We start from the raw sequence: 126,081 nt of genomic DNA, 5'->3' as shown, positions 1-126,081 counted from the left end.
CTGTTTGAGAGCATCTTCATTCATCTATTTGAGCTGCTGCAACGCCCCGGCCCCGCCGCCGCGCCAGAGAGTTGAACACAGAGTTTCGGATGTCGGATGTAAAAGAAACTTTAAGTGCAAACTTGGCTGTATCTGCAGAGTCAGTTGGCTCCATCTTTATCCTACCACAAGCATTCGATAACTGACTTCTCAGCTCAGTCTCACACAGGCCACTGTTTCAACCGTGCGTGTGCGCGTGTCTGTGTGTCTGTCTGACTTTCATTTGATGTTATCTGCTGCAACTTCTGCCAACATCACAGGCATTCAAATTCTGTGACTCATAAACGCTTTTGTCTGACATCTGATCCTGAATATATGGACTTGTGTGTGAGGTTCACTATTGAGATGGAGAGGTAAATTTTGGTGTTGGTAAGTGTGGTATCGGATAAGTAGATTGGTTTTCTTTGTGCTTACTGGTAGATAAGTGCGGATGTTGTGCACAGATGATTGCATGCAGGTGGATTCACACACAGATGTTTTCCTCTGTTGAGTGGGTTGTGAACTCCTATACACACACACAGAGAGAGAGAGACACACACACACACACACACACACACTCTCTCAAAAATTGAGACCACTTTCACTTCTATTGTACTCATACTAATACTGTGGAAATATTGATTGTTGATTAAAGAACAGCTCACAAAATGACTTGCAATGGTTTTCATTGGAATTGGACATCTGTATCAACAGCTAATATTAAGCAATAGCGAATCAGCTTATGAAACTTCACAGACCTACGTATGCTGCTGTTTTTGAAGGGAAAAAAAATCCCCTAGTGCACAGGAAGCAACGCTTATCGATGTATTTCCACCGCTGGCCCTTCAGCATTTAAGCAAATCTAAGGAAAAAGACGTTGCAGTTGTTCAGCTGATGTAAATCTATTGAGGATCATAGCTTTTAATCAGTCATTTCCCATTTTGACAGTAGGCTAATTGGCTTTCTTGCTGAGAGTTGAGATAAGTTATCAACCAGTGTGATGATAAATACTGCATCAGTTGAGCTTGGCATTAAAACTTGAAGCAAGGGGAAACATGAAAATATTCAACTATAGTCGATATAGTGTTTACTATGGCTTTTCAACATCATACTGCAGCTGGAAGCACATCTCATCACACCTGACTTCCTCTTTGGGAAATTCTGGACTATGCCTTAAGCCCCGCCCACCACCCATGATACCTCAACAAATGAAACATCAGAGAGACTAGCCACAAGTTTGAACCTCAGTCAGACCCAGACCCAGGAGTTTGTTGTCAAGGTCAAGGTCAAAGGTCATTTATATAGCCATCCTTATTGGCCATGGTGCTGTACAAGCTTCACATTCTATATAAAGTAAAAACAACAATTTATGAAATAAAAGCAAATACTAACAACACAGCACAATTAAAGCTAAAACTCATGATCAGAAATCTAAAAAATATATAAGAACAAGGAATAAATGTCAAGCTGAACATGGATTAAAAGCAGGTAAGTTGATTTTCAGCAGAGGGGATCTTTAATATTATATTTTCATACTAACAATGGGTCCAATTATTACCACTATTATGTATATGAAAGGGTTTTTTTGTTTTGTTTTTCATAATGAACCCACTGACAATTATTGACCAACTCTGTGGTTCCCCTCGGCTCCACAGAGCTTTGTAGTGTCTTTCAGCTCATTGTTTTTTACCTGGCAGTTTATCACAGTGAAAAATCTCCAAAAACCCTCAGTACACTTCCTGCCCAGCACCACCACAACAACAGAAAAGACTTAGTGACTGTTTGGCAAACAGAGCTGAGTATTCAGCACCTAAAGAGCCAAATGAACAGGATGATACACATGATAAGGTGCCAGTGTTATGAGGGGCCAAAAAGAATCAAAGCAAAAAAAAAAAAACAAGCAAAAAATGTCAATGCAGGATTATCTTAAGTGTTTTGTTGAATATACCTGTAGTTTATTTAGTATTACAACAAGAATCCTCCAATTTTTAAGTTTCAGATTAAGATGGCCTTGTTGTCACTGTATCAACATTGCCATGTGCAAATAGTAATTGTAAAAGACAAAAAATGTGCTTTCCATGCTTCCTTCTCCTTTTTTATTTCCTCCCACCCCCGTATTTACTTGTTTCTTTCTTCCCTATCCCCGTTTGACTCTTTACTATCCTCCTTTACAACATGCACCTGTGCTTCAACTCCCTCAAAATAAAATAAAAAAACCCTTGCCCACCGTCTCTGCCAATAGCCTTGATCAGAGTCACCATGTGCTCACAACCACATTTCCTCACAGCAGGAGCAGCGTTTCAGATTGATGCATGCGTGAGTGCAGCCACTTAAACTGGGCCATTCAAAGCCATGTGGACCCAGCAGGTGTCTCTTCTACCCTCTTCTCTGATTGTACGAAACCACCTCCCTCTCCTCCGCGTCCTCATCCTCCTCCTCCTCCCCTCTCCTCCGTGCTAGCCGGCCCCGGCCATCCACCCACATCCGTGTACACTGTTAAAAAAAAAGAGCTGTTCCAATGTAAAATCTTTCAGTAACTAATTCCCTAGCTATTGTTAATTTACTCAATTTCTCTGTTCAAGTAATTCTCTCAATTAAAAAATCTTAGTTGGCTCAATTTGATTTGTTTGCTTGCCCAACCATCAGAAAAATTCACTCAATTAAAGTTTATCCATTATCCCAACCATTAAATAATTCACTCAATTAAAGTTTATCCATTATCTTATCATGCTTTCAATTACAAATTCTTCATTGGACATCCCAATGAAAAATAGCTAGGGAATTAGTTTCTATACAATTGTTCATTAAAGCAATCAACATAAAATTCTTAATTGGATGTAAAACTAGAAATACTGAATCAACAGAATGAAAGCAGCAATGTTTTTTCAACACAACTTTATTAAAAATGCAAATAGTGCAACTTTGCAGGAACTGGCACCAACTCAAGGATGTCGACCTTAACTCCGTCAGTCGCAGTCTCCACATCAGCTGTCTAAATTGAAGTACATACAAGACTCGTTAAAATCTTTCAAGGTATTTATAGCAGAAGCATTTCCCCCTGATGCCTGAAATGTTGATTTACCTGACATGTCTTCATCATGATAGTGTAGGTTCTTTGAAAAAGTAGGCTACTGCAGGCCTTGGATTGCAACCGATCTTCGATGCATGGTAATGTTGTGTTCTGTATAGAAAGAACAATTAGGAAATTGCATCACACAATGTTCAACACTGCATTATTACTTGCACCAATATGCCACATGTGGGAGATAATATTTACTAACATTAAAATTGTTTCACATTAATAAATCATAAAACAATATACAGTGGGTCCTGCATATATCATATGAAAAAAAATATCGCTTACAGCAGGCGAAAACAGTGAAAACACAAGCGCGTCACAAAGAATTTCCCTATGTTGTATTTTGATTAGATTAAATTTAATGTAGACCAATCAGTTAGGCTAATTGTGAAACATGAATTTATTGATATGAATGTGGTGATTTCTGTAGGACCAGAGCCCCGGGGCAGCGCTACTCTTCTGACCTGGAGCCTCACTTTTCATTTAACAAACCATTCAATGAGATCATGAATTAACCAGCTGCTGACTCCTTGACGACCCTCTACTCTCTGTGGCTGCTCCCCAGGTGGAGCTTCACTTCTCAAAAAATGTAGGAGCAAATTTCCAAACAGGCGTCATTTGGATTAACTGTCTGCAGATTGGGACTCTAAATGATTTCTTTCTCGCATGAAAAAATATTAAAACTAAGCATTAGTTTAGCTGATCTATAAACAGAATGGCCGGGGCTATCCTCCAGCCAACATTAACATTAGCTAGTCAGTCTGTCAGCTAGCTAATGTTAGCTAACTAGCTAGCATATCAAAGCCAAAGAAATATTAAGACGGTTATTTAACTTGTTCGCTAGTAGGAACATGTCGACCATGATGAGTTAAGATACAACTACCAACAAAGTAGAGTTTATTATTTAGCAACTTGATGTGAATCAACTCACCGTGTCTGGTCTCTGAAGATGCTGCTCCTCGAATGGCACATTTGCACTGGCCTTGTGGACAAGTTTTGACTTCATTCACTTAATGAATCATTTGTCATTGATTGAACAAGTCACTCATATGAAATGTCACATGACAGCCAGCATCTCTTTGACTGGATTTATGTCTTTTAATTGAGCCAACAGCTAACTGTGGGTGTTCACTGTATTTGAATATGTTAGTTCTTTCAACAATTTCCAAAGAATGATCATTCCAACATAGATTAACAGGTTCAGTCAATTGATACCACGCCAAGAAATTGATTCAGCAATATATTTTTGGTTAGCTCAAAATGTCATTCATTGGGTTTTTTACAGTGTATCAAATAGGAAGGATCAGAGAGTGAAACAATGTCCTGGAGCAAATCATCTGGAGCATCAGGCCTAATCACATTAGCACCAAGTCTTTCACACAGGTTGTTACACTCAACTCAGCTGGCTGAGTGTCTCATGTGGTAATGAATAGATGTTATCTAAACCCTGTCAGACACTTTTCAACTCCCAGCCTGCCATATGGCAGCGAGAAGGAGGCTGAAATGAATCTATCTATTTGTATTGATTGCAATATCTGCCTCACTTAATTCCCTCAGCTCAGCCGCCTGCAGTAAAGGCCCTTACACGTCCCAACTAACCCCTGTGTCCTTCCTCACAGACGGGACTTCCTGTGCTGCCGCGGTTGCAAGGTTTTCACACAGGATGTTGAGGGGGCAGAGAGGATGCTCAAATTCTGATTGCATCCTGCGGTCGTGTGCTTCTGTGTGAAGTTGTGTTTGTGTCTGCTTTCAGTGGAAGACTCAAAAGATAAATGCCAAAAAACTGTGAAATGATTGTGTCTGCGATAAGTTCCACCATCCACCACTGCCGTCAGAGGACACACAGCCAGACACATCATTAACGTCTTGTTTTCCACAGGTCAGCCTTTCCTACTCCCACCACTGCGTCACAGCTGTACGTCTCGAAGGCACAAGTCTAAAGCGTTAGATTTACACACATGCGTCAATAATCCAATAAGATAGTGAAAATAGTCTCATACACTGTATGCTCTATATGGCCAGTCATTTTGAATACATTTTTCTTTAATTCATAACATTATACTTATTTAAATTATCTGAATATGTGGTTCTAGAGCATTAAATATGAAGTGGTAGCATTATAATTCATTAATTACTATGTCATATTTTGATTAACCAGCATCACAATATAATTTTACTGAATACTGAATTCTCAGTTTACACTGGGACCCAACATGTCATGTCTGTGTCAAGAGTTGAATGCCATCTTGGGGCGCTCAGTGGTGGCTCAGCCCATAGAGAGCAGCCAAGCCCTCACAGCAGCGGCCTGGGTTTGAATCTGACTCATGGCCCTTTGCTGCATGTTATCCCCGTCTCTCTCTCCCCCCTGATTTCCTGTCTCTTAGACCGTCCAAAATCTATATTTGAAGAGCTCTTTTCCAAAACGCGATAAACGCCAAATTTAAAAAAAATGAGTTTGTCACGCCATTTTGCTGTGTACTGAGCCTATTACACTGCTCCATCAACGCATCACGTCAAATCGCTACATTTCCCTGTTTAAAAGGCACCGCAAGATGCAGTTTCCCTCCAAACCGCGATAAGCGCCAAGTCTATTTTTAGCCAAAACGCGACATCTCCTCCCTCTCCTCAGAATTCTATGAGCAGCTCCATGCAGGTGCTCTGAACCCAGGTCTGTTTTCAGTCATTCATTCAGTAGTTTCTGGGTTCTGTGTTAATTACTGTATCTGTTTATGTGGTGGACACTGTGCCGTTAAGTATACCCCCACAGCCCCCGCATACCGTACGAGCCCCGCCCCCGCCTGTAACGCCGCGTGTCCTCCGTATCAACGATCGATTTTTTTTTTTTTTTTTTAACAGCAAAGACGTAGTTTTGTTTACAGCAACATGTGCTCACATCATGATAGCGTCTGTATTTTGACTATTAAAACTTCCATAGTCCATAGTTCTCTTTGTTTAACATGTAAAGAGACAGACATCATTAGGCCGTCAACACCCCCCTCCCTCCCCCCGACGTGCGCGCGCGCACACACACACACACACACACACACACACACACACACACACACACACACACACACACACACACAGAGAGACACGCAGCACCTCAGTGATGTTCTCATGTCATGTTGGTTGGTTTTTCAAGACAGAAACCATCAATTTTTGTTTTTTTAAATGTGGATTTATAGCGTTTTGAGAAAGAATAAAATAAACTTTGAGTTTTTAATCAACAATATTGTTGTTTGATTTAATAATCATTGTTCAACATGTCCAGACTGAGCCAACAATCATTTTAACAGGATAAATTGAATATTAACAAAATGGGTGGGTCTAGGTAAAAAATGTCATTTTCTGGAAAACTATTAAAATGGATTTATAGCGTTTTGGAAAAGAACTCTTCATTTAAAAAAAAATCAGTTGAATGCCATCAGTGATTATTTTGTTTCCCAGAACGAGGCCAACTTCTCTTGTAATAAAAACGATGATTTTAGCAAAACCCACCCTGCCGTACAGAACTCCATGTACCCATGCACCATGATAAGTGTATGGTTGACTCATTAACAGAGTTGTTAACCACTCGATGTCACTCTACGTCACTGAGCGTTCTCCACTGTTGCTGCAGAGTCTGTCACCCACAACAAGGGTGGGCAGCTAAGGTGTGAAGTGGCATTCGGTCGAGTTAACTCACTTTATTTTTTTATTTATAGTTTGTATTCTATTGCATTTTACTTGTAGGCATGTATTTTATGATAGCCTATTTTAATAATGTTATGTTTTATTGATCTGTACAGCAGTTTGGTCAACTTTGGTTGTTTTTTAAAGTGTTTTATAAATAAAGTTTGAGTTGGGTTGAGTTGAGTCTAACTGTGGACCGGATATTTGAAAATGCAGGTGAGGGGTTACTGTAGATATAATGTCATGACTTTCAGCCATGTTAGCACCATGCCTCTGAGGGCTCTGCAGGGTGGATTGCCAGTACATTTTGTACAGACATTCATGTTCCCAAAAGCAGGGGGTTCCCAAACTTTTCCGTGGCAAGGCCCCCCAAATAGCATTAGCTTCTGGTCTGGGACCCCCTTTGCAAACCCACTGAGTTTTGAAACAGTCAACAGTTAATGGTCATGATGTCATGAATGATAATTGGTCTGGCAGGCAATTAGAAAGATGAGCATGGCAAATAAGGTTTGGTCGACTGCTGTCGTTTTAAATGTGCCATACAAATAAATGCTGACTTGACTTGACTTGACTTTGATATGTTATATTATCATAAATTAGATTTTATAATAATGCCCAAAATACAATAATTCCATTTTATTTTGTTATTTACATTTGTTCTTATCTTCCCTAGAGGACCCCCGAGTAACGACTGGCGGCCCCCACTTTGAAAACCACTGCCCTAGAGGATGAATCATAACAATATCAGTGGTGCAACCACTGATATCAACATAATCATGTTAGCCTTATTATTATGGGCATGTTAGCTTGCTGTTGCTAGTGTTTAGCCAAAAGCACCTCTGTTCCCATGTCCAGGCTCACAGAGCTGGTAGCGTGGCTAGAGCCTCTCAGCCTTGTTAGAAATCTAAATTGTTAGAAACATCAAATGGGCTAGACAGCTGTGTAATCACTAAGGGTAAAATAGGTAGAGACATCAGCATAATGATTGCCAGAGAGCAGGAGGAAATGAACACAAAGCATGAGAGACAAGCAGAAATGGAGGCAGACAGGCAGACGGGCAGGGACACCCAATGAGAGAAAGGCAACAGGAAGGATGCAGGCCCACAATGGCTTGTCTGCTGGAGAGTCAGAATAACGGAGAAATAGGAAGAAGTCCACGAAAAGAAAGGAAGGGAAGGAGCCGTCGTCTCAGGCAGCGCAGCCCCTCAGACTGGAAGACTTTACACAGTTTCCATTTTAAGTCGCCTTTTATTTTTCCACCAGTGTCACTGTCCCTGAGCGAGGCCTGAAACCCCAGGTCTGATCGTCCACACGCCGCCTCTGTGGAAACAGGAGAAGTGTTTTCTGACAAAGGGCTATTGAGGTGATTGTGTTGTGTTGCCTGCAGATTACACCAGAGGGTTTTCAAGAATGCCAAGAATGTCTGTTTTAATGTATCGCTGTTTGTTTGTGCATTTTTGTGTGTATGTGTGTGTATGTGTATGCGCGGGTACTTGCGTTGCTTTTCTGTGTGCATCATGGGGGAAAACGTGTGTGGGTGTACTCTAAGCCCTAGGAATAGCATTTGCGTCGTAAATGCTCTGTTTAAAACAATCAATATCCACTCTGGTTTATACACAATAAAAGAGCATGAAGTGTGTGGTTTGATGCGTGTGTGTGCGTGTAATGTGTGTGTGTGTGTGTGGATGGGAGCCCTGATGCGGCAGGGTGAGGATGCGTGAGCGTGTGTGTGGGCTGCGGGGCCACCCTCTGATCGTCTCCTTGGCAGCCGCTGTGCTGAAGTGCTCTCTGGGTGCTGAAGAGGCCTCCCAGAACGAGAAGAAACGCACACACACTCCAAAACTCTTTATCGGAGCTGACAGCCTCTTTTTCTTTCTTGTCCACACTTGGGTTGGAGCAGCGTAGCCTTGATGCATCTCTGCAACTTCGTGCCATGTTATGATGCACACACACACACACACACAAATCTATGTACATGCGAACACATGAACCCAGCCCAGCCTGGCTCCCTCCCTCCCTCCCTCCCCTGTTCGCCTCCCCCCCTTGTGTTTGATGTGGTCTTTGGAGAACCATGTTTAAAGAAATTCTTCTCCTGCTTTGAAGTCGCTCTGTGTTTCCCACTCTCTTTTCTGCTGTGTTTCCTCTTTTATCTTCTGACAGTGTGCGAGTCGGGAGAGAAACAGGCCGGTGTGGAACAAGATACTTGCCCCATATACACTGTTTACCGTGTGTTGTACCTGTGAACTTGAGAAGTTTCTGGAAGAGAAGCTTTTGTTCCTTGTAAGATATGGGTATACCCCTCCCCTTACACCTCTTTGCCAAAACACTGCGGTCGCTTTCGATGAAGAGCTCCCCTTTAAACAAATGCCTCAGGAGCAAACTTTTGATGTCATTCCAGACATTTATCAAACACAGCTCTGTGAGAGAAGCGCCACTCAGCTACGTCTGGTATGCTTAGACAAATATGTTGGTTGTCATTCTGGCACAAAGACACGATTACTTCAAAGCATTCATCTGTGGCAAAATGCGTTCTTTTTTTTTTGTTTCCACTCACACCTATGAGAATCAGCCACATGAAAAGACGATGGCAACGCAGAGTGGAAAACTTTCTCTCCAGATGTGCAAAGACAAACGTCCGACTAATGCTGACCCACCCATTTTCACAGATGAAAAATTACGACACACGCTTTGCTGCGATAGGTTAATGAGAAATTAAATGCATCGTGTGACGCAGATGTTGCAACTCTGCGATGACTCTTTCCACTGAATAAGGGTGTTGAGTAAAAGCCCAGCTGGTTTAAGGCAACACAGCTGCAATAACTGAGAAAAGTGTTCCACTTTAAAGCCGACAGGTTGAGAAATCAGCTGGTTTAAGTTTCTCTCATCGAAGCAGAAAATTTAAGTAAAAGTAATGTGTGTGTGTCTGTGATCTACAGGTTATTTTCAAATACATAGAGCTTTATTATACAAGTCTGTATCACCTCCTCTCCTCTGGTCTAAAACACAGTAGAGCAGTAATTACAGAAATAGCATGTGCTCTTACAGGGACTCTGGAGTCTAATTTGCTCCAGCTGACTTGTGCTGACCTGCCTCACCGCAACGAGCTAGTTCATCTCACAGGTCGGTGGTGCCCACGTCAGTGTTTACACAGAGCGCACATGCCACAAATTATTAATTATGCCGGTCATCTGTGTGGGCTACATGAAACCAGACGATGCCTGTGCATCAGTAGCTGGCAGAATATTATTCACAACACAGTGGGAAAGACACAGGCCCATCTATCAAAGGTGCTCTGCAGCGTTTTGATGTTTTGGTAATTAAAGGAGAACATCTTAAACCGCTGTCCTGTAATCAGTTACAGGACAAGATGTTTTTTAATGTTTTTTTTTTATCTTAGGGTCATGTGGGGTCAGGTTATGTCCGAGCAGCTAGCGGCTATATTTGAAATAAAAAATAGGATCTTTTTTCTAGACAGCAACAGGGCAAAGTACGTTGTTCTCAAACTCAGGTGACAGGTGGCAGTTCACTGAACCCAAATCGAAGCTCTTATACTGTTGAGGTCCTGTATGGGGCTGTTAATGTTAGCACGCATGGCTAACTAGCTGAGCCTAGGTAAGTAGGACAAGGTCATGTTTACACACCAGAGTTTAGAGTAAGCAACAGCCACCAGGGATGAAAAAAACTGAAACTGAAGTAAAAACTTTACTTGACTGACCACTAGAGTCTGGTCCATAGTGAGTCAGTCCCCACAGACTCCCACGTTAAGATGTCCAACAGCTGAAATAAACATGTTTTTTCAGGCTGGAACAAAACTGATTTTGGTCTTCTTCACAGCTATTTTCCTCCTTCGTGACAATCCTACATGATGGTGATTCTTTGTTGAAATTTTCATTAAGGTTTAAAATTCTGCAAAAATGAGGGTGTGGCTGCCTTCAGTGACAGGTGAGTGAGTGTATGCTCGCCACCAACTAACATGAACCAAATCTCAGTTTCACAAATGCTTTTTTAACCCTCCTGTTGTCCTCCTGGGTCAAGGAAGGAAGGAAGGAAGGACAAAGGGAAAGATGGGAGGAAAGAAGGAAGGGAAAGGGGAAGGAAAGATAGATGGAGTTTGGATGGATTGGGTCAAAAAGGAAGGAAGAAGTAGCCTAAGGACGAAGGGAGGAAAGGAAGGGAGGAAGGGAGGGAACAGATTCATTCAAGGAAGGAAGAAGGGAAAGAAGGGAGGAAAGAAGGAAGGGAAAAGGGATTGTGGAAAGAAGGAAGGGAGAAAGGAAGGATGGAGGAAGGGGACAGATTGGGTCAGAGTGCCCAGAGTGATGGAGTCAGGCACTGCCAAGATGGCGACTGCGAAGCAGCCGCTCTGAGCTTCAAAGTCACTCTCCAGGAACCAGGGCTGGATGATGTGTCACCGAGGCTACATCCTTACAGTCTCAGGTTCAACATCACACTGCAGATCTGCGCTCCTGCTTATTTAGGTTTGAGAAGTTTACACTACACATAGTTTATAGTACTATCCCCGTAGACAAGCGCCAAACCAACAGTTTCTCCTCGTCTTCAAATCCTTTTCTCTAGTAGAAAATCAAGAGCACTGTTTGAAAATATTTAGATTAAATTGTAAATCTAAGCAGCGTGCTACTGTGGTTAGATTTGTGGTTGTGAGCATGGATTTCTAACCACCCATGTGGTATTTGACGTGACAATACTTTTCTTTGCACCTCCACAGTGACTTGACTTCTTTCATTCACCTGGTGCAGATGCAGATTTTTTGAGGACACAAAACCTCAGCCTCGGTCTATCAGCATTACATCACGTATGTAGACACCCAGGGCGTGTTTTCTACAGGATTCTCGATTTGAAATGAATCAACTGAAAATACTCAAAGGTCAACGTGAGATAGAGATTTTTTAACCAGTACACAGAGACTCCAGTTCTGCCTACAAAATCCTGCCAGGAAACGAAAAAAGAAACAAGAGGCCTACTTTTTTTTCACTCATATGTGAAACTGGAGACCCACTTCAGATATTGATGAGAGCTCTGAGTGGTGTTGGTCCCTGTTTACCTCCATGAGCTGCAGGCAGGGCCGAGCAATACATTGAAGTGAAAGAGAAGAGCTGCAGGGTCACACGGTTCACAGGATGGATGTTACCTTAAACCACATGAGGACATCAAAGCTCCCTCCTGAATGTGTTAATTCCTCCTCAGAACGGAGGATAATAGTATTTACCGAGGCCGCGGCGATGCTGCCGTGACTATTCTGAGAAATGTTTACCTACTGTAATACCATGCAGATCAGACAAGGGAGCCTTATGTCCACTTCAGGGCCACTTTATTGTCATTAGCGAGCTGCTCGCCGCCATCACCCCTTACCCTTCCTCCATGGCAACGCAGACAGACAAACAGGATGCAGCTGTTGCCAGGGAAACAGCCAGAAGGTCTGCAGTGCTACAGTGTGGCGGAGAGTGTGAGTGAGGTAAGAAAAGAAAAAGAAAAATGTGGAGGGAAAAGGATTGCTGTGGTGGTGGAATCTAATTAGACTGTGACAGGGGATAAAGAGGGATATTTCCAGCTTCCAGCCTGCGTTAATAGAGTGAGAAAATGTGTGTTATGTGTGTGTGTGTGTGTGCGTCTGCGTGAGTATATATACTCTCATTTGCGCAGATACTGTACCTGCGTCTGAGCCTGGGAATAGGCTGACTGACGCACAGAATGACAGACAAGCTTTGGAGTCCTGGCAACCCTGCTTTCTGCCATCACCCTCCTCTCCCTCGCCACCTTCCTCCTCCTCCTCCTCCCCCTCCCCCTCCTCCTCGCACACCCCCACAACTCCTTCTCATCTCTCATCCCTCTGTCTCCTCTCTGCCATCTCTCCTCCACGTCTGTCCTCTCCCTTGGCAAAGGATGATTGCATATGGATCGTCACATAATCCGATTCTGTCACTGAGAATAGCTTTGCATCCAGGAGGCCTCTCATTTCCTCCAGAATGTGAATTTGGATCACTTATCCATATAAATTAACAGGATGAAGCCAGAATCATTACATTAGTATTCACCGTGCTACAGCGAAAGGCTCACTGTGGGAATTAGTTTCATGGAGGCTGACACGGCTCTCACCTGTGAAATGGTGTTACGAAGTGGAAAGTCTGGTTTTTGGATCAACATTAAAGAAACTCTCTGGCTCCTCTGGGTCTTTACTCAGCGGTGACATACAATGCAAACCTCTCCAAGCTAATTTTAAGGCCACCTGACTTTGATCTTGTGCCGAGAAAACAAACAGGAATCTACCAAGAGCTACCCTCTTTAAAGCTTCTGTGGTTGAGCACACACACATGTGCACACACACGTACATGCAGCAAGAAACAAACAATAGATGTGTGGAATCAGATTGCACGGGCTGGAATGTGAAACACAATGCACAATTTTTCATCTGATCTCTTATCTCATATCTCAATGTCACATATTATTTTCAGCTATTTAACTGTATAAATTCTCCCTGTCACACAAAAGACTATCGGTTATTCAATCAGGTGGATTTGTTTTCTTGCCTTTGGGAGCTGAGCAGTGCAGCTCTTCCAACAGAGTGGGCACAGGGCCCCGTGGATTTTTCCCCCCTTCTTGGAAAATGGCTTTTTCCTGTCTTTGTATTTTTCCATCTTTCCCTCAAACGGCAGCGGACCGTACTCTCGTTTTCACTCTCCCTGTCCTGGTCAGCGCCCCAAAGCTTTCACAATGCATTTACGAGAAAAGGCCCCGAGAGCAGCAGCTTTTGTGGCAGGATGCCCAGTCCAATACACTCTCACTGCGCCCTCAGCAACAGTAGACGCGCTGAGCTCCGAGGTGAGAACAGTTCTCGTGTGAATACATTTTGGTTGTGTACAGAAGAACACAGGAAACACCTTACAATTGTGTAATTCAACTTAATGCTGGAGCACAAACTGTGGCCTGAACATGGCTAAAGCTGCCACTGTGCCACCGTGCTCTGACTGAGCAGCCTGGCGGATGGTCAGGCAGCTTTGGAAACCCCCCTGTCGTCTAAACTTCCTGACGTCAGATGGAGGAGAAGTGGGGGGTGGGGGGGGTTGGGGCCTCATGTGTCCACTCGTCTCTGTCATTCACACCCACTTCACAGCAGTGGGTGGACACAACATATCATCTTCAGCTGCGCTGGTCTGGTCGTCCTGTTCTGCACTTGTGCTGCGCTTTGAGCTAAATGCTAATGCTCGCCTGGCAGTGTGCATCACAGTTGACAAAGCTGAACTTGATGTTACAGTGCCACATTCACAATAAGAGGCGGGTCATCAGTTGTTTGGGTGCAGCCGAGCTGTGGTAGACGATAAGAAACAAGATTAGCACAGTGGCTGGCTCTGGCTTCAGAGGAACGGTCGGTCAGGTGGCCACCCAATCTGTCACAGCTCATCTTGTGCAAGGTTTTTGGGAATCAAACCAACACTTATTTAATTATTTAGCATCTGGACCAAAGTGTTGAACCAACATGACCGTTTCTAGAGCCATGTCAGTAGCATTAGCCTCCAACACAGCAACAAAAAAGCTCTACAAAGACATAACTCACTGCAGAGTTCACAGTGTTTTGTTGCACGTCGCCCATTGTTTTGTCTGATAGCGTGTTGTGATTATCTGGAATTATTTTACTGCACGAAGACACTGCCGGACTTGACACATATACCACAAGTCCTCAGCGGCTGACTCATCAAGTTTGATTCGCGTACGTCAATGAACCATGTTGCTCAATCATTTCACAAAACCACAAACCGAGGAAGCTGTGACCTCACACGCGCATTCAGGTTTGTGCAAACTAACAAGAGGGGAGATCAACAGAGACAGCACAACATTCAGGAGAAAGTATCATTTTCCACAAAGAAATACAATGATAACGAGAAGAGTATCTTGCTAATGTGAGTCATGAGGCTGCTGCTGTTTGTTTTTTCACTGGAACAAGGTGGCTCGTTAAAGTTTTTTGCTCATGTGTAGGTCTTACCCCCTCCCCCCCTCTCTTGACGTGACCTTAAAACCTTCTACGTGCAACTCGGAGTGAATGTCTTAACTCGTTGTGTCGCCTAAAAAACTTCCTCAAGTTTACTGTAAGTGGAATGTGTGAGTGTGTATCTCGGACGGTGATGATGAACCACTCCATCATCTAACCGCACCACCTCTTTTCAACACATGCTGCAGCTCACATCTCCTCGACACGCCGAAGGTCAAGGGATGGGTTTGACCACGCAGTTATTTTTGGTTCAATTCCACAACTACGTTTTCTAATAATAATCCCAAAAGGAAGTGATATTTTTCTGTTTTAAGCTCCAACGTCAGTATCGAGAAGTTCACCCATGACACGAATTGCAGTCCCTGTCACGCACCGTTCTCCCCCCTCCCTCCCTTCAGAGTCACATAATGAGCTATACGAGTTAACATCTTAGGTTGAATATCTGCCCGGTCCCCTTCATGTTAATACCTGACATAAGTGGAACATCATCTTACTTAATTCTCGCATTTATTTATGTGCTGACATTTGAAGTGTAAACTTTAGGAAGAAGTTGGCAAGATGACTGTGGCTGCATCATTATGACACAAACAGAAAATGGCTTGAAGCCGCATCTAAACTTCTGTAGTTGTATTTATGCCACACTGGAGTCAAACACTCACATTTCACAGAGATTCAACCTCAACACTTTTCCTCCTCTTGAACCAGATTAGTTAGGGTGATAAGGTTTGTCTGACGTTGAACAGGTTTTATTTAATCGTCGTGATATTAACTTACAAACTGAAGATAGGGGACTTAATTTACAGCCAGAGGAGGGGTTTTATTTTTTGGCAGTATTTCTCATTTCTATTTTACAACATTTCACATCTACTTCACACTCTCAGAGTCCTCCTCCACACACACACACACACACACACACACACCACTGATATTGTCTATATGTGTGTGAGCCGATGAACTTATACAGTACGTATATGTAAGAGGAGAAATCTAATTATACAAACAAATACATCTTTGCAACATGTTTGAACTGCACTCCTTCTCCTCTCTGTGACACAAATGTGACCTTATTACACACAGGACTGCAGCTGGCTGTGTTTACATCCTCACACCCACTCTCAGGCCTGACACTTGCCAACACTTGTCTTCAGGTTGGTGCTATGATGCTACAGTAAATGGGTCAGCCTCATAGACACAGCATATTAAAATGCTTTAATGGACATACAGTATCTACAATGGCATCATTGATTTTTTTGGTGTTTTTTAAACATTAATTTCATATATTTGCCAGTTACTCTGGTTCTGTTGAAGTGGATTAATCTTCTAATCTATATTGAACTTCAAATCTCCTCCGGGGGAAAATACAGTGACTGAGTGATTATCATTTATCTCTACCCTCCAGCAAGCAGCTGGTTTCGGTTGGTGCCAGATTATGTATGTAAATCACTGAGCAGAGAGTTAGTCACCTTCACTCATTTGTTTTAACTAATTTTCTTTTCAGTGTGATCATGTTACCGCTAACAAGGCAGCTTTGTCCCCTTAACTATATTTCCTTACAACCACAACAGATATGTTTGTAACCTAATCGCAACCACAAGTTGTTTTCTATCAGCATAAGGATTTAAGATTTTCACAACACAATTATCACAATGCAATATCTCATAATATCAATATTATCACTCTATTTGTTTGAATTAATTACAATCAAATACAAATAAATGTTAGTGTCTGTTATCCTTGTACTATCATAGACCTATTTGCATAACAGTTATTATCAATACCAGTATAATGTGGCAGGGAATGATGTATTTGGCAAATAATAAATAGGTTGACAATGTTATTATGCTCCTCTTTCTAATATTTTATTTTATTTTATATATTTGCAAAATGCTCTTGTAGAGATGACATCATTATTCAACCTTTTCATGGGAAGTGAAGTTTAGGTGTGGTCTGGTTTAATACCGATAAAAGTTCACATTGACATCAGACATAACATGTTTATTTGCATTTAACCAACACCTCTTTCCCCAACCTCAACCAACGCTCGTCGGTTGTCTAAACCAAACCACAGACACAGACAGTTCTCATGAAGTGCTGCCAAAAAGCAAACAATTCTCAGGCTTCGCTGTCAGAAATATCTGATTTCTCTGGCACCTGCAACTGTTACTGTTCAGTCTCCGGCTCTCGGCTCTGAATCAGAGGCAGATTTTAGAACAGTCGCATGGACAGAGCAACGTTTTAAAACCAGTCCTGATTTTAAATGTCATTTCCTGCAGGATTCATTAATGAGAGCTAGTTTCAAGTGTTTGCAATTTGTCTGTACAGGCCTGAGCTGAGATAAGCTGTTTAAATAGTTTTGATAATTGAAGACACTTATGGTGGCGTCAGTGTCATGTTCAGCACATTCAAGTGTCTGTATCTGTATCACCACCATCACTGCGACTCTTTGTTGTCAGATACAAGCAGGGCGATTCATCTCGGCCAACAAAGTTACTCATGCCAGGTGAAAACCCCTCTCTCTCTTTCCTGTGTGTGTGTGTGTGTGTGTGTGTGTGTTCCTGAACTCAACCATTGTATGTGGTCCCCCAGTTGACCTGGGGGATCGCAGACCACCGCAGTGATGATGGCAGCCCACCGGAGTTGTTGAAGAGAAGAGGAACAACATGAAAAGAAAGAGGTGGGGTGGTGGAAGAGAAAAGAGGTCAGGAGGAAGAAGCTCTTTGGTGTCAACTGAAAATGCAGCCATGCAGAGAGAGGTTCAGGAGTGAGCATATGAAATCTAGATAGCGGTGCAGGGACAGACCCAAGTTTTCACGTCGTACCCACTGAACAATGCTTAGCTCTCTAACGGCACTTCTGTCTCGTCTGAGAGCGTTAATGAAATTCATCACATGTAATCCCTATGGCTCATTTGAGACATGATGGAGATAACGGCTATGTGTTTTTGTCTGGCCTATGTGCAGGGCCGTTGCTAGGAATTCTGGGCCCCCTGAAAGAATACTAAAGTGGGCCCCTGCCCCCTGACTTTTCCACTTTTTTTCTTAGACTACGTACGTATTATCATTTTTTATTTAGCCTACTTTGTTTTGATGCTAATGCAGCATTACTATGAGTATTAGTCAGGGTCTTATGCAGAATAATTCAGTCATACAAAGATTAGACTCCTGGGTTCTTTTGGGCCCTATATGGGCACTGGGCCCCTAGAATTATCATCACCTTTCTCCCCTATACAACGGCCCTGCCTGTGTGTGTGTTTGAGATGTTGTGAGTTCATAAGGAGAGGCTCACAACTGACAGAGAAGTGACATCTTCTCCCTCACATGGTTGTCAATCAGCGGATGTCACCGCCCTGGATTCAAATCACTGCCATCACTCAAAACATGTACATCCTTTTACTGTGAGTGAGTGTGTATGTGTCTAACTTTCAAACATGTTGTGCCTTAGTGAGTCGCATGATCTCCATCCTTATGATTCGTGTGCATGAGTCACAGGTGAAAAACCCAGAGTCTCACTGTGGCCCCTGTCTCATACGAGGAGCCTCTGCGAACAGGATATGGGAGAGTTGGTGCTGTTTATGTGAACATCTCAATTTGCCTCTCTAGGATTATTCTATAAGTAGATTCAGGGTACAGAGGTGGGTGGTTGACAGCGTGTGTGCGTGCGTGCGCGTGTGTGAGGTTGTGTGTGTGATAGCTGCACGCTCACGGAGAGGAAGGAAGCAAGTAAAAAACAGATAACTGATTGGGGAGCACAGATAAACAAGCAGATAAGGCTTTATTACTCTCTGGAGGAAATGCAGGCAGAGCTGTAGGATTTATCAAAAGGAAATACTTGGTTTTTGAAATGACTTCTCACATTCTCCATCTTCACTGCTGTGAATTAATTTTAATGACCTACACATGCACAGATATTAAATTCATTATGGCAATCATGTGCCATACCCTCCCTCCCTCTCTCTCTCTGCCTCTCTCTCTCTCCCCTATTCTGAATCAGCCACTCCAGGCTGCAGCTGCCAGCTTCTAATGGCTTCCAGATCTCCATCTCTTCCTCCCTCCGTTCCCCTTCCCCGTCTCTCTGTTTTTCTGCAGCGGCTCAGATGAACGGGCCAAAGTGGAAGTGGAAATCTGCTGTATTTCAGCCAATGAGTCAGCTAGCAAAGCTCCCCATCTGAAGGAAAACCACAACCAGGAGAAGTAATGGATTTTGTTTTTCATAAATCATGGTAAAGGTTGTTGGGGTTTTTTTTATGTTTCAACGGAAGGCCTTTGATGAGTGTATTAGTTAAATATGTGTGTTTATGCACAGGGGAACACATTCAGAGAAATGCTGTTGAAGTTATTTACCTTTACTGGAAACTGAAAGCAGCTTGTGTGTAACGGCTGTGGGAATCAATCCATGGGTCTAACTTAATACAGGCCACTAATGTGTGTGTGTACATGACTGTGTGTGTGTCTCTGTGTGTGTATGCTGAGTTCAGTGCTACACAGACACACACACAAAGAAATGTATTTTAAGCAATTTCCACTGAAATTAATTTCATTTTTCACTTTCAGTGATGAGATAAGATTAAGGTTAGAATTGTGTGTGTGGGGGATTTTTTTTTTTTTTTTTTTAATTTTATGACAGTTTGTAGGCTAACACCAGAGAAGCACATACACTGAAAGGTGGTTGGGAACGAGGGGGTGGTGGTGGCTGGTGGGCACCACTGTTTGTTTGTTTTTTAACAACTTTATTTAAGGCATTGGTAACACTTTACAATAACGATCCCTTAATTAACGTTAGTTAGTACATTATTAAGCATTAATTAACTATTTACAGATATATTAACAATCATTATTATGTATTATTTAAGATCAGGAAACACATTAATTAATTTAGCCTGTTAGTAAACAGTTAATTAATGTTTACTACTCAAAGTTAGTTAATAAATTATTAAAGCAGATATCAGTGGAATGTTTTTGTTAATATAAGTCCTAAATAGTCCTATTTTCCGTCAGCAATCACTTACATGAAGTATTTCAGCCTAAACACGAGTCTCTCCGTCACTCTGCTCTGCTGTAACCCGAGGAGAAAATTTTCCTTGTGGGATACAAGTGTTATCCAATGAGGGGAGAGAACGGCATGAAGGGCTGTGTGTGCAGCCAAGGGATGCGCGTGAATGTGGTGACGTAGCACGAGGACCAATTGATGCCTGACAAGGGCGGGGGCTGCTAACTCATGGTGCGTTCAAGGAAACTCGTACTTTGTGTTTTTCCTTCCTGTGAAGTCATACCAGTTCGATCTGGTACGAGTTCACGGGTCGGAAGTTACGAGTGGCCGTTATAGGGAACTTTCACAGACAACAGGACGGTAAAAACACGAGCTACGGGTTACCTGGAACGCTACCAAGTCGTAGTTGTGACTTGAAGCTGTAACTTACGGTTTCAAAAGCCTGCCTTGAACACAGCATTAGCCGAAACGGCCGTGCCCCTGATATCTGCTTTAAGTAATAATAAAAGTTGAATAATCATTTTGTATGCATTACTCAGCATTAGCCTAATTAACACATTAGTTTATATATTAATGCTTAATAATGTACTAACGTTAATTAAGGGACCCTTATTGTAAAGTGTTACCAAGGCATTTTTGATTATAAAGACAAAAGCATACATACATACATACACAAACATATCAATACTCGTGAATATAATCCTGCACCAGTACCTCCCCTACTCCCTCCCCATAATACCTCCCTTGGGACCAAGAGTACAAGAAAAAAGAAAGAAAAAGAAAAAAAAACAAGTGTAACATATTTAGACAGGTTGACAAGAAGTAGGTAGATAACATGATTGATTAGAGATTTAACTTCTTTACATATTCAATAAAGGGAGACCACACTCTGGTGTAGAGTCCTTCAGTTAGCTGAAGTTAGTTATAAGGCTACAGAATGCTCTCTTTTGTGTATTAGTGGTACATATTTCTGAGGGTGTGACTCCAAATAGCAGTGAGTGGATTGGGTTTAAGGGGTGTGTTGCATAGAACTGATAGACAGTCAAAAATGATGGCGGACCAGAAATCAACTAGTGACACTTGGTTGCCACACCTGGGACAAGTAGGGACAACAGATGAGTATATTTTAGCTAGCCTATCATTGGAGTAATATAACCTATGGAATACTTTGAATTGTATCAGCCAGTGCCTTATACATACAAGTGTATGATGTGTATGATGGAGGATCCATATTGGCACCACTGTTGTTATCAATACAATGTGTGTTAGTAACTGATGATGGACAGAAGACCTCATGACAACAAGTGTCATAGCAACAACTGAGCCTGACAAGTGACACAGTGCCAATAAGACACACACACACACAACTGCTTTACATCTACCACGACATATGTCCCTATATTAGTAGATATATTATTATCACATCCCTGGATATGAAGAGTTTCCATAAACCAAGGTGAGTATGTTTTTAAAATATATATGCTAGATTTCTATATGGTTTAACATGCTGCAAAACAGTATGTTAACAATATATATTTAATGTACCTACATCTATCTATATACATTATACATATACTATACATTGTGTTTGTCTTGATCATTTCTTCCCACTCTGGAAAAGTCATCTCAGACTTTTGGACCGTACTGTAGCTATAACATTAACATATACTGTACTGACAGACTGTGAGACAGATATATGTATCTATATAACATATGTCTACAATATAAACACATTTGTATGGATTAGAAATACGTATGTAAATACGAACTGTTCCAATTTCTAATAGTATATATGTAATTTTGTTTTTATTTTCATATGTATTTCATATATGGAAATGAAACACATGTACATATATTATATCTGTGCATGGGCAGACACAACAAACAGACTGAGCATCTACCACAGCTGATGGAGATGATCGATGTTCGTCCACAAGCGCAAACACTGCCTTATATCAAGTGCTCGATGACATTTTAATGGTAACAACCGTCTTTGTGGAGCAGGCTGGTTTCTACGACTGTTTTGATTACTCACTGTTAGTCATCAGCAGCAGCAGCGGCAGCAGCAGCAGCAGCAGCAGCAGCAAGACAGAGGCCTCATGTGCCACATACCACCACAGCCACAGTGGCACGAAGAGCCCAGTAAGACTGAGGCCTATCAATCAAGTGAGGTCACTGTGGTCCAGCTCAGAGGAGAGTGGGACGGCCGCCTTTTTGTTGTACGTTGTTGTGTTGCGGCCAGTGACATCACCCTTTGTGAAGTCTGTCATTACAGGGTGATAAATATCCTGTGTGTGTGTGTAGCTCTGAACAGAGGAGAGAGAGAGAGAGAGAGACGCTCGGCCCCTGGAGCTAAATGGCCACTGATAGAGGGGTTGAGGGTGTTATTGTGCGGTGTGCAGGGGGCCTGCTGGGGAGAGTCCCTGACCACAAAATGATGCTGATGATCAGTTAGTGGAACAGAGGACGAATGAGTGGTCACACAAAAGAGCTGACATAAAAATAGGAGAAGAAAGTGGAGCAATAAAATCTGTGGTTCCCTCAATGAGAATTTAAGCACTTTCCATTATGGAGTGCTCCTAAAAATGCTGTAAAAGCTCCTATATTTGAGCTCTGTCATCATTTTACAAGCGTTCGTCAGCACGTTGTTGTCACACAAGATGAAGTTAGCCAGTTATAAATGCTCAGCAGGGCAGCAGATACACTGACTCATCTCACCCTCTGTGTTTGACCAGATCACTTGAAACTGTTTAACACACTCACACATGGACAATCACTTCCAAAAAAAAAAACATGTGACAAACTGAGGGTTTGATCCAGCAGCTTTTCATGTCATTGCTTGCTTATGTTTTTTCTTTTTCTTAACTTGTTATCTCCTCAGGTTTCAAAGTGAAGGCACAAAGAGAGCTGAGGAGATGCTGACAGAAACACAGACAGCTGCGACTCTGGCATTAACGTTCAGTCTGAGACACTTGTCAAAACTCTAAAGGGCCCATTGAAAGCATGACGGGGCAATCTGCCATGGAGGTATTCATTCAAGCTCCACGTTGCGACGCCAGAAAAAGGGGGGGGAAGCGCCGGTAGAAAAGAAAAAGTGATGACTCACCAAACTTCCCAAAATCCCCCTCCCTCCCCCTTCCTGGTTTACGGGAAATGGAATGCTGTTTTTTTTTTTTTCCCTCCCTCTCCCTCTCTCTCTCTACAGTCTCAGACGTTCATATTCTTGACAGGCTGCAGGGTCAGGGCCTGGGTTAATGTTTGTCTGTGGGATTGTTTCATCCCTTTCTGTGGGGGCCAATGCGGCAGAAAAGAAGGGGTCTAATTATGTACGGCGGACATCTGAAAGTTTGTTAGCGGTGCGGGGGAGGGCGTGAATAGACGGAGCACTCACTTGTGAAACAGATAAGCCTTTGTTCTGCATCACTACCAGCCTTTATTATAACAGTGATTTACACTGGTGAGCGTGGACTTAGCCAACTGCCAAATGAATACACTGTTAATCTAAAAGGGATTAAGCAGAGGAGCAATTGAAATGAGCTGCTTAGTTTTACGTTTCCTAAAGAGATTTTAATAAACCACACTGTTTGAAGCCACTTGAGGGATTTCACAAGCTGCGGTGTACTACTGAAAAAACATCTCCGAGGTGTTTATAAAGTTAAATGGTGATTTTATGGTATTTATTCCGAGCATGCAGCCAGTGTGCATGTTTAGCCTAGAATGGCATGGCTCAGTAGTAATTATGTAACACTGTGTGTGTGTGTGTGTGTGTGTGTGTGTGTGTGTGTGTGTGTGTGTGTGTGTGTGTGTGTGTGTGTGTGTGTGTGTGTGTGTGGACCCTCACTCACTTAATAACAAGTGGCCATGTAAAGAGTTTCAGGTGTCAGATGCCGACGACCTCCTTGATCACTCTCAAGCCGTCCACTGACCTTTGACCTCATGCTGCATGTGATGCAGTGATGTAGTCCTATTCCTGATGTTCACTCTCTCTCTCTCTCTCTCTCTCTCTCTCTCTCTCCCTTTCACTCTCTCTGATGTGTTGATCCCCACAGCTGTGAAAAGTGATGTCATGGTGATGTCATCTGCTACTCTATTACTGTAATCTCAGGTGGGCTCCTGTTGTACAAACAGGATCCTAAAGGTGTTGAATGGTTTACGATGAGTGTGTTTTTATTTCTCTGATGTTGTTTTTTCCTGGAGACTCTGAGGTTCAGGAGAATTATTGCCTCCTTTTTTTTTTCTTTTTCTGACACTGTGAGGATCCTGAACAGCTGCACCCAGACCTCTCCCATCACTTTAACCCTCTGTGCCTCAGCTCGCCTGCACTGTACGCAATAAGCTACCACTCATTTGTTTATAGTCATGGTTAGAGCAGAGCCAGCTGGTATGAAGCCAAGCTGTTGCTGTTAATGTGATGTCTGTTCTGTGTCCATGAGGAGGAAGGACAGTTCATTTTCCTGCATGACATGAATATGTGTGGAAATGACAATAAAGCTGAACTTAAACGCGAACTCTTCACTTCGATGATGAGTAATAATCCACCCAGACTGTAGTTAGTCAGCTATGTGTAAGTATGTTTTATTCAATAAAAATTGATTCATATGAAAAGTGAAAAGGAGGTCATTTTAAAAAGGAAATACCGTTTCCTAATGTATTTTGAGAACAATGAAATGAAGACAAAGTAAATGAAATTCTGTTAAAAGAATTATGTTGTTTATGTTTGGACACATATCAGTACACATTATAGAATTATTACATTGTCTTGATGTGTTGTGTATTTATGTAATGTATCATTGGACTCCAAATTAAATCTCATTCATAACAACAGTGTAATAATGTATTAAACCACTATGTATAAATGCAATAAAAATCCACTAGTGTGGCTAATATACATATTTACACCAGTGTTTGTGACTTCTTTTTACTATATCCACAGAATATTATACTTCCTCTTTATATTATGCACTGTAATAAACAAACTGTTTTTCCTCTATTGTGACAGTAACTCCGGGGTCAAACAGCCAAAACAAGTTGTGTGCGTGCGCATGTGTTTAATTCCAAACTTCACATTATTTCTCATGTCTGTAACAGTACGGTATTTCATCAGCAAAGTCAGTAAATCCACGACAATAATAAACAGAGTTCTTCCACAGAAAACAGCAGCAGTGGTGTAACAGTGAGGAGGGAGTGGGAGTGAGATCATCTGGCTCTCTGCGGTCAGGCGGAGATGCTGCAGGCGCTCTGTTTAGAGGAATTCAGGCTGACCCTTAAAAAAAAAGGTTGAAAGGTCATGGGAGTTATTGCTTCAACGAGGCTCTAATCCAACATGACAACTCCCTTTTCAAACACCTTTCAAACTGAACCCTTACTCACTCCTGTAATTATCTCCCAAACCACAGGTGCTATCTCTTCTTTTCTGTGTACATCTCTTTGTAGCAGGAGTGCGGGACAACTACATTCCTTTTACTTGGCTGTTTACCTTGTGATAGGCATCGCCACTTCAAAGGCCTGTTTCAATTTGTGCTCAAGGTCTCGCTCAACTTCTCACTCACCGACCGGCTCTTTGCTAAATGGAGATCAGAGGCGTGACAAGTTCAACACAAGTTGGCCCGGGATGATGGAGCCTTAAGAAATGAGACAACATGTGGGGTCAGCAGCTTTCGCTCTTTCAGCTCATCAGTCGGCCGTGTCTCATCGTGTGTCACTCAGCCGAGCGGCCCCTCCATCACCTGTGTGTGTGAGCTGAGGGGACCCTGAGTTCACCTGTGTCCAAATCAGTAATAGGAGGTTGTCTGAGAGGATCAGTCTCATCTGGACAGTCCACAGTAGTTTTGTGCTGACAGTGCTGAAAACAGTTGGGTTAGCAACAAGTGGGCAACCAGCATAATGTGTGTGCATAATGTACACCTGTACAACCTGATGCAAACCAGTTTAACAGCCCTGTTACAGTTAAAGCTTTTAATTGATAAATGTTCAGTTTATGTTTAACGTTTTCCAAGATGGATAAACCATTCTTACAGGCTGATGTCAGTGCTGCTGCTTTTAGAGTAGAGATAGCCTAACTCTTATCATAATAAAGTGGCGAAATAGTGTTTTTTCTGTTTGGATTTCTCATTCCCACCAGTGCTACAGAACATAACATAACATCACCAAATCAGAAAGAAAATATTATAGTAATTCAAAATTCATAGGAAAAATTAACCATTACTCTGAAGCTCTATAATTATGGCCAAAATCCTGCATATTTCCCCTTTAATTGTAACATAGGCGTTTTATTTATGTATTGTGCCCTAAATGGTGTCAACACTGCATAGAAATGCAAATGTGATTGTTCCATTTTTGATATTTTACTGCAGGGTTGTGCTTTGCAATATGGTAAAATATGTGGATGCCTAAGTACAGCTTTCAATTTCATTTTAACTGAGGCTGTAATTGGAATATTGAATTTTAATTTCATTTGCTCTATATACTGTGCAGGCACTGTGTGTAGTAAATGAAACTGGAATTCAATTTAGCATTTTCTGCAGAATGATTTATGCAGATGCTTCTCACTGTGTGTGCCTGTGTGTTTGCGAGGAGACGTAGTGTTTGCCATGTGCGTGTTAGCCTAATTTGTTTCCTTGCATGCCCAAGTGGATGATGTGAATGAGGAAGGACAGAGAGGGCGGTGGGCGGATAGGGGGGGAGTGGGGTGGGGGTTGGGGGGTATAAGCCTCCCCCCTCCGCCTCCCATCTCTCAGCACTGATGAGGTTAACGGAGGAATTACAGTCAGGCCAGTTGCAGGCGTGTTGATTGCGGTGGACAGGTCCAGTAAACAGGGCCTTTGCGCTGCTGAGTCAGGTGAAGTGTCACTGTGGGTGAAGGGCCGCAGCTTCACTCAGGCCACACTTGTTGACAACCCGCGCTCTGGCCTCAAAGCCCAGCCGTGTAATTTAGGCTGTTAGGGAAGGGCATCAATTAAGCTGGGCTGGCTGCAGAACACTGAGCACAGAGGGACTGAAGGGTGAAGATCGTTTGGGTGTGTTTGCTGAGAGTGTGCCGACCAAAAGAATAGGGAAGTTGCGCAAGGTTGAAGGTGTGGTTGACGTTTTTTGGCATGTGTTGACAACTCATTAGACTCCAGTCTCACACCCTGCAAACTGTCAAGGACGGTGGCTTCAGAGATCACAGCTAAGATTTAATAACAATAAAGTATGATATAAAAGGCTTACATTGTATACTCATTCACATGCCAACATACAATTAAACACTTATGAATGGACATTATGCCTGTGATTAAGATGGCTTTCTCACAAAAGCTTCCAAAGAATTTATACAGATTTAGGACTGTACAAAACTAGCCTTCCTTAAGAAAAAGATTTTTCAGATCCTGTATGGCAAGCATGAATAATTTCAGCGACAAATGACCTTTTAGATGTGGCTGTGCTGGTGTTGCTCCAAGACAGATTTGAAAAACCTCCTGACCTCCATCCATCAACGGGCGCGCAGCAGCAAAACCACGGCAGTTACGAGCACTTTTGCAACACCTTTATTTATTTTCTGCAGTAGACTGAAGATTTCTTGTTTTACTGGGATAGCAGGCCCAGTCATGCAAACCACACACCCTTACAGTGTAAATCCATCCAGGCCACCACCAGTATCACCAGGCCACCAAGTGTGGTTACACCTCTCTAGCACCCCAGCAGGCCCGACTATTCTGGTACAGGGCGTGTGGGACATATCTGAAAAGGCAAACAGGGTGGAGACAACATACACCTGGCTCGTGCTGCTGAGGTGGAGCGCAGTGCACACTCTATTGTTACAGCTGAACGTGTACGAGGTGTGTTTGTGGACATGTGCTGGGAGGAGCAGGCTTAAGTACTGGGCCTTTAGCCTGTTATTAGTCCTGCACGGTAATTATTGCATTCATCATGACCACTAAAAAACATCATGAAAAGCACCAGACTCCTTTCAACCGCACTTCAAGGGGTGATTTGTGCCAATATTATTTACTACATGCACCTGATGACCCCCATGCAAACTACTCCTGTCGTGCCAACACATAGTTCATGAACAAACATGTGCAGTATTAATGGCATTCGTGTTAAGCGCTCATTTGGAAAAAATAATCATGCTAACATGCTAAAGTGAGGCTGTTACATAGGCGAACATTATATCTGCTGAGCTGTCATGTTAGCATCGTCACTGCAGACCATGTTAGCATGATAGCCTATCACAGCTTCACAGGGCTACAAGGCTACTGTTTGTTTAGTTTTATTGTGAAATAGTTACTACAGCAAATATACTGTGTCTTTTTTTTTTCTTTTTTTTTGAAAGTATTTCTTTGGAGCATTTGCCTTTATCTGATAGAGAGACAGGAAATGGGGAAGCAGAGAGAGGGACATGCAGCAAAGATGCGAGATACGAACTGGACTGTGGCCTCTGTACACGGGGCGCTTGCTCTACCCACTGTGCCACACGACACCCCAATATATAGTGTCTTATGTATAAAATAGCCTATGTGTGACAGTTGACGGTCCTGTCACTATGCCTCCAATTGATCATACGCCCTGGCTACTTGGCCACAGAGATGTCCCCTTGGTCGAATGGTCAGCGCACATGGCTCTTACCCGGGAGACTGGGGTTCAAACCCTGCCCGGGCCCTCCTTTGTCCTGCCACATATGTCTTTAAAAATTACTTATCATTTCACCAGTTAGTGGTTTGAAAAAGTTAGGATTGTGCAGATCAGCATTTGCTTGGGTGTGTGTAGCGGGCACAATTGCTTGTCACTCCTGGGCCCCTCGCCCCTTTTTGCACACCCTACTGTCCACCAGTCCGTTCAGCTAGCCGTCCAAGCAGCTGCATCCTCCGGAGCCCCAGTGTCTCATAGAATACGCTTCAATATTTCTATTTTTAGACACACAAGTGTTGTGTCAAATCTGTATCAAAACAACCATATAAGCAATTACTGTAAAGTAGCCCACTATCACTGTGTGTTGGTTTTTTCAAGTTCAAGTTACTATCTGAGGCAGTTTGGTGTAGCCTATCATCTGTTGTGCTGTAGCATGAGATAATTTTTTTTTATGTCAACTTGGAGACAATGAAGACGAGTCTCACGTTGCCCAGCGAAGTAGAGCACCTGATACACTCAGGGGGATTGGCCTTAATCACAAGGACACATGGAGGGACTCTCCCTGAGAAGAGGCACTTGTTACCAGTCCAGTGACTCACTTGCGCTGGCCATGTGCTGCCTGTGTCTGTGTGTGTGTGTGTGTGTGTGAGAGAGAGAGAGAGAGAGAGAGAGAGAGAGAGGGTGAGGCATTGGTACAGCAGGCGAGGGGACTTATCAGAAACACACAGCTAAGGAGAAAAACTTCATTGTGCAGTGAGAGTAAAAGCAAGCAGAGCACACCTGTTTGGCAGATGCAGTGACAATGATGGATAGAGAGGGTGTCTGCCTCTACATCCCAGCTGATCCCTTCTCCTCCTCCACCACCTCTGGTTTGAAGTTACAGTGGGTTTAAGTCTGAAAAGAACAGAGGAGGGTTCGACTGCTGCAGTTGCTGCTGTTGCCATGAGTCATTTTAAGATTTAGATCAATACGTATGAGGGTCATTTAGTGTCTGTTACATAAGATGAGTAAAACTTTGCTGTCTTTAGGTGGCACAGACACAACAACCACTGAGTCACCAGAGGAAAGCTGAACTAACTGACTGAATATTCTCTTGTGTTGAAAAATGTGCCTGACATGTGCTCCATATGCTACTGACATCCACACTGGGTTTTAAATGCAAACACCATCTCTTTGTGTCGACAACCTGTTTATGCATTTCAAAATGACCACTCCCTACCAGGTGCCAGAGGTGAGTTTATTATTGACTACCTGACCTTACCAAGGGCATAAATCTCTGGTACCAGAGTAAGGGAGGAGACAGGTGATAAGGCCGAGAGCTCCATAAATCTCAGTTTTCTTTCCCCACTACTTGCGTTTACATGTCTTGACAGCAGCACCTATATGTAACCGTACGGGTGACCTCATGTCTAGAAAAGAGCTCTCTGATCAGACTCCTGGGTGCTGTTCACCCACGGCCCCACGCCCTTTCTTTTATTCATAGCCTGTCCCTCTGTGCTCCATGCTGCTGTTGTTTTCCTTTCCCACTAACACCTGGGAATGCTGCAGGGGAAATAAACCACTGCCAGCATTCCAACACATTCCAGCGCTGAATGCCTGGGCACAGCCGCACATCATTTGCATTCTTATATTTAAAGGTGCAGCCTTTCATTGTCTCCCATTAACCACATCATTCATTCACATTTAGCTCTGTGGAGACCTGTTTAAGGAGATTGGGGTTTTAGAATTTGTTGGCCACTTGCATCGTTGGTCTACAACTTTGAGGTCATCTGGGCAAAGTGAAGTCATTTTCACTACTACTTAAAGAGCCCTTTCAGATATGTTTTTCACAATACATCCAATCAGAAATTAGGAAAAACTAATCTGTCAATTAGTTTATTAACATTAGTGATGTGATCCTACATATGTATTCATTTTCTGCCTATGTTAGAACAGTCTTGGCTGTTTTACAGTTGACTGAATATAATTTCACTCTTGTGCAACTTGAATATTGGCTCACTGTTGGGTAACAAACTGGTTGTGATGTCACAAAATCATTCCCATATGTACCCACCTTCTACTCAGATTGAAGGTGATTCAAGGTGAGCAAAGAAACTTTCTTTCTCACTAAATGACTGCGGAAATGGCCTTCTAGTGTCAAACTTTTCACATAGTATTTCTTTTTGTACAGTGAAGGCCAAACACCCGAGTTTTGGGTGTAGATGGGACTTTAAGAAATGAAAAATAAAAAATGTGAAACATGTGTAGTTACTAAAGAAATTGGAAGAATCTCAGACAGTTACGCAGCCTTGTTGTGAGTAGACAGCAGATATTTGTTCGTTGCTCTTAAAGAATCCTCAAAAAGGGAACTATCCCCGTTTTTTTCCAAACAAGAAAACCACAAGATTCAAAAAAAGGAATAATTACTCAATCTTAGCTTCTGGCCCTCCCTCCTCCACCCTTCCAGTTCCCCCCAGAGGGATGTGAGTGCGTCAGTGTGAGGTTGGAAAAGAGGAGAAGTAAAGCCTTTTGACTTTCAGGAAGGAAACACATCTGGGGAATAAGGAAAGAGAGAACGGGTGAAAAGAGGAATTAAAGCGGAGGAAGAGGAGCTGGCCAAAAATAGTCAGCCTCCGCTCGAGCCTTGCCTTGCCAGAGTCCCTAACACCACACCTCCTGCCACTCAAGCATTAGTCAGCCCTGACCCATCCCTCTGAGGGTGACTAACCTCCCCACCGAACGAACCCCCCTATGTCTTGAACCTCACTTCCTCCCAGGTGTCTTAATCCAGTCTGGGGGTTGCGCAACTTGAGACCCCCACATCCAGCTTGTTGTCTCCTGTAGAATAGACAAACACCACTGATCCACAAGACACAACTGGAGGGGATGTGGGACTGGGGACCCAGACTAATTTGAATGTGACAAACAAGTACCAAACATATTAGAAGTCAATAATAAACATGTATCATCAAAGTTTAACGATAAGCAACAGAGATAACAGGAGCCTGTGTAATTGTGGGATGATTTATAATAGAGTAAGAGCCAGTGGTGGGGAGTGGGTAAACATGTGCATTCCTTTGGCTTGAAAACCATCTAGAAAAACAGGAACTCCAGCCAGACAAATATGGTAAAGCCAGATGTACGGTGGTGGTGCTGTGACCGGACTGGTTTCGGATGGGAAGGACCGGAAGTATAGCAAACATTTCATCTTGTGCAGGTGTTCAGCAAAGCAGTGGACTTTGCCAAAGCAAACAGGAAGCAGTGGGCAGTGTTTAACTGCGATTGGTCGCTATAGTTTGATTTGTGACAGCGACAAAGAAAGCAGGAAGGAGACGTGTGGAAAGGGAGATATGCAGATTACAGAGGCAAGGGAGTACGTGAGTGACAGCATGTTAATAATATGAGAGACGCTTCTGACAGAGAGCTGCTAAAAGTTTTTTTTTGTTGCAGCAGCAGTAAATCACGAACCAGTGTGAACCAGTCAGGATGTTCACAGTCTGGATGCCTTTTGACAACGCTTCACACAAGAATCTAATTGCTCAATCTTTTATGCAAAAAGAAGAAGAAGAAAAAAAAACACTCATTGTGAAACATTTGTGTACTTTCACAAAAGGTGTGAAGTATCATCACTGAATAAAAGCCCATATAGCCTAACTGATAGACTACCTATAGGCTAGGCTATTATCCTATAGCCTAGAGGAGTTCATTCCTGCTTTTTTAAAATCCACAGTACAGCTATTTAGAGAACATTTCTGACCAGATATGTTTTTCAAAACACCTGTGATACTGGGGGTGGTGTAAGCTTTTGGACTGACAGTGTATCAGACTGTTTTCTATAGCTATTTGTCAACTAGAGCCATCCAGTGGTGCTTTAAGGAAGTTTAAGTAGGCCTGCAGCAGAGAGGAGGAGAGCAATGTGGCTGTCAGGAGACATGGGCCACAGCTGTGATTGTTCTCAAAATGAAACAAAAACTGAACAGTAATCTATCAGTGAAGTTGTTCCAAAGAGTGAGGTGACTAGGCCTACTGCTATATTAGGCCTATAGCCAATTCACTCCATATGTAGGCTGTGGATTTAGGGACATTGTAGAGATACTTATTTTTGTGGTAGGCCTATTAGCAAATATTTATCACAAAACACTTGTCCCTTTCAGTTTTTGGATTTGAGTCGTGATAAACTGTTAGGGTATAGTCAGAGGAAAACACACACACACACACACACACACACACACACACACACACACACACACACACACACACACACACACACACACACACACACACAAATTGCATATAATACAATGCCAAGATAAGTTATTATTTTGAAATGATCTTAGTCTTGGTCTATTTTTATATTTTTTATTTTTATGCAGGCTATGTGTTTCCACCATAGACTGTAAAAAGAGGTTTCATGTTTAATGCTCCTCTTTAATTCTGATTTAGGCCTAGTGAGTTTGTGTTGTTGTTGGTGTTGTTGTATCTCGGCCAGGAAGATTCATAATGTTTGATGAAATGAATGTAAAAACAAGGATTTAAACCAGTGTCATTATGTGGGCTTAACAACACGCTGGGTTGTTATTACCATTATCCCTTTTATTATCATTCATCATGACCAGACAAGCTGACCCATAACATAATCCGTTTCCATGGGAACGCTCCTAATACGGGAGCTCGCTTGGATAACAGGGGGCGAAACGCGAAGCGGGCAGGAGCAGCAGCAGCAGGAGGAGGTGGAGAAGGAGAAGGAGGCCATGGCCGATAATGACTGACGTGGAAGGTGTCAGTAGTGAGTGAGTGAGTGAGTAACTTCGGGAGAAAAACAAAGTCTTGAGGCCGGACCCCTTCGCTCCTCTCCGAGCTCCTGGAGGTTTCACGGGGCACAGCAGGATGAGTCTGGACAAAGCCGAGCTGTGTGACTCACTGTTAACCTGGGTAAGTTTGATATTAGCGAGGGGTTAGTAGCAGCAAGGCTAGCAGCCGGCTAACAGCTGACAGCTGGTGGTGGCTAAGCACGGAGAAAAATAACATTACTGTTGTGAGGCAATGCTTCACACGCTACTTTAGGGTCATTTACCGACAGTTTCAGTTCACGCATTTATTGGCTGCAGCTGTGGAAGTTGTTTAGGAGCTAACTGTCGCTAGCCAGACGAGCTAACTAGCCAGGCACAAAGCTGTGAAGTTTGCCCTTTGTGGTCTGTTAGCATGATATCTGACTGTGTTGTCCAACTGGCTGCATGGTCAGCAATATTGACTGCTTTGAAAAACAAACTCACATAGCTTAGTGTTAGCTGAAAGTCTTATGCAGTAATGTTAGGGTATCCAAAATAGTCACTAAGTTAGCCTACTCAAGCTCAGAGGAAATCCACCTGTTTTGCACTTGTCCAAGTAGAGGACTGAACTGAGACAGACACCTACTACTATGAAGACCTGGATAAATCCCCTGACTGTGAAGTACTGAACATTTAAGTAGTGTTTAGTTTCAAGTTTCAAGTTTCAATACTTTATTGCCATGTCAACAACTTGTTGATTGGAATTTGTTTCAGTGGGCTTCACACACTGACATAAAAACACAACATACACCCAATACAGTACATGATAAAAGCAGAGTAAAGTGCACAAGTAATAAATAAATAATCAGTAAATCAATAGATAAATATAAATATGGCACATTAAAACAATACCCTGTCCCTCTAAATGGACTATGGTATTTTAAAATAATATTTCTGAGGTGTTGAGGAGTCTGACAGTTTGTGGGTATGTGCTGTTCTGGAGTCGGGTTGTTCTGGATTTTATGCTCCTCAGTCTTTTTTGTGAGGGCAGGAAGTTAAAAAGGCAGTTAGCTGGGTGGGAGAGGTCTTTTAAAATCTTAACGCCTTTCTTCTGCAGTCTGGCCTCATAGATCTCAGATGTGGATGGAACCTCACATCCAATGATTTTAGATGCAGTGCGTACCACCTTGTTTAGCTGCCTCTTTTCCTCCGCAGACACATTCCCAAACCAAACAGTGATACCAAACGTGAGAACACTCTCAACAGCTGCCGTGTAAAACTGGAGCAATCCTTTGCTAGACACACCACACTTTTTCAGTTGTTTTAAAAAGAACAGTCTCTGGTGTGCTTTCTTTAAAATGGTGCTGGTGTTGTCCTTCCACTTCAAGGAAGATGATATGTTAATCCCCAAGAATCTATAACTGTCCACTCTCTGCACCTCTATGTTGTTGATGGCCAGAGGTAGGTGGTCTTCTTTGTGTCTGTGGAAATCTATAACCACTTCCTTAGTTTTCAAAGCATTCAGTTCCAGATTATTTGTATTGCACCAGTCCACAAGAGATGCTATTTGGTTCCTGTACAATAATTCATCGTTCTTAGTGATTAAGCCCACTACTGTGGTGTCATCAGCAAATTTAAACAATTTAACAGTTTGAAAATGTGAGACACAATCATTGGTATATAAAGAAAACAGCAGTGGCGACAAAACACACCCCTGTGGGGCCCCTGTACTGATGGTTAAGGGTTTTGATGTTTTGTTATTGCACTTAACCACCTGAACCCTCTCTGTTAAAAAGTCCAGAACCCACTGACACAATGAGTGTTCGACTCCCATGTGGAGGAGCTTGTCATACAGTCTAGATGGTAAAATCGTATTAAAAGCTGAACTAAAATCGACAAAAAGAACTCTTGCGTAATTGCCAGGACCCTCTAGGTGCTGCAGGATGGAGTGCAGGCACAGTGACACAGTATCATCCACCGACCTGTTAGCTCTGTATGCAAACTGGTACGGTTCAAGAGTGACATTAGAGAGGTAATTACATACCAAGCGTTCAAATACTTTCATAATGACTGATGTTAAAGCCAAGTTTAGGAAGACTGAATGGGTTTAGACAAAATTATAAAATGATTATATTGTGTGTTTTGTATTACTGGGGCCATTATACAGCAGGTGTCAATTTACACACATGAATATTAATGCAAACCTGTGACACATGGTGGAATCCAAAAGTCTTAGATCACTTTCTCAATGGTACACTGATAATATTTTACACATTAATGAGTCTGGTTCAATTTGATTAAATAAATAAATGAAATATAGCTATACATTTACCACAAGATACATATTTATTTACTGATTCTTCATCTTCATTTTCAGTTGCAGACATTTCAGGTCCCATCATGCAACAGCAAGTACGACCTTACCAGCGGAGTGGCCATCGCACATGTGCTGCACAGAATGTAAGTGCACACAACATATTTTGATGTATTTATGTATGTTGTGTTGTTTTGATGATTCAAATGTACGACATGAACTCAGAGGAAACAGCCGATAGAAATTAATTCAGAACCGACTCACTTTGATTTGCTTATCTATGTGATTCACGCTAAGCTGCCCTTTGAAAAGCACAGGGTCATTGTCTATGCAAATGTTAAATCTTTAACCAGTTAACATTAAAATGCATGCAGCCTGGATTTGTGAGGTCGTCTTTTGTTTCTCAGAGGGTTATGCCCCACTGTGGCCTTGAGATGTGAGTTTAATTTTTTAAGTAAACCACTCTGTCCAGGCCTATTGACCTTTAGAGCTTGTGGTGGTTTGTTTGTTTTCCTCATCACTATACCTCCACTGATAAATGGACAACCCAAGTATCCTCCCAAATGTTTCTTTTTGTTTTAAGGTCACTGAAACTGCTTCTTGAGCATTATATGCATCTGTGATATGTGACTTTAATGAACTGTTCTACTCAGATGTCAGCATGCAGGGCCATGTTGCCCCGTGGCCTCCTGTGAATCTTGATGTCCGGAGATGTGTCGTCGCTGTCACTAGAGTTCTCTTGTGTTCTCATTGACAGAGACCCCTCTTGGTTTAATGAGACATGGCTAGGCAGAATCAAGGAGGAGAGCGGGGCCAACTGGCGCCTCAAGGTAATTTGTGAAACAGCAAGATATGACACAGCACCCAACGGCAGCGAAGAATAATCAAGATGTCTTGGCTATTTATTTTCAACTTCTTTTTCTTGATGAAAATGAGGATGTAGATTGTAAGTCCTGTTTTTCTCTTTCAGGTCAGCAACTTGAAAAAGATTCTCAAGAGCATGCTGGAATATTATCATGATGTAAGAGGATTTTTATTGCTTTTTACTTATTTAAATTTTCATTTGGGTGTGATTTTTTTTTTTTTGTATTTCTCTTGCTATATTTTCTCCCCTAGTTGTTTCTATATCTCCAACTCAGCCCTGTCCCACTTTCCTCTCCGTGAACAGGTGCTGGGTCATCAGGTGTCAGATGGGCACTTGCCAGATGTTAACCTCATCGGAGAGATGGGAGATGTCACTGAGCTGGGCAAGCTGGTACAGCTTGTGCTGGGCTGTGCCGTCAGTTGTGAGAAAAAACAAGGTACGCTTTCTGCTGCAGAAGAAAAGAAAACCAGGCAGATACGCAGCCATCTGTGAAAAACAACACATGGGATTAACTCCAAGTCAGCTCACATGATTCCTGTTAAATGACAGTCATGGCCTGAGCATCACAAGTTTTTACACTGACCACATGCTGTTTTCCCCCCTCGCACCAAGTCCCAGTGTGCAGATTAAAATTCAATGGAAAAAACGGATGAATGCATGTGTTACCGAAACACAAACTGAATGAACACAGGTTCTCTGAAATAGATGCAGTTTTGGTTTGAGGAGATTATTTGTGTTAATCTGTATTTGGCTGCACCGTCACTGCTCTCTGTTGTTGTCTTCCCCCTGAACACAGAGCAAATCCAGCAAATAATGACACTTGAGGAATCTGTCCAGCACGTTGTGATGACAGCCATTCAGGAGGTGAGTGAACCTCTTGCTTATCCCTATCCTTGGTTCTCTCTACTCTGCAATAATCCCAGCTCTTAGTCATGGTGAATTCACAATCGGAGAAATCCGGATAAGCAGAAGACAGAACTGCATCCCAGAAAGCCAACTCTCAAGAATACGTTTAGCCTTGCATTGACACTCATGGGAGTGAACATAACACTGTACATGAGAAAAATGTATGCCAGGTTTTACCAGTAAAAATGCAGTTTGAAAATGATTTAGTCTACAAGTCTCGATCATTTATTAAATCACTGACTTTCTACTGCTGTTTTGCTTCAGCTCCTATCAAAAGAACCTTCATCTGATCCAGGAAGCCCAGAAACCTATGGGGACTTTGACTACCAGGTGAAACCCACTCCCCTTGTTCTCTCAGCAGATCCGTTAGATCTTTCCTCTGACCCCGTCACTGACATCTCCTCTGTATCCACCTTCTGTGATTACAGTCCAGAAAGTATTATTTCCTGAGTGAGGAGGCAGACGAAAAGGAAGACATGAGCCAGCGCTGCCAAGACCTACAACATCAGGTTGGTTCACTAAATCGGATTTATGGCTCACACTCATTTCCTGATACCTCGAAGTTATAATCCTTAAGATCTTAGGTCTGGTTAGTTTGGAAACACCCATAGTTTGCAGGTGTAATTGCAATATTCTACTACAGTTCCTAAAATCCTGGTGACCACAGACAATCGTGGACTACCTTGTTTGTCAAAAACACAATTAAAGAGGAAATGATGACTATACTTTCACAGTGCAGCCAAAACCCACATTAATAAAAAGCAGGTTGTAAACTGCAACTTCTTGTTCTGTTACTGCTTGATGTGTAAAACTTTTTACACATCAGCTGATAAAGGGCAGATATTGGCAGTGTTGTGAACTAAAACCCCCTTTTTTTCTCCATTTGTTAAAGGTGTAAATCTCAGTGACCAACATTTCATTTCTGTGATTGCATTATGAAGTGAAAAATCCTGGGTCTGCATTTACAGCTCAATGCAGCAGTTAAGAGACTATTAGTCTGATATCAAGACTGGATTTATATCCTGCATTGTTTCCCGTGAATCCCTCAAGTGTGTTATTTCAGTCCAGGCTTTATCCACTTCTAACAGTGAAAAAACTACTACTATCTAATTATGAATACAATTAAATGGACTGGCTGTAGCTGAAAAAGCTGACCATAAATAGCATCAAAAACAAGGTCTCTTGAAACTCTTAAGGATTATAACTTTTAAGTGGGTCTCCTGGGGCTGGGTTTGTTTCATCTTCCATTTGTCAAACAGAGTTGTTGGGAAACTGTTGTTGTGGTTTTTGAGTGATTATAAAACCATTTCAGCTCTACATATGCAACTCTGAGATGTTTAGGGGGCTGGTTTTGCTGTGGTGTGTGTGGATGGCTGCAGCATACTGCTGAATGTATAATGCCTGCAGCTTTTGTGCTCTGGCCCTTATTGATTATTCAGCCTGAGACTTTGTGTTCCCATGGCTTGTTGTTGTACCACTGACTAAAAAAAACAAAAAACCCCACTAAATTAATCCTTTTTCAAAGACACACTCCAGTCAATAGTTGCATAACATCAAGATAAAACTGACACGTTGCCTTGGGATGGAGCAGTAGCCAACAATAATTTGCACTGCTCTCAGCCCACCTGTTTGTTTACTTACTTAGCCCACGCATTAGGGATTAGTCATTTGTGTTGTTTTGAAAGCTATTTACTGTTACTGGCCCTATGCTAAAGTATGCAATCTGTCCTTAAAGTTCAGTGTAGGGTTTTGCTGTTCAAGTCCAGCAGGTAAGTACAGCCCCCCCCCTTTTTTTTCCTCTTTTCAACACTGGAATGCCAGCTTGTCTAACTTCAACCTCAGCTCAGCCTGACGCCGACAAACATTTAGTTAAACTGCCGTCTCATCATCTCTCTATTCAAAACAGCTTCATCAGCCTCGAGTTAGAGCAGCTCCAACTGTAACAGAGTAATCAGTGTCACTAATGCCCCTCAATGAGCTGTACATATTCATTTATTTCCATTTTTATCCTGAGGGTCAGGTTTTCGACCTTAAGGCCGACGCTAACAAATCCACCATTGAGAAAGTTCCATCTGCCCGAGAGCGTTGCACACCAGCTGACTAACTAGCTTTTGACCACTGAGCATGTGAAATGAGAACAAAGCATGTGATCGAGGTTCTCTGTGCACAAAAGGTGGTGAGTCTGTCGCTGTGGATCAGTGTTTTCCCTCTGTGAATCTGCCGAGTGCTACTACTGTGGCTTTCACGTGTTTATTTTACTTATGGATTAAGAAGATTTCTGTAAATCAGCCTATAGGACTTTTTTAATGCCATGTTGTTGTTTTTTCAGGAGCATATTCTTTCTCTTCGTTCACTTTTAGCATCTTCATCACTTCTCTCTTAATGCTAATGCTTTAATGTTAATTCTGCCTGTCTTTACACCTCTTTTTGCAATGTTTGTCCTATGTTCCTCTCCCTCCCCCCAACAGTTGTCCCTGGCGCTGGAGGAGAAGTCGTCTCTTCAGGCGGAGACGCGTTCCCTGAAGGAGAAGCTGAGCCGCAGCGACTCTTTTGACGCCTCCACCACTGCCATCACTGGCAAGAAGCTGCTGCTGCTGCAGAGTCAGATGGAGCAGCTTCAGGAGGAGAATTACAGGTACAGCCTGTACAAACACACAGATTTTCTAAGGAAAGCCGTGATTGCACAAAGAATTTAAGTATGTATGTAATTTACTAAACTAAACTTAGAAATGTTTGAGGTTTTCAGAAAGATTTAACATTCCCGATTAATAATGATGCTATTGTTGACTCATCTTACCCCGTTTCGTATCTCACACAAACCCCCTGATCTTCTGTCACGCATGTTTCAGACTGGAGAACAGCAAAGATGACATGCGTGTGCGTGGAGAGATACTGGAGCGTGAGGTGGCCGAGCTGCAGCTACGTAACGAAGACCTGACCAGTCTGGCACAGGAGGCCCAGGCCCTCAAAGACGAGATGGACATCCTCAGGTGAGTCGGCCGGTCTTCTTACAATTGCAACCGATTTTAGGAGGCCAAGCAAGAGTGGAGGTTACATGCTAACTTAGATTTATCCCCAGAAACACTATAGATTCTACTGTATATATTTAATGGGTGATTGTGCCATGGAGAATGAGGATTTTGTATTTTCTGTTTTCTGTGCAGCTGTTTGGAGCATTTCTATTAAATTATTACCAGATTAAGTACTTCACATAATTCAGTCTTGAGTCTTACTCGATTTCCTGACACTTACTGCTGAGCCAGTATTTCTGGAATTGTTGTGATAGGGAAACTAAAACCTATGATGCAGTTTGATTTGAAAAACAAGTTTTCATTGAAAGAATATTTTGAAGTCTTGTTTTGACTGGAAATATATCTCTCGAATCTGAAAGAATTTCATCTACATTTTTGTCACTATCAACAAATGTCATGGAAAGACAAAGCGCAATAACATTTCCTGTTTGATCAGAGCTTAGTGTAGCTTATTGTCTGTTACATTAAAGCATGTCTGTGAGCCACACCCTTGCACGTGCTGACATACTCATAGTACAACGAACATGGGAGGGATATGTATCAATATCGTATATTTTGTTTTTAATCAATAAATATTCACAAGCTCATATTTTCATAGCCACAAATAGTGTCCAACAATTCTTCAACCCAGTCATTTCCTGCTGTTTGAATAATGTGTCTAAAAACTATAGTCCCCAGCTGTTTTTTAGGAAACTGAACTTTTAAAAAATAAGTAGATTTTGAAGGATTTACGTCTTCAGTGGGAATGAATAGGCTTTGAACTGAGAGCCACAGACTGGGCAGGGAAGTGGAAGTGTTGAGAGATGAACTGATGGGAGAACATCAGCAGCCTTTTCTTTTACGCAGTAGTTCATCCATTATCATTTCAGACTCACAGAAACAACTCCCACACCGCCCACACACAGACGTCCATTCAGCCCCTCTCTCTGACCTCTGTGTTTTATAAAAATGAATTTCATGCATTGTGCCGGCTCGCGTCAGACTTGTTGGTTTTTTCACTAGTTGAGTACATATTCCACACGGATGTATTGTGTTTAACTTGAAGTGCTGTTCCTGCGCTTGGCGCTCAACACGTCTGACACTCCTCCCCCCGCCTCAGGCACTCATCGGACCGGGTGAACCAGCTCGAGGCAATGGTGGAGACGTACAAGAGGAAGCTGGAGGATCTGGGAGACCTGCGCAGACAGGTGCGCCTCCTGGAGGAGCGCAACACCGTGTACATGCAGCGCACCTGTGAACTGGAGGAGGAGCTGCGCAGGGCCAACGCCGTCCGCAACCAGCTGGACACCTACAAGAGACAGGCAAGCTGTGGGCTGACAGGAGGAGGAGGAGGGACAGTGTTGACATCCAAGAGACGTGAAACACACGTCATCGCCGGGCGTTTTACATGTGACTGGAAAATGTTTGCAGTTTTTATAGAGCACTCCTGCCAACACAGACTGTTGTGCTCTTCTTCTGACTTGCAGGCTCACGAGCTTCACACCAAGCACTCGGCAGAGGCCATGAAAGCTGAGAAGTGGCAGTTTGAGTACAAGAACCTTAACGACAAGTATGACGCGCTGCTGAAAGAGAAAGAAGTGAGTTCACGACGGCCATCAGGAAACAAAAGCTTAAGTTGTGACAGAGGGAAAAAAAATGTGCACAATGCTTTTACTGTGGTGTTTTATCAGTGTGCAGCTGATCTCCCTTATATCATGGACACACACTAAAAGCCCTGTCACCTTACAAGGTGGAGTGACATAGTATTTAGTGACAGTCCTTGTGTGGATCACCATTTGTTGTGATGATCACAGGAGGCGCAGGAGGAACCCCTGCCAGGCAAATATCATACTATTCTTCAGAGGACTCCCACGTCCAGTGTCTGTTCTAGCACCTTCTGCAATGTGACAGGAGTGATTAATGTCCTTGGGTACTTGTGGCAGTAATTAAGAAATACACACCGTCCTGACATGCAGTCTACATCGGCCATTCACTTCATCCACGTTGCACTACTCTCATTGAAACAGTGTAGTAGTTTAGATGTGTTAGGAAACCCCCCACACCCTCCAGCTCTGAGCTCTGAGCTCTCTGGGCTGTTGTTAGCTCTAATGCAGGTTCTCAACCGTTTTTAGCTCGTGACCCCATTTTGACATCAAAAATTTCTGGCGACCCAGTGGCGATATTTTTATATGCTGCATTTAATTAGAACTTGATTTATATTCGAGAAGGTGAAAGTATAGAATACAGTAGTTTATGATTGTGTGGTGTTTTTAATCATAATTTTGATTTTAATTTTTTGATTGAGTTTACTATAAATATTTATATTAAATATTTTTATCGCTATTGTTTTTATCAATTACTAGACATTTCAGGCGACCCCATTTGATTTCCAGGCGACCCCACGTGGGGTCCCGACCCCAAGGTTGAAAAACACTGCTCTAATGTAAAATGACTTCAGGTCTCTCTCTTCATGTGTATACCCAAGGTGGTCTAATCTAATAATAGTTTTATTTTACACTGGATACTTGTGTTTAATGATTAAGTCGTTTGACACACAAACTAAAGCAGTTTTGTTGTGCTTTTGCTCCTCAGCGTCTGATCTCAGAAAGAGACACTCTGAGGGAAACCAACGATGAGCTCAGGTGTGCGCAAGTGCAACAGAGGTGTCTGAGTGGAGGAGGTGAGTTATAATCCTATTCAACTGGACATAAAGAAGTTAATTAAGATTCTGGTGAAATTACCAGAAGCAACAATCCACTTGTGATGGAGCATATTTTTTCCTTTATCATGTTGTGATCTGACATTTTCTAAATGTTGGTCAAATGTATTCATTCATTCATTGAAGTGCTTTACAAAGAAATGTAAAATACACTTACAAACCAAAAAAACAGACAGATAATTGTAGATGCATCTGAATAGTCATAATAATTAATATTGTAATAAATTATTCATCCAAAATCCAAATCCAGTAGAGCGTTAATCAAAATCATGTGGGGAAGAGAAATCTTCATCAGCTGATGAAGGTTTTTTATTAAATCTGTGCTGAGTCTTAATCCCCGTCTCTCTGTCTCTCCACAGGAGGCCTGTGTGACAGTAGTGTCACAGTGGGAAACCTTGCTGCAGAGATCATGCCCACTGAGCTCAAGTACGTGCACTATTATTAATATGCGGTGTACGTCTGTGTATAAGCTTCGGCATGTAGGGTTTGTGAGCATAGCAGTCAAATTTTGGGCGTAACAAATGAGATTTTCCCTCTAAACCTGTAAAGGGAAAAAAAAATAAAAACACGCACTGGTGTCATTATCAGTAACCCACTCACACCCTATATCCATCCTCTACAGCCCGAGATAAACGGCTCAGACCTGCTCACACAGCCCCTAAAGTTTATTTATAGCTTGAAATGTGCAGTTGGCATCCCGAACAGCGACACATGGCAGCGCTGCACATTTGGCCTGGGTGTTGTCGTAAAGAAGGCTCGGTCAACTCGGCGGAGCGGAGCTTCTGTCTGTCCCTCCACCACTCTCTGACCCACTTCATCTGTCCTCCGCTTTCCTTCCTCCCCCCCCTCCTCACTCCTTCCACAGGGAGACGGTGGTGCGCCTGCAGAGCGAAAACAAGATGCTGTGCGTCCAGGAGGAGAGCTACAGGCAGAGACTAGTGGAGGTGCAGGCCGAGCTGGAGGAGGCCCAGCGCAGCAAGAACACCTTGGAAACTCAGGACAGGTACAGTAGAGCCTGTGCACGTTTGTGTGTGTGAAGTCCAAATTCTTGTTCAGCAGTGTTAAATAACCATCCCCTTTCTAGGCCACCATATTGTATGTTCCTGGACGTTAATCTGCTTGTTTGGCTGATAGTAGGAGTGATATCTGCCTAAATGTCAACTCACCCTCTGGACTGTGTGCTCAACTGAGCTGTGTGGGCTGCACTGGAGGACAGACAGCAGAAAGCCAGATTGTCCCTTGACTGTGTGTGTGTATGTGTGTGTTTACATGCCTGTGGGCATGTGGACATGTGGGTGGACAGTTTATGTGCGTGTGGCTGTGTATGTGTCCAATGCAACACCAGGCCCAGGGTGTGGGAAGCATCCTCAGCAACAGGAGGAGAGGAGAGGAGTGGAGTGAGCATGCTCAGTAGAGCAGAGCTGTGAATGGTCAGGCAGCACTTGGTGGAGCGGATGAACGCTGCCTGCAGCAGATGTACAAGGACCCACATGATACTTTGCAAACATCTCCCACCCACAGACGCAACTAAGTAACCTTGTGTTTCATCTTTTCCTCTGTTCCTTTCACGTCTCCTATCATCCTCCTCCTTCTTGTTTGTGGCTCACTCCACGGCGTTTCCTATCTTTTTCTTCCCGTCTGTGTCTGTTTCCAAGGTTGAACCAGCAGCAGATCTCAGAGCTGCGCTCTCAGATCGAGGAGCTTCAGAAAGCGCTACAGGAGCAGGACAGCAAGACGGAGGATGTGAGTGGAGAGACGGCTGCCTCTGTCCTCTCTGCATACTCTAGTCACCTCACACTTAGAACCTCCCTCATCACAAATAATAGATTCCTACGATCACACTGGTTGACAACAGACACTATGTGCAACCAATCAGCTGAGAGAAATGTATAGATCAGCTCTTATTTTCTTTTTCCTTCATCAAATGACAACCCTTGTTATTTGAATCAGTATGATTATTAATCAGTGTTGACTTACACGTCTGTGAAACTGGAACTGCAAAGACATGACGTTCATATAATTCCTTGAAGTAAAAGTATTTTTTGAGACACTGATTTTTCAGCAAACATTTCCTATGTACAAAAGCAGTATGTTTGCATGGCACTTTGAGTTTGAGAAAACTGTTGAACGCACTTGCCTGTGAACTACTGCCTTGTCTGTTCTTGTAATACATGTTGTGTGGGACTTTAACCCAAGTCTGCTGTGGTGATTCACTGTTAACGCCTGCCCCTCTCTGTCTGTCTCCCTCCGCCTGCCCCCATCGGTCAACTCTGCCAAAATCAGGCTATCGTAAGTACGGCCCACCCTCTGTCCAACTGGCCCATGATTAACTCTTTGTCAGCTTGACTTTCACAGCTTACATTGTGTGTGTGTGTGTGTGTATGTGTTTGTTTGCGTGCCATTCAGAAAACCTGAGTTTTGAGTGCTTTTTTTTTCTTTCCCCACCTTTTTTTTAGTCCTCTTTATTGAAGAAAAAGCTGGAGGAGCATTTGTAAGTATCTGCTTCTTACATATCATTTATCCACGTGTGCGCTAAAAACACATATAGTAAACATATATCTCATCATGTGATTATTACAGGGAGAAGCTCCATGAAGCTCACTCAGATCTTAAAAAGAAGAGAGAGGTCATCGATGACCTGGAGCCCAAAGTGGACGGCAACAGTAAGTCATCACTTTTATTATCACCATCTCATCCGTCTCATGCCGCCTTCTCCTTCAAACACTGTTTTTTCCCCTCTCCTTCTCAGTGGCAAAGAAGATAGATGAACTTCAGGAGATTCTGCGGAAGAAGGACGAGGACATGAAGCAGATGGAGGAGCGATACAAACGCTATGTGGAGAAGGCGAGAACGGTCAGTCCACCTCAACAGAACATGTTCTCCTCAGCATGTGGCTCTAAATAAAATTACAGGGTGTTGTTTTTTCACTGATTTAAGGAGAGCAGTTGTTGTTGGGACGTTTTAGTACATGTGTGGGAAAAATGTTGGTGGCTTCAAATTCTGTCAGTTCAGGGCAGAGCGTTTGAAAATGGAAAAATATTAAAGGGATAGTTAAACATTTTGGCAAATTGGCCCATTGCTATAATCCCTATAGTTTTAGGAGTAGGTTCGTTACCTTTAATTGCCGGTGCGAGACTGCTTGCCGAAAAACTGCCCCGACAGGAACGGGCATCAGCTGTTTTGCATGAATTTACCTCGAAAACAACTCTGTCTTGTAACGTTCCGTTATTATCTCATAGCGTGGTGAATGTGCAGGTCACAACTTGTCCAATAGCTTGCACCGACAATTAAAGGTAACGAACCTACTCCTAAAACTATAGGGATTATAGCAGTGGGCCAATTTGCCAAAAGGTTGAACTATCCCTTTAAAGGTGTGGAGCGAGAGAGGTAAGCTACGTGGCTCACTCCTCAAATGTGCTTGTGGCCAACAGCTGCGACAGGAATAACCCACACAAATTAGCCACAAGACCATGACCATTTTAAAGAGCTCTCCATCATGAATCTATTAATGTCATAGCAGCAGTATAATGTTAATTCAGTAGATTTGTCTTTGTGCAGGTGATCAAAACCCTGGATCCCAAGCAGCAGCAGCAGCCGCCTGCAACTCCTGACGTTCAGGCTCTGAAGAACCAGCTGGCAGAGAAGGAGAGGAAAATCCACCACCTCGAGGTGCAAACCTTTAACATAAAGACTCAAATGATGTTAACTCCAGTTCTGTAGAACCTCACTGTAATGCCTGATGATGTTCCTTTGTACAGCACGACTATGAGAAGAGCAGAGCCAGACATGACCAAGAGGAGAAACTCATCATTTCTGCCTGGTACAACATGGTGAGCAAGTGCATTGAAACATGGCATTTCATATGAACAAACTGAACAGAAACTGGTTTCAACAAATGATCCTTGACTCTTTCTTTGTCCCTCTCCTTCTCAGGGGATGGCATTGCATCAGAAAGTGTCTGGTGAGCGGCTGGGACCCTCCAACCAGGCCATGTCCTTCCTCGCTCAACAGAGGCAGTCCACCAACGCCAGGAGAGGCCTCACACGACACCACCCGAGATAAAAATAAATAAAAAAAACGTCCAGGCAGGAGAAGAAGAAAACATGCAGGGACACAGCGTAGAGAAGATGAAGTGATCTGCTGTGAACTTCATCAGAACTTCCTGAACCTTTTGCCTTTATGCCTTCACTGGATCGCTGCACCTCAGAGAGTATTTTTTAATGCTGCTGCTGCCCCCTGCTGGCTCATAGTGATCCAAGAATTTTTTTATTTTATTTTATTTTCTCTTGTCAGGCCATCATTGTAAATCATTGTAAATAAGAACATGTTCTTAATTGATTTCGCCTGGTTAAATAAAGGTTCTCACTGGAGCCTCAGAGCAGAAAGGTTCCCAAGTTTAGCCACAGAAACAGAAATGACTGGATTAAGTGGAGTTACAGGGTCTGAAAAGAGGCTGTCTCACCTTTTAAGGTGACTTTTATTTTCTCTTCAGTCTCTTGTATTCACTCCTGTTTCTTCAAGGTCTGTTTAATTTTTTTATATATGTATTTTATGTTATACAATAGGTTGGGAGATGAGCTAGTTTTGTCAAGGCTAGGAATTAAACAAGGCAAACGAGGGAGGAGTTATTAGGGGTCACACATTTACTATTGTTGATGCTTAAGAGGACAAAGCTACTGAACTCACACTCAGCCGTTAGTATCTCCTTGGTTTTTTTTTGGTTTGTTTTGAGTTTTCTCATAGCTTTTCTTTTTGTTTCTTAGATCATGTGTTTTGAGGTGAATTTTTGTGTTAGTTTTAATTCGAAGGACATTGGGGGAAAAAACGATGAGGGTTGCTTAATGGCTTTAGTCTTTTTTTATTCACTTTTTCTCTCAAGTTAATATTCATAAAAAGAATTTATTAGAATTTTCCTGATACACCAAAGCACTTTCTCTCTTGATAGATCGGTGGGTTTGTTCAGTGCCTCGCTAAAATCTCTAAATGTGACACTAAAGTTTGAGATATCTGAAGTGTCAACCCCGTCTTCCTGCCTCGTTTGGTAGAAATACATTTTTACTTTAAAGAATACTGCAGGTTCATCTTGTTATGCCTGGTGATACTGTGACTTCAACGTACGATTTTCTCAACATTGTTCCTCTTTTGTTGCGTATGATTTTGATTTATTGCTACTTTTTTTTTTTCATTTTTTCCATTCCCTTTCATCCCCTCTTCCCAAAGATTGTAACAGGGTGTAGGTTGTGGGTAGGACCTGATTGCACACACCACTTTAGACTAATGTGAGCATAGGCATTTGAAGGCCTTAGTTTATCACAAGGACTGGAAAACACAATTATAGCCCCCATTTATAATAACACTAAGAACAATGACTCAGCTAATGGTTGTTTACTGCCACTGACCTCATTTACAGTTCAGCTGAACTGGAAGGAAATGTATTCAACAGTACACTGGAATTCTTTTGTTGTCTGTTGACAGGAAGTCAGAGGCAGATACAAAAGGTGGAGCCCAGCGCTAGATGGCTCATTTATCCACACTGCTTCTGTCGTCACTCACTACTGGTTAATTTCCCATTTCAGCAGATGTACTAACTTCACACTGCCCCATATCAGAGCTGCTGTTTTTATGACTTGGACTCGGTCCCTGTAAATGTTTGTGCTATGATCTACACAGACCAGAATCCTGCTGTTGTGTGCACACTTTTTTTTTCTCTACTGTTTCATTATTTTGAGTAGATATTTATGGTGTTGTGTTATTATCTTAACTGCACATTTTGCATGGCTTGAAGGGTTGAACTTGTAGGTTGTCAGTGTTTGTTTGTATCACATAATGGTCTAGTAGATTATAGCATACGGTACTTCACACAGGGATAGAGGCAAGTTAAAGATTTGTAGTCCTATCTGTTCTACTTTTGCACTACAAATAAACGGGATCTTAAGAACGTTTGTCTGGTGTCGTCTTCATCAACAAGTTTGAAGATAAAGAATAACCTGCATTGACTAAACCTGAAACTAAGTGCTTTTCCCCAAGAGTACGAGAAGTATGTACTGTTTTATAACATTGTTGCTTTACAGTTTAATTCTGTCATCATCTAAAGGCCAGACTGAAACGTCGGGCTTCTCACATCCTTTGTGCAGCTGTCAAACGGTTGAGTAAAATGGTGAAAGTATTCTTTATCTGTCACATCACTTTCAACACACACTTCTGAAAGACTCAACAACGGACACACTAAAATCTGAACATACAATCACAAATACAGTGCACTTGTCCTGTGCGTTTCATTTCAAATTTAAACTGCAGTTTGTGGCTGCAAACTTTCTAAGTGAGGTGTGTCCCAGACTGGAGATAGCTCAAAGGCCTGAAATCCAATGTGATGGCTAATATACACTCCTAATTACAATCCAGTCAGATCTTCATGAACTAGAACTTAATAATAGTGATAATAAGATAAGGTAAGAATAAAACCCAAAGGGCAGTCCAACAATATACAGAAGAATTAAAAGGCCTGATTGCACCAGGGCCAGGAACTGTGAGAACTGTTTCTCTACGTTGTCATTGTTGTCTTGTTTTATCATCTAGCAGAATGTTTAGAACGACAACAAATGCAACAACTGAACATGTATTTCTGTGGCGGTGTTCTTCAATAAAAATAAAGTTGAAAAAAAAAAAGGCCAGCTTGCTGTATTTTCTTTTCCCTCCCGCCACAGCAGGGGGCGCAAGAGGCGCGACGTGACGTCATCTTAGTAACTTAAACATGGCGGACAGTGAGTGATAGATGGCGAAAGTTAGCAGTAAGCATAATTAAAGTGTGGGACCAGCTCGGTGTTTACTGCAGGTATTAGGACTGTGTCGTGCGCCGTGTGTGTATTTTTTATATTTGGATGCATTTCTCACATGAACTGGAGATTTGAATGGACTTTGTTCGCCCGTAAAGGCCTGAACTCAACTGGGCTTTAGCCCGCAGTGTTAGCCACGTTAGCACCGGACCAGCGCCTGCTTTTGTTTTTGTTTCGGGGAGTGCGCTAAAGGGCTGCCACGGTAAAGTCTTTACGTTACGTGTTTTTTCCCCCCAGTTATCTCGCCTTATCTCTTACAAGCTGCCTCCTTTTCTAAACCCGGCTGCGCGGTTGTTTCGACCAACTCCACAGCTTTTTGTATCGTATCGCGGGTGGGGTCCAGCCCGTCTCTCGGCGTGTCGGCACTGCTGCTTTCTCTCGAGCCATACTACTAAACCCCACGGATACACACACTGCTCTTTATCAGCCGGACTGTGCCTGTGTATGAACAATACGCCCAGGAGACATGGATCCAAAGCGCGCACACGGCAAACCTCACACGCCCGCGGACGGCAGCAGCGACTCCAGCTGCGGAAGCCCCGCGTCGCCGTCCGGCAGCCCGGCTCTGGCCGCCGGCTCAGCCCCGGGGGTGATACCCGGAGGCAACGCGTTCGCTAACGACGGCAGCTTCATGGAGATGTTCAAGAAAAAGATGGAGGAGGAGAGGAGGAAAAAGGAGACGCAGCAAACAGGTGGAGACGCGCGAGCCACCACCGAGCAAGGACAGACATCAGTGGAAAAGAAGCCCCCACCCGTGACGAGCTTTGTAAGGGGTTTGCCCAGTTGTAAGATGAGATAGCAGTAGTTGAACACACGCACAAACACACAGTAAAGCACCATGCGCTGTTTGACAGCCTTACTGTAACTGGCTCTTGAGTTAGTACACCCTGAACCAATGGCCAGTGTTAATTGTAGTGACATGTCACACATATGCCAGTGCTAGTGTTATACTTTGCATTATTTCACACTGCAATGTGTAACAAGTAGATGGGTCCAGTTAGTCTGGGGGATGCTCCTCAATGATGATGGTTTCGCTGGTGGTGCGGCAGGAGACTAAATGTAGACCTTCTGCTCTGGTGTAGTCTCCTTCATTGGCAGTCCACCTGCAAGGGCTCCTATAACGGTTTCAGTCTTCTATCCCCTAACCCAGGTGGGGAAGCGCAGAGGCGGTGTGTTCCTAAAGACCGGCATGGTTGCGAAGAAGCAGAAACAGGACTCAGAAGTAAGTGGGTTTAGTGTTGTCAGAATGATCCTGGTGTATTTTTTGAGTCCATCCAGTTGATTCACCTGTGTTTCCTCCTCCTCTTCCAGGCTGAACCAGGCAAGAGCGATGCTTGGTCAAAGTACATGGCCGAGGTGAAAAAGTACAAAGCCCACCAGTGTGGCGACGATGACAAAACCAGGCCTCTGGTCAAGTAGGCTCCAAATGTGGAACGTGGAGTGACAATGTCAAGAGAGGGGGAAAAGCATCTGGGAGAAGCTCCAGGAGGGCCGGCCAATCCTGACCTTCTCATACTGCCAGTTCAACTTTACCCTTCACATTACGTCTTTTCACAAACTGCTTAGACTGATGACCCTTCCCTCGTTTTTTTTTGTCTTTCTTGTTATTTGTTGGACGTCAGTGACTTTGATCTGGTGTCGCAAGGTATTTCAGAAACTTGACATTCATTATACGTTGATAAATCTTTTCAAAATTTTGTCATGTCTGGTTTCATGTTGAGGTTCATTAATAAATTTGATTTGTTAATAGCCAAATCAAGGTTTCGATTAAACCTACACTGCCTATTTATGTGTGGTGTTGTGCCCCAGTTTTAAGTGTGTTACCTTTAAAGCAGAAGTAAGCGATCCCAGTCGTTTTGGCTAACTTCCTGTCAGCAGATGGAGTTAGCAGTCCCCGCCCTCGTCCCTACGTCACCACATTCATGCGCATCCCTTGGCTGCACACACAGAGAGGACCGCCCCTTTATGCCGTTCTCTCTCTCCTCATTGGATAAAGGTTGTAGGATACAAGGAAAGTTTTCTCCTCGGCTTACAGCAGAGCAGAGTGACTGACAGACCTGTGTTTCAGACCAAACACTCTATATAAGTGATTGCTGTCTGAAGATATAACTATTTAAGACTTATATTAACACAAACATTCTGCTTACTTCTGCTTTAAATATATGTGAAGGGACTCCAGTGGAAACATGGTTTTTAATGCTACAAGGATCAGCTGCATCACATCGACTTACACCAGTGTGAAGGGAAAAAATTTAATTAAAAGTTCTGTACAGAAACGAATTCATTGACGAATTCAATTACAATGAAAAAGTTTACATCTTTCATTGGAAAAAAAAAAGCTCAAATTCAACAATTTGCAGTTTACATTTCTTACAGGTATCAGTGATAATTACATTATGATAAAAACAGCACCAAATAGACACACTGACCATGCATCAGAGAGGGAGGCACACAAAGGCACACGTTCACCGCCACCAGCCACACACATTCAGACACACGCGCTCACGCACACACACACTCACCTAGAAAATCCATTCATTCTTTCTCCCTGTCCACAGTGATATAGGTCTATCTTGTAAACATTGACAAACAGTATTTGTCATTTCATTTATCAACTCTATGAAGAATAGTATTTAAAACTTATCAAATTGTTTAAAAAAGTTATATTCAACTGTGGTATTAATGTTAACTTGAGCTGATCCTCTCAGATCAAGTACTGTGTGTGTATGTGTGTGTGTAGCCCAGTCTGTGTTGCAGACCCCCGTCTTCAGTGGTCTGTCCCATGTGTCACCCAAAGCCTCGATCCGTCCTGATTTGTCCCAACGTCCTGTCATTTCATTGGACAGCATCCACTGGGAGGAGGAGTCCGGCTGTATCATAGAGGCTTCCTCTTAGCGTCGCCTCCCTGGCTTTGACTGACATCTGGACAGGAATAGTACAGTTCTTGAAATCAGTGAAAAGCAGTGACAGACCAAAATAAATTAAAAATACACACAGATACGTTACAGAGACAGACCGAAACGACCCCATACAAAAGGCATGCTGCCACCGACAGACAAGCAGAGAACAGAACAGAACAGGACCAGACAGAAAAGGACGAGCTGACACAGAACACCAGACACTTGGAAAGACAACAGAGAGGCTGCAGAGGGAGTAAATGGAGCAGGCTTCGAGGGTAGTGGAGGAGGAGGAGGGGGCAGATTTTACCTGAGAAAGCGAGCTGCAAGTGAGGAGGCAGAGCAACCTGAGACCCTGACTGGAGACTCTTATACAGATCTGAGGAGACAGGACAGGGGAGCGAGGAGGAAAAGGGAGGGAGGAACAGATGCCGACACGACAGAGGGAAGGAAGAGAGGAAGAAGGAAGAGACAGGTGGGGAAAGGAGCAAAGATGGCGTAGAGGTGAAGGACAGGTGACGACAGCCAAACAGAAGGGGAGATAAAGACAAGAAGAGGTGTGAGGCCACGTGAGTGACAAGGTGGGGGGAGAGTAACCAATAACAGGGTCAAGAGAAATTTGGGGGGGGGGATGGAGCAAACAAAATGGAATAATGTCAAACAGGAGAAAAAAATCACAAGCTTACATCTGACACACAATATGGTGATAAAAACAAATGATGCTCTAACATACAACACGCGACAAAGCCTGCACAGGAACAAACAGACAACAGCAGAGCAACGTACTGATACACAGGGCCTGGCTAATGCCTGGAAAATAACCTCAATTAGAATATATTTTCAACCTACGCTATATTAAGTACCCGTCACCAGTTTTACATGTTGCATAATTTAAAGTTCATCGGTGTGGATGAGCCACGTTTCTGTCCTGTGTTTGACAACTCACTCTGCGTCAGGGTTGAGAACGATGCATTGCTACTGGCCGCGGAGCCGCCGGCCACCGTATTGGAGCCCGCTGCACCCAGCTGGGACAGGTTTAGCAGCGGGGGGAACTGGAAGGGCAGGGACACGGGCACCAGGCCCCCCAGCATCCCGAAGCCCAGGGGAAGAGACGAGGCTGAGCCAAGGAGACCGCCGCTACCCGTTGTGGAGACCTGAGCGCCAACGGAAGGAAATATTACGAGTGTTTGACAAAAAGAAGTGCAGAACACAGAAACGATCCCAACTCCCAGTTTTCACACTTTACCCATTTCAGTATAGAGGGAGTCCCCAATCCTATACTGAAGTCTAAAACCACTCAATTACACCTCCATTAAACATTACCAGAATGTACGTAATGTAAACTCACAGGGGATTTTTTGCTGATTCATTTAGCATTGTATTGGCAACTTATTATAACCACCAAAAGATGTGTTGCTTCTGTCAGGTCATAAATGTTGGCTGATTTCTTTCCACTATGGAATCATCAGCAGATTATACACAGTTCTCTGTCAACTAATAGTTAAAATAATGCCCATCACTTCTTCCATCCCAATAGTCCAGAAACCAAACAAACTCAGCCTGCAACTGGCTCAAAGAGACAACAAGCAAACCATCACCATGGAAAAGTGGCGACCAGTGAATGTGGGGCATAGTGCTGATTCAGCTCCTGGATCTGTGTTAAATCTGAATCCACAAAGTAACTACAGATGTCTCTGAAAGGGGGGGAGTTAGGAGGAAGTAACTCAGATTTGTTCTTGAATACAGTACAGGAGCAAATACACAACTCAGCTCCACTGGTTTAGTGATGTAGGCCATTAGTGTTGTAGATGAGTGTTGTGAAGGGCGGCAGCAAAATGAAGGTACAATCATATTCAAGTCAGTGGAAGGAGTTCACCTCTGACTAAAGGGCTCTATGCATAGCTCCACTACTTCCTGAACTTAAGGCATCTCCTTTATGTCCTGTCTTACATTATTGGACAAACTGATTCATCCAGGTGTCTGACCATTGTGACTACTCAGACACCCCTGGATTAATCAGTTTGTCCAATAATGTAAGACAGGAAATAACGGAGCTGCCTTAAGTTCAGGAAGTAGTGGAGCTGTGCATAGAGCCCATTCAACAATAGTGCTAAATATCCCAACTTCTCTAATTACACACAGACCTTAGTTTACTTATGTTGAAAAACAACATTGTTCACATCATGGTCTGTGGGTCGTCAGGAGGAACCTGGGACAACGTTTCTTAGTGTCATTTCAAAGACTTTCAGCAACAGAAATTGGATTCAATCACATCTGTTCCAGTCTGATAGTACTGCATGATTCAATGGTGAACATATAATACTTGAGCAAATAGAAGCGCTCAGCTACACACCACTTAGGGAAAGTTAAAATTGTGTGTTTGTGAACTACCACTGAGTGTTTCTTCATTACTTTGAGTCTGAAATGGTACAACAATTGAGTTAACACTGGAATAATACAAATGTCTTGGACTAAACCACAATTAAAAGTAAAAAGGGATAGTTCAACATTTTGGCAAATTGGCCCATTGCCATAATCCCTATAGTTTTAGGAGTAGGTTCGTTACCTTTAATTGTCGGTGCAAGCTATTTTTAGAACGGCGGAGCAGAGCAACGAGCTGCTCAGCTAACGCAACACAGGTGCATGGTATTTCTACGTTTCCCTCATCAAACTCATCAAATACACAATCCAACAAAACGCTCTGGTGGACAAGTTGTGACCATGCTATGAGATAATAACAGAACGTTACAAGATAGAGTTGTTTTAGAGGTAAATGCAGAGACTGCTTGCTGAAGAACTGCCCCAGACGGCATCAGCTGTTTTGCATGAATTTACCTCGAAAACAACTCCGTCTCATAACGTTCCGAGCAGCTTGTGGCTCTGCTCTGCTGTTCTAAAAAAAACTTGCACCGACAATTAAAGGTAACAAACCTACTCCTAAAACTATAGGGATTGTGGCAATGGGCCAATTTGCCAAAATGTTGAACTATCCCTTTAAGCTGTTTTTCCTGAAACATTAACATTCAGTTTTTTTTTTGGTATCAGATGGACGAAGGTCAAACTACTAAACGACTGACACATCATGTGGGCGGATGGGGGGGTGACGGGGGCACAGACGGCTGGTCAGTGATCTCAACAAGCTGTCAGTACAAACCTGTGGCAACTGAGAAGAGACGGATGACGATGAAACAGACACGACAGATTTGGCCCCCTGAGGTGCCCCACCCCCGACCCTCTGACGCTGGCCTGGGCTGGCCGAGACCACCGTGGGGGAGGCACTGGACCCTGAATGCTTGCTTATGGATGAGGTGTTCATAAGGCTGGTGTTGGCGGTGCTGTTGTTGTTGGGGGTCTTCTGGCTGCCTGGAGGAGTGTAGCTGCCTTGCCCCGGCTTGGTGGCCCCTCCTTGGGCACCTGAGAACTGCGGGCGGAACCCTGCTGAGGTTTTGGGGGAGTACTGGTGGATGGTGGGGGTTGCCTGAGACCGGGGGGTTAGGGAGATGGAGGGCGAGGCCGAGGTGGCGGAGGTGACGGCGGGGTTGGGCGTGCGGGGGGTGAGTTTGACGATGGGCGCGATGCTGCTGTGCGTGGACTTGGTGAGGGTGGCGTGCATGGGGGTGATGAAGTTGGACTGCGGCTGCGGCTGGACTCCGACCAGTGTCTGCGAGAGGGAGGGGGAGGATTTGCTCTGAGGGGTGTGGGGCAGGCGGGGCGTCTGGAAGGTTTTGGTGGCGAGGAGCGAGGGCGACGAGAGGGCGTGCGGCCGAGACAGAGGCGATGTGAGGATGAGAGCGTCGCCGCTGTTGGCTTTATTATTATTGCTGCCTTTGAGGAGGGCCGAGGTGGGGATGGAGACCCCCGCCTTCGATCCCGGGGCCACGAGCGGCGAAGCGGTGGGTGGTGGACGCGGTTTAGGTGACGCAGCTGAGGCGGGCATGTTGGCCTTTGCCACACCCAAAGTTCTCTGAGCGGTCAAAACTGAGTGTCTGTGTGCCTGCGGCGTGCCCTTGACGACCCCCATCCCGTCCACCCGCACCGCGGCCAGGGGCGAGGACGTGATGGAGGACGGCCGAGACAGAGGGGTGGAGGAAGACGAAGAGGTAGAGATGTAGTGAGGTGCGTTGGAGCTGGGAGTGCCGACGGAGTTCTTTTTCTGCTGCTGGATGAGCAGCGAGGTGTTGAGGGAGGAGGCGGAGGGGGCGGGGGCCGGCCGGGGCCCCTCGGGGGACGGGGGGCTGTCCCCCTGGGCCAGGCCCTTGGCCGCGTTGCCAAGGATGGCGAGGGCCTGGGAGATGGAGTCCAGGGAGGACGCCGTCAGATCCTCATCCAGGGAGTCTACGCATATGGGCTCAGCCGGCGTCTGAGGTGGTCGCTTGGCAACCTGGGCAGCGGGGGAAGGAGTGGCGCCTGCTGAGGGTGGGGCACGCTGAGTCCAAACAGCCTCCTGGATTTAAAGAGCACACAGAAATTACATTAACAAAGAATATTACATAACATGGCAGCTCTCCTGCTGGATTTAAAGGAGAGGTGACATGATGACACAGACTGTTCATTTAAGGATTATTTTTAGCTGCTCTGATCCAACCAAGTTTCTGCAGCACAGAGGGGGGAATTAAATCCACTGGTTCTGTTTAAAACTTGAACTAAAGGTATTATGAGACTTAAAATGTAGTTTTAGTTTCCAGTGACAGTGTTTCCTTCCTGAGCTACAGCAGCAGGAGAGTGACACACAGAAGGAAGGAAATCTACTCTGCTTTGTCGGTTTGGGGCTGAATATTAAAATGTATTTTAAACAGAGGGCTGTGGATCATGTTGCCCTTGTCCAATAAAGAAAACATTATCAAAGAAACCGAGGACTCTTAAACCTAATGTGAACATATCAGTTACTGAGTCTTTAAAGCCCATAATATTTAGTGTTGAGTGTTAGATTAAAGGGATATTTCAAGATTTTGGCTCACTGCCATAATCTCTATAGTCTTATTCCTTTGTTCTAATTGTTACCTTTATTTGTTGGTGCAAGCTATTTTAAGAACGGCGGAGAAGAGCTGTGAGCTGCTCAAAGCTATGCTATGGAGGCTAATGGGAGTTCTTGGTTTCCTTTATCAAATAGACAATCCAACAACTCCAAAACGCTCTGGTGGACAAGTTGCGACCTGCACATTCACGACGCTATGAGATAATAACAAACGTTTTCGAGGAAAATTAAGAGACTGCTTGCCAAAAAACTGTCCCCGACGGGAACGGGCATCAGCGGTTTTGCACGAATTTACCTCGAAAACAACTCCGTCTCTTAACGTTCCGCTATACCGTTCTAAAAATAGCTTGCACCGACAATTAATGGTAACGAACCTAACCCTAAAACAATAGGGATTATGGCAATGGGCCAATTGGCCAAAATGTTGAACTATCCCTTTAAGTGTCCATGATAAGGAGCCAAATAATAACACAGATACCAAAAACTAAACAGAGTGAAACAGACGAGCGAGCACGTTTAGTGAACCACTTCTAAGGTACAACTAATTAAATGTCTGACCTTTGGCTTGGCCTTGGGAGTCGTAACCATCTTCTTCTTCGCTCTGGAGTGAACAGACAAAATGAGTGAGTGAGAACACAATAAAATAACAGAGTCGGTCATAAGAATTCTGGTCAACAATAGGCTGCATGACTCACGTGTAGCCGGTGAGGTGACCATGAGCCATGATGCTCTCTTTGAACAATATCCTGTAGACAGAAACACTCATGTTACAATCTAATAAACATATTCCAGAACCACAGCCTGTTTCCTCTTTATGTGGCTCACTATCATTATATCACATTTTGCATGTTGTGTATATTCTGGCACTGTCCAGTAATAACTAATGTCTGGTATAGGATATTTCATTGGTTCTTTCCTATTCTTTAACACTATGGGATTAACATTTAGTCATATTGTGTCATTTAAAACAAGCATGGTGTCAGCTAAAAAATTCCATGACTATATTGGAAGTTTGCATCATCCCCGTGTTTAAAGAGAAGCTCAATGAGACATATCAATCTATGAGCTTTGCTGCTATGTTTCGTTTCAACTGTGTAAACACTGTCTTCTTGTGATAGCAGGTAAACACACACACCTGGCCTGCATCCAGCCCTTAGGCCAGAGAGGCTTCACTTCCGTCTCCATGAAGGCTTTGAGGTAGTCCTCCAGAGACAGCGAGTTCTTGCCCTCCAGCTCATAGCAGCCCAGCTTCACCCGCACCAGGTTACACAGCAATGTCCTGGAAAACATATAGAAATATGAACTACTAATCAACACAGAGGGAAAGAGACTGTGACAGTTTTGATCGTTCATGAGCTTCCTCTGAGACACCGACCTGAGTTTGTCGTCCCAGACAAACTTCTTTCGAGGCCCCATCACCCTCTTCCCTGGTTTCTCGTCGTCGTCGTCCTCTGATCCGTTCTTCTCTCCCTCCTCTGACTGCTGCCTGCGAGCACACGGAGAAACATCACACCTCGATGTTAAACAATGTGGAGGACAATACGTTTGAAGGCAGAGGGATACGGTGGAGATTCAAAATTAAGAGCTACAGGATGTGTCCTTACTTCGCCACTTTAGCTATACAGTCCATGTTGTACCGAGCAATCTGCTCCGGCATCACGCTGCACACTGCCAGCTTCAGCTTCAGCAGGGGCGTTCGGAGACGGTCATCCTGGGAGACAGGGATAAGCACAGTCAGAAATCGCACACTCGCAGACACACAGACACACACAGGCCAGCACAGTCACGCTAAATATAGAAGCAGATAACGGGCACACAGCCAGCAGACACAACAGCTATGATAACAACACTTTGAGCTCTCACATTTATTTAGACACACCTGCCAGCTCGCAGCCTCTCTGCTGACAAAATGAAAACTCCTCTGCCATTTTAGCGTGACGACTCTAGTCTAACAAACCCCACACAGGACGCTTTTTAAAGCACGTCCGGTATCCTTCCAAAACTGCTTAGTAATGATCAAACGGCAGCAAACGGCAGTCTGAAATGAGGTGGCACTGGCTCTTTTCTCTTGTACTCCCACTCACCTGTATGTTGAGACTGAGCTTCTTAAGGCGTTTGAGCAGAGCTTCTTTATTGCAGGGCACAAAGGCCTCCAGGTGGGAGTAGACGGCTGAACGCACCTCTGTCGGCTGCTCCTGAACCTGCAACTCAATACTGAAACACAGAGGGAGATGTACACAGGTTCATATTTGTTGTTTTACTTCCAGTCTGAAACAGCGGACATGTGAACGTCACTCACTCCAGCAGGATGTTGTTCATGTCCAATGTGAAGAACTTCTTCCGGCCCTCTTCGTCGAACAGACGGGACGCCTGTGACAAGAGACAAGTGTTATCATCTGGAGTCTGTTAATCCTGCTCTGACAGGAGCGTCGCGCCTCAGCTTACACAGACATAATAAGAGGGAGAATAGATTTGAATCTGTGACCCGAGCTGAACGCTGGCGCACTTATCTGTAAAGTCACACCTGGGTTAACAGCCGCATTATCTATGGAAATGTATTCAGCTAAAATGTGTGAGCGGTGACGCTGACGTTCACTGGATTCATTTTAACAGCTCCTTGAGTCTGCACTCCACTTGGTAATGCAGATTTTATGCATTTTATGTTTCCTCTGCCTGGACACTGGACACTAAAATTACACAGAAAGGCGTCTTAAATTTACTGCTTCAGAAAGTGGACGCTCGCTCTTCTGATGTGTTGGAAAATGATGAGATGTTAGTGTCTTAGTCTCAGGAAGTTATTGTTTGCAAATCATTTTAGTTATTTTATGGCTTCAGAAGGTTGCTGACTTGTTTTACACTGTTTATCCCTGTTCTAACGGCATTTCTGTTTAATACTAATTTTGTGCAATTTTGTCTCATCTGAAAAATGAAGAAAAATGTTTAAAGGGATAGTTCAACATTTTGGCAAATTGGCCCATTGCTATAATCCCTATAGTTTTAGGAGTAGGTTCGTTACCTTCAATTGTCGGTGCAAGCTATTTTTAGAACGGCGGAGCAGAGCCGTGAGCTGCTCAGAGCTACGCTACGGAGGCTAATGGGATTTCTTGGTTTCCCTCATCAAACTCATCAAATACACAATCCAACAACTTCAAAACGCTCTCGTGGACAAGTTGTGACCTGCACATTCACCACGCTATGAGATAATAATGGAACGTTACGAGACTGAGTTGTTTTCGAAGTAAATTCATGCAAAACCGCTGATGCGTGTTCCTGTCAGGGGCAGTTTTTCGGCAACCAGTCTCTGCATTTGCCATGGGCCAATTTGCCAAAATGTTGGACTATCCCTTAAACTAAGATCAAAGCAGTTCCTGTTTGTGCCAAACACTACATTGTAGATAGTTATTTAAACTGCACTGATCCAAGGAAGTCCGTACCGCTCTCAGGTCTTCGATGCGCTTGGTGAGCGGGGCTGGGAGTCCAGTTGGCAGAGGGGGAGGGGTCATCATGCTGCCCTGCGCCGCTCTGCTGCCGCCTGCTTTGTGTCCCATCCCAAAGGAGCCGTTCTCCCCCTGCGTGGGACTGGAGGGCTGAGGGGAGTCCAGCATCCCAAAGTCCAGGTCGCCCATCATGTCCTGCAGGATGTCGTTATTGGCCGCGCCGAGCAGCGACATCACCGCCGGGTCGGAGCTCAGGTCGGCTATGCTGCAGTCGTTGCCGCCAGCGGCCTTGGGGTGGGCGTTGAGGAGCGCGCTGTTGGCGTTGGGCACTTTGGCGGCGGGCCGCGGCACACCGGCGGTGACCATATTCTTCTTGCGCATCTCCTCCTTCTCCCTGGTGAAGCGGCGCAGCATGTTGGCCAGGTGGATAGAGTCCTTCATCAGCTTCTTCCTCTTCTTCTTTTCTGGTCGATGAACATTCAGGGCTGAAACTCTGCCAGAGCAGAGGAGGCGAGAAGAAGAAAAATATTTAATCACCCAGCACAGGAAGTCATCTGTCATGAATTTCCTCCTTTTGTGACAAACAAGAGCGGCTGGGGGTGCAGATGGGAAATCATGACATATCTGACTGACTTCCAATAACAGAAGCATGGAATCATACCTTTAACCGAGTTACCACACAGACTTTAGAAAAGAGGAAATTACTTTTTTTTGTAATTCATACCTCATAATATTGGAGAAATTAGTCTCTGATTTAACACTGAAAACATATTATAACCTCACCCCGACTTTGGTACTTTATTCTTCTTCGGTTTCTTCTCCTCCAGAACTCCGTCTTGCTTTTTCCGCCGTTTTTTTATCACACGCTCTTCACCATCTTTCATTTTCTACAAATGGGTGCAAAAATGAAGGTGATTAATGCAGTGTACAAACAGGAGTTTTCATTTAAAGAGACACTTTAAACACTGAAGCACTTGAATATGTATGTATTAAGTGATTTTGTTCCCGATAAGTGCAGAGCAGCAAGAACCTACTTTGAAGTGATTATCCTCAGTGCCTGCGTTCTCTCCCTCGGAGTCAGACGCCGCCCTGAACTGCAGAGTGCCTGTGTTGATGTAGAAGCCTCCGTGTTTTGTGGTGAGAGAGGCCGGTACCAGTTCATCATACTGAGGTCAGGAGAGAAGTACGATTACTGAGCTGCGACACATTGTGTGATTGTTCAACATTGGTTATAGGATAAACAGCATGTGGACAAAGCAAATAATGGATTTTTACCAAAACAAACAAACCTCTAAATGTTTGAAGGGGCACAAATGTTGTAAAATAATTTCACATTTTAATAAATTAACCTAGGACTGACCATTAAACCGTTAAATTAACATGTGTGTGGGGCGTCGCGTGGCGTAGTGGTTAGAGCGGGCGCCCCATGTATAGAGGCACAGTCCTCGCTGCGGTCGGCCCCGGTTCGAGTCCCGCGTCGGGTGCCATTTGCTGCATGTCATCCCCCCTCTCTCTGCCTCCCCGTTTCCTGTCTGTCTCAACTGTACTATCTATAAAGGCATAAATGCCCAAAAAATATACTTAAAAAAAAAAAAAAAAAAAAAAAAAAAAAAAAATTAACATGTGTGTGCTTGAAAAAACAGAACTCACAGCCTCTGAATTGTCGATGAAGGGGTCGGTCTCATCGTAGCCGTATCCGATATCAATGAGATCCTGCATTCTGTCCTTTTTCTTCTTCTTCGAGCCGCCGCCACCGCCACCACCACCTCCACCTCCACCTCCACCACCGCCACCACCACCACCCTGCAACAGCAAGAAAAACACAGAGATCAAAAACCATGAAAACAAATATATATCTGGCAGGCGCAACATCCAGACAGTTGCAGCTGTAACAATACATTCAGAAAGAACACTTACATATTTGTTCTCAAACTTCTTTGCCAGCGCTTCCACCTCCCGTCTCTCCCTCTCATCGTCCGCAAAGGGGTCGCTGGGGTCCAGGGGAGGAGCGAGTCCTTTGGGGACTGTGGAACCTGCATGCTTTACCTGACGTAAACAAGAAAAGTGGATCAGAGGTGAAACAGAAGCAAGAGGACGTTTTTCCTTCACCGAGGAAATGTCTTTCTTACAAAGAGCTACGAAACTCATCAGTCAGGTTTTCTCAGACTGAGAAAACAGTTGTAAAATGTCTCCTGTGGGTCTGAGCGGAGTGATTCGACATGTGAGAAAATTCCCTAGTATTGTTAAGGGTTAATGAAACAGGAAATTTAGAAAAGGAAACATCTGCATTGCAAACTAACGAGGTAGAGCTTGACAGGCGTGTTCATTATTTTGCATTAAGGTAAGACTGGAATAAATAGTAAAAACAAGATTGTAATTTGTAAAAAAAAGTTTTCACATCAACATTTAAGTTTACTTACAACTAAAACTCTCAACTATTTAACTTAAGTGCCTTAAAATCAAATAACACAACACATCAGCTACAGTCCTTCATACAGGGTGATTAAACCCCCACTGAACTGACAGTCTTCTACTGTCAGTAAGCCTAAGCCTATAACCCCCCACTCAACCAGCTCAGCTGATGCTGCAAGTTGTAAACATGGATATCATTATCTCTACTGTCCATCCCTTATGACAGCAACGCGGTGTTAAACAGGAAGAAGAGGAGGAGGAAGATCTAGTGCTCCTGTAGTTTCACTCTCACTAGCGACTACAAAGCAGGTTATCACCGGATCTGCTACAACCATTGTCTGTCACACACACACACACACACACGCCTCCAGTCGGAAGGAAATGCAATGAATAACTTTTCACCTCCAACGCGAATCCTTGCGTGTCTTAATGAATCCCAAGGTTATCAAACATAAAAACCTAGTCGCAATAGTTGTATGCTTAACGTTAAGTGCCTTATTAGCACCGTTGACTCTGCTGCCGGCTGAGTAACAACACCAGCCAGTGTGACACCAGCAGCAGCAGCGTCGCCCCCTCCCCTGAGCCGGTGCTAGGTTAGGCCCCTCCGGCTCTTATCATGGTGCCCTGCCGCTGCTGTGTCTCCTCTGTCCTAACCTGAGTAGTAGAAAGAGTTGAGTTGACCAGCTCGCCGTAGTTGAACTCGGCGGACCCTCGTTCATTGGGCTCGGTCAGCGGGAGGTTGAGGCGGACGGTGGGCTTCGTCTCCCCGGTCTCGGCGTCGCTTCCTTTCGCGTTACCGAACAGACCTCCTCCTCCTCCTCCTCCTCCTCCGCCGCCACCTCCTCCTGACCCCACCGCGACGGCGGCGGCGGCGGCACTACTTCCACCTCCATCTTTCCCAAAAGTGATGTCGACGACGGCCTCATCTTCGCGACGGCGCTTCTTGCTGGACTCGGGGGTCGGCGGCGAGGTGCTGAAGGATGAGATGGTGACGAACGGCACTTTCCTGGGCTCGGCCATTTGACGACGCTCTCCGTCCGTCCACCGCGCACGCAAAAACGGGCAGCAGCGCCACGCTCCTCCGCCGCTGACTGACTGGGGAGCTAAACCTGGAGATGGTCGACAAGTACGGCTAGCTGGTAGCTCCGCTCGCTAGCTTCCTTTAGACCGAGTGCTGCTGCAGACAACACGGACACTTTTATCTCCTCCCCGCCCGTTTCAATCCATATAGTACGATCCGTGGCGTGGCCCCGTCACCCACGGGGGACTTAAACTGTGAGAAATCGCAGTTTTGAGAGCTTCCATGAAATTGGTGGTTAGCTACCGCAAGGAGTATTCTGTAGTAGCCATCTTGATCATTATTATCATTATTCAGTGGCTGGGCGTGCGTATGAAAAGAAAGCGGAAGCCGGGGAGGAAGGGGAACAGCGTCCGACCAATGGCAGCGCCGGAACACGCCCACCTGACTGACGAGCGCGAATATGGAGGAGATGATTGTTCTGCACAGGCGGGACACGGCTCCTCTGTTTACAACACACAGTCAGACAGACACAGCATACTGTCCGTGATAGCTCACAAAATCTATATGACCCCGACACATTTTATTCCTCATCCGCCCTAAAGCACAACAAGTGCACGTACGTCTTATTATTAAAGACATGGACGCTTCTGGTGGGGTGTGTTTTGTTTTGTTTTCACTGTAAAATCGGGTCACTTTTGTTAGACACGTGTATAGGCGGATCCATATTTTTCATAAACGCATTGTAGATAATAATATAAATACACGGCTCACGTCAATCCCGTTAAAATGCTGCATTTTAACACCCAGCCATGATAAAATATATCAAAATATATTCATCAAACACAAAGGGACATATTGACCTTTTTGTTCCCATATGTTAACTCACCCATGAATGAAGAAAGCCATAATTACGTGTGAATAACCCCCTGATCAGATTTACATAGCTTGTTTTTACCAGATGTGTACACTTAAGGGGGGAATGATAAGACATATGAATAAAGGAGTCCTTTCCACCACACCTGTGAATGAATCTGTGTTGTCCCTTTGTTTGACAATGCTAGAAAAAAAGGCCCATGTTTGAAAATCACTGACCCCAGCCATAGATCCTTTGTTCTTTTATTGTGCTTCTTCCCTGTTTTTGCTCACACTGTGATGGTATTTTGCATTTGCCACATTTTACTTATTTGCAATTGGTGCAGATTGACAGATAAAGAAAATTAAGTGCAGGCATTTCATGTCATATGTGTAATCATACAATATGATGTTGTTCAACACATTTGATTGATTTAATGGACTTCCTAAAAAAGACTTGTTTGATGTTTAATAGTGTATTTCTGTTTCAATATGTCCTTTACAGTTTCTGGTGGAGTTGAGACGTCACTGCATTGTTTTGTGGTTTAGTTAGAAAATAAAAGGTCAGTTTATTACACTGACCACAGTTGCAGGAAATACATTTCACAGTGTCTTCTTGAGTTAGGGCACTGAAAGATGGTCAGAAGTGTATTTTCAGAACATAAAGATGCCACCATGAAGTTGACCTTTGACCCTTTGGCTACAAAACTGTGATTATTTTACTCTGTTGGACATTTATGTGAAATAAGCACATGAATGGGGTTTGTAATGTCTTTTGTGAGGTCACTGTGACCTTGACCTTTTGGTCACCTAATTCTTATCAGTTCATTGTGCCTTATCAGTTAGTTGTATGTGCCAGATGTAATGACACTCCCTCTTGCTGTTCCTTATATATCACGGTCACAAGTATGTGAGGTCACCTTGAGCTTGAACCAAAATCTAAACTCATTCAAACTCACTCTAATCTCATTATCTCTGAGTCCAGACGAATGTCACATTCACTCTGTCACTTTGACCACTAATATCTCACCACCGAATCCTTAACTCCATTAAATTTAAAGTAATATCTGAGCCTCAAGGCGTAACTCAGATATAATGTGCACGAGTATGCCTCCATCCCTGTTATTAACTTAATAATATCCAAGCATCTACTAGACACAAGAGAAAGCAAAGTGAAGATGATTTAAATATTGCATGACACTGTCCAGCCATTTTCACCACTTCTTATGAAAGTTTCTTTTTTCACTTTCAGTTTTGTATCTGAAAATAATGGTGAGAATTTTAGTTTACAGTTAAAATCCTTCCCACTATCCTGTGTACTCACAACTAGCCAAGAAGTCTTTGTGTAATAGATGTTTTGAATTTACTTTCTACAAAGGAAAAAACTATTATAAAAGAGGCAATGTTTCGGTCCACGGGAACTTTTTCAAGCAGAGATTTCTCTGCAACTCTGAAAACAAGTTACACTCAAGATCTCAGGTTGATTCTGATTTATTTGAATCTTTACAAAATGAATAAATGTAATCTGTGGCTCAGGTCACTATCAAACCCCAGTCATGGGACAGCCGTCCTCATGGTGTTAGCGAAAACCCGGCCCAATTTCTCTTGCACACTTCCGACACCTGAACACCAACATCAGTGCCCGGTTTTAACAGAGTGCATTATCATCTTTATGAACCATGATCCACTGCATAAGCAGCATCTGGTTCAGACAAGACTGTTTTTACTGTGTGTAACGTTACCCGTCTCCAACTCTCCCCTAGTTAAAAATAATCCATACATCTCACACCGGATTAGATTTTTTTTTTTTTTAAGTAGTGCAACGCACAACAATCACTGTGCATTGTTTACTGGTCTCTAGTATTGCCACTGTAACGACATTACCCTCAGTTTGGAACAACTCCCTACCATCACTTCAGCCATTTATTGATGTGCAAACTGTGCTAGCATTACATGTACCTAAACTACAATTTTAGAGGCCTACATAACATTTGAGCTCAGATCACAGTGTGACATTAGTTACCGAGGTCATACCTCTGTACTGTCCAATATGGAATGTCAGCCTGCTTACCTGTGCTAAACTGACTTATTTACCCTTTGAGTAAAATGCCAACATGCGATATCCATTATATTCAGTTAGTATTCAATATTGTCAGACGCTGCACTGGCTTTCACACACACGCTGCATTTGATGTCAAGTTGGAGGAAGCAACAGGGAACAAATAAAGCAAATTAAGCAACTCATTAACAGTCGAAGTGTAAAAAAACACTTTATTGTTGCCAGACTTGATGATTTAAGACCAGTCAGAAGTGGTGCCACCCCAGTCAGAAGCCTGGGCAGTGGGGGCAGTGGACCAGTCCTCGGTGGCGGGCTGAGTGCTCCAGTCCTCTGTAGGAGAAGAGCATTAAGAATTGAGCAGTGCAATAATACACCATCACACATTTCATATACATTCACTAGAATATACTACTCACCTGTCTTGACAGGTGCTGCTGCTGCGGCAGCGGCGGCGGTTGTGGCTATTAAAAAAAAAAGAAAAGTAGAGTTAACAGTAGTTCAGTGTCAGAAGCAAACCAAATGCAGCTATACAAAGCTTAATCGATAAGAAAAACTAGTCATCCTACCAGCTGGGAACTGCTGGATGGGCACAGAGGGCACAGCGACGCCCTCGGACCAGTCAGCGACCTCAGGCTGAGTGAACTCGGCTGCGGGGGCGCTCCATTCACCCTGGAACTCCTCCTTTCCAACAGCCTTCTCAGCAGCGGCCTGCTCCTCCTTCTCAATCTGTAGTGAAAACATGAGCAATCAACATGGGAGCCCCTCAACCAACACATACAACTGCATGTGTGACAATGCACGTGTCAGTGGTCTTACCTCCTCAGGGTCCCTGTAGAAGTACAGATCGGGCATGACCTCCCATGGGTGCTCCCTGGAGATGGTTCCCCTCATCCTGAGGACCTCCCTGGCCAGCATCCACCACATCAGACCCACAGAGTGGTGACCCTGCAAAACGGATACACATCAGAAACTGAGTAAATAGCCCACCAGATGCCACTGTATTACAATATATTATTTCACATTCACAAAGGCATAACTATTAAAAATCAACTGCTGTAGCAGGACCTCTACCTGTCCCCCCCTGTGTGGTTCAGAGAGAGAAGGTGAGAGGCCATGCATACGATCTAGCACACGTCCTACACCCCGCACAGCACAGACAGGACCGCGCCGGGCTCTAACGGTGTGCAAAACAATTAAGCAGAAGTAGATCGGTCAACCTATAATATTTTCTTCAGTCGGTCCCCACCTTGTTGTTGCAGGGGATGGCGATGTCCACGTATCTCAGTGGGGAGTCGGTGTTGCACAGGGCAATGGTGGGGATGTTGACGTAGGAAGCCTCAGTCAGTGGCTGATGGTCAGCGCGGGGGTCCGTCACAATCAGGAGACGGGGCTCCCTGAAAGCTGCCTGGATCTGATTGGTGAATGTACCAGGGGTGAAACGACCGTGGAAGGTGGTGGCACCGGTGGCAGAGGCGAACTTCAGCACAGCTCTCTGGAGCGGACGGAGAGAAAACAACAAGTTACACTCAAGATCTCAGGTCGATTGTGATTTTTATTTGATTTTATTCTTTACAACATGAATAAATGTAATCTGTGGCTCAGGTCACTATCAAACCCCAGTCATGGGACAGCCGTCCTCATGGTGTTAGCGAAAACCCGGCCAAATTTCTTTTGCACACTTCCGACACCTGAACACCGACATCAGTGCCCGGCTTTAACAGAGTGCGTATCATCTTTATGAACCAAGACCCACTGCACAAGCAGCATCTGGTTCAGACAGGACTGTGTTTTGACCGTGTGTGTGTAACGTTACCTGTCCAGTGTTCCTGGAGGAGATGACACACACATCAGCTGGGTTCTCAATGGCAACAATGGCCCTGGCTGCAAGCAGCAGCTTCTCCCAGGTCTTCTTCAGGTTAATGATGTACACACCTGAGGATTTATGGAAGAGCCGACAGCACAGAAATTGAGCTTAGTTCATGATTACTTTGGTTCAACTTATGAGTGATCACACCACTGTCAGGGAGACTCACCGTCGCTTTTTCTTTTGTAGACGTACTGCTCCATCTGGAAGTCCAAGTTGGTGCCTCCCAGATGGGTTGAAGCTGCCAGGAACTTCAGCACATCCTCCTCCTTCATTTGAAGGACATCCAGACCTCCGGACATCGTGACCGCTTTCCCTGCGTTACGAGTAGATGGGAGAGCTGGAGAAAAGATGACAAACAGCATTCAGCACCACAGGAGGTTAATTTCACTGTGATTCCATTCATTTGTAAATGGGAATCTGCATATTCATGAACATACAATAATTTGTTGTAAATACGCCAGATTTAGCTGAGGAGCTCGTTTCCCTTTGTACTAAATGTAGTAAAATTACAGTAAGACATTTCTATCCAGATAAACAATATAAGTTGTTGACTGACTACAGACACTGCACTACAGTCGCCGGCATGTACCAATTAGGTTACCGTGCGGAGTGTAAACTGCATTTAAATGCATACTGCGTACATGATGTCAGCCCACTTCAAAGTCTATTTACATTTTAGTGAAATTTGTAATTGTTTTACTTTTTGAAAGGCTACACCTGCAGAGTCTGATCGGTATTTGCAGTTGGTCGCGAGGGGGAACCGCGATGAGCGCGTGTCAGCAGCTAACAGGTTAGCTCTGAGCGTTAGCCTAGACTATACTGTGATAAATACAGATGAAAAAGACACGAAAAGCTGGATTTGACGGCTCACACTGTGTGTTTATACATCAGTGTATCGTTACTTTGTGTCCAAGTCGGCATTTTGGGGGTTATTGCTCAAATATAATAGATTAAAACTCACCACGAAACAACGCCGTATGGAAATCTGACCACACGGTGAAAAAGAGGGCGCAGGGAGGAAATGACGTAGTATTTGTACTGGATTTCCTAGCGTGTGATTGGTTGGTTAATGTGACGTGGAGCCGGGTGCAGTTCTGTAGTGAGACCACCAGGTGGGGCTCTCTCCTATGCCTTTCAGCCATACTTTCAGCAGAGGTAACCAGTGGCCAGACGCCGGTCGGATGGGTATCCCATATTAAGACAATGGAGATGGAAAGACCATATTAAGACAATGCTGAGACGCTGACTTGTCAGTGAAAGACTGACCTGTGTTGCAACTACCCTGTATTTGCCAGAGATAAAGAGTTCCAGGCAAACGGATCACGATATGTACACAATTACACAACAAGTTTAGAAATGATTTTAAAAAACTTAGTTTTATGAACAAAAAGTTGTGTTTGATAATGTCATTCTGTAAGGACATGACAAGACTTGAAAATGTCTGATGGTGGCAGGAGACCGGGCAGACAAAGGCAGATAAGTAGGTCAACTGGTAATGATGAAGAATGTGTTGATCCAGAAATTGGGCTTGGATGAAAGTCAAGGACATTAGAGGCAATGGATCTTACAAATATGGCTGTAAAGAAGGAGTGGGCCGATGGGTGACATGAGGGAATGGCATGATTCAGGGTTGTTTTGGGGAAAGGAAAAGGGTAAAGAACCCTACACAGTAAATAAAGAAAAACAGTTTTCAGTACACTCTTTTCAGACTTTGTTTGGTCGGTCGCCTTAAGTACTCTATGGTTAATCTATTAGTTCTTCACTAAGACACGTGGGCATTCTGTATTTTTGTATTCAGCCTTTTGGACTAGGCTGTAAAACACTTGTCAAATCTGATCTTAGATGATTGATTCCTCAGTCAGCATTGGATGTACCAGTGTTTGACAGCATAACACAGTACAGACAGAGGTCCACTGTCATATGAGGTTAAAAAGACATTCTTGTTCCAGAGCTTCATTATGCGCAGCTAAACCAATAATGAGGTCTGTGTCATGTATGTTCCTCACATGGTACAGGTTTATATACAAGGAGACAAATACGTTGTGTGTCAAATCAAATAGAAATGAAGAGGAAGAAGCCTTTATAAAGTTTAGTAAACACATTTTCTCCAAGTAACTGGTCTTTGATAAATAATTAACTGCCCCGTTTCGGATGGATCAACCAGAAACAGCTTCATTCCTTCCCCTGACAGGCCTACACTCCTTGTCCTTATTTCCTATTTGATGTTATGTCACCACCCCCCTCCTTCTGCTTATCTGTCCTGCAGCTCTGTGCTGAGTCTTTGGCCTTTATGTGCGTGCGGTCTGCTGGAATATGCTGAGCAATAAGGCTTTCTTATCTCTTGGAAGTGCTTCTGATCGCAGCTGCACCAGTAAGACACCCTACTGGCATAGTCCACTGGAGCTTTTTTTTTTTCCTTTTTAATTCTTCGTACCATATCTGCATAGAAGTCTTTCAGAGGTCAGCCAGACAGCAGGCAGCTTTCTGTTGAATCATTTACACTAAAAATGGCTGCACAGAAGAATAACTTCAAAATTCTGTAAATACTGTACAGTGTTTCATTTTATTAAACATCCTTTAAAAGGTAAAATACTTCACAGTGGTTAATACATTTGCATGAACATACACTTCAAAAAAAAATCTTCAAAAATATCAGAATCATTGCGTTTTAAGGCAGATGAATGTACCGAATATTTGTACAAAAAAATAGAAAAATATCATCATATAAATAACATAATGTTATTGGAGAAGCATTTCACAGCCTGTCCGGGTTTTAATCTGTGCCACGACAGGTCTGAGCTCTATCTGGGACACTGTCCTGATGACTGCAGTCTTTCTGAGATAACACAGGCACAGGAATTCCCATCACATTTCAAAAACGAGGAAAATCTCAGTCCAAATACTTATTATGATCAAAAATAACTTGTAGTGCAATATAGAACATCACAGCGTTGCAGCATTGTTTTAAGATACTGTCTTCAAAGATACACGGACAGACAGAGAAAGTTGGATTTCTGAACTTTCTGAACCCAGTAAAACATTTCACTGAGCAAACTCTCCACATCTCCTGTGAAATGTGTGTCAGTCTTAACGCCCTCGTTGCTCCCCACTCAGTGTCTCGCTACAGTCAAACAGTCATTGACAGGTCATTAAAATGTCATTGAAAACCCTCAACGCTTTCACGAGCACTTCCCCACTGAAGCACTTCATTCACTTTCACACGTCTTCACCCAGTGACTTGACTTTAATTTTTTCCTTCTCTCACAACCCCGCTCATCAACGATCCCTTCAGGACTTGAGTCCGATGTGGGCCATCATCTGCTCGTACACCGTCCACGCCATTGCGGCCATCATGGTCCTCCTAAGAGACCGAGGAACGGCCCCTCTGAAGAAACCCTGGAGGCCGTGTTCCTGAGAGAGAGAGAGAGAGGACAGTGGACAGGAGTCAGATGAAGTCATTAAATGAGCTGTGTGACTGATAAAAACAGTCTGGTGAATTTTTAAATGAAATAAAACACAAAAACATGATGAAGTCCATGTGACAACAAAAGCATCAAACAGTTCTGAGCTGATAAACTAAGTAAAAGAAGAGTGGGGTTTTTACCATATAGATGTATCTGATGGCCTCTGCTGTCCTCAGCTGTGGATTCACTTGGACGTGTGTTTTGACCACATCAGCAGGCTGAGTGACCAAGGAGGCCGACACACCTGCCAGGATCCCACAGCCGAAGTTAGCCAGCGGGGCGGAGGGAGACGTGCTGATTTCTTGAAGGAAGACAGACAGAAATGGATGTAAAGCAGTGTTTTTCAACCTTGGGGTCGGGACCCCATGTAGGGTTGCCTGAAATTCAAATGGGGTCGCCTAAAAATATATTTTTAACTAATTATTAGTCTTTTTTAAATTATGATTAAAAACACCACAGACAATCTTAAACAACTGTATTCTATACTTTCACTTTCTCAAATATAAATTGAGTATTGCAACATAAAAATCTGAGCTGGTGCATCTTGATTGACGGGGTCGCCAGAAATTTGTGATGTCAAAATGGGGACACAAGCCAAAGAAGGTTGGGGACCACTGATGTAAAGACAATAACCTGTTTAGCTTTCAAATGTACATGTTTGTAAAGCCACTATGTGTCTCTCTCTGAAGTCACGGTTACCTTTTGGCAGCGAGGCCTTGGTCTGGCTGTAGAACATGACGTAGATGCCGGAGAAGGGGACGTCTCGGAGGAGAGTGGCCATGAGGCCGGAGAACAGAGCAGCAGGACCCTCAGTCTGACACACACTGCGCAGAGCCCCCGTCACACTCCTGTAACTGTACCTGCCGCACTGACACACAGAGACACACACATTTAAATTAGTCCAGTTAAACTGAATTGTTTTTTGTTCATATTTTAACTGTGGCTAAAGAGGAAAAACTATTCAAATACCATGAAATATTCATTGAACATGAACATGATTTAACTGCAAACAGTCGCTCTATGGTCTGGTTTTTTCACTGACCCCATTATGAGACAATCAGCATTAGTACTAAACTACTAAATTTTAAAAGATAATCACAGTCAATCAGTAATAATAAAGATGTCTAAACAGTTATCTAGAGGTAACGTAGGTTTGTGTCATAGTGTTGAGGCATTCAGGGTAAAATACCACACGTCTGCCTGTGCTTACTTCAAAGCGCGTCTTGATGACAGTGACCGGCAGCATGAAAACCCCCGCCACTGTCCGGGCCCCGCCTCCCAGCAGCACGGCCCCCAGGGCCCCGGGCCTGCCGTCCTGGAAGAAGTGTTGCTTCAGAGAGTAGTAGGTGCTGAAGTAGAGTCCCACGCCTGGGATGGTCCGAGCAAAGGACTGGAAGAACAGATGATGAGGAGATCAGTCAGTCAGAGAGAGAGGAGGAAATCTGAATCCTAGATTTTGATTGTTTATCTCTTTGTGTAATTTCCCTATGTTCAATTTTCTTTTATGATTATCATTTATATCAATTTGATTGTTCATTTGTATGTTCTGTTTTATTTTTTGTATGACATATTTCATTGTTATCTATAGGTTGAGGCATCTAATAAGCTTTGAGTTTTCGCTGCCTTACTTCCTTTACTTGTGTATTTTTAACTGTGCTAAATAAATGTAAACCTATAAATCCTCTGCGACACACAGGTGATTTTAATAAGACAGGAGGACAGAGAAAATGTGTGGTTTTGTGTAGTATAAGACAAGAGAAAGGGGTTCTAACCGGTGAGACTCCTTTCCACAGTCCCAGCAGCTTCTCCGTCCGCACCACGCTCAGGAGCACCGTCACCATCCCCACTCTGGCCGAACTGAGAGAGGAAGATTCAGATAAGTTGTCAGGACGGTGATCAATGATGAACGATGAGCAGAGAGCATTCATGTGGGACCCATGTGATCGGTTTCAGGGTTTAGCCGAGGCAAAACTCTGTCAATAAATCAGTTTTCGGATGTCGCAAAACATGTTGTATAAGCTGGCGATTGTGAGTGACAACTATGTGCATGTGTTGAAGTGTTGACTCACCCGGGCTGCACGCCGCTCTGCAGCGTCTGCAGGCGAGTCTTGACCAGGTCGAGAGGCTGGAACAGCAGCGTGGAGCAGGTCCCACTGAGGGAGCCACACATGAAGGCTTTGATAGCAGGATGAGCCTGGGGAGGGGGGAGGGGGGGGGGTTACAAACAAACGAGGGAAGGTTTCACTTATGGGTCGATGACGTGATGCAACCCAGTGTCAAGTGGTGTAACTGGTATTTTTTCATAAAAATCTGACTTTATATAGGAAAATAAATCTAGTGTGGAATAAATGTCATTCACTTTTGCAATGTAACACTATGTTTCTTGATAAAAAATTTCATAATTTAGAAAAAAAAGCTGTGTTTTTAGGATATGTATTATCAAAATGCATTTAAATTGAAATATACAGCTAAAAATCTATTTCAATTTAATTTTTTCATAAGAAAGTATACTTTTTTATTAGTACACTTAAATATAATTCCTTTGTGGTTACTTTGGACATTTTCAGTCATTCAGTCTTACTTTTGTTTTTTAAAAAAAGGTTCAAATGTAATTTCAAATGACATAAAACCAACATGAATACAAAATGTACATTTTAACAAATTCGATGCATGTTTTTAAAACAATGTTTAAAGATATTTCTGAATTGCTCATCTTGCCAACCCGTATTTGCCACTGACCCTAATAAGTCAGGTCAGAGGAGTGGGCTGATAAAGGCGTTATCAGCCCGTCTGACTGATGTCGCCAGGATGCCCTGACCTCAAGTTAAAGTAAGGAAAATTGCAACAAGAGAAAAACGGTCCATTATCATATCTGTAAAACTCACCAGTGACAGCTCCATAGCTCTGCAGGATCTCACTCTCCTTGTCAGTATTTCCTTCTGCTGCTGTGCACTCTGAAATGTTGCAAAAGCAAATTGAGAAATGAGAGGTGACACACTGGCCTGTTGGTGTTCAGTATTTCTTACAGCTGACAGAGGATGTGCACAGTCCTGCTGCTGACTGCACTCACTCACACACAGCAGGCTTTATACACACACCACCTGAAGGACACCGTGCTGCCTATTTGCGACCACCGGACAAAACACGCAGCTATTCATTAACTAACCAGAGATCACACTGCTACATATTAGGATGGATCTTGTGTTTGTCATCTCGCTGCCTGTGTCTGCACGTGAGCATGAATGTGAACACATGATGAACTAGTGCATTATGTGTGTGTGTGTTCATGTGTGTAAAAAGCATCATGCACTGGAGTCAAGACTGCCTTAACTCAGGAGTTTCTGAATAACTTGCAGATGTGGGTTTGAGTCCAACATCTGTACTGTTGATGTAATATTACATCATTAATAGTTTGTTAGACAGCTAGCAAACACACAGTGATTACACATACATGCTTCTAAAGCCTAAAAGAGTCAGCAGACCTATATTAGCCTACCTCAAATAAGCAATAACTCTAATATGACGTGCCAATTCAGAGAGACAGACACCATAAAGATAAAGTGTTCCCTGTTATCTTGACCTGCTCTTACAGGGTTTACTTGAATGTTGCACCAAACTGGCAACCGGTTCAGTGTAGATATCTAATGTGTGTCCCTTGGTAGCTTACCCCCTCCTGCCTCCTGTATTATCCTGCAGTGTGTGAAGACTGATTAACACCAGTCTGAAGTCTTCACATGAACACACGGCGCCAGGAAACACAGGGATGCTTCACGACCTCTCTCTTTTTCGTCCTGCGCACGAGACTATTTTACTGCAGTGAAGTTTTTCCTCTCGAGGGAGCGTCAAGCAGGAGAAACGTCTCCGTCACCAGACCCGAGCCTCTCCGGTAACCACAGCCCGGTACAGCAGCACCATAAAGACTAACTGACCGGGTTTTTTCTCTTCATAAAACTTAAACCGGCCGGTTCCTGTTCAACGACGGGGGCCTGTCGTAAACGGCAGTGAAACCCCGCCCACCGAAGAGACGCGTGTTCCTATTGGCTGCGCAGCGCTCTGAGCGTGACGCAACGATGGGACGGGCCCTATTTAAGCGAGTACGTGACAGGTGACGTACAGCGAGCACACACGCCTACATAGAAATCAGTACGCACTCAAAAAACTGAATATAAAATAAATACTAAACAATACACAAAACATAACTTCAACCACAAACTGAAAGTATAGTCAGTGTGACCCCCTTTTTATTTATTTTTTAATCTACTTCTTCTCTAACCAAAGGTCATTTTTCAATGTACCAGTACCATATTCAGTGCTGATTAAACTTCACGGCTTATGTAATACCATCAATATTACTTTAGTCACGCATTTACTTCAATAACAGAGAAGTACAAGAAAAGTAGGCTTAAAGTAAGAAGAATCTCTGACTGTAAGTAGTTTGCAAATACAATTTTACATCAATGTCACACCCCCTATATTTTAAGATTGTTTGTTTTGTTTGTAAAACATTAGTACCAGTATTTCAATTGCAGCTATAGTGGTCAAACAGTGAGTTAATTGTGCAACAGTCTTCTCTGATTTTAAATAAATGTGAAGAAATTGGAAATATTCAAGTACCTGTGACTTTTTTTTTTACCACTGACTGCATTAGTATAGTACTTTAAAATCACAACTATTCATCTATTGACAAAAAATACGTATTACAGTTTGTGTTCTTGCTTCTAATATGTCAAAAGGCATACACATTTCATCTGTTAAAGGCTGCACTAGAACAGAAACATAACAGAAAGCAAAATAACACCAAAGAGTTCTCACCCAGATTTTCCCATTCCTGTTTACTATACTTTACTCTATGGTTAAACCGGTTCTGACCTGATTCTGGTCAACTGGCCCCTTCTGGTAAACCCTGACTGCCCTCTGCTGGTGACAAAGCATCATAAACAACAAAATGGACCCTTGAAGAGTTAGATTTTTTCTATAAAAACTGACATTACTCCCCCCTCAACTACTCATCTGGGGTTAAACCTCTGTAGATAAACATCAGTATGTAATAAAGACACAGGTAGTCCACATGTAGCAGTTTAGAAAGCCTCTTTAATTGCAATAATACCAACATTTCACAATGAGAATCAGAGGTGCAGACAGACAAACATTACAAAAGAATTGAGGAGATGCTGTTTTTTTTTCCATATTTTTTTGGATTTCCTTTGTTTTTCTTTTAAGTGCGAAAGATGTGATCCTTTTAACTGTGAACCGTTACTCTTTACGTAACTCCTTCCTCTCACTTCCCAGCAGTGTGAGCCAAAAGCCGCCCCTGAGCACAGCCTGTGAGGGGTTTGTATGTCAATACAACTTCGTCTGATACGTCTACTCAGCGCGTGGCCACATATGAAGCCCTACAGGCCAGTCAGAGTATAGTGTATATAGGGTAGACTAACAAAGTACGCTCCTACCTCCTGAATCCGCCTTTGGTTTATGACACCTCAGCTACTCCTCCCTCGACAAGCTGTGCCCTGAGAATACAGTGTGTGCTGTAAGTATTAAACTACCCCACCACCCCATTTCAACTTTACCCTGAACATTAACAAAAACACTGATAGTGATAAAAAAAAAAAAAATCGATGCATGTCCAGAAAAAAAAAAGCCAACATCCCCGCCCAGTAGAATTCAGCTGCATTTAAGGCCTTAGTGTGTGTTGGCAGTCTGTGCGTCTGCTAATCGAGCATGTACACAATCTATTACTCCGTCACCGCTTCCATTAAAACACACAAATGCAGTGGTTTATGATGTCTAGGCTAAAGTGTTTTTTTTCCTTGTCAGTGCAAAATTAAGATATTTCAGCACAGTCACAATCAAATGCCTTCAGTATGCATCAATGGGTTTCCAATTGTTACTTCAAATCTGCCTCAAAATTTACTTTCCACATGAAATGTGTGCATCGAATCATTAAGCCCAAAAGCGTAGTCACAAGTGCTAACTGCAGCTAAACTGATAGAATACATTTCAGCATAATAAACCTTCAATATAAACGGAGGCGAGAGCATGAGCAGAATAAACATGAAGCACTTCCTTTCTTAACCATTATAAAAACTTTTGCATAAAATACAATTCTATAGATTGAGATATTACTTTGGTCCCCTTCCAGTAATCGGTCTTCATTTACGTATACTTCTTTCTTTGATTTCTCTTTCTTCAATTAGAAAAATAGATCCTAAATCAGGACTATCAGAGCTGGAATGTTTCCTTATAAAAATATCATTTTCTTTTTTTTATTTTTCCCAGAGAAAAAAAAAAATGAAGCAAAAGAAAATTTTGGCCCAAAAAATAAGGTGTGTGTTTGTCAGCATGGTGATTGTCCCAGTTTACTGGCTTCTGTATGTGTGAAAGTGTGTTAAGAATGCATAGATTGTCAATGTTAAAGAGATCAGACTGTCGAGATTTTGTGTTTGCGTTCCTCTCTGTTCAGCAGGTACAGTAATGTGTGCTCATGTGTATTTGGGTTTGTCTATTTCTGATGCAGTTCTAAGGAGTCGAGTGGCACGGTGGCTGTTCATTCAGGCTTGGGCTCGGGGGTCTCGCTCTTGGGCTCACTCTCCTCGTCGCTCTCGAGGCCGGCGCGAGGAATGGTGCGGCGCACGGTGAAGGGGAGGTCGCCACGCCTAAAACGGAGGAGATTAAAAAACAGTAAGTGAGCATCTCTTAGATCTGTGTAAACTAGATCAAAAATAAAACCTGCTGGGGTCTTTACAGCCCTTCCACCCACCTGAGCTTGTTCTTGAGGGTGGTGACTTCACGATTCATGGCGTCGGCCGACTCTGTGGCGTCCTCCAGCTCCCTCTGCAGTTTCCTTCGGTTGGCGTTGGCTCTCTGAGCCTCCTCCTCAGACTCCTCCAGCTGACGCTTCAGCTGCTTCATGCGGGAGTTCAACTTGTCCACCTAGGAACACGGATAATGTACAATGATGCAAAACTGATCTTGATAATACACGATAATCTGGCACTTGTGGCACACAGACAGTTTCCTGTCTTTTGCAAAAGTCCTGATGTAGATCTACACAAACATTGAAATGGACAGAAACAAATGTAGAGATCATGGTGTTGGAAAACCTCTGACCTGGTCCTTGTACTGCTCTGTGTTGCGTCTCTCGTCATCCACCTGCAGGATGACCTCCTTCAGTTTCTTCTCCGTGCGTCTCACGAGCTTGGTGGCACCCTGCCTCTCCCTGAGTCGAGAGAACAACACTGATCAGGCTACAGACGCTACACAATATGACACATTGTAGGACGGTGGTACAGGTACTGTTAAAGCAAGCAACACTGCAATACAATATACTCTAACACTGAAAATATTAAATATAAGGTAAGTATTAGGAGCAATATGTACTCCCTCTGATTGCTACACACCAAGAGCCTTCAGTTGCACTGTGTACTTGGACCCACTGCTATTTTGCCTACAGGTCTAGTATGTTTACTGGATTGGGAAGCATTTTATTGTTGTAGCTATTGTGTGTCAACAGTGTGTCATGTATGAAACCATCATGTTCTAATGTCAAAATCTTATACTATACTATAAATTAAATATGGACATCGTAACTCAAACCTGTAGGTGAGGGTTGAACAATGAGAACTCTCCAAACACTCCTTAAACACCATATCTGATACTCCCTCACTATACTTAAGTTTGTAAAATATAAAGTAAGTGTGTTCTTTAGGGCCTTCACCTGGTCTCCATGTCCAGCTGTTCCTCCAGCTGAGCAATCTTTGCCTCCAGGGCGGCCATGTTGGCCTTGTATTTGGACTTGACCGTTCCCTCCAGCTCCTGCAGCTTCAGCTTCAGCTCCTTGTTCTGACGCTCCATCTGGGAGCGAGCTCCCTCCAGACGCTGAGAGGCGCTGCGCTCTGCCGCCAGCTCCACGTTCATCTGGTCGGTCTGAAAGAGCAGGACACGGTCAGTTTGGGTTTACACTTCCAGCTATCTTTATGCCACACACATAATTTAAAACAATGGCTACTGGATAACCAAAAGCAGGGCACTTGCTGCTCAGTTAGTCTCTTAAATTTTTTTATCTTAGTACCTTTTAATACGGTCAATCTATGGAATTATTTTTAAAATCTTTTGAAATAGGAACTTGGGATTTTTTAAATGTTTTATCGTATTTTCTATCATGTATGACTTAGCTTTTCTTTCCATTGACCATATAGGATAGGGTACACCTTTATTTAATGCATTGCACTTGACTTGGTCTTTTTAAATATGGAAACTGTTGAAGAAAATGTTTTTGTATTGTCTCTGTGCTGTCTATTGTTTATTTGTGTCATTCTGTATCAGGCTTTCCCTTGTATAGTAGTTTGTGGTCTGTGTCTTCTGTGTATTCCTATATGTTATATGATGGGACTGCAGATGGAAATTAGCTGTGAGCTAAATCTGGTGCAACCATCTCTTCATTTTCTGCAAATGATTAATGTAATTGCACACTGTCCCTTAATAAACTAAATAAAATTAAAATAAAAACACAGAGAGAAATCAGTTGACTCACTGTGATGAAGTGTAGAACATGAGCGTACAAACCTGCAGCATGGCCTTCTTCAGCCTGTCGTTGGTCAGCTCAGTGTTGCACTGCTCCTCCTCCAGCTCCTCCTCCAGCTGAGCAATACGAGCCTCCAGCCGTCTCCTCTCCTCTGCAGCCTGAGCGCTGAGAGACAGAAGAGATGACACGACAGTTGTTGGGTGCTTGTTTTTTCACATACATGTGTGTTCCACATCCCTGACTGACAGGTTTGTAACTTTACTAAAGGTTGTGGGATGTCTTACTTCTTGGTAGCCTGGTTGTTAATCTCATCCTGCAGCTCGTCTCTCTCCTGCTGGGCCTGTCTCTTCACTCTCTCTGCAGCCGCCAGCTCCTGCACAGGGACGAATCAGCAAAGGCGAGTTGATGGACGTGTGCAACTCGGTTCTCGGCTCATATTCATTCATTTAAAGGGTAAAGATATTTGTTTTAAAGAGAGGGAGGGGGGCGCATGCTGACCTCCTGCATCTGGATCATGTCAGCCTCCATGCCCTTCAGCTTCTTCTCGGTCTCCTTGCTCTGGGCCAGGATCTCCTCTCTGGACATGCGAGTGTCCTCCAGCTCCCGGACAAGATCCTTCATCTGGGCCTGAGGAGGAGGAGGAAAAAAAGAAAAAAAAAAGAAGAGCAAAGCTGAGTCAGAGGAAACTGAGAACAAACTACATGTCTGATGTTTGAACGTTTGGACAGGAGATGATTTGCTGTATTGAAGATGTTTCGACAACCAACTCACTTGGAGTTTCTTCAGCTGTTTCAGGGCCTCGTCACGGTTCTTGTTGGCCATGTCGATGCCGGCCTCCAGCTCCTTCAGGTCCAGCTCCAGCTTCTTGCGTGAAGCCACGGCAGCAGAGCGCTGCTTCCTCTCGTCCTCCAGCTCCATCTCCATCTCCCGCACCTGAAGGATGCACCATGGATTTAAAAAACACACTTGTACGAAGCAATTGTCACTTGTACGCCTCCATAGAGTGAGTACAGTCTGGAACCCATCAGTACCTGTTTGACGAGCGCCCTCTTCTTCTCCTCGCCCATCTCGTCGCGTCCTGCCAGGTCTCTCTCATACTGGGCCTTCATGGCCTGCATGTTGACTTCCAGACGGAGCTTGGCGTCCTCGGTGGCCTGCAGCTCGTCCTCCAGCTCCTCCAGCTGAGTCTTCATCTCTTCCAGCTGCTGCTCCATCGAGCGTTTGCCCTTCTCCAGCTCGTGGACCTGCACGACATCCAGGAGGATTTGTGATGAGGACGACTGCATGAGCTGACACACACACACACACACACACGAGACCGTACGCACACACATCCTCCAGACTTACGCTCTTGCCGACATCATCCTTGGAGGATACCAGGTCCTCCATTTCGGCCCGCAGCAGTTTGTTGTTGCGGTCCAGTTCCTCCTTGATGTCCATCAGAGACTCCAGCTCGCGGGTCAGAGACAGAGCTCGGGTCTCCTTCTCGCGGGCCTCGGCCTCAGCGCGGTCACGCTCCTCTGCAAAGCGGGAGGAGATGTTCTTCTCCTCTGCCAGCATCTGGAGAAAGTCAGGACAAAAAGTGTTTAATGTTAGTGAAGCTCAAATCCTCATTAAATGCGTTGAGCATCAACAATTTATTCCAAAAGCTAGCATGTCTGACCTGGTCAAACTTCTTCTGTTTCTTCTCCAGGTTGGAGACGATCTGTCGGAGGTGGTCCTGGTCCACCAGCAGGTCGTCCAGCTCCTGCTGGAGACGCGTCTTGGTTTTGTCCAACTTGTCGAAGGCGGAACATTTCTCCTCCAGACGCTGGTTGACTCCCTCCAGGTCCCTCTGAAGCCTCTTCTTCCCCTCCTCGGCGCTCTCCAGGCAGCCGGCGTCCTGCTCCACCCTCTTCCTCATGTCAGCCAGCTGTACGGAAAGAGGTGGTGTCACTCTGAGGTAGATGTTTGCTTCATAAAATAACCATGATATATATTTAACTCATTGAGTGCCAACCACGTAATTTCTCGTTTTTCGTTCCCATGCGTTGAGTGCCAAAAACGAAATTTTTCGTTTTTTGCTTTTTTTTTAAATTATGAAAATAGACACTTTAATACACATTATATGTAAATTTGGGGACTCTACGACGAGGAGAACTGAAATAGATGACGATCAAAGTCACATGACAGCTCATGATCTGGAAGTTTTTATCATAACTCAGCTTCTGCAAACGGAGTTCTGCATGTGGATGCAGCAGCTGCTCCGCTGCTGCTCCGCTCTCACCCGCGAGGCTGCAGCAGCTGGGAGCTGAACCAGGAAGCTCTCAGCCCACTGTCCCGCCCGGTCTTCATCTGGAGCAACACCGTGTCCTCCCCAAAGTCCTCCCGCGGTAAAATCTGATGGTCTCTGGACCAAAGCAGACCGGCACCACCGACCCGTACCACAGACGGACCGCGACCACCGGCGGGACCGGTGTTCGCGAGCCGCTGTGGCCGGCAGAGCCTCACGTTCCGCGGCGAGAGGCTGTGACACGGCACGGTGCGTCTGTGTTATTGCTGTTTAGTGGCGCCCCCCCCGCCCCCGATGGTGGTTTTGTGAATAGAACAACAATTGTTGTGTATATTTATCTTATACGAGCCCTTTGATCCAGAAATGCGAGTGTCTGAAGAGCGACAGACACAAACAGCGCACCTTTCATAAAAGACGCTCTATCTCCTTTTCTAGAAAAAAAGGAGGGATTTTGGTGAAACCCAGCCATGTTTAGCTTGACTTTTCTCAGGAACGGAGGCACGTAGAAACAAACGGTTTGTGGCCATTTGAAGGATAAAGTTAAACCTTTCAAATGAGCTACAGTATGTGTTGGTGGCAATAATATAGAATACACTATGGCTCTAAAATAAAAAGTCAAATATGGTCTAATTTGCCGGTACACTTGACTAAAACTTTGGAAAGGAGCGCGGCACTCAATGAGTTAAATAGTCAAAGGTTGTTTTGTTTCTCAAAGTGTTTTTCGCAGCATGTCTGAGGGACATGATCAGGTGTTTTACCTGAGCCTGCACAGTCTGCAGCTGCTTCTCCACGTTCTTCTTTGCCGATTCTTCCTCCTCCAGCTGCTCCCTCAGGTTGTTCTGGTCGTCCTCCAGCTGGCGCAGACGAGTGCCCAGAGACAGTTTCTGGCGTGTCTCCTCCTGGAGTAGCTCCTGTTATGAACAATGGACATGTAAAGAAGAATTATTTGAGGAAGACCCACTGGATGATGTTTGCAATGGAGTTTGGTGATGGTCGACGGTGGAAGAACAGAAATGGAAACTGCATCGGCGTACCTGAACATCCTGCAGCTGGGACTCCACAGCAGAGCAGTCTTTGGATGCCTTGATGGATTTGCCCTCCACGTCGCTCAGCACGCAGTTTACATTGTCCAGTTCAGCCTGTGGACAGAGGACAACAAATAAACCACAGATTTATAAAATAATCAGTTAAAACGGCTTTGATTTAGCATTTAACAGATGTAATAAGAAGTACTTTAAGAGGAAGAGTCCTGCAAAGTCACATCAGACAAATCCTCTCTAGCAGCTGTACCTGGACTTTCTGGAGTTTTTCCGCCAGCTCGATCCTCTGCCGCTCGCTCTCCGAGTGTTTGAGCTGCAGCTCCTGGACCTGGCCCTCGGCCTTCTTCCGGCGATGCTCAGAGTCTCCTTTGCCCTGCATCAGCGTCTGCATCTCGATGGCCAGCTCGTTCCTCTCCGACTCCAGGGCCTGCTTGGCCTTCTCCATCGACACTTTGTTCTGCAGGGAAGGACACAAACTTTAATGGTTTCTGCAGCTGTGCGTTTAAAAGGAGACAAAACTAAAAATAATTCAGGTCTCTAAAAAAAAAAAAAAAAAAAAAGAAGAGAAGAGATTTTAATTACCCTCTTTGCCTGCTCCAGCTGCTCATTGAGCTCGTCAAAGGCCTGACCATGTTTCTGTCTCATCTCAACCAGCTGCTGCTCGTGGACTTTGGCCTCGTCGTCCAGAGTCTTTTTGAGATGCGCCACCTCGGTCTCACGCTTGGACCTGAGGAGGAGGAGGAGCAGATGTTAGCCTACTTCTGTCAGGAAGTACAATGAACCCAAACACAAAGTACCACCGCCGTCTGACTGTGCTATCCCAAGACCATCATCTCTACCTGAGTTCTTGCTGGGCGGCGGTGGAGTCCAGAGTGTCCTCCAGCTCGGTCTTGAGGGCCTCCAGCTCTTCTCCCAGGTCCCTGCGGTGTTTCTCGGCCTTGGTGCGGGCCTGCCTCTCCAGCTCCAAATCCTCCTGCAGTTCAGAGAGCTGAGCCTCCATCTCACGGATCTTTTTCTGGGCCAAGTTCTTCTGCGCCGCCTCCTCCTCGATCCTTCAGGGACAAACGGGTTAATGAAAAATGGGTAAGTGGAGCAGGAGCCGAGGTGTCTTTACAATTGTTAAAATTATCATCCATTTGAATAAGATAACAAAAACTACCGTAGAATAAACACAGTATAGTGCAACAAAGCCAAACAACAACACTAAACAATGTGCTGTGAAGTCCATACAGACCTGGCCAGAGCTGCCTGGAGCTCCTCCTCCTTCTTGGCCAGCTGGGCGCGGAGCTCGGCGATCTGGGCCTGCAGCTCAGCAATCTGGTCGTGTATCTCGGTGAAGTCGCCCTCAAGTTTGCGTCGGTTCTTTTCCAGCTCCTGACGGCCCTTCTCCTCCCTGCGCAGGCGGTCTGACAGAGAGAATGAGCAAATGTCAAATTATAGGCAGGAAAAGAAAAGATGGAAACTGATTGATTGATGTTTCATTCATGAATGCTTCCGTCTCCATGGTCTTTCTCCTCTTACCCTCCAGGTCAGTGATCATGGCCTCATGTTTGGTCTTGAGTTTCTGCAGGCTCTTGGACTTCTCCTCCTCCTCTGCCAGATTGGTGGTGAACTCAGAGATCCTCTCCTCCATCAGCTTCTTCTCCTGTTTTCACAAACATTGTCAACAATTGGTTTAGTGATCACTTTCGAGAGTTGTTTTTAGCAACAAATCAGCAGAAAGAATCAAATTAAGCGCTGTAGTGGTCAGCTGATCAGACCGTACGTCCTTCAATCCTCACCTTGTTGAGTTTGTTGTTCTGGTCGTCCAGAACCATGACATCATCTTCGATCTTCTTCATCTTGGCCTCCAAGGTGACCTTCTCCAACTGGAGCTTCTGTCTGGCCGCCTCCTCCTCATCCAGCTGCTGCTCCAGGTCCTGAGCACAGATGAAAAGTTTAAAAAAAGTTAAGTACCCTGTAAATATTTACACAGCATGTCACAGTAAATCAGCTGTGGAGAGTGGGTGAGTTTTCTCTACTTACTGATATATTCTGCTGCATCTTCTTTTTCTCGCCGGTCAAATGAGACGCACGCTCCTCCTCCTCCTCCACGCGGGCCTCCAGGTCGTGAAGGATCTCCTCCAGCTCCTGCTTCCTGGCGGCCAGGCGGGCTCTCATCTCCTCGGCCTCGGCGCAGAGCTCCGTCTCTGCTTGAAGCTGCTCCTGCAGGGCCATCTTCTCTGCGCTCAGCTGCACACAGAGTAAACAGATGACTTTGTGATATTGCGCAGTGGTTAAACAACACTCAGAGCAGCCGTCTTCATCTGGGAATATCGTTATTGGATTATCTGAATATCAGATTAAGTGACGATTAGATTATTCTACATTTCACGTTACCTGCTGTTGTTTCTCCTCCATCTCTTGGAGCTGCTGCTCGGCATACAGATGCTTCTCCTTCACTTTAACCAGCTCTTCATCCTTGGCCAGCATCTCTTCCTCCTGCCTGCTGACCTGCAGCAGAGGCTTCACCTGAGGACAAAGTGGTGGGAATAGTGGCGTTAGAAAATGTTGTGAAAAATACATCAAGCAACTTGTTGTAGGAGACCGAGGTTCACCTTGGTGAAGAGTCTCCACCACTGCCAGTTCCTGAGTTTCAGATAAGCGGCACAGTTCCTCTGGATCACCTTCATTGCAGTCAGCTGCTGCTGTCTCTTGGCAAAAGCCCTGCAGAGAAAAGATTTAAACAGTCAGACAATCACATTTCATACTAACATGTTCAGATTGATTGATCAAATCAATCAATCCTTTTACTTGATTCAGCTACACATTAACAAGTTCAGGAGAGTAGATGTTTTGGAATGACTCAGCATTAAAGGTCATGGTTTTTGTCAGCAGCTTCTGAATGTAAAGGATGTTGACACCAGTGCGGTCAAAGAACATATTGGTTGCCTCTTTTCTTACTTGCGGGCCACATAGCCTCTGCACCAGGCCTGGAAGCTGATGATGATGTCTGTGATCTTCATGTCCCTCTCCTCCTCCAGGTGAGCGAGGACACCTGCTCTGAAGAAAACTTTACTCTGGCCGATGCGGTACAAGTTTGGATCCAGCTCCAGGCTTTTGATCTGTCACAAAGAAACGATACTAATCAATCACACTGTAGAGCGATGTGTTTATAGTTTATAGGACTAGATTTGTGGAGGTTAAGTAACATTTTTAGGACTCATTACCATGAGCACACAGGCCTGCTTTCCATCCATGAAGCCCTTGGGGATGGCGTTGGGAGTGAGGATTTCATATCTGGGGGAGGGGCAGATGATAGGATTTAGTGTTTTCTTACACAATACTACATAAGAAGAAGAAGATTCAACGGGAACAGTGTTATTCTAATTCTGTTACCTCTGTCTGAACTCCTGGAAGACGATGCGGTTGGGGAAACCCTGTCTGCAGATACGGATCCCCTCCAGCACACCATTACACCTCAGCTGATCCAGAACCAGGTGGGGGTCCAGTTTACCGGCCTGTGAGAGGAGGAAGAGGAACATTTCTGGTCAGGAATTTGTCAAACAGAGAAACAAAGAGTTGTACTCACCACAGGGCGGTGCGGTGTGAGCGTGTAAGGAACTACGAAAAACCAGAGGAACTAAACTCAGGGACATTAAGTCTCTTTTACACTTTTCTGTTTGTGTTCCCACCACTTCTTTGGATATGTGAAGATCAGGAAAATATGGTGAAAATTATGTTTTTTACTGCTATGTGACTGATATTTGAGTTTGATGTAAGTAATGAATGGAAGGGAGAAATGCAGAAGTAGAAAGAGAAACTGAGAACTGTGGGTGTTTGATAGTAACCTAGTTTCTTGTTTTTGTGAATTTGTGAATGATGCAGTTCTCACGGTGTCACCCACAGCAGGGCCTATTGTGTTGGTTTGTTTGGAAAGCAAGTTTTCGTTCCTGAGTTGCTACAAAAAAACAGTTCTTGTGTTGGAAATGCCTGAACACACACACCTTTTTCTCGTGGTTGGGGATGATGCAGCGGACAAAGTTGGGGTTTGTGTTCCTCAGAGTGGCCATGAGCTTGGACAGCTGCTCCTTGTAGAGCTGGCCCACTGTGCGGAACATGCCCTTACGAGTCTTAAAGGCACCGGGCATCTCAGACATGCCAGAGACCTTATCCAGACCCACAATGCGATCCACTGAAAAAGGGGGGAAAAGGGAGAAAAACAGGGGGAAATGACATTATATAAAAAAAGGTCAGTGGGGTTTAATTCAATAATTTAAATATTCAACCAGGCAAACTCAAACCAAATGCATGTCACAAGGAAGAATGAATATGACCATTGTCTCCCCACTTCCTCATGGTAAACACGCACCAGGGGAGAGGAGAGATGGGACCAGTGATACACCACACAAACAGTGAATGTGGAGGGAAGCAGAAATCGGGGGGAGGAGGAGGAGTCACAAAAAGCCAGTGAAGTGTGGAAAGATTTCACACCATTACCAAAATTTATTCAGTGCAATGAGTGACCGAGGTTTTTTGTCGCCTGTTTGTGGTTCTCTGAGTGAAAACTAAGTGTGATGGTTCGCTTCAATATTATGTATGTGTCAGGGTGGTGACAAACTTATGTGCTTGCAGTGGGCATGTATCTTTGCGGTGACAAAAAATAACAACCAAACCAAACCCATGCAGTATATACCCATTGCTGCTGTACCCATGACCAACACCAGGAGTCCCCAAACAACACTATTACACAAGAGGGAGAGAAGGAGAGTTCAATGACAGAGCAACAAGTCCTCAGATGACCAGAAGATTTTGTTTCTGAACACAGAGCTGATTAAAGACAATGAAGCGGACTGACAAAATTTACTGGCATCTTTGGAAAAGATCATTTTAGAAGAAGAGGACGGTTCACAGTGGAAATAAGCACGTTCAAACAGACAGCAGGAGAAAGAGGAGAGAGGCTACGTAAATGAAAAGAGAAACCTCATCACCTGAGTCTGAGTGGAGAATAGGAAAACGCTGATAAAAATAGGCTCTCTGACAATTCTGTACCTCTGAGACCCGGTAAAAGAAAAAGATGACAGACAAAACGGGGCCGCACAGAGGAAGAAATGGACGGAAACAACAAGTGGGATTTGAAAAGGTAAAAAACAAAGGTGCATACACCGGACAGTAAAAGAGAAAAGAAAGCACGATGAAACGCAAAAAACAGGAACATGAAGCCAACATGAAAATATATTCCGGCATTGAGCGCCGCCTTTAGAAAAGCTGTGGTCCCTGGATTAGTGCATCGAGCTATCATCGGTCTGAACTCACCGTCCTTCCAGAGCTCAGAGACAAACTTGTCAGTGGACTGGTTGAGCAGTGAAGCCACGTTGTCGTTCAAGGGGTCCATGTTCTTCATCAGCCACTCGTCTGCCTTGTAGTCCACCTGAGAGTCAGACAGGAGTCAAGATGCCTTCTTTTAGATTTGTATATTTTTTGTTTGGTAACTGGACATGAATTTAGAAGTGAGATTAGTGTTATTACAAATTAGGCCTAGTGACAATGCATCATAAAGGACTCTGCACGTTTACCTTGCCGGCATAATGGATGATGCAGAAGTCGGCCTCATCCTTCAGTTTCTTGGGTTTATGGAACTTGGGGTGTGTGCCCTGCTCCTGCAGCACCTTCTCCACGAAGCTCTTGTCTGTGGCTTTGGGGAACCAGCACTCCTCATCCAGCAGAGCCAGAATACCAGGGGGGCTGGCCTGGGAACAAAGCAACAGAACAGAGCTTAATGCATGAAACTTGAAAAACAACCGTTTAAAAACAAAAACGCCAGGCCCTGATTAGAAATATACTGGACCTAATGTTCTGTCAAATAAAGAAATAAAGGCTCGACAGGTGAGTGAAATGAAACTCACAGGTTTCTCAATGAGGTCGATGCAGGGCTGCAGGTCCAGGCCAAAGTCGATGAAGCTCCACTCGATGCCCTCTCTCTGATACTCCTCCTGCTCCAGGATGAACATGGTGTGGTTGAAGAGCTGCTGCAGCTTCTCGTTGGTGTAGTTGATGCAAAGCTGCTCGAATGAGTTCAGCTGCAGGGACAATAACAAAAGATGTCAGGAATGATTTCACATACATGTTTGTACAAACAGACTAAGTGTGCTACCTACTACATCGTACTGCAGGCACATCATATAGAGTTTGTTTACCTCAAAGATCTCAAAGCCAGCGATGTCCAAGATGCCGATGAAGGAGGCTCCCTGTCTCTTGGTCTTGTCCAGGGCTTTGTTGATCCTCATGACCAGCCAGCGGAACATCCTCTCATATGTGGCCTTAGCCAAGGCCTCCACGGCGAACTCTGCCTGCTCCTGGGTCTGGGCCTTCTGGACGTAGTCTCTGCCCACCTTGATCCTGGGAGACAGGATGGCTCTGGTGAAGTCTGTGACGTTCATGCCCATGAGGTGGGACACCTTCTGGGCAGCTGTAGCACGGGACGAAGAGGAACAGCAGAGAAATGAAAAGGAGAAGAAGAGGGAAGATGGTGAGTTTTAAAACATACAACAACAGGATCATCATATATGTGAAGGTGAAGAGGCTTGAACTTGCCTGTGTTGTCGGGCATGGAGGCCTGGTCCGTGTGCCGCTCCTTCTTGAAGCTCATGTTCCCCAGCTGCAGCACAGAGGCCACCACCTTCAGCATGCCTGCACGGGAGCCAAACAAACACGGTTTCATGTTGAACTTCTGCACAGACAGCAAAGATCCACCAAAGTAAAAGAAGATGTTTTAAAAGTGATCATTGGCCTGCCTTACCGACTTGCTCGTCCTCTGGGATACTCATGATCTTCATGGCCTCCAGGGTCTCTGTGAACAGATCCTTGTCCTGCTGCCCAGGAATTGTGACGTTCCCGTTGGAGAGGAAACGGTAGTTGTTGTAATTTTCAAGGAGGAGTTCATCTGAGAGAAGATGTTAAAATTAATTTAAAATCCTTTCACAACAAGGATCACTGCAAGCTTTAAGAAGAGAGCAAATAATCAACACTACAAATCCTTTTGAAATCTTCACCCTGTCTTTACAGTACACAGCAGTTATGTAACACGTTACTTACTGCGCAGTTTGTCTCCAGCCCCTGTGAGCAGGTAGTAGAAGATATGAAAGGTCCTCTCGTCTTTGGCCTGGCGGATGGCACGGGACTTCTCCAACAGGTCTAGTGGTCAATCGGTTAAGGAAAGGTTTTCTGATACTACAGTGCTATGATGATCTCTCAGACCTGTTTGGTTAGTAGCAGTGAGACAGTTCAAATTCCTACAATGGCCTAAAAAAGCTAAAACAAGCCCCTTTTTAGTTCTAAAGGGAAAGAACCAGACAGTTTCAAGGATACAAGTTTCAATATTGGCACCAACGATGTACCCATTGACATCGAAGTTGATCCTGATGAATTTTCCCTGGAGGAGGAAACAAAAGCACTTAGGAAATGACTCTAAACAGACACTTTATGTGAAGAAGACGCAGCTTCAGGTCTTACAAATCTGGACGAGTTGTCGTTTTTGACTGTTTTGGCGTTTCCAAAGGCCTCTAGGATGGGATTAGCTTGCAGCAGCTGCTTCTCCAGCTCCCCCTGGTGGAAATTAAGAGAAAAGCAAAGCACAATATAAAGTACACATTCTCTTTGCACTATCATTGAACCTGGATATCACACTCAGCCATGGATTCAGATCGAACAAGACAACAGATAAATCACTGTGATGTATCATAATAAGAAACTCAAACTGAGATCTGCTATTCATTTACCAGAATGCTTTGTCATCGTTAGAAACTGATTAGGTTGCTTCTTTTTTTACATAAATATGCTGACAGAGATATTTGGTAATGTATCCATGATGTACTTACGTAGAGATCATGGAGTGTAAAAAAAAACATTTACAAAAGTGACAATAAGGGGGATACCATATACACACACCACAGCAACGCACACAAAACACACACATTGCACCCAAGCATGTCACCCCACAACACGTAACGTCAGGTTAGTGCCCAAATCTGCAAACACCCAGAGACCCTGTGACCCGTCACCCGTTACCCAGAGCAGAATGATCCAGTGAACCCCACACACACAAAACAGAGTCCTTTCAGCAGCAGTATAAAATATAACATTTAACCTCTTCCCTCGAGCTGTACTGGCTTTCTGTGAAGTCTCTACTCATACACAGTGCACCATTGTGTGCAATACAGCATCATATCATTGGGAAGTTGGGTTAGTTATTATTAAAACTACACATGAGGATTTAGCATAAAGACACAAGTTTTCTGAGCATTTGTGATTTTTACTTTGTGCTGCACAGTTTATATTCTGTTTTCTGATGATGCTCCTTATTCCTGTTGAGCACATTCAGTGCATTCAGTGTGCACTATACAAATGAATTTGCATTGCCCTGTTACCAGGGGCCGGTTTCCCCTGTTTGCCTGATGATCAGTCACAACAACCGTGCAGCAGTGAAATGGACCGATGTTATTTAAAATCCAAAAGCTGCCACTGCAGGCATTTATAAGTGAGGCTGTCATCACATGTTAAGAATGATTGAAGGCTTAACAATTCAAAGCAATGACACTCGACTGTAGGAATGTTTGTCAAAGGTCTGTATCAGGACTTTTGTAGTGCAGGATCAATGACTGACTGGATTATCAAAGTCATTTCAAAATACACAGCAAATCTAATCTACTGTTTCTTCACTGAGGATCTTGATTTAAATAAAAAAAAACTTCAGGTTTATGCTAAGGACACAACAATGGACCAACATACGATATGTATTGTTCATAGAATATGAGGATGTCTGTTGGGGCCAGACATTGTTTGAACACACATACACCGACCAAGCAAAAAAAAAATTATGCAAAAAGAGAAAAGCAACTTTGGACTCGGGTGCACGCACAAAGTAGCAAATACAAGTTGTGAAAAATTCAACCAGACAAATATATGATCACATTAATGAGAGCAAAGTATGCTGTTTTTTGTTTTTTTTCCTTTTTGGTTTTCAGCAAACACCCCTCCCCCCTTTATCCTACTATTGTCAGGCTGAATTTTTCACAGGAACACATACGGCTGCCACTGATCTGCAAACAAACTTCCTCCCTGCTTCCTATTGGCTGGCATGACGTGTCACCTCTGCCCTTAGTACAAAGTGACTCCCACAACGGTGCACTCCAGCGAAGAGAAAAGAGGAGGAGGGAGGATGAGGGGTGAGGGTGGGGGGAGGAGGAGGAGGAGGAAGGTGATGACAGAAGCAGGTGGGGAGGAAGGGTGAATGGAGGGAGAGGGTTAACTCACATGTGACAGGACCAAGCTGTTCTGTTGATGGGAAGAGAGAAATACAACAACCTCAAAAAAAGGGATGATAGATGTGGTTTTTTTCATCAAACCCCCAACCATGTCGTTTTCAGCAGCATCTGTCTAAAAGGCTGGCAGCTCAGATAACAGGAGAGCAGGACACTTTTATTTCAGATGAGAAGGTGCAGTAATATCAGCACACAGGAAACATTACGGATGATGTAAAGGCCTCTGGTCTGTCTAAAATGTCAAGTGGCTGCCAGGGCCTTTAAATATGCACTACTACTTTCCTGTGCCTGCAGGCCTGTTATCTTAACTGCCACCCCTTTTCCTGTGATGGCAGCTGTGCCACATCAGAATGTGTCCAGTGCTGAACACAGCAATGTGACGATGGATTAACAATCATGTACACAATCATGTGCACACAGACAATAGAAAAAAAAAAGTGGCTGATCAATTGTGCAGAGAGGAACAGGAAAATGTTGATCCTGTAAAATAAAATAAAAGCACTGGAGGGGTTAGGGAGAGTGTCTCATCTCAGAATGATGATTTGAATAAGAAAGTTAAAGAGAATGGAGAGAAATGAGAGATGAGGAGAGTAAGATAGATGAAAGAATAAATATGAGCAGAGGATGTAAAAGAGTAACAGGAGGAAAGTTTGAAGAGTAAACTGTGTCGATGAGAGGCAGGACTGACCTGATCTTTTTTGGTCTTGTGAGAGGAGGCTACATGAGCCAGATACTGGATGACCTTCTTGGTGTTCTCTGTCTTTCCAGCACCAGACTCTCCTCTGTACGAGACAAACAAAGAGTCAGAGGGTTTTAAGGGAGGGATGCTTTAGAAGACTGTTTCTCATCCAGAAGGAATGGTGATGCATCTGAGACTCACGTGCAAAGAATGGACTGATCTTCACGATCTGCAAAAAAGATAAATGTACAAAAAGGCGATTAATCAGAGCAACATTACTGTATATTCTAAGTGAACCTTTGTTATCGCCACCTCACATACAGCTTCTTCGTCTGTACAACAGGATGTACATCACCACAGACAGGAAATCGGTATCCGGCTTCCTGTGACTGGAAAGAAGTGCTGCCGGGTTTCTAACCAACCAGTTAATTGCCCATCATCTCTAACAATGTGGTCTGAGCACTTTTGGAGCCAAATATGGGAACAGAAGAAGAAACGGGACAGAGTGGGAGTAGTTTAGGTGTTGTGTATGTCAGATGACAGAGCTAAAAAAAAAAAAAAAGACTCAAAAAAAGGAGCCGTTGTCAAGCTCAGAAAACACATACAGGAGGTGGATTCCTGCACACACACTGCACAATGCAGTAGTCCCACAGGAAATACCAATTAGATGCTTGTAATGTTACATTTTGGCTGCAACTGTAGATTGAGGTTACACAAGACAGTGTAATTACATAATGAGGGAAGAGTTAGTGTCTTAAAAAAAACATGCAAATGCCAAAGACGGGAAACTTCCATTAGGAAAAGTAATACAAGCACTTAGGAGGATAATCAATGTGAAGTGTATCCTAAGAAATTCAAATAGAGCGTCACAAGTCTGAATCAATAAATAAGATAAATGAGTACTTTTTTGTAGATTTGAAATTTATATCCCATTAAGAGCTTAGCCACTTAAGTTAGAGTTAAGAGAGTCTGACATTTTCCGAGGCCAGCGGGGTGAGTAAAACATGTCAAACGCAAAAACAAGTAACAAGAAACAACTCCAGTTTTCTACAGCTTTTGGTCCCCAGTGATCTCGACTCTATTTTAAGGCGCAAACTCAATAAACAAACTACTCTCATGCACTGCATCTGATTTTTAAGAGCGGGCACTGGTGCAAATGACCTGCATGCATGCGTAAAAACGCGTTCTCTTGGGAGCCTCACGGTTTATAGCTCAGTGTGGCGCTGCTCTGAACACAGTGGCTCCACTGACAATGTAGTCGTAAAGGGACCAAATATTACAAGCCCTGGGATGTTAAGATAAATTTGGGAAAACTTTGTGTAAAGAATAAAAAGTACATTATGTAAGCCAGCTTATCCCTCTTAATGCTGTCTTACAATGCTACTGTCTTAGGGCGGTGACTTACCCTGCATCATGCTTCTGTAAGCTGTGTCAGTGATGGCGTAAATGTGAGGTGGCATTTCATGCCTCTTCTTGCCCTTGTACATATCGACAATCTCCTCTGAGTAGATGGGCAGGTTCTTGTAGGGGTTTATGACGACACAGAAGAGACCAGAGTATGTCTGCAGAACAGAGAGAGGTGGCACTTTAGAAAATGTTCACTTTAATGTGGAATAACAAAGTAATAAGGTCCTAGTGAAATGGCAACGTTTAAATGTTGTTAGGCCAACAGACCGGACATGTAAATACCACAAATGAGAGTCCTAAAGACTGTTTAGTATGCAGATAAGCATCATGAAGTGGTTATGTCATACACTAATGTATGCTGAGGTATAAGTGCCTCCCCATAAAAAGGAGAAGTAGTACTTGATTCAATAACAGGGCCTCCCTGCCCCCATCAAAACCCAGCTGAACGTTTCCCATGTACTGATTTGTTACCCTCCTATGTTATGCAATCACAACCCCACCCTGCTGCAAGTTTAAACTGATGAGTGACCTTGGCTTTGTCAAACTGTAGCGACTGTAGGCGAGTCATATCTCAGATCTGCTCGGAGGCCAATTTTAAAACCCTTCCTTTCTGTAAACTCCTGTAAATCTCTCTACATTTCTCCTCCTGTTACAACTTCAGATTTCTCCCTCTCTCTCTCTCTCCCTCTGTGTTGCATTCCTGTGCTGCCCTTCCAACATCTCCGTACCAGGCATCTCTGCCTCTATTGTACACCCGCTTCCCCCTGGGAGAGGGTCAGTCTAAAAACTACAGAGGAGCCTGGAGCCTGTCAAGCCGACTGTAGCCGTGGATCTCTGGAGGGAAACAGGGAGGGGACAAAAGGCTGTGTTGATATGACCGGGTCACATCGCAGCGTCAAAGGGGCCAAATCACTCCCAGGCCAGGGCATGGGGGATAAATAGCATTAATTACAGGGGCAGTAATAGCAGTTACAACACATTTTGCATTCCACGTCCATCTGTGCAACAAATGCCCCCTCCCTCCTCCCCAACGCCGTTCTTCACATCTCTAATGCTCTGGGCTGCATTGTTCCCTTCAACTTCCTGTTTACGAGATATCTCCAAACAGAGAGAGAGAAAAAAAAAGAAAGCAAACAAGAGAGAGACAGATTAAGAGGGCGAAGGGAAAACACTCGCAGAGCGAGGACTAAGTTTCTTTGCGGTGGTGACTTAAACACAATAGATTGTCCTAAACAATGGTGCTTAATGAAAATTAGGAGGTTTGACAGGGAGATAAATTAGTTTGGAGACTGGCCATGGAAAATTCTTTTCGGCAAGACAATGGAGATTTAAAGGGGAAGCCAATATTGATAATTAGCTTAAAACGAGCCCTGCATAAGGAGCTGGTCTTCTGTCAGGGCCCACCATGCTGCACCGGCGTGTTTCTACAGTAGCCCAGAATGGACAAACCAAACACTGGCTCTAGAGAGGGCCTTTCACATTTTTACATCACCTATAGGCCACTGTAGGTTGTCCTATATGCTTTGATAGAGAGGAGTTGCAATCTGCATCTTTACTACTAGATGCTACTAAATCTTACACACTGGTCCTTTAAAACATTGAAGGGGAAGATGCTTTAGAAGCACAGCAATGGGACCAAGTTACCCTGATCATCGTCTTGTTGAGTAGTTATTATGAAAACAGTAGCAACACAAAGCTGAAGTGAAATGTGAAAAGTTATATTAAGCTGCATTCTTGTCTAAAACACGCAACAGCGGCCTAACACTTAAAATTTAAATCAAATTAAGCGAGACTACACGTGCACCTAAACAAAAGTGGAACAAAGAGAAGTGTTTGTCTCAGGAGTCGCCGCTGCATCACATTTCAGCAAACACAGCTGCTCCATACTTACGTAAATGAGACCAGAGTAGTATCTCTCCTTCAGGTTGTGCAGCACGGACGCCTCGTTCAGGCAGGTGAGCTCGGCCATGTCCTCCACCTTGCTGAACTTGGGCGGGTTCATCTTCTGGATGTCGTCCTTGTTCACCCTGACCTTCTTGCCGGAGTCTGCCAGCTCCACCACGCACTCGTCGCCGCGCTCTTCCTTCACGGAGCCGGCCTCGAAGCCCAGGCGCTCTGACGGGACCCATACCAGCTTCTTGGTGGCCCAGTCAGCCTGCGCCAGGGGGTTGTTGACCAGGTTGCGGTCCACGTACAGGAACTTGTCCGCGTCTGACATGGTGGCTGTTTCAAAGAAGAAGAAAGCATGTTTGTGGTTAGCGCAGGGAAATTAAAAAAAATTATTGACAGAGGTCACAAATATAAACAGATTCTTTCAGATTGTCATTAAAATGTGGATCACTCCATTGCACTGAGTCTATAATCCGTCAGACAAGAACCTTGGTGGTTATGTAAAAACAGCCTGGTTTATAGGAGCAGACCTTTGCTATCTTCTTTCCATCTTCGCATGCGATCTCTGAGGAATGCAAAGGTCACCACCGTAGTGATGTACAACAGGAAAAGTCTGCTGAAGTCGGGTCGCCTCGACAAAAAACACACGACCGTGTCAAACGAGGCCCCATGTTGCTCTCTAGCCGACTGCTGCGAGTACTTGATCAGATTTCCAGCTGCTGGGCCATCGGGGGTGACAGGAGAAACATTTGTCCGGGATCACGGAGATCCAACTTCGTCTCCCAGCAGAGGCGCCTCCGCTGCGGCCCGACCGCTCCAACAAACATAACCGTGAGCATGTCTTTATCGATATGCCTTCTGCTCGGTGGGAGCGCCTGTTCAGGTTCAGGCGGGGGGGAGGGGGCGGTTGAGGCGACTGTGGGTGGTTTTGATGAAAGACTGTTGACCTTAGAGTAAAATTAAAAAGTAAAGCAAGCTCTAGTTTTGTATTCAAGTCAGAGAGAATTACAAAGTACTCTGGTTTTTAATGGAGAGATGATCCATCTCTTGGTTATTTTTCTAATTTAGTACATAACCACATTAAAAACAATCTGTAAATAAATTCAGGTTTTGCTTGGCTGGGTCATTCGTTCCTTTCGTGGCCCATCATTTTTTAAATGTTCCCTTCTTTTTTTTCCTAGTCGTGGTATTGGCTGAGCATGTTTATTTTTGGTGTCAATGACATTAGAGCTAATTCTCTTCTCCAGTCCCAGCGGACCAGTCAGATCGTTCACTGCTCTCAAAAAATATATATATTCCTGCATTAGAAACTATGTTTAGATGATGACAGGAGAAAATAAATATTTGGAGTCAGATTATTGCTGAACCTTTGCAGATAAAGACCCTCATGTCCTAGAAAGTCTGGCAGAGAAAATGGGGCGTCGGTGAAACCTCGGGCAGTCGAATGAAAAGAAGCATCTGCCGCGTTAAATACACAATTTGATTGTATCTGATTGGAGTCAGAAGATAACTGTCTGACAAGATAAAAATTTCCCACCGTAATTTGTAATGAATCAACACAAACTCTTGATATTTGCATGGTGAGGTTTCTTATGAAATATGACCACACTGATGAGAGTCAACAACAACCTCTTGTCTGGGCCTATAACCCTGCATAAGCTGCTCCACCCCTGAAAGCTCATAAATAACACGCCGCTGACAGGGAGTGTTGTAGTTTAACTCGTATAGAAAGTGACTGGACGGGTTTAGCCGGTACGCAGGAAAATTAGGAGCGCGCTTGAACCGAGGCGCCCTCACTTCAAGGAGTGCAGGGTGACCCGGGGCAGTTATCTGAACGCGGTGTGCTCTCGCTGACACTGGTGCTCCAGACTTTACCATCTCAATTACCATTCCGACACAGCAGGGGCATGACAACGTTTTTCCCCGGCAGAGCCCAGGGTTGTTAGCCCTCCGCAGTGTTCCCGCAATACATACACACACATAAGCGTAATAGCGTATGCTGTGTGGCCCCATATGCAAAAATCCACAGAGAGAGAGAGCAAAAATATAAAAATTACTGTAAAGGTCACGTTCAGCTCATACACTTCATCATCATGTCTGGAAGACTATTAGCTAAATTGTTTTCTATGTCCATGTGAGTAATTTCACATTGCACCGTGGCCCAGTGGGAGATCCTGGAGCCAAATTCCCATGCTCAACATAAAACACTGTTTGTACTTAACAGAACAGAAATACACTGATCCTATGAGCAACACATTTCCCTGGCTTTATGACTTTATTAACTTTGAACTGATTTTACATTCCCTAAGAAACAGTACATCGACTTTTGATGCAACCAAAATTAGTCACACATCCCAAAATTTATTTAAAAAGGTCCAGTGTGTAAAATGAGGTGTAGCATTCAGATTCTATTATTTATCTATAATTATTTATTATACTTATTTATTCATTTATGAACGTGAAACAGTTGAAACGTGCTCTCTGGTTGGCTGGATTTTCCATTCCGTACAAACATGGTGGCACAAGATTGCAACACTCTCTAAGCAAGAGACTTGCTATATGTATATATAAAAGAAGAATTAAGGCTATGGAAACCAAACAGATTTATATATACAAATATATTCATTGGTAGTATATTCAGATTTTGCCAATAAACCTTGGCAAATATTACACACTGGACCTTTAAAAAATGTGCAATTTTGAATTTTACAACCTCTTTCCTAATGGGTTCTTCTTACATCTAATAAACTACAACTATGACTGGGCTCCAGACACAACGTAAACACTGAAGCATTCCTAAACCGTAGTAAGAAAAGGTGACAGCCTCTTGGGAAAAGTGGAAGTTGTTGCATTTAACAGGCTTGTGTCTGTTCCAGCACATTAACCCTGATCTGTGAGAAAGAACGTGGGGGGAGAGCCATTCTTCTCATGACCCCTCCATCCCTCCATCCTCCATCAACGCTGTCAGCCGCCCCCAGAGCTGCTCACCACCCCCCCTCGCCTCCCACCTCTGGTGTACCGACCCCATCCTGCAGCAGAACGTGGAGCAAATTAGTCCTGCTACACCTCTCAGCTGGCTCCTCACTCCCTCCTCTGCCTTCAGTCGCCCTGCTCTCTCCCTCCCTCTCTCTCTCCAGAGTCCTACCTCCCCCCACCCCACCCCCCTCCTTCTGTTTATCCAGCCTTTTCAGGGTCGCATTCCTCCCATACTCACCCTTTATCAGGGAGAGACAGCGAGCGAGAGGCATTCCACAAATTTCTGTCCTCTATCCTCCGTGCCCTTACATCTTTCTCAGACCTATTCTCTGGCTTTCCTTCCTGTATTTCCCCCCCTCCTACCCTTATTCCCATCACACCAGCGGGTCATGTGTGCCCCGAGGTGTTTCATCACTCAAGGGAGATCAGCATCACCTCGATCTGGCTGCACTACCCCGGCTGCACACATGCAACAGAAGTGCACGCTCCTGCTCGCCGTGCATGTGTCTCGACCATGTTCCCATGCTCCTTTAAAATTCACTTGACCATTACTCGCTCCAGTACTTTTGGATCAGTTGGCCCCATGCAGGGTTGAATACAAGCCATGGCTGATTATAATCCCTGTAGCATTGTTGTTTTGGCAAAAACAAGAGGTGAAATAAAACAAGCTGAACACACCCAGAGCCTTGCTGCTGCTGATTAAGATCACGATAAGGCTGGAAGAAGTTGTGCGAGTTCTGCCAAACAGGCAAGTTCCCTCACACCTACAGAATTTGATTTGAAACGTCAGGCCATCGCTGTACAACCACAATGCTTCATTTATGACGTGTTGCAACACATTTTACGCTTTATCAAGAAAAAGATGCTGCTCCTGTGATTTGGATTATGCATTTGGCCACATTAGCAGCTCGACAGCGTCATGATCAGTGGTTCAGCCCTTGCTTACCATGTTTCAGGGAGGTGTGGGGAGACATGAGGTCAAAATGAAAAGAGCATCTCAGACAGACACACCTAAAAACAGACCCTGTTGCTGCACTCACATGTTTATACGATGTTTTCTGGGCAAATTGAATCGTAGGCAACTGGACTTGTATTTGTCTGTGTATTCATCAGTTCTAGTTAGTGCGGACTAGTGAGACTTGTTGCGTATAAACTCAGTTGCCTACGATTCAATTTGCCCAGAAAAGAACAATGACCTGGATGAATGAGAATATCCATAGACATGTTTATACGATGTGTTACTTGGAGGGTCATTAATACCAAAGGCTATTCACATGAAAATGGTCAATCGTGGTCAATCGTAAGGCTGGTACTAGCAATTATATTTATTTTTAGTTAATCTGTCAGTTATTTTGACCATAAATACAACTTTCAAATTCCAAAAAGTAGTGAAAATAGCAGTGATCATCAAATGTCTTATTCCGACCTACTAACTGCCCAAAACAAACATTTCAATTCACCATTGCATGAGGCAAAGGGAAATCAGGCTGAAGTGAATGTTTGGTATTATTGCTTGGGGAACACTTTATAATAAATACACACTATTAAGCATTAGCAAAATACTGAATTCATCATTTAACACATGAATACTCATTAGTAGGTAGTTTATAAACAGTTAACAGTGTTTAACTCATCATTGATAAGCACTACTACATACTAATAGTATTCATGCAATATAAATGAAGAATTCAGTATTTATTAATGCTTAATAGTGTGTACTTATTATAAAAGTGTTACCATTGCATGTAAAATGGCTGTAATAACACATATTAATGATTGAATGAACTATTGTTTTAGCTCTAATGTAGACATTGTTGGCACAGACGCAAAGACACCAGAGAGCCTCAAGTCCGCTGATATGCTGACACACATGCTTGACACAGATAACTCAGTGACACACTTCAAACTGCGTCCTCAGAGAGTGGCACCGGGACTAAAAATGACTCCGACAGCTATTCTAGTTTGACGAGCGCTGATCCATATTGAAAGTAGAAAGAAGAGGAGGGATAAAGAACTCCCACCAGACGGTTTTAGACCGAGCCCTCCATCACAGTTAAGGTAAGATTGGGGATATTGACTTGACTTTGAGATGAAACAATGTGCATTAACACTAATCTCCCCCACCCAACCTGAGGCTCATGGCTCAGGTTCTTGCAGCCTTCCTGCCAAGTCCTCTCTAATCCTGTAACAATCAAGGTTTCCTTGATTCCTTGTTACTGCTCAGAAGTGAAAGCATCCACTATCTATTCTCTTGAGGCACATTTATGATGACATTAGCTATTCATAACAAGGATTACTCATTAATTGAATACATGGACAACCCGCAACAACCTTTGGCAAAAATCACTTCACTTTATGGAACCTGACTGAGATACCATTAAAGGATTATCTTCTAAAAATTCCCAAATGACAACAGAGGTAGCAGTATCCTGTCAAAGCCGGAGCAGCAGCAGCAGCTTGAGAGAGGAAGAGGCAGCATAGAAGAAATAACACTAGGAAGGGAACAGGGGCCAGTTTTAGAAAGCGGCTTCTTCATAGAGACCAGAATGTGGTCACAAACAGAGGAAGCAGCGCCGGAGCCAGGACTTTGAGAAAGATGTGGAGGGGGGAACGAGGAGCGAAATGGAAAAGGGAAGAGCCTTTTTCGATCCCATTTGTGCCGTTTAGAAAGCAGGTCAACCTTAGTCTTTATATTAAAAAAAAAAAACAACTTCCAGTCCATCCCTCCATCCATCAGTCAGACTCCCTCTCATTCCTTTCCACCTCACTGGCTCTCCCTGAGTTACTGTAAAAAGCAGGAGTCGTGACAGCCGCTACCACAGCACTACCATGTACAGTCAAACCCTTAATGCTCCGGCTGAAGGGAACCCATAAAGCAGCTGTGCCGTGTTGACTGCCCATTGACAGGAATAATAATAGAACAGCAGCAAAGTCAATAACGCTGTATTTCTACCAACTGCATCTCATCTCAACATCCCAGCCATACGCTCGCCCTCAGCTGTCCTCCTCACACTGAGGATGTTGTTTTACACTGCTGTTAGTCGCCCTAATTTGTTTGTCTGTTTACATTTCCCCTTATAACAAATGATCACATCTGCATTTCCGGGACGACGGTTCTCGCCCGAGTCGTGGCCTCACCGCTTCATCCCCCCATTTCTCTGAGAGTTCACTCTCATGAAAGACAGACTGGGTGCCAGACAGGGAAAGGTACTGAGTCAGTCAAAATTCATTATAGGCTCACACGTCGACTCTCGCCCCCCTCTCTCGCCCTCCTTCTCTGAAAGTGGGAAGGGTGGGGCAAGGAGAGGAGAAGGGAGGAAAGAGGAAATGACAAACTGAGAAAACTATTTTGCCATTTGTGGAACTTGTTGTGTGTGAGGCTTTTTTTTTTCGAGGAGAAGGAGAAGGAGGAGGAGGTATGGTGGCGTTTTTTTCTTGAGCACATGCAGAGCGGCTCCGAGGAGTGAGAAGTAAATTAAGCCCTTGCTGGAAAATAACCGCACTGCATGACAGATCTACATCACTTTCCACATTACTTTTCACATTCCTGCTGCAACCGGGATCCAATTTCACTTTGAACTGCGAGCTGCCCAGTGCCATCTACCGTTTACAACTAAAGGGGCCTCTGCTAGGTCTTACAGCCCTCGGCACATCACCTACACCAGCGGCTCCCGACCTTTTTGTCTGATGTAGGCTACTAGTCCCACACAGCTCTATCGGATCGACCAGAATCCCCTCGTCAACACCGCCGCTCATCTTCCAACTGAATTGATTTTAAACTGAACGTTATTTAACACCATTATATAACAGGGATGCTACAATGATCTTCTGTGTGACTGAGGGAGGAAGGTTTGGTTTACTCTGCATTTCAAACTATCATAACCACTGCGAGAGGCAGAAGCTGGATTGGACTCAAACGGTTCATTCATTACTTTTAAAAGGGATAGTTCAACATTAATTGATGCGTGTTCCCATCGAGTGCAGTTTTTCGGCAAGCAGTCTCTGCATTTGCCTCGAAAACAACTCCATCTCGTAACGTCCCGTTATTATCTCATAGCGTGGTGAATGTGCAGGTCACAACTTGTCCACCAGAGCGTTTTGGAGTTGTTGGATTGTGTATTTGATGAGGGAAACCAAGAAATCCCATTAGCCTCCATAGCATAGCTCTGTGCAGCTCGTGGCTCTGCTCCGCCGTTCTACAAATAGCTTGCACCGACAATTAGAGGTAACGAACCTACTGCTAAAACTATAGGGATTATGGCAATGGCCAAAATGTTGAACTATCCCTTTAAGCTATCAGAACCATTTTCCATTTCCCCTTCTCTGCTCACTTGCCAACCAGTTTTCACAGTTTTCTCTAATCAAAACATGTTAAATGAGTCATCCTTGATTTCTACGAAGCTATTTTAACTATTCATCTTTGACTTTTAGGTACAAGTGCATCCTGGCTGGGGATCACTGACCTATACAACTGTTTCTGCCCCATTTCAACCATTTCATCCAGTGGGAGTCAGGACGTAAACCTTGTAGAAACCTGAGTCAAATCACAGAGACGATAGATAAATTGGAAACGGGGCGTTGGTTCTGATAAGCTCGTCATTTTCAGGGACACGGAACAAATTCCACGTCTATCTTTCAGACAGCGATTAGTTACACCATTGAATGCACAATTGACTGGTGTTAAAATGGGGGTAGATACTGAGCAGCAGCAGTTTGCTCTTTTACTAAAACACTCCAGCAGTATTGACCGCTAGATAAATAGATGGATGGTTACGTAAGCCGCTAACAGACAGTGAAAGAATGCAGAGGGGAGTTAAGATACACATTTCTGTTTGTCAGCAGTCGTTTTTCTTCGGAGGAATGCTGCACTGGCACAAAGTGGGCTTTTCATTTCTGGCAGAGACCGCCTAAGAAAATCTGACGCTACTGTCTCACCTCTTACTCTGGCACCCTTAAAATATTCATCCTTTTTCCCCCCTCACACTATTCTTCCTATCACCACTGACAGCTCCCGCCAACCACCTCACCCTCCTGGATTATTATGTGGTTCTTTTTAGCTGTATCACCTGCTGTTATCTCGACCTGGGGCACTCCCTGTCAGTAACTCAGACCATACAAAGCTATCTCGTTTTATCAATCATCTGTTCAAACAATGTGTTCACAGACCCAAAAAAAGAGAGAGAGAATGATGGTTGTGCAGGACTGTTTGGACTGACGCTGGTAAAACATGTCCAATAGGAGACAGAACCATCACAGAGCACATGGTCAAAGAGTCCACACTGGAGCTGTTGCGCAATTTCAATCGTATATGTACTTCTTTGCACAGGTCCACGTCAGATGTGCAGCTCACACGCGCACACACACACACACACACACACACACACACACACACACACACACACACACACACACACCCATCTGCGGACAAAGTCTACTTTCTGTCATGTACAGTAACAGACCACAGTCACCACTGATTAGATCCATTTTCTGTTTTCGGGTTATCACGTGGCATCTCTCAGCCTCTGTTAAAAAACAAACCAAAAAAAACATGGCCTCAATTCACTTGTTTCACCTTGAGTTACTTATCTCAAATTACTTCCATACAAGCCAAATACATAACAGTAGCAAACCTCTGGATATTTTTCTGACAGGATTTGCCAACTAGAATAACCTCACAGACACAGACACACACCCCTCCATAAGGAAGTTACAGCCAGGTGTTCACTGATCCTTAAACTTCACCCAACAGGAAGTTGGATCAATAAAAAAAAAGCCTGGACTGTAGGGCAGCAACCTGTGATCATTACCTCATCATTTATTCGACAAAACAGAAAGCAGTTTTATCTACTAGTTTTATCTACTACACCATAATCATCACAAACGGCTTGGTCAAGGTCCGTCCTTCCAGATCAGGAATTTTGAACAAGTTCCTTTTCTATGTGTAGCCCAAGCCACAGCTCGGCCACTTCCTTGTATTGTTCAGTTGTATTGAGAAACTTACAGGTGCATGCTGCGAGGAGGAGGGCGGGGGGGAAGGATAGGGAGATGGCAAAGAAAACACAAGCAGAGGAAAAGCAGAGGAGGAGGAAATGAGGTAGGAGGCGGATGGGAAAAGAGATCGATGAGAAAGGTCTGATGAGGAGACGGAGGCACCAAGGAAATGTAAGAAATAAAAAGTGCAGCGAGAGGAAATAGGAAACCCACAACAGACACGAGTGCAGATTCATCCCGAGCCCAGACATTTCAACCAGTCAGACAGACTCAGGCAACTTAATTATGCTGCGCATTCGGCCAGAAGAAATGTGTTTGGGCACAACCAAAATAGATGAGATACTCAAGAAAACAGCCGTTTTGAGTGACCTGAATTAAAGGCCAGGATTAATGACACACGCCACAACGTAAAGTCAGCACATTCGACATGTGTGCATGCGTTTGATACCGCCTGTCTGAGATAAACAGACATTATGTCTTTTTCTGGACACGGTAATTCAGCCAAGTGTTGACTCTGTGAGCGACGCTGTGACTATACAGGCTGAGAGACGGTTGTCGGCTGGGCCACGGTTAATGGAGAATCTTGACAGTCTCTGAGTCCGCTCCGACTGGAATGTTTTCCCTGCATGAATGAACCTCAGCTGACTATGGAGGAAACTGGGATATGCATGACACTTGACTTTGCTGCCCCATCAATCATCGACGGGCCACAGCACCAAGTATTACTAGAAAACAAATGAGTGGAACGTATTAGGAAAACAAAACTGGCGGCCTCCTCTTCAGCTCTTGTTAACATATGACTTTACGGCTCAGACCACACAATTGTTTGTTTTATTAATCACTCTCGCCAATTCCTCTCTTGATTTGGAAGCAGTGATTTATTTCCATCTTTATAAGCACAATAACAATCAGTAATCAGTTTCAATCCATTTTCTTTTGATTGATTAACCAGCTAGTCATTGCAGCTCTTATTGTTCTTTTCCAGCCTGAGCATTTTTCTTAAGAAGCCTGACAATGTGAGGTAAAAGGGATGATTAGGCTTAAGAATGCAGTTAGAGGGCCACACACACACACACACACGCAGATAAAAGATTAGAAACACCTCACATTTGTTAAAAAGAACCTTGGGACTTTCATAACAGAAGACAGCTGTGGATTGTAGCGTGCCAAACCGTGTCACACTGCCCTCTCTATGCTCCACTCTCGTTTGTAACAAAAGGCAAAAAAAAGGGGGCTGCCTGCAAGTAATCTGGCTGGGTCCAGGACAACTGTCTGTTCAATGAAATCTAAACATCCACAGGCATGTTGTGAAGAACGAACGGCCTCGCGCACTAGCTCCCTCCTCACTTTTAAAATGTCTGCATTTAATCTTGTCTGGCCTACAGTACATAGCTCTCTCCGGGGGCCTGGAGTATGGACATTTGCTGACACACGAATGCTGGAATGTAATGATCTCGGCGGGGGGCGGAGGGGGGCTTCATAACTGCACTGAAACTGGCAATAAATGAGAGGAACTGGCCTCCAGAAGCTGTTGCACAATGTATCACCAGGACTTTATTCAACCAAATGACTCATGTGCAAATAACAGGATATGACATACCACATGTCACCCAGTGTGGCCCGTTCAGGTTGAGATATTTACAGATGTTGGTTTGTCACGTGTTTGCTTTAGGAAGAGGGTGTAGTAGGTGCATCATCCGCAGAAACACCACACCAAATGACAGTTCGATGAAGGAGATGCACACCTGCTTTATGAGACTAGAAATGCACACACACATACACACGTCAGCAAGTGTTAAGTGCATTTCAGCATGAACTATCATTTGCGCAATCATTTGTATGCCTGAGTATGAAAAAAAGGAATTAATGTGGTAAAGCTCACACTGTGGTTTAATGGCTTCTTGGCTGAAAGCATCAGCGCACTGTAAGTGTGCGGTTCTGATTATTAAAAGTTAGTGCGAGGAAGGTGCTGCTCTCTCCGTACAATGAGAAGCAGGTTTGGCTGGAGAAACGCCAAAGTTGCGAGCGCTACAGTGCCCAGTCTGACCAAAGTTAACACATCTTTTTGTAAATATTGAAATCACACAACCTGCCATTCCTAAACTGGGAAGGGCGTGTGAACATTACAGAGCCTGTTTGCTTCCTAACGTACAAACACAATGATGTGCCAAAACACCGAACATATAAACTGTATTGACAAAAGCACAGCACTTGTGTAAATGCAACATGACATAGCTTGGCTAGGGCCTCACAAGAATGTGACTAAAGTCAGATTGTAATAAAACAGTGTCTGAGATTAGCCAACAGGAATGATTAGGCCTACTTCAAGTGTGTCTATAACTGTAATTGCATTTGTATTAGTCAGAATGAATGTGATGATTCATGGGCCGAGTGCAGAGTGAACAAAATTTCATAAGATGGGAAAAGATTTTTACAGAAATCAGAAGACACACATCTGTGTAAGCCTTCTCTGATCCACATTTTTCCACTCCGCTTTTACACATTGAAAATCTTAACTTAGCCACAATGTGTCCTTAATTTTCATGGCTCCAAGATTAGAGGGAGCCTTACGATTTAGAGTTTATGAAAATCTCTGAGAAAGATTTGTGGCATTGGCCTGAAGAAATAAAAATATACTTCACTTGGATACTGATATACCCCATAAAATCTCTTAAGCCATGGAAAAATCACGTTGCCCAGCTCCTAGAAGTAAAACCTGGTCATTTTCAGCTGTCAGCCCAGTGTATTTCAATAACCATTCTGGATCAAATCAGCCTAACTCACACAACCAATGCTTATCTACCTTGGCAAATTATAGGCTAGTTATAAGACCAGATCCACTATATGAATAATCTCTGGAGGCCTGACAGTCTGCTCTGAGATTGTTAAAACTGCATTTCCATACTATGCACCCTGGACTTGGAGTAAGACTTAATTTGCCTTCATATCAGACATTTGAATGCAACACAAAAACATGCTTTAGGAGGAATGCAACTGCCTTAAACATAATGTAGCCATGGTCCATTCTGAAAAGAAAATGTATCTCTATTGATAGGCCATGGTTTGATAAAAGATAAATAATGTAATAAGTTAATGTTTCAGTACCAGCCACAGAAAGGAAGAGTAACCCATTGAGATCAGGATGCATAACGTACTACCAGTTCCTACAGTGACCTAAATCACAGTCAAATGTTCTCCATCTTTAACCGGGGGCCAGCTGAAACCTCCTCAGGGGCCTCGGCGCACCAGCAGGAGAACAGGGACATGAAACAGCACAAAGTACACACACATACACAAAGGCTACTTATGACATGGTTCAGCGAGGGCGAGCTGCTCGGCGTCGTTACGTTTTATTTTTTTATATATTTTTTGTCGGTTTACCGGTGAACTGGTGACGTCATGCCGCGAGCCAGACACACTGCTGGCTGGCCACACACGTCGTCCTGGCTTTGACCGCCACAAACCGAAAAGTTCAACCACAAACTAATGATATACTCTCTCCGCCGGTGAAACCCCTCACCCGCTACCCAGCCCCCACCCCCAGCCCCAGCCCCAGCCCGACCGAACCGGTGCTGGTATCGCGTGAACCCGCCGTTTCCTCCTCTCCACCCCGCGTGAGCTCAAACTCCTCACCGGCCTTTTTCTGCAACTCATGCAGGCGACTCACTTCCTGCCTCCACAGTTATGGCTTTTAGCTCCTCGCCAGCTGCCACAATAATGCTGCTGGATTTGACGGTGTCCTGCTCGCATACTGTTTACAAGCCAGGTTTTTTTTTGTTTGTTTTTTTAATTATAATAAATCTATCCAAACGCTGTGAAGTGACGGAGACCCGGGGTTAAATCTGTTAGGGAGGTCCCACTCCACCCTGAAGTTGCAGCCGTGAACCAGCCGCCGTGCTTCCTGGTTCACTGCACTTGCTGGAGTGACGGGCAGACTGAATGAAAGAGTTCACCGCGAAAGAGAGAGCATGGCAGACAAAAAGTGGTCAAAGTGAGGGTATTACCTGCTTTTGGGGTGCAGGGCGCCTTTCAGAGGGGTGGCTAACAACAACCGAGAGGATCAGTCAGCGTCGCCTAGAGTCAAACTTGTTTTCCAGTCGACAGCAGCTCCGCAGAGTTCAGGCTAAACTACAGCGCTTGTTTCCTCCCTCTTTCTTTCTCTACTTCAGTCACTCTTTCTATCTTTTTTTCTTTTACCCTCTTCCTTCTGCCCTCCCTCTTCCACTGGCTGCTCACTGGGTCGCGTAATTTCACTCGGTACGTAGACAGCAGGCGCCGGGGTGCGGTCCAGGACGAGGCGGGGCCGGGCCCTCATGTATCCGCCCCTGTGGCCAATGCGTGCCGCGCTTTTACAGTCCGCACACTTTGGACCAATCGCGTTAGCCTGAAGGCGTGCATAAATTGAGTGCTGAGGGGCATAGCCGAAGTTGAAAGAGTTAAGAGCACGGAGGGAGGACAGATAAAGCTGTGTTTAATGAGAGAGGTATGTGCATACTAAGGATTTTTATGACCATATATGTACCAGTCACTCTCGGGATGGACTGGATCATCCAGGGTCTCCCCGGTGTGTCAACAGTGTCCAGTCTGACCGCTGTCTACACACTGCAAACAAGTAGCAGTGATGGCTCCAACTGTTTGATACTATTCCTGCTGTGAGGCTGCCAAATATCTGAGAAATCCCACACATGCAGGTCTGTCTGGGCTCTTTATACAGGTACTGCTGCCTCTGATTGTATCACATGAAATACTTTCACTACACAGACAAAAAAACAACAACAACAACAACAACAACAAAAACCTCTACACCTGCCTCTGGCCAACACGGGAAGATATATTATTCATAGATTTTATAATATAGCACCTTCTCTATATGCTGCCTCCTCCTCCAAAAAGAGGTCAGAGGTCAACAGCAGAATTGGACCAATGCAGCTGTTAAAGATTTTGTAGGACACCTTGGCAGGGTGGACACTGATCTATAGGGCCTTGAACTGTTGAATGATTTAAAACATGTCACTGTTAAAAAGAAGGGAAAAAAAGCCTCAGCCTATTGGCCTGTTTCAAACCATTGGATTTAAATATTCAACGGTCCCTTTATAATACATGTATAACAATGATGCAGAATTAAACATTCATGTGAATGCCAATTTGATCATCACACATTTTCCATACTCCACACAGCATTGTGTGGTTTATCACAAAACAGAAGAAAAAGTGTGATTTTTTTTTTCATGTCTACATTTTTAGTTTAAAATCTATATATAGGATTTCCAGCATGTCCCATCAATGCTCTGTGGTTGTTTTGTTGTTGTAAATAAACCAGAACCAGTACACCTGTCAGACATAAGATCAAATCAAGGAAACTAACACAATGTGCGATAAAGTACAGATCATTTGTTTGATTTAATCTCACAGATTCCCATCATTCAGTCTGGTAAGACCAGGTTCATGATCAGGCACGTTAACACTACCTGGGAACCGCTTCGGGCAACCACCTAATTATTGTGAGGTAGATAAATGATCAGTGAGAGTATGATTAATGTTGACATATATGTCTCTTTAACCAGTCAGTCATAAAAGTTGGCAGTGAAGAAGATAGAGAGATCTCTGCAGAGCGCACGTGGGTGAAGTTAAATACAAAGCAACAGATGAATGGGTGGTGCGCCAGTGTAAGAAAACTGAATAAAAAGAGATGTGTGAAGTGAAGGCTGTGGAGATAAAAAAGCTCTACAGTGCGGTGCCACTGCCAAAGTCTATACACGCAGGAGTGGAACGGTACAATGTGAACCTGTTTACTTCAAACACTCCTCTGGGATTCAAATTGGGTGATCTGAGCACAGTTTGTAGAGTGGAACTGGAGGCACAGGGCCAATGCATGCCACAACCAGCAGGGAAACATTAGCAATGGAAACTAGATATATTTCATTTTTTTCAGTGGGAAACAATGATTTAAAAAAATCAGCAGCTTTGATCAGCAAGAGCTGAGCCTGAAATATAATTTAAAGCAGCGATTCCCAGCGAGGGGTACTTGTGCTTCATGGGGTAACCGCAGTTGCCAGGGGGGAGAGATTGTGGTCCAGAGTTACTAATTTGGGAAAAAATATTGGGTATGATTTGATTAAAAATAAATAAACACACATTGAGTCTGCTGTAACAAGCAAGTGAGAAGAAAGTTTTATCAAAGTAGATAAATGGTTATGGATAAGGTGTTGAAATAGGTTGTTGAAACTGATGCAATAGCTAAAAGTAATCGACCCTACAGCTAAAATAGTTGGCTTAAAGTTCTGTAATATAATTAGCTTAATGTAACAGAACCTGTTAAGTAGTCAGCATAAAGTAGACAAAGTGTTGATATGGTTTAAAGTAGTGGATGAAACTGTTGGGGTGACTTGTATCAGTAAACAGTTGAAACGTTTTTAGAAGTAGTGGATAAAACAGCTGAAATAGTTCATTAAAAGAAACAGAAACAGTTGAAATAGTTAAGAAGTAACACACAACCATTTGAAAGAGCTAAAAGAAATGAATGAATGTTTGAAAAGTGGAGTCTCTGCCCTTCATGTAGCAAATGCAAACCTCACCAAAATGACAGTTCAATTATACAGCAAAAATAATTTCATCTTTTCAAAGACATTACATAATGCTCGCTTCAAAACCAGGTCAGATGACGACATTTGACTTCAGATGGATGTTGTTGATGTAGTGATCCTCTGATAGGGCTGTGAAAATCTGTGAACAGAATGGTTTAGAGGAAGGAAGTGCAAACATCATTCTTCTCAGACAAGCTATATCTTGACCTTTCACTGTTTTATCTTCCATTCTTCACTCAGGACGTGAAGTCTGATAAAAGGCAGGAATATGAACCAGATGATGCTGCTCTACCGTGGGATGACTTTCTCTCCATCTCTACCTCTGTAGGTGACAACAACTGTACACTCAGCACACCACTTTTAACGCCAATTTAACCCAAGCAGTCACATTATAAAGGGGCCTCGGGCTGGGCTGCCGTCCGTTCATACACACGGAAAAATCACATTTTCTGTAGAACGTGTGATTTATGTTCACTGTGTGTCATTATGAGAGGAATGTGTCTGTGTGTTTTCCTATACGTTTAGCAGCTGGACATCACATGTATGTAAAGCAAAACATTGAACGTTCAAGCAAGGGGCTGCCTGGAAAAATCAATAAATCTCACACACTCTTTCTCTGTCCTGGATGGATGGGAAATATCCCAAATTTCAGCTACGAGGTCAAAGGTCACCTTGTCACCCATTAGTTGAGCAGGACCAGATGCCGAGAAAGGAGAGAGGGCCAAGAGGAGGAGAATAAGGGAGAGCAAAACAGAGAGAGAGAAACTGCTTGCTTATATAAATAATACAAATAAACAAATCTGAATTCAAAGCAAATTTAGCAAAGTAGAAAAAAAATCACATCTCCAAATAACTTTCTGCCTAAAAAGTGAACAGTAGTCACATGGTAAATGGCATAAGACTCAAAACAAAGAGAACTGGGCAAAGAAAGACATGTAGGAATAAAATGCAGGCATAAATGTCCAAATATGGACACTTCTGACCTCACTATCTCCCTCCCTCTCTGTCTCTCTCTCTCTCTACCTCCCGCTCTCCCTTTCCCTGTGACCTACTCTCTCTCTCTTTCTCCTTCCTTCAGTTGGTTGTAATAGCAACAGGGTGTGTCTGTAATTCAGGGTGTGCAAAGCCATTATATCATCCAGTGAGAAAGAAAGAGAGCCATTCAGTGACAGCATGTTAAAAGAGTGGCATGTTAACTCACTGACCATGCCGGCTGTGTAATTACTTGTGTGAATTCATGTGTGTGGGCATTCACGCTTGAGTGTCACGGTGAGAATGTGTGCGTCTGTGCCCTCATGCATGAACACAATATGGACATACAGGAGACCGTGGCTCAGACCTGTGTCCAATTTGCTAAAAAAGAAAGAAAAAGGGTATCTTATGCTGCTGTCTGACCCAGATCTGGCCGTATATACCTCCTCTTACCTGACATACACACACGCACACACGCTTTAAAGTGATCCCTGGGCAAACACACTTGCGTTTTAGTTCGACATCCTTCCCAGCCACGTACAACACCCTGCCAAAGTCATTCACCGCACTCTGCCTCAGTTCACACAGTCTCCTGGCCCCCCGATAAAGCAAAGTGTTTGTTTGTGTGTATGTAAAAAGCCAGAACCACAGAGAATAATTAATAGCAGCCCCAGCTTTTAAGATAATGCAATAATGAGAGTGAGTGGCTGTTTATTCTGTCGTCTTGCTCTTTGGTCTCGCTATGCTCATGCTCCCTGTGCCTCCATCCTCCTCCTTTTCCGTAGTAATCAGTACACAGGAAGGAGTGATAAGACACATGTTGACTCACAAAAACGTTGGAATGTGGAGTAGACGGGGAAAAAACACAGAAAGCTTCCCCCTCTTTTGTTAAGATGTCTCTTTGCTCGTTCATCACCGGTGCTGATGTGACAGCAGCTCTTATTGCACGCTAAGCCGACATACTGTCGTAAGCCATGTGCGTGTTGCATGAGAGAAAAGACAGAGGGGTATAAACAGCACAGGCTGCTTTGTCTGTCTTGGGATGGTATTTGCCTGGAACAGCATGAAGACCTAACAAGGTGGAGGGCAGCATGTGTTTCAAATACAAATACAGCTATGTATTTACTATAAACACTGAAGGCTCTCAGGCCGTGCCAGATCTGGGTGTTGTTATAGAGTTGCTCCCTCTCTCTCTCTCTCTTTCTCTCTCACCCACACACACTCAGAAGTTTCAACACAATCTTGCATCTTGTACAAACACACACTCACAGAGCAAAAAAAAAGAGCAAAGCATCTGGCCTGGCGACAGGCACTTTAGTTTCAAACAAACACACTGCAAACATGAACAGTTTGTGAGGCTCTGAGAAAGGCGGCGGTGGAGTCGGCACAGAGTCACTGGAAGAATTCTGCAACTCTGCCTCTCGGAGCGTTTGTTCAGCAGCAGCAGCTGCTGGCTGCCCCTGTCTTTTTTTGCCTTATATGGTCACAAGAGTGGTTGAGTAAGAGAGAGAGACAGCGGGAGCGAGGGTGGAGGTGTGGTCTATTGTTTTTGGCGGAAGAGGTGTAGGGTTACGTGTGCTGCTCTTGAACCTTTGGAGCTTGTCGTCATTTCTTCAGTCACCTCTTTCCTCTCGTCTGAGAGGCAGACAAAGAGGATGAGTAGACAACATGGGGGGGTGGAGGGAGGGGGGTTGGAGAAGGAGGGGGGTGGTGCACAGATTTATTCATGGGTGTGAATCCTGAGGCCTCAAGACCAGTCAGTGGTTACCGAGACAGAGCCTGGCTGGTTAAAATGGCTGATTATTAATGAAGATGCTGTGGCAACAGACCTAGACGTTCCTAAACTATGCAGGAATGTCTTTCATCCAGCACACAACAACTCTGTTTGTGCATCTGGATCACTTGCCTCATTCACACCTGCTTATGTAATGCCTGTGGAATTCCCTCTATTGAAAGAAGAAGAAGGGAAAAAAAGCCCCTCCAGGGTCTCTGCCTCTGGTTGCTACTGAGCAACTCTACCCGGTTATATTATGTATCCCCCCCCCCGGCTTCATCTGCGATGATGTAATCCGAGCCAGGGACCACTAATAGTGCAGATGGAACATGTCAAATGATGATGTGCACTTAATAAGCAGTCTGAAGGCCCGTGTCATGACTCCGTCAGCCCTGGTCTCTGTTATGGCATGCCAGGATGGGAAGGCAATACTGGGACCTTAATGTCTTTTTGGTTAGCGAGTCGTGAGAGAAGAGGGGATGATGACAAGATGACTGGAGGGAGTCTCTGACTGCAGGTGCTCTCCTGTCTTCCTCAGCCCCATTTGACCTCATTTACTCAAGTGAGTGTCTCTTGCGGGCAATGACACAGAAACGCCTTAATCCTACAGCGCGCGCACACACGCGCACACACACACACACACACACACACACACACACACACACACACACACACACACACACACACACACACACACACACACACACACCACACACACACCACACACACACCACACACACACACACACACACACACACACACACACACACACACACACACACACACCTTCTAAGACACAGGTAAAACACTTGAAAAGTATTTTACTTCTCTTATGTGAAACACCTAATTTCCTTGTATTGGTGTGCTTTGCAAACTTGCCTTGCCCTACTATTCCACTGTTAAACATTTACAACGTCCAGTGATAACAGCTCTTTATTACTCTTGGTTTAATAAGTTGGAACCATGGAAACTTCCCAACAAGCAGACGGCCCCAAAAAGTCTATTATTATGTTGTTGTGTGGTGTTTGGTGGAGACGCGGGTAGATGAGAGTGAAATTGAAAGGTCAACTGGGGGCAGTTACTAAGCGTGTGCTGGAAGGTCACAGCACGCCATCACTCAGGGCAAGTGGTTTCGGAGGAGGATCTTAGCTCAGGTGTGCGAGGCTCGACTTTATGGAGATTAGAGAGACAGACGAGAGAGCAAACACAGCTGATTTACAGGGGTGGCGGCAGGGAGGTCATTTGCAGGCAGGCAATAAGTGGAAGGTGGCGTGGAGGCGTTTCTGTTCTGATGATAGGGTTGTGACAACATGAGTAACGGCTACACAGGAGGAGGGGAACGTAAGACACTGACTGTGCTAAACGGAGACGTAATAAATGGGGAATGATTGAGAGCTCACTTCTTCTTCTCCTGTGCTTCCCACAGACACGGAGGAAATCACACCAGCGGCTCATTTCTGTAAACTCACCCTGCTGTCTAACCAGACGGGGCCGGGAAAGTCCATGGATTCCACAGAAACACTGCACCAGGGTCATTAGGGACAGTAAAACTCCAGCCCTTTTGTTTTTTTTTTTCTCACAACCACAGCTCAAAACACAAATCAACCACAGCAACATCACATCACTCCTTTATTACGTCACTTGATCGTGTTTGTGGTACATTGAGTTCATTTCAGTAATGAACTAAATCAAACTCATTATATTTGCAATTCCTGCTCGACTTCAGTTTCACAGTCAGGACCCAAAGACAGACAGACAGACAGACAGACAGACACATACACTCACACTCACATACATACACACATACACGCTAACATGTCTTCCTCTCTCACATTATTAGGCATACTGGTGTAAAATGACCATGTGTGGCTTAGCGATGTCAGAGAAATGCCACCCTCTTGTGGACTAAAGCAGGAACTACGGGTAACACTGTCAAACCTCATTCATCTGATTTTAAATTAAATCCTCTTTACCATTAAAACTATAAATGTTCATCCCTCATGTCATACAGTATAAGTGCATTACAGCGGCGTAGTTTTCCTCTCTACAGACTTTTACAGCAAACTGTTACACACCAGCTCTGTGGCTCTTTGTGGTAGGAGCAGAGCTGCGCAGCTGTCACATTACTTGAGAGAAATGAAACTGCTGCAAAATGGAGCACAGCGTGAACTAAAAAGGTTAAATGGAGGCGCACACCCAGCACTAGACAAAAGAAACAAAGAGGGAGACAGAGAGACAGACGCGGTAATGCACAGCTGAAGCGGTGTGTGTCTAGGGATGGGTGTGAGCACTTTGAGAGTTTGCCAGCCGGGACTGGTGGCAAGATTCGACTTATTTGTTGGCGGTTGCTAAACAGGCTCGAGATGGTGGCTGAGGGCTGCCGACAATGCCGGGATCATACAAAACTGCACCGGTACGGTGATGAATGGCAGGGCGGGTACAGTTGGTCTATTGTCCAATGACTTTGCTGACAAATGAGTCCAGCTCATCATCATCTTTGATCCCCACAAACTGGTCGACGACGTCGCCTCCGCGCATGGCGATAACCGTCGGAACGGCAGACACCTGGAGGGCAAACAAACATATGTATTATGTGACTGATCATATCAAGACCTGGCGATTGTTACGCAACAGGAACACAATTAAGCACAATGAAATGTACTGTCCTCCTCTGGCTGCATATGTTCCTGCAGCTAAATTTGTTTTAAATTTAATTCATGACAACTAACAATGGACACTCTATTCACACTGCAAGTTAAGATGGTAAACTACAAAAAAAAAAAATCTCAGTAATGCCACAAAAATAGCTCATCTCACCCCATATTCAATTGCCAGGTCTGTGTGGTCGTCTATGTCAACTTTTGCCATGGCAACGCGGCCTTTCTGTTTCGCAACAGCCTTCTCCAGCCTTGGCCCGAGGATCTTACAGGGACCACACCACCTAAGAAACAACACAAACAGAACCAGTGTCAAAGGGTCTGTTTCTGTACAACATGACATATGAGCAGCATGTGACTACAAGCTGTGGGAGGGTTTTCAACATGGAGCAAATGGGTTCAAGTGCTGGTTACATTCATTCATCTTTAAAACATTATTCAACATATGATTATGATGTATGTTTTTGTTTGGGACTTTTTTTCTAACAGTTACAAACAACAGGTGTAAAAACAAAGGGAAGCTGAACAATATAAAGCAGAAGGCCTCTTTCACAACATTTGAGTGTCCCAGTAAGCCAGGGACAGCGACTGTGATCCAGCACAGCGCCGAGGCTTCTTTCTAATTATGCTCCTTGGTCCTCCAGCCTCTGACCCAGAAACTAATCAAGGATGTTCCCGCCCCTGGATGTGTATTGGAGGAAGCGAGGAGCAAGGAGGGGCTGATTAATGTGCTGTAGCTGCGGCCAATTCAGCCTCTAATGCGATTCATTTTTATTCATAAAATAAAATGTATTAAATTTGATTACAATCTGATTCATAAATTTATCATGAAGACTACCGAACCTTTCTTCGGCACTCAAGAAGTTTAACTTGTAATTTTTCTTTTATTTAAACTTCAAAACACATCTTGACTCATTTAGAAAAATGGATGTCCAAAACTCCAAATATATCTGGTGTGCAGCTGTGTGGTCACAGACTTGGTGTACCTACACCACGGATATTGATTTCATGTCTGTATTTGACTGTGATGTAGTTTTGCTCATTTCATTGCTCTGCCATGTTGCAGTAAATTTTACCATAATTTGTATGAACCACATATTTGGTAAACACAGCTTCCCTGTGCTGCTGTGACAGGTCAACTGCCTCCTGTGAAAAGGTCAGTAGCAAAAATAACAAAGGTTCAGATGATGAAGAGGGTTTTTATTCCTGGAGGGTCTCTACTCTATTAGGTTTCTATTCTCTTTCAAGTATTTAGCTTTTTTCTACATTTTGTCCCCATTGAAATGAATGGGAATGATCTTCAAATCCTTCAAAACCTCAGCCTCGTTGAACTTCAACTACTTCACCTGAACTACGCTCACTGCTTTCATCTACAGACTTCATTCGACATTTTGGTTTTGCTGAAAAACTTTGTAACTCTGTTTAGAGAAGTGCTATATAAATTATTTATTGTTATAATTCACTGGAACGTCCTATAAGCAGTCCCACCACTGCTGCAGCATGAAAGGAGGCACTGGTGTAGGAAATGTTGCTGATTATCATTTTATATCATTATCATTTAAAGGGACAACGAGGATTTTGTATTTGGTTATAAAAAAGTCTCACATTAATGTGGATGAATCTACGCTACCCACACTTGTTAATGGCTCCATTTTCGATAAATATATCGTTTTGTCTCTATCGTTATTTTGTTATTTTAATTAATAGTGGAAATGCTGGGCGAGCTGACCAGTGTTTCCTTACTTTCGGTTTGCTGGACGATAATAACGCCGCAGAATCGCCGTTTATGGTCGGAACTACGACGGTATCTGATCGTCTTCGAACCTCTGACTTTAATTCTTGATGAATGAAAACATTCTTGGCAAGATGTCTGTCTTGCGCCGGTCCAAGAATTTCACCATGCGCGCAGAGGCTCATGGTAAATGTAGTATGAAAACACTTCCTTTCCAACTCGGTGCAAGCTATTTTTAGACTCAGCTCCGCTATTCTAAAAATAGCTTGCAACAACAATTAAAGGTAATGAACCTACTGGTACTCCTAAAACTATAGGGATTATGGCAATGGGCCAATTTGCCAAAAATGTTGAACTATCCCTTTAATATCTATTTATTCATTCATTTATGCATTTCTGCCTCTGGATGTGGAAATATAAATGCGTCTCTGATGTATTAAAATCTGACAGGACAAAGTAAACTCACTCTCCATGTGTCCCAGAGTCGCACCTCACTACTTCCAGCAGGAACCACCTGACATTATGGCTGCTACTCTGGGTACCAGACGGTGTCAGGGGAACAGATTTCTTACCGTATTTGTTATTTTAACTAAAATGTTTTCTTGCACATTCACCAACTCTGTTTCTCACACACCTGACAGCATCATGCAGCTCCGACACCAACACACACACACACACACACACACACACACACACACATAGATTGACAGCTCTAATGTCAGTGCTCAGGGCTCTGGCTTTACAGAGAGTGACTCTTGATGTTAAGGCTGTGGGTTTGTCTCACATGTTGCCAGAGACCCTGTAGCTTTGATGGAGCCACAGAATGGAGCCTTGATTTTTTTGCTTTCTACTACATGATCTGTTCTTGTGATTATTAATCTGCCCTTCTTTCAGAAGTTTGAGGGGAATTTTTAAACATCTGCAACAATGTCTTTTTGTTCAATACATTTCGATTTGTTCACATGAAGATTTCAGGATTTTGAGCTTTTCCAGCATTGCTTCAGGAAATGCACTTTCTAGTTTTATTTTGGAATATTGAATAATGAACTTCAGGTGATACATTCTCTTGAAAGTGAGGAACAACAGGTTGTGTAAAAGAAATGGTTTTGACCCGTGGCCCTGGAGGTTTTTACCTTTAATGGCTATTCCCTCTCAATGGACACTTTGTTCCAATCTAGTTCACATGAGGTCCATGTCCTTTATAGTCAGTACTTTTATTGTGATGTGCTTCATCTTCCAGTTCCTTCACCTGGGTAAAAATACCCTGAATACCACCAATTTACCCACCGTGTGCCTTCAATCTGACATCTAAAATAACATCTGGCTATGCTCATTTTAGTGTATTTCAAATTATTCACATAACGTCTCCTCGTGCAAACACAGTGCATAAGATGTAACCTCCCGGGTCCTTTATGCCAAAAAATATTTACAGTCAAACTTTGTGTACATCTGAATAACACACATTGAGGTTGACAACTAACATGAGAATGAATCTGCAGCAGAATTAACATTAAATACTCAGGATACTACAGAGATGCAGACCTCTATACAGGACTCGCCTCAATATATCCACTGGCTAACCTAAAGAATGTGTTGTGTAACCTCACATGCCTTCAGAGTGGAGTCCCCATAGCAGGATGTGTACATGTGTGCAAAAATACACACACAGTGTGTATATGAGATGTAGTCATTTAAAGAGACAGGACAGTTGGAAAAACAAGGTCTTTTCCAAGGGCAGGGCGTGAATAGCTGAACTACAGTCACACTGCAGCGTCCACGCTGACATTTTAATCATGTCTTGGACTAATGCTGATTAGCTTGAACATAATTACTTGTTTAAGAGCCAAACTGCTCCCACACGGCAGCTTCAACACCAAGATGACCACTGTGAAAACTAAAAGAGTTGGGATTAAAGCGAACAGGGTGGAAGACAAATGCCACAACTATTTAACCATTTCAACAAAAAGGCTACCCCTACTTAGGCTTTTATTTTGACATAATTAGATGGCATTATTTGATCCTATCTAGGGGTGTTCTGTAGTGTTGTAGTCAGTCGGTCAGTCAAAAAATGATTAAATCAACAGGTTGTCTGTAGTCTGATCGCAAAGTGCTTTGATAATTTTGATTTAAGTGACCAGTGCTAATTGTTCTATGTTCCTAATGCAAAAACTTAAGAGCTTTTATGTTTATTATCTATACACTTTAGAGGCAAAAACAATCAGAACCTGCCAGGAGTAGCTACTCACTGTGCGTGGAAGTCAATTAGCACGGGGAGTTCGCTGTTGATGACCCTCTCTGTGAAGTCCTCGTGGTCCTGGACATTGAAGGAGACGGCCCGGCTGGAGGTGTGAGGGAGGGAGCGAGGAAGAGTGCGTGAGGGAGAGAGGAAGGAGACCCGGGGTGTGGCAGACTGCAGGGAGGTGGAAAAGGAGGAGGAAGCGATGGTGGCGGTGGATGCTGGGTGACACCGGACCTCTTTCACTGACAGCGTCCAAATTCTACGTACTAGCAGTCTGTGAGCCATCTGTAACAGACAGGAGACAAAACAGGAGTTCATTTAATTTATAGTGATTTCAGGATCATTGAACACTGGTTGAGGTGAAAGCAGGACTGCACAATGCTTTTACTGCACCACTTAAGAGGACACTTATGTAAGGTGTGTTTACAGACATTTACTGTAAAATGGGTGTGTGCGATTTCCTGTATGATTTATATTTGTTTATCTGAAGCACAAACAATTTTTTAACAAGATTCTTATGGTTGCCAACATTATGCAAGTTTACATAGCACTGACAGATCCATCAACAGCTGCTACAAGACTTAGCCTATCTGATTTAATATTAAAGGCCAGACATTAGACACTTTAAACCCTGCACGTATAAAAAACTGACACAAGTTACTTGCCAGGACTAACATTAGAGCTGAACACCTATTCAACAATCAATCAATAGACCATTCATCAAACAGAAATATAAGCAAAGTACTGTTTTCCGTTTGGGTGTTACCATTTCCTGCTTCACGTTGACATATCACTGAGGTATTTTATAATATGGTTTAATATCGTAGAGATTTACAGACTTATAAGCAGCAGTTTTCATCATTTTTGTTTCTTTACAGTTAAATTAATAAATTTATACAATAATACGAATCAGATTTATGCAGATAAATTAATTAATCACAGTTAGGGCAGCAACTAACAGTCATGTCTTTATCAAATCTCTATTATTTTCTCAATTGATGAACTGTTTGACCAACAAAATGTCAAAAACTACTTTGGACTATTAATACAGCTTGTATGGTCTAAACCTACCATACAAAACCACAATAAATATAGACTGTGATAAATAAAAGCTGACAAACTGAGTCCAATGATTAAAAAACAATAAAAGGAAAAACAACACAGTCCCTGCAGATAATAATACAACTGCCTGCCTGGTGGTTAAAACCATTAACCAGTCATTAATGGGATCAGCAGCAACTCTCCTCCCAGAGCTGTCTGACACAAAAACCCAATAATAAAACATCATTTCATCAGATCTGCCATCCAGTAATTTTTTCCTTACATTTAAACATTAGTTACACGATGTTGATTTTTAGAAACCTGTGTGGCCTGTTGTGGTAATCACTTTACTAACACAGCAACTATCGTTAAACCTTAGTGTTTCACTAATAAGTCACAGGGAGAGATGTTATCTCCATTAACAGTGAGTGTCTCTGGTCTGAACACATGTAACGTTACAGCCATGTTGTCCTGCTGTTACAACACACGCACACCCCACTGATGAGGAGACAACCGAGCTGACACAACCCGACACTTTCCTAACTTAACCAACATGTCATTTTTCTCAGCGACTAATAATCACTTTCCCCGACTTGTTCGGAGGGTTTTCTCTGTCTTCTGAGTCTGCTGCTGATCTACCGGCTGCTCCTTTACTCCATTAATCTCCGTTACGTATGACTTTGCCCTCCTCGTCCTCCTCCTCCTCCTCTTCCTCCCTTCCTCCTCCTCCTCCTCCTCCCTGTCTCACCCTCCGCCGCTTCCCCTCGGTTTGAAACGCACAAACACACAAACACACACCGGACTGTGTCACCAACACGTCCACCGCGAACAACACAGATAAAATAAACTGATGCCGACTACTTTCCGTGTTTACCTTGCTGTTGCGCTAGCGTTGATCTTGACCTCCCTCGACTAGTGAAGTACTTCCGGTTTGGTGCCGCAGATTAAAAAGGGACCGAGCGGCTTTTTATCGCCTCGTCCCGGGGGCAGCACCGTGAGCAGCGCCCTCTGCCGGTCAGCTCAGGAAACACAGCCCGTCCACCAGAAGACAGAAATGAGTGAGAAACAATTTACTATTTACTACTTCTTATAACTTCTACCAAAGTATGTTAAAAAAATTAATACCATAATTTAAAAACTACAGAGTGCCAAAGTAGTCCTGCAGAAAGCCCATATGACATGACTGTGTTCATACAGGTGTGTCAACATGCAAGCAGCAGTTTTTATTGTTGTGGAAGCTGCTTGAGGTTTAACTAGTTTGAACTACTTGGTAGCTTTATTACACTTTATTATATCAGACATTTAGATAATGTCATTATGAGATTGTGTTGTTTGCATTCCCAGTGTAGGTTCATTAATGAAATACTTAAATCGTCCATTTAGACAACAAATGGGCACATTTTAAGATAGTGCTAGTTAGCTTAGCTTAACACAGAAACAGAGCACAGCTAGCCTGGCTTTGCTTGAAAGTAACGAAATCTGCCAACCAGCAACAACATGTTATGTTTTTGTTCAATGTATTCAAATACAGGTCAATAGTTTGGTACATAACACCAATGGGACCAGAGCACTCAGAGTTTTTGCCTCAATGAACTGGGCTAACTGTTTTGCAGTTTTATGCTAAGCTAGGCTAACTGGCCAGTGGTTGTAGTTTAGTTACAGCCATGAGTTTCATGGATTGGCAAGAAAGTAAATAAACTGCCTGTAGAACAGTTTTTCTGTTGTTGTGTATTTAAACAATACACAAGTCATAACTTTTGTGTGCGTCCAGTTTACCCCAGTGTAAAATAATGTCTCCCACTAGAGCTGGAGCAGCACAGTGGATGGACCGGGCCTTTGATGTCCAGAGGGCAACAGCATGAAAGAGAGAGAAGGTGAGTGGGTTGTCTGGAATAGAGGTGGGTGGGTGTCATCTGTGGCTTAGTGAAAACAGCTGGACTCAAATAGACTGAACAAGCCACTGGACAGAGAGGAACACAGACAAACTATTAGAATAGAATTAGTGGATGAAAAAGGATTAAAAGTCGGCATGGTGAACCGTTTCTAGGACCGGATGAGGAATGGCAGAGGACCGATCTTGGTTCTTTAAATCAGTTAAACCTGTTCTTTGGCCATTTTTATTTTTTGCCACATTTTTTTCTGTAAAATGAAAAACCTCCACTCGGACATGTGACACGTGAAGATGTAAGGAAGATATCTTTTCTAACCTAAATGTAGGAATTTTTAATCAACTCTTGATCAACTCTGACTTTGGACT

The 126,081-nt window shown here is 43.8% G+C and overlaps 7 protein-coding genes across 12 annotated transcripts; 2 read left to right on the top strand and 5 right to left on the bottom strand.

Annotated features, from left to right (window-relative positions):
- Nucleotides 1-33,079: 33,079 nt before the first annotated feature.
- On the top strand, nt 33,080-48,868 carry hook2 (hook microtubule-tethering protein 2). 2 transcript variants are annotated; one of them, XR_015036317.1, is made up of 22 exons: nt 33,080-33,278; nt 35,493-35,575; nt 36,187-36,259; nt 36,400-36,450; nt 36,598-36,730; nt 37,091-37,158; nt 37,465-37,530; nt 37,629-37,709; nt 39,669-39,835; nt 40,050-40,190; nt 41,332-41,533; nt 41,699-41,809; nt 42,804-42,891; nt 43,290-43,356; nt 43,796-43,933; nt 44,586-45,219; nt 45,387-45,421; nt 45,511-45,593; nt 45,680-45,783; nt 46,489-46,599; nt 46,689-46,760; nt 46,864-46,988. XR_015036317.1 is itself a non-coding variant. In XM_085784945.1 (22 exons), the coding sequence occupies exons 1-22, from the start codon at nt 33,234-33,236 to the stop codon at nt 46,990-46,992; spliced, it is 2,136 nt and encodes a 711-aa protein (XP_085641071.1). In that variant the 5' UTR covers nt 33,080-33,233; the 3' UTR covers nt 46,993-48,868. The 2 variants fall into 2 exon arrangements, 1 of the variants encoding a protein (XP_085641071.1); XM_085784945.1 differs by having other exon boundaries at nt 44,586-44,673; nt 46,864-48,868.
- An 807-nt stretch (nt 48,869-49,675) lies between these two features.
- trir (telomerase RNA component interacting RNase) lies at nt 49,676-51,460 on the top strand. Its single transcript, XM_085784944.1, has 3 exons — nt 49,676-50,529; nt 50,914-50,985; nt 51,075-51,460. The coding sequence occupies exons 1-3, from the start codon at nt 50,230-50,232 to the stop codon at nt 51,180-51,182; spliced, it is 480 nt and encodes a 159-aa protein (XP_085641070.1). The 5' UTR covers nt 49,676-50,229; the 3' UTR covers nt 51,183-51,460.
- Nucleotides 51,461-52,034: 574 nt separating this feature from the next.
- Nucleotides 52,035-64,719, bottom strand: LOC146983401 (ubinuclein-2-like). Its single transcript, XM_085784978.1, has 17 exons — nt 64,150-64,719; nt 62,986-63,123; nt 62,723-62,838; nt 62,107-62,238; nt 61,856-61,959; nt 61,070-61,565; nt 59,935-60,005; nt 59,720-59,849; nt 59,240-59,346; nt 59,011-59,121; nt 58,771-58,914; nt 58,331-58,381; nt 58,194-58,236; nt 55,815-57,104; nt 53,607-53,814; nt 52,971-53,039; nt 52,035-52,685 (listed from the first exon to the last, which is right to left on the bottom strand). The coding sequence occupies exons 1-17, from the start codon at nt 64,502-64,504 to the stop codon at nt 52,639-52,641; spliced, it is 3,612 nt and encodes a 1,203-aa protein (XP_085641104.1). The 5' UTR covers nt 64,505-64,719; the 3' UTR covers nt 52,035-52,638.
- Nucleotides 64,720-67,608: 2,889 nt separating this feature from the next.
- rpsa (ribosomal protein SA) lies at nt 67,609-70,273 on the bottom strand. 3 transcript variants are annotated; one of them, XM_085784968.1, is made up of 8 exons: nt 70,245-70,273; nt 69,450-69,620; nt 69,230-69,348; nt 68,663-68,908; nt 68,233-68,361; nt 67,983-68,142; nt 67,833-67,877; nt 67,609-67,746 (listed from the first exon to the last, which is right to left on the bottom strand). In XM_085784968.1, the coding sequence occupies exons 2-8, from the start codon at nt 69,580-69,582 to the stop codon at nt 67,652-67,654; spliced, it is 927 nt and encodes a 308-aa protein (XP_085641094.1). In that variant the 5' UTR covers nt 69,583-69,620; nt 70,245-70,273; the 3' UTR covers nt 67,609-67,651. The 3 variants fall into 3 exon arrangements, with proteins under 3 accessions (XP_085641094.1, XP_085641095.1, XP_085641097.1); XM_085784969.1 differs by having other exon boundaries at nt 67,833-67,853; XM_085784971.1 differs by having other exon boundaries at nt 67,833-67,853; nt 70,241-70,269.
- A 1,554-nt stretch (nt 70,274-71,827) lies between these two features.
- Nucleotides 71,828-76,669, bottom strand: slc25a38a (solute carrier family 25 member 38a). Of its 2 annotated transcripts, none has more exons than XM_085784974.1 (8): nt 76,415-76,669; nt 75,633-75,701; nt 74,817-74,941; nt 74,520-74,604; nt 73,958-74,137; nt 73,447-73,615; nt 72,888-73,048; nt 71,828-72,694 (listed from the first exon to the last, which is right to left on the bottom strand). In XM_085784974.1, exons 2-8 carry the CDS (start codon nt 75,645-75,647, stop codon nt 72,572-72,574), a joined length of 858 nt encoding a protein of 285 aa, XP_085641100.1. In that variant the 5' UTR covers nt 75,648-75,701; nt 76,415-76,669; the 3' UTR covers nt 71,828-72,571. The 2 variants fall into 2 exon arrangements, with proteins under 2 accessions (XP_085641100.1, XP_085641101.1); XM_085784975.1 differs by having other exon boundaries at nt 76,560-76,669.
- A 1,149-nt stretch (nt 76,670-77,818) lies between these two features.
- Nucleotides 77,819-110,995, bottom strand: LOC146983398 (myosin-9-like). Of its 2 annotated transcripts, XM_085784950.1 has the most exons (41): nt 110,830-110,995; nt 97,860-98,191; nt 95,967-96,123; nt 94,763-94,790; nt 94,571-94,664; nt 93,875-93,895; nt 92,075-92,167; nt 91,931-91,994; nt 91,658-91,756; nt 91,362-91,505; nt 91,157-91,252; nt 90,760-91,031; nt 90,469-90,642; nt 90,139-90,312; nt 89,879-89,993; nt 88,570-88,757; nt 87,962-88,083; nt 87,793-87,862; nt 87,527-87,687; nt 87,181-87,289; nt 86,963-87,094; nt 86,609-86,815; nt 86,365-86,502; nt 86,105-86,228; nt 85,818-85,989; nt 85,423-85,635; nt 85,166-85,310; nt 84,834-85,040; nt 84,578-84,682; nt 84,302-84,454; nt 82,935-83,183; nt 82,619-82,831; nt 82,303-82,515; nt 82,043-82,204; nt 81,770-81,898; nt 81,556-81,644; nt 81,313-81,436; nt 80,465-80,673; nt 79,858-79,966; nt 79,508-79,680; nt 77,819-79,403 (listed from the first exon to the last, which is right to left on the bottom strand). In XM_085784950.1, the coding sequence occupies exons 2-41, from the start codon at nt 98,184-98,186 to the stop codon at nt 79,295-79,297; spliced, it is 5,883 nt and encodes a 1,960-aa protein (XP_085641076.1). In that variant the 5' UTR covers nt 98,187-98,191; nt 110,830-110,995; the 3' UTR covers nt 77,819-79,294. The 2 variants fall into 2 exon arrangements, with proteins under 2 accessions (XP_085641076.1, XP_085641077.1); XM_085784951.1 differs by lacking the exon at nt 93,875-93,895.
- Nucleotides 110,996-117,776: 6,781 nt separating this feature from the next.
- On the bottom strand, nt 117,777-124,746 carry txn2 (thioredoxin 2). The gene is made up of 4 exons (XM_085784977.1): nt 124,699-124,746; nt 122,791-123,068; nt 118,973-119,096; nt 117,777-118,720 (listed from the first exon to the last, which is right to left on the bottom strand). Exons 2-4 carry the CDS (start codon nt 123,066-123,068, stop codon nt 118,604-118,606), a joined length of 519 nt encoding a protein of 172 aa, XP_085641103.1. The 5' UTR covers nt 124,699-124,746; the 3' UTR covers nt 117,777-118,603.
- Between the last annotated feature and the right edge of the window lie 1,335 nt (nt 124,747-126,081).

This window comes from Trachurus japonicus, chromosome 8, assembly GCF_045865225.1.
Source record: "Trachurus japonicus isolate A0001 chromosome 8, Traja_1.0".
Taxonomy (NCBI): Eukaryota; Metazoa; Chordata; class Actinopteri; order Carangiformes; family Carangidae; genus Trachurus; species Trachurus japonicus.
Note: the sequence above shows the minus strand (reverse complement) of the source record. Positions and strands in the feature narration are given on the sequence as shown.

What these genes read in the sequence shown, in the direction of transcription:
- rpsa (XM_085784968.1), bottom strand. Translation starts at nt 69,582, where the DNA reads ATGTCCGGAGGTCTGGATGTCCTTCAAATGAAGGAGGAGGATGTGCTG. An exon ending in CTACAAAAGAAAAAGCGACG is followed by an intron (nt 69,349 to 69,449) that starts GTGAGTCTCCCT and finishes ATAAATCCTCAG; the next exon opens with GTGTGTACATCATTAACCTG. An exon ending in CCTCCAGGAACACTGGACAG is followed by an intron (nt 68,909 to 69,229) that starts GTAACGTTACAC and finishes CGTCCGCTCCAG; the next exon opens with AGAGCTGTGCTGAAGTTCGC.
- LOC146983398 (XM_085784950.1), bottom strand. Translation starts at nt 98,186, where the DNA reads ATGTCAGACGCGGACAAGTTCCTGTACGTGGACCGCAACCTGGTCAAC. An exon ending in GGTGGAGACTCTTCACCAAG is followed by an intron (nt 87,095 to 87,180) that starts GTGAACCTCGGT and finishes CTTTGTCCTCAG; the next exon opens with GTGAAGCCTCTGCTGCAGGT. An exon ending in GCCGCCCAGCAAGAACTCAG is followed by an intron (nt 85,311 to 85,422) that starts GTAGAGATGATG and finishes CCTCCTCCTCAG; the next exon opens with GTCCAAGCGTGAGACCGAGG.
- txn2 (XM_085784977.1), bottom strand. Translation starts at nt 123,068, where the DNA reads ATGGCTCACAGACTGCTAGTACGTAGAATTTGGACGCTGTCAGTGAAA. An exon ending in CTAATTGACTTCCACGCACA is followed by an intron (nt 119,097 to 122,790) that starts GTGAGTAGCTAC and finishes GTTGTTTCTTAG; the next exon opens with GTGGTGTGGTCCCTGTAAGA. An exon ending in ACCTGGCAATTGAATATGGG is followed by an intron (nt 118,721 to 118,972) that starts GTGAGATGAGCT and finishes TTTGCCCTCCAG; the next exon opens with GTGTCTGCCGTTCCGACGGT.
- hook2 (XM_085784945.1), top strand. Translation starts at nt 33,234, where the DNA reads ATGAGTCTGGACAAAGCCGAGCTGTGTGACTCACTGTTAACCTGG. An exon ending in CAGTTGTGAGAAAAAACAAG is followed by an intron (nt 36,731 to 37,090) that starts GTACGCTTTCTG and finishes CCCTGAACACAG; the next exon opens with AGCAAATCCAGCAAATAATG. An exon ending in ATCATGCCCACTGAGCTCAA is followed by an intron (nt 43,357 to 43,795) that starts GTACGTGCACTA and finishes CTCCTTCCACAG; the next exon opens with GGAGACGGTGGTGCGCCTGC.
- slc25a38a (XM_085784974.1), bottom strand. An exon ending in TCATCAAGACGCGCTTTGAA is followed by an intron (nt 73,616 to 73,957) that starts GTAAGCACAGGC and finishes TCTGTGTGTCAG; the next exon opens with TGCGGCAGGTACAGTTACAG. An exon ending in CCATCAGATACATCTATATG is followed by an intron (nt 72,695 to 72,887) that starts GTAAAAACCCCA and finishes TCTCTCTCTCAG; the next exon opens with GAACACGGCCTCCAGGGTTT.
- LOC146983401 (XM_085784978.1), bottom strand. Translation starts at nt 64,504, where the DNA reads ATGGCCGAGCCCAGGAAAGTGCCGTTCGTCACCATCTCATCCTTCAGC. An exon ending in GGTCACCTCACCGGCTACAC is followed by an intron (nt 58,237 to 58,330) that starts GTGAGTCATGCA and finishes TGTTCACTCCAG; the next exon opens with AGCGAAGAAGAAGATGGTTA. An exon ending in CTCCCAAGGCCAAGCCAAAG is followed by an intron (nt 57,105 to 58,193) that starts GTCAGACATTTA and finishes CTTTAAATCCAG; the next exon opens with GAGGCTGTTTGGACTCAGCG.
- trir (XM_085784944.1), top strand. Translation starts at nt 50,230, where the DNA reads ATGGATCCAAAGCGCGCACACGGCAAACCTCACACGCCCGCGGACGGC. An exon ending in CCCCACCCGTGACGAGCTTT is followed by an intron (nt 50,530 to 50,913) that starts GTAAGGGGTTTG and finishes CCCCTAACCCAG; the next exon opens with GTGGGGAAGCGCAGAGGCGG. An exon ending in AGCAGAAACAGGACTCAGAA is followed by an intron (nt 50,986 to 51,074) that starts GTAAGTGGGTTT and finishes CTCCTCTTCCAG; the next exon opens with GCTGAACCAGGCAAGAGCGA.